The sequence below is a fragment of the Chaetodon trifascialis genome, chromosome 7 (genome assembly GCF_039877785.1).
Source record: "Chaetodon trifascialis isolate fChaTrf1 chromosome 7, fChaTrf1.hap1, whole genome shotgun sequence".
NCBI lineage: Eukaryota > Metazoa > Chordata > Actinopteri > Chaetodontiformes > Chaetodontidae > Chaetodon > Chaetodon trifascialis.
Genome location: NC_092062.1, coordinates 23,720,348 through 23,863,737, shown reverse-complemented (window position 1 = coordinate 23,863,737; position 143,390 = coordinate 23,720,348). Strand labels below are relative to the sequence as shown.

Below are 143,390 nucleotides of genomic sequence, written 5' to 3'. Positions count from 1 at the left end.
GCGATGAAAACAGTCATTTGAAACTGAAGCCAAAATGCTCGTTGTAATCGAAGGCATCTCCTCCTCCTCACCTGTAGGTCCATGCGGGTCTGAATCTTCTGGGAGATTACAAACATCTTCTTTTCTCTGTCAATCCTCTGGGAAAGGATCTTATACTGGTGCTTCCTCTGCCTGCCCATCTTCTACAAGGAGAGTGAGTAGAAAACATGAACCATCGGTGAGTTGAAATATGAATAACGCACTTTTTTTTCCAGTTCAGATGAGTGTACAGACTACCGAAGCTCCGGGTGCTCATGCAACAAATGAGGCTGATTTTCATGCAACACAAACACAAACCTTTATACTGTGAGGCTCCACAGCTCCCTGGATGGTCTTAGTCTCCAGAGTTTCCAGAGTTGGCCTGTTGAACACTCGGTCCACCAGCTCAGGAGCTGTCCTCAGTTGTTCTGCCAGGTCAAATGACTGAACTGAGGAGAGACGGTAAAGCTTCCACTGAAACCGTCCAATGAACTCAATAACTACTAAAGCCCACAAAGACGAGGATGTTCACAACAAACGTAATTACTGCACATTTATATTTACCTTCTTTCTTGGAATCCACAAAAAATGTGTGCGTGTTTTTTTGTTTTCTGTCTGCATCCAGAAGATGGAGCTCTCCTTTCAGCCTCTCAATTTTCTGATATGAAATGACAAACATGCAAAGGTTACAGGGGACAACAACAGAGGCCTTATTTAGAGAAAACTGACGTCCACAATCAAAGTCTGAAGTTATTTCAGACTAGAACTGTTCTGCACTCTTGTTGCCTTATTATATTGCTAATATAATGTGACCAGGTGAGCACGGGGAGAACATGCAAACTGCACACAGAAAGGCCCCTTTCCTCGTGCAGCAGGCACTGAGGGCATGGTGGAGGACACGCCCCCAGCGCCAACAGCGGGATTCGAACCGGGAACTTCTAGCTGTGAGGCGACAGTGTTACCACTTGTCCCCCCGTGCCACAGTTGTGGATGTTACGAGAAGTGTATTTTCAGACTGTGTACAATGTGACTGTCATGCAACCACAGCCAAATAGACCACGTGGCAGAGATTAATTTAACAAATCAAACTGAAGCTTTTTAAATGAAATTATCGCAGCTTATTATTTGATCAACTGGCAAACTCATTGACATTTGAAAACATAAACGCACCTTAGCCTCTGCAACTCTTTTCATCTCCACATATTTGATATCCTGCGTCCTCATCAGTTTCTTCTGCTCCTCCGTCACCACCTCCTCCTCACCTTTTTTCGCTACGTGAACTCCATCCTGTCAGCAAAATAAGCCAACATGTCACATACTATGGCCACAGAGATGAGAAGCTGTTTAGAAAGTTTTTGGGGTCAAGATGCTGTTCTTGCTAATCTCACCTGCAGCTTCGAGCTGATCATTTTATAGTAAAACTCATCTGGGTTCTTATCCAGAGCTTTCTTTCGCAGAGCAGCGAGGGTGTTTTGTTTCTTGTGGTAGTCACTGTAAAAAGGCAATGTCAGCTCATTCTTCAACCATGTTTGAAAGCAAAATTGTCATGATTTTGGACACAAAACACGTCTTCAACTCACTCTGCACGAAGTTTGTAGTCTTTCTTCTTCTCCAACAATCCCAGATGTTTCCTAAAACCAGGCTGGAACAAAGTGATACAGTTAAGATATACATACTTAATATTAAGCATCTCTGAGTACTCCGTGTGCCACAGTAATATAACATCCCATTAGTTAGCTTGGTGAATACATGGAGACATCTCAAAACAACTCATAGCAGGCTAGCAGGCTAACAAGCTAGCTAGCAAAACACTGAAATGCTCACCTGAGATCTTTCCTGGTGGTTTCTCTGTCGGGATTTCAACGCTTTCCTGAATGAAGACATTATGAGAAATATCCTCAAGCGTTGTAAAGTCAAATAGTTTAGTCAAACCAGGTAGATGTGGGGCTTTTCTGAGCTGTACAGACTGAACTCTCCCTTGCTTCAGGTCTAGCTGAACATGTGGGCTTCCTGCCTCGTTCACAGCGTGTTTTCATTTCCGGTCCGCAGATTCGCGACTCACGCTGCAAACGCCATCGGAGTTATAAAATAATTGCCGTTGTGGACAATTTACCAGCAATAGAAATCATTTACTTACACTTAGTTATTTTACAAGACACAGCATGACAGATTTTCTTGATATAATAAAGTGCATTTGATATGCATTTTACGAGTTGTAGAAACGCGTGACACACAGCAGGTGGTGCTGTTGCACACATTTTAAAAATGTGACATTTCCTGCTGTGTGAGCCTTTGAGGAATCACAGCAGAAGTAAAAGCAGTTCTTGACACTACAGTTACTTGTACTTTACTGTTTCCATTTCATACCTCTTTATCCTCACATTACACTTTTTACAGTGGAAAAGCTGCTTTTCCACTATATTGACGGAATGATTGGTTAATGTGCAGATTAAGAGCTGACAGACAAAACATATGGTCAGTTTTTAAAATAGGAACACAAAGTAGTTCAAATTTGTTCCAGCTACAACATTTACATACATCTCACTTGTTTAAGCATCAATCATATTTATCCATACTGTATTATATTCACAGGGCTGTTCTGCTGTGAAAATGATACTTTTAGATGTTTTTGTGTGTACTTCTCTACTTGGTTTCAATGCAAAACCATCTCCTGTACCTTTACTTTGAGTATTTTTGTAGTGTTTTATGCTACTTTTACCCAAGTTAATGATCTAAATGGAAACTGTTCTAATTATATTTATCCAAGTGGAAGACCAATACAGTCAGTATCTGCTACTTCCAAGTTGTATACACGCCTGGCTTGGCACAGTGACCACTTGACACAAGTGAGGGTTATCACAGCACTGCTGACTTAATACATTTTGGCTTCACTGTTCATACACCAAATTATTTTGGTCATTATAATGAGGGCTTGCATCTGCCAGAGCACACAGTTAACACTAATTGGTAACAAGTTTATGTTTTTCCAACATGGACATTTATTGCATGTTTCCGTTGGAGTTCCAGACCCCTGTTTTGATTTATGTCCACACCAATAGAGCTTAAAGAGATTACAGAGAGACGCGGTAACATCTTTCTTAAAACATCCACACACATTCAAACAGGAAACAAACCAACCGTGTCACTGAAACTCAAACATTTTGTTGCTGGGATCCTACAGGTAGAACTAACAGACTATGAGTTTAGCTTTCATGCAAGCAGCAGATATGAATGTGTCTTTTTCTCTCTATTTTGGGAGGAAAAAAGTGCTGCAGGCACTTGGAAGATGAGGGGGTCATCATTCTACTCTGGGGGAAAGCTATCCACTTCCTGGCATGATATTCTGGGTAGAGGGTAGACAAAGACAAAGCCGCAAAGGCACCAGTCCCCTAATCTCACCCAGACTCCCAACTCGTTGTGGATGTGAGAAGAGGCCTGCAGGACAGAGAGTGATATTCCACTAAACAGCCATTTTTCCCCCCATGGCAGCTCGCTATCCCCCCACCAACCACAAGGAATTTGTTTTATATGTGTGAGATTTGCACGGCATGCAGAATGTTTTGCGGGTGATTAGACCTATGAATGGGATCAGTGTTTCCACATTATGTCACAGGCTTGTTTATCAGTGTGATGGCTAATGACCCGATTCCTGTGAAGGTTTCCTCCCAAGGCCCGACTGATCCACTCACCCGCTAACGTGTTTAACTAGGCAGACGCAGAAGGCAACCAGGATTTACGGGTTAAATGTCTGTGTTCTGACTTAGTTGGCTCCTCGCTGTTTAATTCATGGGAGTATTTATCATTACAAGTGAAATGCCTGGTGAGCCACGGCGGGGGTAAATGCTACTTTGGAAATCGGGGGCTTGTAACAAGCTGACGCAAGAGCAGGAGGACAAGAGGCTGTGGGTTTGCTCAGGGTCAGCGATGGAGGAATGCCCTTGTGGGGCAGATGCAGATCCATTTGGTTTTCTAATATGACCCTGTAAAAATAACACTGCTGACATATTGTAAGACTGCTGCACTTGGGCTGAGCTCAGGGCTTTGGTATGTCTCCCCTGACCATGGTTGGTCCTCAACTGCAGCAAGCCGCCAGGCCAACCCAGTTGAAAAATGCATGAGCCAGAAGTTCCTCCTGTGTGATTATTTAGTTGCATCTCCTAAAATTCAGGCAGAAAAACAATATCGGACAGAATCAGAGGTCAGCCTGTTAAATAACTCATTACTGGCAGTGGTGGCATTTAACTAAGTGCAGTTATTTAAGTACTGGACTTTTGAGGTGCTAATACTTTACTCACCTCCATTTTCTGCTACTCTACACTTGTACTCACCTACAGTGATTACAACCTTTTGTTTACTCTACAGCTACAGCTATCATTACTTTTCATATGAAGTTTTTACACACAAAACATACGATAATCTCATAAAATACAATACATTTTCAAAGATTACACCAGAGATTGCCCCCCAGCAGTGACTCCTTGTCACATTTCAGATGTGTGTGCATGTCGTTAAGAGGTCCACCAAGAACTCTTTCCGCTCTCAGCTTGATGGCTTAATTTAAACACCCGTTTGAATTAAGAGGTAAAATTATGATGAGAGAAAAGTGAAAAATAAAACCTTTAAGGACCGGTGTGTTTGATTTAAGAGGATCTATTGGCAGAATATGGATGAAATGGACTATAATATCCATAATTACGCTTTCATTAGTGTACAGTCACCTGAAAATAAGAATCATTGTGTTTTTGTCACTGCTGAATGAGCTACAGAGGGAGTGGGCCTACTTCCATGAAGTCCAACATGGTGCACCACCATGTTTCTACAGTAGCCCAGGATGAACAAAACAAACATAGAGGCCTTTCCTGTTTTCCATGTTTTTAGGGACCACCTTGAAGACCTCAAATCGAGCTACGCCTCAACTCACTACAACGGTAAAATGCTAAATGTGTAGTGATTAGCATCAGTATGAACAATCTAATAATGAGGCTATTTTCTGCAGGATGAGTGCCTTACTGTTCATGTTAACTACTTTTACTTTTGTACTTTTTTTTGTACTTTTAAAATATTGAATGGAGAACTTTTGCTTGTCATAGAGTATTTTCACATTGTGGTATGGCTACTTTTACTTAAGCGGGGGATCTGAATACTTCCTCCATTCTTAGCCTGGACCTCCAAATATTCCCATCTACTCCACCATACCCCAGCCATACAATGGGTGCACTCCTGGGTGGGATTCTCACCGTAGCCCCTTAACCACAAACTCTTGTAAAACAACAATTGTCTTCAATTAAGTTCCAATACGGTGCTTATTTTCCCTGCCTGGCCTGTTTTATACTCTAGACAATCACAGCGGTGAAGTGTCGAGATGTGGATGAGTTTCAGATGAGGCAAAGTATTCTTCAAGTGCTCTGTAAAATAAACTATTAATGCCAGTATTATCAAAGGGATCTTTCAGTTGGCGTTTTTTTGATGTTTTGTTTTGAGCTTATCTTTAAAAGCCGGCATGTGATTCCGCAGGTGAGTCTGTGCATCACATCACTCGTTAAAACACTTGTTTTCTTTTCTTTTTTGCTGTTTTTAGCCTCTGCGAGGCACTTTGTGTTGCTTTTAAGTGTGAAAAGTTCCATATAAACAAAGTTTGATTTGACTTGATTTGATAAAATAACCAGAATTTCTGCCCGCCATCACAGACGTGGTGAGAACAGACACATACTGTTACAAGCCACAGTTACCTATTACTTAAGTGAGACTTTTAACAGGTTAATTGCTGCATTAGTGTGCAGCTCAGAGCCATGATGCTCATTAGAGTTAATTTCACTCAGGTGTTCCAAAAACACACATCCAAGAAAAGAGTTTATGGTTTGCACTCATGTTAATTTCATTTGTCAGAGCATGACCGTCACTGCAGACGTCATCATCGGCGTTCACACGCTGTGTCAAAGGTTGTACTCTTCATTTAAGGTAGAAAATATAGTCCTAAAGCTATTAGCTATTATTGATTAGCTTCCCCATCACCGTTCACACGCTGCATCAAAAGTTGTATTGTATTCTTCATTTAAGGTAGAAAATATAATCCTAAAATTATGTTTGATTAGCTTCCCCATGCAAAAAATCTTAAACAATTTTCATCTTTACATTTTTTTTTGTTTTCTTCAGCATGTAAATGTCAGTGCAATGAACTCATTACTGCGTTATCCCCCATTAACCTTTTAACTTGTTTCTTCCAAAACTGAAACAAAGATGTTTTATGTGGTGGGTAGAAAGAGCAACCTTTCTTAACGATGAAAGAAGCAGCGAGGGAGTCATCAGGATGAATTGACAGCCGTCTATCCTCTAATTTGTTGTGCGCAGTCTGACGGGACCACGCCTCAGAGTGCAAATTTAGAATTTATAATTAGGGGGTTGTGGGGAAAACAGGGGGGAGACCAGTACTCTTTCAGTTGTCACAAGACCATGAAAGATAAGGGTCACATGCTCTGGCAGTTATTTAAAAGGTCAGTGTTTAATGACTTTCATGCATCACAGTTTGCAGCTGCCTTGCATTTCCGAAACATCACAAAAACAATGATGCCAAATCAGTCTCGCATGATAGTGTTTTCAATCCATCCATCCATTTTCCATCCATCCGACTATCCCTTTCGGGGTTGCGGGAGGCCTGGAGCCTATCCCAGCTTCGATGGGCAAGAGGAAGGGTACACCCTGAACCGGTCGCCAGCCGATTGCAGCATGCAAAGACGCACAACCATTCACACTGACACCTAGGGGCAATTTAGAGTCACCAGTCAACCTTCTGTGGGAGGAAGCCGGAGTACATGCACGGGAAGAACATGCAAACTGCACACAGAAAGGCCCCACCCGGGGATCGAACCGGCAACCTTCTTGCTGTGAGCACGCGCACTACCTGCTTGCGCCACCGTGCCGCCCATGACAGTGTTTTAATGCTCTCAATTTGAGCTAAAGGTAAAATTCAGCAGTGTAGAATGTCTTACAACAAAGTGTCTTTAGTAAGACGGTGGGCGTTACTCAATCATGGCGGGCATGCCGCCATTGGCCAGGTGTGCGAAGGAGCTCGCTCTCTTTTTCATTCTTTTCTTTCATAATGAATGAAATCCACGAAAAGCATCTGTGCGGCGGCACACTTTTCACCTGGCCTTCATTATGGCCTTCTGCATACCTGTAATCACTTTTGCCTGGTTGGACGACGTATCGCAGGAGCTAGGTCTCTTTGAGCATAAACCCACCTTAAGTGTAGTAAGACAATACTCAGATTGGTCTCGTAGATATTTTCTTTACACGCCATGAACATAATCATTTTGTTCTTCCTTGTAAAGAAGAACACAAAATATTTCCTCTGCAGTTTTGGTATCAGCCTACAAAATCTCATATCAGTCTCACTCTTGTGTTGTGCTGCACACCAGATAAGGCTGAAAGGACCAACCACAGAAAGTGCATGGTGACTGGAGGGCCGGATCCCGGCAGCTTCTCCGAATCCTTAATGTCAGGAGAAGCCGTAGAACAATGCTATCTACCATACAGGGTGGAGCCTCTGCCAACAGCAGTGTTTTAACAGGGTGGGCACAGACTGATTAACGGTAGTGACTCAAATGATCAGATGTAAGAATCATTCCATGTATGACAGAACGGCGGCCAGCTGCATTCAGGATCGGCGTCACTCCCACTTGTTGAGTCATGACAAAAAAAGGAAACATCAGGAGTGGAGAAAGGAGCCACACTGTAAAATATAGGGAAGTGAAATTTTAACAGCTGGGTCTGTCTTTACCGTGTTTGGTCATGTCAGCGCACGAAGGACTGTCAACAAAGGTCACTTAAGAACAACGTGCACAGAGAGATAAAAGTGATGCTGAGGTGTGAACGCTGACGGTCAGTTTCACGAATTTAATGCGCAAAGTTTTAGATTCAAAGAAGCAGTGTTTAGACTGAAGGACATTAAACCTCTCCATTAGAACCCAGGATGTATTGTTATGGCAAAAAAATTCAAGTGACAACAAATAGAACACACCTCTGTATTATGCAGCTCTGAGCCTTTACTTTTGCTGATTTGACGCATACAAAACTGTTTCGAAAGGGAATCAGAGGAAAAGAATTCAGACTTTCCAAGCAAAGTGTGACCAAAACTCATTGTAATTAATAACGTCGTTGTGGATTGATCCGATCAAACATCCAGCATCAGTGATCCACAGGTGGCACTCCAGGATGTAATCATGGTAAAGTAATTATAATAATAATAATTACACCTTTTCCACTGTATTAATGTTCATTAAACCACTTAGAAAGACCGTCATATGAATAATGTCAGACTGAGCAGCGGCTGTAAAAGAATTGCATAAAAATAATGCATTTTATTCTGAAATCTACTTTATTTGCAGATACAAACTCGGTTTACATCACTAAAAATGTCAGACTTTTATTTTTTCATTGCCCATCTTGTAGATGGTTCATTTATCGATTGGTCGACAAAAATAGTTCAAAAGAAGCTCAAAAGTGCCTCGTGATGAACAATCCCAGATTCAATAAGGAAAGCAGGCCTTGTTCTCACCAATAAACCTTAATTCTATCAGAACAGGCTGAAAATAAACGGCACCGGAGCGCAGACGGAGGGCCCTGCTGGGAGCCGCTTCCATCACACCCTCCACCGCCTGGGCTCCTCTCTGCGCTCGTTTGAAGTCTCTGGAAAGAGGGAGGGAGGACCGGGCTTTTTGGGGGGGGCGGGATCTTGTGACTCAGAGGCAACTTCCTCAGTAGTAGGACAAATGTAGCCGGCAAGCCGCATCTGCAGTCTCCGCCGCAGAGATTTGACTGCTGTCACAAGGAACACAGAAAGTTTTCGCGCTGGAGGGCGACGCTCCTGAGCCGACCTGCAAACTGATCCCAGTCCTGATCCCAGTCCTGATCCGAGCGAGTGTCTGCTGGCAGAGAGAGGGAGGCGGCTCACCGCTGTGGCTGCAGAAGGTGCCTCCAGACTTCAGACATTACTCCTGGTAGGACTTTTTTTTTTATATACCTATCTAGACTTTTTTTTGTACATCGTCACTTTTCTGCTCTTCAGCAAGGAACTTACTCAGAAAAGTGTTTTATTTGATGGGAAAATGAACGAGTGTATCCCAAGTGTCATTTAAAGCCTTATAGTGGTTGTGGCTGAGGTTTCCAAATGGAAATGAATGACAGAAAGAGAATCAGCTTCAGTCTGTGACTGCCAGCAACAACATTAACGATTTGAATCCATAATTAATGGAAATAAAAGTTCTGTCGGAAAAGTTGCTTCCTTTGGCCAAAGTTTGCCCAAATTAAAAGTTTCAAAACAAATGACAACTATGACAATTATTAGTATTTTTAAATGATTTCTGGTAGTGTTAGTTGCACTGTAACTTATTGATTAATGCATGTTTAATTTAACACCTAGAGATCATATTTACTCCACACTTTTGATTTTAAAAGTTTTGGTTGTTTAGTAAAAATCTGTGAGGATTAAAGCAGGCGAGGGCTCGATGTTAGGACAAGCCTTAATACTTCACGCCTTAGTCAAACACGCCACCTGGGGAGAAGCCTGCAAAGTAAAACCCTGACGAAAGAGGAACCACTTCCTGTGACAAGTCAGGGGGTCTGGACATTTTCTGTGTGTCTCTGCTTTCTTTGTTTATGCCTTTCTCTAATCATGGTCTCACACCTGCACTCACACACACACACAAGTAAGGCAACCCCCCCTAAAACAAACAATGTGTCATGAGTGGAGGGACAGGCTGTGACCCATTGAACTCTGTGTAGGAAGGACTGAGGAACAACTGTTGTGTCACAGAAGCTCCCAGCTGAGCGGTGCGTGAAGGCCTCAGAGAGCAAAGTCCCTCAGGCTAAAATTGTCTTTTCTTTGGCAGCAGGAAGTGGGATCAGGCAGCGTGCGTCTGGGAAGGGTGTGTCCGTGCCGCTGCAGCTTCTAGTTTGTTTTGGGCGTGCATCATGGCATCAGCGCTCATAGTAGTGGTGTCATCCTCACGATGACCGTTTCCTGCTTCACCTGTTGCGTCATGTGGGAGCAGCGGGCACTGTGGGAAAGTAAAGTGTTGGAGCTTGCCAAAAGGGACATTTTATCAGGATCTCACATGTTTTTAGAGCTTCTGTGGAGGATGAAAGAATGGGGATGATGTCGCTCTTTAGCCTCCTCTAAAGTTCATGTTTTGCCTCAGTTTCAGTTGGAAGAACCGTTTGATGTTGTGACACCCGTCTTCACGCTCAAATATAACTATTTCAGCATTTCTTCAACTTTTTAAGATCTTTGTAAGATTCACAGTTCATTTTTAAGCAGTTGATGCCTGTTGTGCTGATAATATAGCAACATTAAACTCTTAATCCAACAATCAGAGCTACTAATAGAATAATTAAAACTAATTTTAGTCAGGCAGGAATGGTTTTAGTCATTTTGAATCACCTCAATAGATGTGTAACCTACAGAGATGCAGTCAGGTTTGATTCAGATATGAGGTTTGAAATGAAAACTTATGTCTTTAGACCTACAATAACTTATAACAGGCACTTGTCAGAACCTTTTAAGTTTATATGGCAAGCTTGTTAGCAACTGATTTAAACATCCAGCAGTTACAAAGCAACATTAACATTGACTCTGTTTTTGGTCTCTGCCAACTCCCGAGGGAAATATTTGGCTCTTTAGCTGCTAAATGCTCGACTGTGCTCACCAGCTAGTTGTTAATTTTGCCTGTCCGGTGTTCGGTTCTCAGCAGGTGGTGTGCAGTGGAGCATTTTTTTGTTGTAAACAGCTGCTGCTGGAAAGGAGGTTGATGGGAATGCTGAACAGAAAAAAAGCAAAGCTGCAGGCCAGAAAAGGCAAAGCAGTGAGCTGAAGGATGCTGAGAGAGATGCGTAGGGAGGTAATTCTCCGTGACTTTGTCACAATGAGCAGCTTGTTTAACATCACACATACACACTCGCTGCATTGTTCATAGAAAGACATTGATTAGTGAGGCTTTAATTGATCTTCAACATTTACAGATTCAGGCAGATTTGAGTTACGACAGACTTGACAGAACATTTCTTAAACTGTGTGTCGTAGCCTTTGGTAAAATTATGCCTTGAATGATGCACATTTGAAGCTGAAGGCTAGAAATTCTTGAATCTCATCGGCAGACTTTGCTCCCACACTTTTCTGTCTGTTGCTGCAGACATGACACCTTGGAGGAATTTGCTCTCAGAGGCATCACACTGTGCTCTCACCACTGACAGGTTGTTTTTACACAAGCTGTTTGTCACAGTAACAAGCAGAAATAGGCTCCTAGCAGCCAGAAACCAGTCATTCTGTCCCATTTACCATCTGGGAAGTTTGCCTTGACAGAGCCCACGGGCTGTATAATGTATTTGTTTGCTCTCTTCCTCTTCCTCCCTCTCGCTCTGTTTCATTGACCATGGTCACATTCTTCGGAGGTCTCAGTGTTTTCCAAAGGTTAGCTCCGCATGGTGGTTGGACCCCGGCCAGCTCTAAACTGCAGTGGGACTGCGAGTAAACGACTCGGACTGGTTGTGGCTGGTTTTATGGGTTGGCATCGTTTGAAACGGGGCCAACGATAATGACGGAGAATCGGCGGTCAAGTGGTTGCAGGTGGTTGGGGAGCAGAATTTAGATTTGTGTTGAAGCTGTGCCCTTTTGACATCCTGCAGCTGTCTGTCCCTCTGTGGCGTTTCAGGGGACACTGGGCAGAGTTTGCTTTCATTACGTTGTCACATTCGGTGAAAGGTTGCGTTCGGTCAGGAAGTTTTCATGCCGAGCTCCAGACGGCTGCTCATATCTGAGGATTTTCACTTCTGATGCGTCCTGTGCGTGTTTCAGACACATTTTGTCAATTTCTTTGTCCAATTCGAAAAGACACAGGGTCTCTCTGTAATCACCAACTTCTTGTTCACTTACTTTGTTTCTCTGTTGTGTCTTGGTGTCCTCTTTTTTGCTTAAAGTTTGACAATCTGGACATTCCAGCGCAGCTATTAGGGTGCATACCTTTTTTTTCAGCCTCTTATTCATGTGGTTCCAGCCAGAATTAAACAATGCAACCCAATCCAGCTTTTAGCTGTTCAGGCTGATTAAAAAAACATCACATCTGTGTTACATGTGAGACCAAAAAAGGGAAATTGGAACTCTTTCTGCTCTGGTGTTAACAGAACCTGTCTGGCACACTTCTCTCACTTCTGTGAACTGTAACACTGAAAAATTGGGAAGTCAGCTTTTGTCATAAATCAAATCTTCTTTTTAGTTAGTTATATGAGTATCTCCATGTCTTTCCCCTGGTAGTCAGGGCGCCCCCACGGCCTCGTGAATAGGCTGTGGGGGCGCGTGGCTGGCAGCGGGAGTGTGTCTGAATTCCCTGAAAGGGGGGAAGTGACCTCAGGTTTCCTGTGTGGGGATGGCCAGGTGTTATTGTGAGGGGCGCAAGACTTCCTCCATGGATGCTTTGTTGGTAAACGTCTGAAACTTGATCCTTTGAGCCAGGGCCCCTGTGGGAGGTAATATGTCCCCCCCCCCCCCCCCCCCCCCACACACACACACACACACACACACAGCCCAGCCATCCTGCCTCTCCCTCTTTCCCTCCCTTCTTTCTCACTGTCTGTGCCTCAGTGATCACTTCATGTGAGATTTTATGTAAAGAGAGTGTAAACTTTATATAGGCAGCAAGGAGTGTAAAAGGTAACTGACTCTGTGCTAATGGGGTAATTATATCTTGGAGGCATACAATTACAGGTCTATACCTAGCACTTACCTGCTACTCTCAAAGGAAGTGCTGTTTTCAAAGGAAATACCAAATTGTAAGCACAGAATTGGAGATGCCTCATAACTACACGCTTACGAGTTTAATACAAACTAATTATATGTTATGGAGGACTAAGCTTTGCCTCCCTCCACCTTTCACTTGATCTACTCTGTGTAGCCTCTCCTGTCTGTTATACTTATTACACATTGAATTAATGCCACCCTCTCTAACTTATCACTGTTTCCTTTGCACGTCTCGCATGAAACAGATGTTGTTTGGGTGCAGGAAACCTGTCGACTCACTGCAGCATCATCACATTCTGTCATGCTACGAACGTGTGCTGGGCGAACGTGTGAGTCAGCCGTGACTGTTCCCTGCACCCTCGCCTGGAGGGAGCAGGGGAGGGTCATGTGCCAACAGAAGTGTATGGCATGTACGAATTGTCAGGGTTTGATGAAAGGAATGCCATGATGCAAAACGTGCGACGGTTACCAACCCCTCGGTTTACTCCTGGGAACGTGATCCCACACGAACCTGTCTGTAGTTCCTTGGAAACTCTCTCACCTCTGCTGTGGGCTGACAAAGACTCTTTGCCAAGAAGTGTGCAATTCAATTTAGAGGTGCTTAACATTGCTGTTTGCCCAATACATTGGCTCCCATTAAAAGATGTTATCCTGTGCAAACAGAACATTTCTACACAGGGGATAAATGTCGCAAAAGCCCATAAATAAGCATGGCAGTTGGATATATTTTGTCAGATAACTGGCCTCCAAAACCAAAAAAGCAAGTCACATCAAGCAGCGGGGAGAAGGGAGGATTGAGAGGGAAGCGCAAATCTAACGTCTGCGGACAAATTGCAGTGGTTTTTATACAACTGGTAATGCGATATGTATTATGAATTCCTATAACTAATGGTTATGTTGGACTGTGGCTAATGGCTAAATCATAGGATAACCTATGGTTAATGGAGGCATTTGAGGAGAAGAATGTGGGGTGAGGAGAATTTGATGTTATTTCACCTTGATGGATCTCTGCTAAGAGAGATGACAAAGTACAGTAGAGCCAAGGCTTACACTTCATACTGTACCACCACATCTTCATAAGAGAGGGATCGTCTCCTGACCTACAATTATCATGGCTTCTGTCAGATGTGAATCACTTTTAAATTGCTGAGTGCTTTACTTATTGTAGTCTTAGTGAAGAATTACCAAATCTTTGACACTGACTGACAAGCCTACCCGCTATGGTATCTCTGAATTGGGGCTTGTAGTAAAAAAAATATGAGCCTGTGAGTCTGTGATAATCTAACAGAAGCCATCCAGTGACATATGACTGACAGGGTGGTTTTATTTCTATGGGAGTAGCAATGTCGTCATCTTTCCCATTGGATGTTGTTCCACACTGGCTTAATTGGGCAATAATTTCAGACCAAGCTGTGGCAAGCAGTCCTAAACCAAGCAGTGATACACAGCAGGGCTCAAACAAGGCAACAATGCCCGAGGCTCAAAATGTCGCCTTTCAAAACACTGTAAACCCAGAGAGAGCAGGCCGTTAACAAAGTATTTCTCCACAGCAACATGCTAACAGGACTGTTCTCATAACAGATGTCTTGGGGAGGTAATTTCGCCTTGGCAGTGTATGCGTTGTTTGTTCCACCCTGCCACTACTGTATCCCCACGTTCACCCCCTGCTGCTGTGGTACTTGTGTCTTTATATGGCTAGTAACTTCAGTTTGCCACAATGCCAACTGCATTAGTGTTGATTGCTTCCCAAACACTTAACAGGTTTGGCTCCCACATGTGCAAGGAGTGAACCCAGACTCTGACATCATAGCAGGGGAAGTGCAGTCATGAGAGCGTGGGCGTACGGTGAGGTGTCTGCATTCGGCGCATTTTTATACAAATGTGCGCGAATGTTGCGTTGCGCAATCATCTCCCGGGGATGATCCAGAAGGACCTGAGTTGTCGGGACGGCATTGAAAGCTGTTGCTTGTTCAGATTCGATGTGTATTATCTTGCCACTGATAAATACAAGGTTGTTTATTTGGAGTGCAGCTGTGAGCGAGAGCGTTCCCCTCGCTGAAAGTAAACACTGTTAAAATGCCTGCTCCGCATGATGAAACGAGCGAGCGATCAAGAATGCGACTCCTTACCCAGAATGTCTTACACCATCTCTCTCTCATCATTGTTTTTTTTTCCTCTATGCTCACTCGTATTTACACAGGCACACACACACTTTGTCTCACCCTCTCACTTTCGTTTCTATGGCTCTGTTGGAGAGACAATAGTATCTACTGAGGAGACAGGCTGAGACAAGCCAGACTTGCTACATACACTGAGGTGTGGATTTATGTCAGTCACAGAGCAGAGTGCACTTGGCACCGCTCGGGCACACTTTGGCACTAACTTGTAAAGCTGTCAAAGTCACGGTGGATAGGAGTAGGAAGCGGGAAGGATGTTTCTTGGCCTCCTTTGCTTCCCTGCTTTCTCTCACCTTCATGGGATACTGATCGGCCCTCGTACGGTGCCTTGGAGGAGCCATAAATGGCAGAAAGTGTCCTTGGTGTGGCTATAAAAGGACGGCAGCTCCTCGACGAGAAGATGATGGTGATTTACGGCAGCGACGAGTAACAGAGCGCTAAGGAGGGATTTCTTGGCTTCTTCAGTCAGGAGAAGTTAGGAGAGAGAAGGAAAGGATGGGATGGAGAGAGGAGTGGCCTGAGCACACTATTATTGCCTGTGGGCACATCTGTCAACAGGCTGTCACAGAAAAGTGTAATCAAAGACAAATGAAGTCCCTACTGTGTATAGTTTACTCTGTGCGTACCACCTCTCCATCTTGGAAAAGTTTCTGTTAGAGTGCAGAAAGTATTTACCCTTATTACAACAAATGTACCCAAGAGAAAGAACATGTTGTGACTCCCCCCGAAGCATCCGGCGTCAGCTCTTATTCACCGTATGCAGTTCAAGTTCTCAAAAGTGGTGCAGTGAGGTCATTACAGTGAAATACTGCTTTGTTTGACAACGTGCTCACAACCAGCAGATCATAGTGAGCTCAGGATGTTTGTAGTAATCGGACATAACTCAGTCCAGAGGGAGATCAGAGCTTGTACATTCAACACAAATTACCAAATGATTCACAGACCTCCAGCACCAGAGAATGCTGTTGTTGTTGCTTTGCTTTGACTGTTATTTAGCATAATCATGTGGTGTTGGGAGATCCTCGAAGATGCAACAGTCATTGGGGCTGTAGCCGGACCAGTTCTTGTTTTCAGCAAGCTTCAAAAAGTCCTCTGGTGCAGCATGGAGCGTGGAGGTCATCCTGCAGGAAGTTCTTGCATTTCTTGCATATTTGCAGGTGAGATGTATGAAGCAGAAGGCTTCAGTCAGTATATTTCCTTAAAATTGCATATAGATATATTCTCTATTCGATGGAATTTGTCAAGACTGTAAGGTAGCACAACTTCACAAACCAGTAAAGAATTTTAACATTTTTATTTTTGCAATCTACGCTGTGTTTTTAGCTGCTGCCACTCTGTGGTTCAGCTGTCACCACAGAATTCACAGAGTACAGAAACACACATGCGTTATTATAAATATACTTTATTACATACCGTAGCCTCCTGTCTCTCTTCCGCAGCTGGAAAAGCCAAGATGGTTACACAAAAGAGCACTCGCTGCCGCGCATGTGGTGCAGCAGCACATACAGATGTTACGGTGACGTAGAAGAACGGTGACTTGCTGTGCTTTTGCAGCAATTTCACTTCAGTTGATGGGGAGAAATTACAGATGTCTGGATCTCGATGTTGTCAATGCTAGCCTGAGCCTTAAAAGACATATATTTTTGTGACTATGGAAAAGTCTTTGATGCTGCCATTCAAAACCTTTTATCATCTGGAACATCACTAAAGAAACAGCAGACACTCTGCTTCTAATAAAGTCGTCAGTCAGGTGTGGATTTCACTTCTTCAGTTTAACGACAGTCTGGTGTATTTTGCCTTATCGGAGCACAGAGAGTTCCTGTGTAGTTCTTTGCCGTTATGCCTCAAAATGAAGCTGTCTCTGTGATGTTGGAGGAATTATGTGACAGATAAAGACCACCATTACAACTGGCAGCTTGATGTAGTGTATATGTCTCGGGCGTTCGGCCAAACCACCTACAGAGATGGAGCTTGACCGCATTATAGAAGCAGCAAAGTGTGAATGCAACACTTCTCTGCCACCAGTCTACATATAGGCGATATTTAAATGGACTGTTACATGCTCACCCAACAAGAAGTGCTAGCAAAGATTTTCAGATAGACCAGATGAACTCGGGTGAGGGAGAATTCAGTTTTTGTTGCATTTTCGTGCCAAACATTCATTAAAACCAGCTCAGCGCTAGGATGCAAGAAGCTCGTTAACAGCAGGTGTGAATACGGCCGTGGATTTTCCCACCTCGGTGAAAGCTGCTCAGAACTGTGCATTCTGTTGACTGAAAAGTCTGGCAAACATCACACAGTTGTTTTCTTCTTTACTTTTCCTAAAGTCCACCATACGTTTGCAATTCTGTCAGTGCTTTAATGGGCCCAAACATTCAGCTTCAAACAGAACCACATCCAATGTTGGCAATGGAAATTAGATCAATGGGTAAAATGGGGGCCAGACGGTGAGCAAAGCACAGCAGAGGGCCAGTGACACAAGCACCATGACTTCACCGTGGAAGTATTCAGCCCCCCTTCCCTCATCCCATCGCACGCTTTCTCAACAGTGGTGAGTGGAAACAGTTTAAGGTTTAATGATTGCTGACAAAAAATTGGAAGAGAACGTGTCCTATAGAATGAGAAGTCATGCAGGATGATGGTCACTGGTCACACCATATCACGCTTGTGGTGATCTGTCAGGGGAGTATTACAGTGCCTCTGCACAGCGCTGTGTGTAAGTTAGTGCCATGTACCTTCAAATATTCATATCCTGTTAATTTAGACGATGCGAGACACACATTTACACATCGCTTGATGGATGAAGAGGCTGCAGGGCCGCAAGGAGAACCTTGTGCCTTCAAGTAGCCTCTCACTTTTGTGTCTGTTTTGTGTTCAGCATTTTTTCCACATCCCATGAATACTCCTATATAGGAAAGAGGAGCAGGATAAAAGCAGAATGAGGTCGGACAAGAGTCGGCCGAGAGTTGTGGTTAATAGATTGAAAGAGATAGACAGGTCTGCTTGGGAAGCAACATAATTCAACCACGCTATCAGTGTTTACCAAAGCACCTGTTTTCACGTCGCCTCTCCATTTAACAACCGCAGCTGGGACTTTGCATTTTATCACTGATAATGAATTAGGTAGGGAAGATGAATGGTGCTTTGCATGGCTGCATGATAAAGAGATCCCAGCGTGTGACACTGGGAGATAAGGGCCTGACGGATTGCAGCTCAGTTCTGGCAAAGTCGAGAAACTAGCTGTAGGATTTCTGAACTTGCAGCTCGCAGTCTTGAATGAACCTCAGATAAATCCATTGTCTACCAAAGGGAGTATTGCTTTTTGATACCAGAGCTGATCAGTTTTAAGTGACTACATGTTTACATCTAGCACTACTGCTCCACCGCTCCCCTGTTCTTCTGTTATGATTGATTTCTACATGACCTGCACACCTCCAGGTTACCACACAATCAAATCCAGCTCCCGTGGCAGTGTGGGTGGATGCAAAAGCTCAAACAGACAAGTGAGAGCTAGTAATATGCAAAGGCGCAAGGTCTGCACCTAGACTGGAGGACAGCAGAGAAAAAGAGAAAAGGGTAGGTGGGTGAATGACTGGGGGACGTGGAGGGTGGAGGCGGTCCTGGGATGCATGGCAGCATGATTTATGGACACCTTTGAAGTGAGCTCATTCCAGCCACACGGCCTGCCTGCTGCATTTCAGAGCAGGGACGTTCTCCTGGCGGCGCGGCGAGGGGGATAAATGACCCTGAGGTCGCCAACCTCCACTAGTGCCCCACTCACATATGCACTTCCTGATTATGTTGCAGTTCATCAGCGCGTCTTTGGCTTCCAGCAAGCGAAAACGAGCTGCCAGGGCGTCCGATGGACACGTGACTCGCTCCTCAGGAACATTCGTGGAGGTCAAAGCGAACGGGGAGAGTGACAAAGAGGAAAAGGAGGTGGTCCCTCCCTGGGATCATAAAAATTAGGTCAAGAGAGATATGTTCCTACAGAGCCCAGCTCGTTTTGTGTTTTCGCTGAAGTTTGCAGGATTATCAAGGGAAATTTATAGTATCTCCGTAGTGTCTGAATGGAAACTGATTTTTATCATCCTTTGCAGTTTAAATCTCTCTCTCTCTCTCTCTCTCTCTCTCTCGCTCTCTCTCTCTCTCTCTCTCTCCAGTAGGCTCACCAATGATGACATCATTGTTTGAATAAGTAAAGCTTCCATCTTCTTTTCTGCTGGTGAGGATTGAGGACTAAGGCGGGTGGCTTGGCAGTAGTCAGTCCCAGTGCGTCAGTCTGGTTCGAATTCATCATCTATTCGCTGTGTTTGGATTGTTAGAACCAATATCTCCCCACTTTGTTTGAAACTCATTTCCTAAATACATCAAACTGTTTGATCTTATCAGCCTCATTTCTGTGAGCAGAAAAGCCGGGGATTGTGAATATGAGCAGTAATTATGCTCAACGGGAAGTCCCCACAAAGAGACTTAAACAAACTGCTCACTGCGTCTGCGCCTCCTGCACAAGTCACCCATTGTCCCCCAGTTTGGCTGCTGTGTTTATTTTTCGTTTGATCCCTCTATCTATCCTCTGCTTTGTGTGTGCACGTGTGTGTGTGTGTGTGTGTGTGTGTGTGTGTGTGTGTGTGTGTGTGTGTGTGTGTGTGTGTGTGTACTACTGTAGGTGTGTGACTACTCGTGCACATGGCCGCAGGTGTTCCTGCGTCTCTTTGCCTTTGTCCTCCTGCAGGACCATGTCTGTGTTTAGACGTAATACGCCTGTTTTTCATTGTGACTGTGTGTTTGCAAATGTGTGTGACCGTCTCGCTGAGAACTCCCAGAGATGTCTCTATTTGGGGTAACAGGAAGAAGCACAGCGTGTGTGTGTGTGTGAGTGTGTGTGCACACGCTGGCTCGGACTGCTCATTGTTATCAACCCTGCGCTGGTGAAAGGGGTTGTTGCCCAGTAGGAAATGAACCCGCGTTGGTTCTCACAGCACATACCAGAGCAAAGGAAGAAGACATTATGTTTTTCATGACAGGAAAATGGTGCACGAGGATGTTTCAAAGGTCAACCCACATTACTACATCTATTTTTAGGTCTTTGGTTTTATGCTGTGTGGTGATTTAAAATACACATGTAACAGTATGCATTTAACTGTATAGGCTGGTGAATTGTCACATTTATTTTAGGCAAGTTTGACCTGATTTTCCACATCTGCATTACATGCTTCGCTCAGATAATAATTAGGAAGTCTAAAATCTCCCTGAAGGATCTACATTTGGGATGTATTAATATAGTATCCGAGTTCCCTGATGGGTTCAAAATTTTTAATGGCGCAGCACATCAATTTTCAAATTGCCACAGCATCCCAAATAAAACGCTGGGTTGCGCCCTCAGTCAGAGCTGCGCAGGATGAAACGATAGCTAAGCATCACTGCCAAGAGGTTTATGGTCCAGGGGAATGAGGGCACTGTTTACACGTTGCCAGGGAGATGTGCCTGAGAAGGGAAAAAATGGCTGCATATACTGGAAATGACTTCTTAGATATTCATCCCAGTCGTCTCACATTTGGCAGGCGCCTCTCGGTTTTCTGAGCTAACGTAATGCTTTTTTCTTCTTCGCATGAACCCATCTTCTCAGGGTTACAGAGTCGGACAGGGGGAGAGGTGAGTGCTTCGGCCTGTTGCGGTTGTGGGAGATAATGCGTGCAGCTGTTGTCGAGGATGTAGATTGTTCCTACTGCTTATAATGTATAATACCCCTGAAAGCCCTCTGCAAGCTGAGATTGGAAACATCCACCTGCTTATAACAACATGCTGAATATTCATGTCTGGGGATCATGCTTAAAAAAATACCCTTCCTGTCTGGGCATTAACCTCAGGGTCAGGTGCCATCACTGCAGCCACGAGCCGCAAGTCTGAATGAGTTATAAATAATTGCTAGCAGTTGCGAGTGTGTGCTTCACAGTTGTGTGTGGCATGCGTAGCTTGCTGAGTGTGCGGCCTGTGAAACCTTAGCCCAGCTCCTTGATGTCCAGGCTCATTGGGCTGACTCAGCAACATTAGGAGACCACCTGGGAATGACCAGTCTGCAGGAGCCACTTTGTGTCTTCTGGTTCACGGTTAGCCTTGGTGTTCAGTCCCTGCGGGTTTCTAATAGCCACGGAGCTAGTGCGTAAACAGCAGTGGTCAGGACATGTTGAAGTCAAAATGATGGTGCAGTCATTATCATCGTGCTGACTGGGCTCAACTTTTTAGCTACATTTAGCTAGTGCATTTTGATTTATTCACACATAGCATACAACCGCAGAATTAGCTTATCTTGTGAGTACAGATTTGAAACTGTTGGTTCACAGTGGAACATGAATAAACTGGCTTTGCATTCAAAACGCACTCAGCTGAGCTAAAAAGGCAGAGTAAGGGTTGTTTTCTTTGCCGCCCTCCACCACTGACATACCTCGACATACCTATATGACAGAATCTGCTTCAGTCCTCTTCTTTTATGTTATTCTTTTTATGTACCTTGAAATGATTTTCCACTGACGAAGCAACAGCTGAAACAGACAGCGTTTGGGCTGACACCAAGGCCACGAAGCTGCGCAACACACACAATTCTATCAAAGTTCAGCAGTCAAGACGTGTAGCCATAGCAGAAAGACAAGCAAAAGAGAAGCGTCCGTGACCGATTTACTGTCGTATCAAGAGCAGAGACGGCAAAGTCAAAGCATCTCTGTATCCTCTGTGATCAGGTTTCATGGTCAGCTCCATAGCAACAGCTCAAAGGCACGTGCCTCAAATCCATATTAGGACCTGTGTAAATCAAACAAGGTCAAATTGGCCCCTAAATCTCTTGGCTCCAGCAGTTTAAAGAAGTTTTTTATTTATAGGAGCAGTCCAGAGGTAATTTTTCCACATGGTGACGTGAGACATTTGCTGTGTCCGCCTGGCCTACAGCAATGGCACAAAGACAGACAAAAATTGTCATTACTGTTCTGCTGCTGCAGATATTGCATCAGAGGGACTCTCCCCCCTCTGGAGGTTGGTCTTGTGAAAACAACATCCTCTCCAGGGGCTCGCAAACCAGTAACTGAATCACCCAGCTTGTAAGTGAAAATACCCTGACCTCACTGTGCATACTTCTCATTCTGCTCAGATTTGAATGGAGACTGGGCGCCGTTACACATGTTCTGTACTGTATGCGTGTAAGGCGCGGTGCCTTAAAATCGAGTGCGTTTATTTAAACGGCGTGCAGGTCCGCGGTCCAGAGCAGGTGTCAAAACCGAGATGGGTCTTCAGGAAACGGTGAAGGCTTCAGATTTCAAAGGGATGCTCCATCCCTTGGATCACAGGCTGGAGAATGACAGGGAGGATGTGGAGATATCAGGACAGTAACTCAGATTTTTTGCCATTTTTGGGCACAAATCTGCCCTGGGAAACTTTGGAGTAAAGGGGTTTCTGGGATTAATGACCATGTTTGTTCAAAGAGGAATAATATACTCTTCCTCTCATACGGCTGCACAGAGGCCTTAGAACAACCCTGCTCGACTTATTTATTCTGAAACCAGCGGCCACACCAAAGCACCGAGTGAGACCCCCAGAAAATGTAACTGTTACCCTGACATCTGTCAGCACCTTTCTCAGCTTTCCTTCCACTGTATACAGTGTGTTTATCTGTGAGGCGGTGCAGTTTTGCTCAGCAGGCGTCAGCTTTCAGCCCTTTTGTCGAATTATTATTTACCACACGTTCTCTTTAACGCCATTGTTTCTGCATTCCTTACCTTTCCTCTTCTCTCACCACACTGTTTAACACCTCAAAGTGTATCCAAAGCTCGGCTAGCGGACTGTCAAGATTTTTTTTTTCTCGCTTGCTTTCAAGATTTGCTTTCTCTTTTCTCACTCTCTCTCCAGTTTTCCCCCTGCCATCTAAACATTTACCGGTAAATACCGGCACAGAGAGAGGGAGAGAAAGGACGACCTTTCTCGCATTCTCCAGGCAGTGACTCTCCAAAGCCTCCACTGGCACACATGAGTTGACTGCATAGTTTCCTCAATGCAAACCAGATGTGAAGCACTAATGTATGGCAGAATTTTTTTTTTCTTCAAAGGAAGACAAATGTAGGCCAAAAATGTAGTCTTTTGGCCCTCCGCTCACAGTGATATAAAAATAAATTCACATTCATTCCTGAGTTCCAAACTTTCCCTCATGGTGGTTGGGACAGTACTGTATGATTTAGAATAATTACGATGTTATTGTTTGGTGTTGGTGGAGTATTGTGGAACACTGGGATTGAGACCAACTTGTGGAAGGCGACAGATGAGATGTGACTATTGCGTTTTCAGCTGCGCTCTTATTCGGAACGCTTTGCCATCCATATGCACATGCAGCCCTCCTTGCTAGCGCGTCCTCACGTCTCGGTGTGCCGAGCAACTCCCGGATTGAGACAAATTTCTGTTTTAAGTATGGCTAAACATACGTCAGCGCAGGCTTTTGCTGTGCTTTTGTTTATCTTTTGTACACACTTGAATCACCGTACCAAATCCTTTTAATAATTGAGTCCAGAAGGTTAGACTTACAGTTCTTTCAGGCCAGCTGCTATTGGCTCGTAGCTTTCCTCTAATGCTGCAGTCAGTGTGAGCTGCACAACAGAATCAAGGCTAATATTAAAAGACATCAAGTCGTATCCCTACACTTTGCATGGTCATTAAAAGTTGCCACGAAGGGACAAATTACAAAGGCCGTGGTGACATTTTCTGCTGCAGGTAGTCATTTTCCTCCTTCATGTTTATGGTGTTGGCTTTCATTTGAGCCCTCTGTCGCCTCCCACTCCACACCAGGCGGTGTTTAAACGCTCAGGGACAATAACAGGTTTGCGTTCCAGTGTCTGGTCCTGCAGCCTGTACTCTATCCTCAAGTCTGACCCAGGCTCCCAATGAGCAGCAGTCTCAGGTGCCCCCGCACCAAAACCCCCACCCCTGCCCTCCCCCTCCGCCCTGCCACGGCTCGGTCGTCGACGTTGTTCAAAGAAACTCAGCGAATGGAACTGCTCTCAGTAGCTTCCTGCTCATAGCCTCGTGCAGTGTCCTGAGAATGTGGGTGGCCCAGGTTCTCCTCTAATGCAAGACAGAGAGAATACAAAAATGACAGCACTCATAGTAGAGCCACTGGTTGTTTACCAACAGCATCTTAACAGTGGCTTACTGCTGACCCCATCCTATAAACTTTGATGACCGCGGATTGCTCAAAGTCTTGAATGTCATGATGATGATTGCAGTTTTGGTTTTCTGGCTTCGCATCAGTGTCACAGCTTTACTCAACAGCAAGAGCCTTTGCTAAACTGCCATTGTAGGAGATTTTTTATTACCTTTGAGTAAGCAAAACTCAGTCCTAACATCAGAGCTCAAATGTTTTTTTTGTCTTTCCATAACCAGTGCTTGCAAGCTTGTTTAAATAAGCACATCTGTTTATGAATGGGGCTGCAGCATTATCTCTCCTTCATGAGCAATTTCCTCCTCTTCCTGTGGTGAGATTCATTGCCTCGGTGTGTCCTTTCGATTACTGGACTTCATTTATCTGATCCAGCGAAAGCCAGCGGGAGCAGCGCACTACGCTCATATATAACAAATATATTTCAGTGTCCAACGAGTGCAAACGTGTTGTGTTATTGTGACCTGAATGGCACTGACCACTCTAGATGATGTTCATGCACACAATTAGTCATGTTGATGTCATTCAGCTTGTGGAGTGACTAGTCTCACAGAATATGTGGATCTGGAAGCCTCTCCCAAAGGACCTGACCTCAGTTTCCAGCCCCTTGAAGAAACACATGAATGTAATCCCTCTGACATTGTGTCATAAACATAAGATCTGAGCCATTAAAAAACTCTTGTGCAATTCATGCCTTCGCCTTTTTGCATTAGTCACCAAATGGAAAGTCTTCCATGGTCATGAGGTGCTGGAATAAATACGATCAGATATCTCCATCAGGGTCCTTTCGAGCAGCCATTGAGCTGAGACACAAATGATTTTTTCCTCAAGTGTGCTTTTGACATTGTGCTTTATTTTTGATATGGTCAACCAGGCCCTCAAATGATACACTTAAATGTCCAGTGCTGTACTTTTCCCCATCTCAAACCCGGCCAAGCAGCTTTACTGTGTCTGGAAGATGTCCAGGCTCCAGACTTAGGGCGAGGTGATGGTAATGTGTTTACCCAAACGCAGCCGTTTCAATTTTCCTCTAATTTAAGTATTGTCATAGCTTTTAAGCTGCTGCTCCAGCATTCGTTTGCCCCTAAATGTCACCTCTTTCCTTGGTTTTGTTTCTCTTTTTTCTTGTCCCGCTGTTTGATGTCCCCTCTGTTCCTTCATCCCTCTCTCTGGGGCCTGTATAAAAGGAAATCATGTGTACTTTACGGGGACCTGCTCAACAACACACTCCTTGCTCTGGTTTGTGAGTCTCTTTGCTGCCAAGAGATCAGACCGTTAAAGGTGACTGAGTGGCTTTTGTAGTCACTGGTTTTTAAAAGTAAATCAGTATGCACAGTAAAGTCCACACTTCTGAAAATATCCACTCGGACACAAAGCACACTGGTCACAATGGACCTATAAACACAGGTCTAACAAATAGAGCACTTTCTTCTTAACTGTATTGCTTGCAGACCTCATACTACAGTTCAGCCACGACTTTTGTACAGTTTCCCACTTGGCAATAAACTAAACCTTTTAAAATGGTCTGCCAAGCCATCTTTGGCATTCTCATACTGTTGCTATTTCCACCAGTGGTCATGTTGTCTTATCGGGATGGATACAGTTGCACCACTTCTGGCACTTCCTTTTTATTTTTGATAGAGATATGGCATTCTCTCATTGGGCCTGCAGTATCATAACCACAAAATGTGTTTGGTTTGGTTTTTTTTGTAAAGAAGAGGAAAAAATACAGACTTAGCTGTCAACAGGAGACAAAAATGGCAGCTGTTATTTTAAAAAAATGTGTCCCCTGCGTGGTCGTATTTTGCACGTGTGAAACTAGAGTTAGATTTTTCTGTTTGCGTTTTGGGAACCAAGTCAGTTATTGTAAATGGAGCTGTTGCTGGATGTAATATTGCAATGTAACAATGATATTTCAGTACTATATATACAGTATATATATGTATATATCCTTTAGAGATAAAATTGAGTTGGAGATTCAATTTGCATAACAGATTTTGTCGAATTTAGTAGACTTTAATCAGATTAGAAGTAATCCGTGATCATGAATAATATTAGAATTATCTCGGTCAGCAATATGTGTACATGTGTTTTTGAATGCACCATGAATGATGACACTTGTGCTTTATTTATACTGTACATAATGCATTGTCTGTCTGGTCTGTGTACTTATGCTGCACACAGCTTGACTAATGTGTATAATTTGTGTAGCGAGTCTTCAGCTGCTCTGACTCACACAAAAACACACAGATCCATAATAGCTGTCATCAGACCTTGAACTAGACATTTAGAGACATTTTCATGATGTATACAATGTTCATAAATTGCGTTTCACTATGCATTTTTTCTAATTAGCATACACACGGTAGAGTAATGTTTTTCTCTGTAGTTAAAGTGTGTTGTCATTTTGCCTGTGCAGTCGCCATCTGTGGTGTTGGTGTAACATGATGTCAAGTGCTTTGTCTAGCCTTAGTAAAACAGATATTTTACAAGCAGATTCTTCTAATGCACTGCAGGGAAGGGGGGAACAACTGGCTGGCTTGTTCCCAGCAGGCTGTGCGGACTGTTCATTTGGAATCAACCAGAGCGTAAGCAAAGTTTGGGCTGGGGATTAACAGGCCTGCCTGTGGGACTGGACTGGACTGGGTGTCTGCTAGCCCTTCAGTAACCAACCATGACTTTTTCGCCCGGCAACAGCACACAGTCTGCTTGCTTGCATTGGTGTCTCACTGTTGACCCTGAACTTTACCCCCTTATGCCAATCAGGGTTGTGATGGCTAAGAGAGCGCAGCCCTGGCATTCCTCTGCTATCTTACAGCTGTGTGAAACAAATAAAGGTACAAAGTTCATAACACCCCCACAATATTAAGGGATAAAACCAAGTTGTGTGTCATGATTGTGATGTAGGACGATATAATCCTGTTTGTACCAAGGCCGCTTGCCTACATTGCTTAACCATTAATTTACACCTACAACCAACTTTGATTTGCTTCTTGTGTTTAAATCATAAAATATGGTTCCTGAGAAATTCATATTGTTTCTGTCACTCAACCTAACCGGGACTTCTCCGTGTCTCTGTGTACTTTCTGTGTGGGGTTTCCTCTCCGGTTGTCTCCCAGTCCACCAGCTTCGCCATTGCTTTAAAAGTCCCCTCTTTCCTCCTCTGATCGTCAGTTGATTGGAAGTCCAGATTCATTCAAATATCAAACTCATTTGAAATGAAGTTTGCTTGTTTTTGCCCTGTTTTTCAGTTGCTGTTGGTGGTTACATAAGGGTTAAGGAAACCAGATAGAGTCATTTCTGCACAGTCATTCATACTGACCCATATAGCTGCATTTGGTATACATTTGAGTGTGCCTCTCAGATGAACTCCCTCTGGATCATTATAGAGAATGACTTGCACTGTTGCTTCTATTAAACAGAGATCCCTTCTTTGTGCTGCACTACTATAATTAAACTCAGTCAAATATTTCTGGACCATTGTCTTGTGTGGGGGCAGTGGTGATTTCCTTGAAGCCCACACTTTTCCCAGGGGGCTGAATTCAGTCACAGCTCTGGTATTTGGAAACTTTATTTAACCCAGAATGAGGTTCTTAGTCACTGGGTTCTGGACATGAAGGAGATGGACCTCTGCTGGGAAGTCAGCATACACAGTAGTAGATACAAAGCCCTGTGAGAACTGGCCTCCGGACTGGAGTTCATTGTGACCCAGATCCAGCTCTTCTCTCCCCATCAGTTTGGGAACGTGGGTTTTGGGTCAGCAATTTCTGCATGCAGTCACGTCTTGGTCTGTTGCCCCAGGGGTGAATGCGCTGACGTCATGCCCCTCTCTGTGAGAGCCTGTACCATCAGGAGTTCATTTCAGGCTCTGCATTGGCCACTTAAACACCGATACTCAAAGTGGATCTCTCTGAAATGGAAACACTACAAGATCTGGAGGTCAAAACAAGCCCTTCTGATTTCTCAAGTAATGCATATTTATGTGTCAGGCTTTGGAATCGTTGCAATTGAGTGTAACGTTCCCATCTGGGCTTTAGTGAGTTCTCCATTACTTAATCTTAACCTGATTGCTGGCAAACTAGTTATTCTGGCTCAAAAATGCATCTCTCAGGAGACCATAAAAACACTTGTAGAGAGGGAGACTAGCCAAGGCTGAATGGGACTGGTGGGGATATAATGCAACACCCTCAATAATCCATCTCAGGTACAGGGATGTTGGCTTGTTGCACATCTGCGTTTGAAAATTTGTCATTTTGTCAGAAGACATTTGTATTTCTACCCATCTGAAAAAGTTTCATGACCTACTTTCTGCAGCCTTTTTGTAGTGGATGATAAATATGAATTCAGGGAGAGCAAAAGGCAGCTGCCTGATTTGCTTTGGAAATTAAAGCTGACATCAGACGTCATAGCTCCGGCTTCTCGGCTTTGTGAATCATGCCTCGTCTCGTTCTCTTACCTGGCAAGCAAAGGCGGCACATACCTACCTGGCACTGCAGATAACATTAAAGTCATAGTGCTTCATTTTTAGCCTAATACTCTGTTGATACAATCTTGACGTTGTGGTAATGTGGGCTGATTGCAAGCTTACTGGAATGCTCTGACGGATGGTGTGTCAGATGAAATGAATGTTCGAAGGCAGACTCACGAGCTCAGCACCTTGCTGTACATTTCATGCACAATTCAACCACAGCTGCTCATACTGATATTTTGCCATGACCTCCAGATGGATACTGTAATATGAGGCATGAGTTACTAAAGATGTGTCCATTCAGTGATTAGACACGGCAGTCTAGTGATGTGAGCCATGGCTGCAGAGCTGTTGAGCATTCAGGCGGTTAGCGAAGGGCTGCGATTGTCCCTGCAGTTTGTGGAAGCGGTGTTGTGTTAGCAAAAAGCCCGTCAGTGGCTTAAATATGAGGACTGCGAACAGGTGAGGTCTGTTGGATCTTGACTTTCTCACCCTGGCTCATTAAGAGCTTTTGTCTGGCGAGGGGCTGAGACAGATGAAACACGAGAGTCTGGGACTAATGTTTTCTTTGATGACGGATCCTGTGTGATTTGGCTTTTAGCGTTTGCTCCCTTTTCACCCTGTGTTGTGGCATGTGTGTGTGTTTGCATGCCTCCTGTATGCTTTGTGTATGTGCTGCTTGTGCACACACTCTGCATGTGTATGTGTGTCGGGGGGGTGTAACACAGGCAGCACTGGGCCAGTTTGAAGTTTGATTGATTATTATATCAGAGGTGATTATTATTACTGGGTGGTGGGAATGAATAGCCAGCAGTGCGCCCTGCCAGAGGGCTGTATCACTTATCACTGGGCTCTCCTCCAGCCATGCTGTAATGTTTTGGCAACCCGATATTGTTGCCATAATGCTCTCACAATATTATTCTGTCACTTTGTTGTGTGCTCATTCATGATCAAGGGGCCTGTCGCGCAGTGAAAACCATGCTCTTGCACAGGATACCTCCTGTATCAGTATGTGCATGTTGCAACTCTACAACTAGTTGCATCTTTATGCTGAAAGGAAGCCACTTGTTAGGGAGTCATGTTCAAACAGCCTCAAGTGCCTGCACACACAAATTCTCCCAAATGCTTGGTGGGGTTGTTTGTATCTCCTGGTGGTCCGCGCTCGGCTCATGGATAGATTCCCATCTCATAAATCTTTACAGGTGTGTTTGATGTGTGAGCTTCACATGCAGCTCCATCATGAGAGGTTGCTCGGCTCGTTCTGGTGCTTTAATGAGCGGTTGACAATGACAGGAAGGAGCTTGGTAGAGAAAGCGCAGTGACAGCTCCCGCTCTTGTCCCCTCCCTCTGCATCCACCGCACTTTCATCACACAGCAATAAAAGTTAACAGGCGTTTTGCACTGCCTCTCTTGTGGCGCTCTCTCTCTCTCTCTCTCTCACTCCTTTTCTGTCTGTCTTTTTCCACTTGCTCCCACTTGCGCTGTGTGTTTTGTTTGAGCTCAGCTTCATCGCTGGTACAAGCTGAAGTATTTACAGCATAAATACTGGCAGTGAAAGTCTATACTGATGTCCAACTGCTGATGCCGGAAAAAGCGACAAAATCATCCCTCAAGACTCTCCCTCCTCTTCTTCTCCTCCCTTATTGTCCCAGCCCGCTCTTCAGTTCCTCGTCACTTGTTGCCATTTTTTTTTAATTTTGCTGACCTGTGCGTCTCCTTCCTGTGTTCCAGGCTTACAGAATATTACCATGGCTGACCGTTTTGACTGTGACAACTGCAAGGAGTCCTTGTACGGCCGCAAGTACATCCAGTCAGATGACAGTCCCTACTGCATCCCCTGTTACGACAGCCTGTTCTCAAACACATGCGATGAGTGCAAAGAGCTGATCGGCCACGACGCAAGGGTGAGACGTCCATTTTGACACGATCAGGCGTGCAGTCTGTAATACATGCACTAGAATGAGCCCCACATGTGACCGTAGTCTCTGCCACATATTAACAGTTTACACAAAGATTAAGCAAATCAAACATCTGCCCCAATTAGCTTTAAGCCATTTGTTACCATGTTTTGACGTGGCCTCGGATAGCTAAACCCGAAGTCATGTCATGCTAATGATCCATAATTCATGCTAAATGAGGCATGTTCTATATATTTTGTGTGGCAAGACATAGTAAAGGCTAATTTAACATGTAATTATACAGGCAATTTCCACTAAGTCCACATAAGCCAACGGGCTAATTTTGTCTAAGATTGTAAAAATGCTGCATGAGGGAACGTCTCCCGCTTCCCCACAATCAAGTTAGAATTTAATCTTCCCTTAATGGAAAACACTAACATGCAGTGGATCATTTAAGATTGACATATGCTCCTTAGTGGAGTTTACAGAGTGGGGCATGCTACAGCGCGAGTAGTTTGCTTAGCTAAGAAGGCCGATGAATTATCAATACCCTCGTAGGCAGTGGATGATAAGTAAAGCCAACATTTTCTTGGTTCAGCGCCCTTTAGACACTCAATTCAACATCCTTGTGAGATCTTTTTTACACACAAGTACAGTACTGTGTGTACACGTACACAGAATCCAAATACTCTTTACAGCCTAGCAGAGATTACATGTGTCAGTTTGACCCAGACCAACCCAACTCTCCCCTCTGCTCATGTTGTAACCAGAAACTTGCGTTGGTGTTTAGTCTTGCAGTCTTTTCCTTATTTGCCTCCTTCATATTAATGTGATTCTGAAACTGTGAAACTTAAATTAAGGTGTTTTCAGTTCTGCGATATATTTATCAATAAATGACCTCCAGTTCCTCGTTGTCTCCTCTTGCTCTGCTGCCAGGAGCTCTTCTACGAGGACCGGCATTATCACGAGCACTGCTTCCGCTGTTTCCGCTGCGATCGCTCGTTGGCGGACGAGCCGTTCACGAGCCAGGATGAGGCGTTGCTCTGCAATGACTGCTACTGCAATGAATTCTCCTCCAAGTGTGTAGCCTGCGACAAGATCGTCATGCCAGGTAAAGGCCCGTGAAGCTCATTCCATTCGCACTCTCTTTTCCTATGTTTGTTCTGCATATAATAGCCTCACAATCGAGGTTAGTGAAGCAGGATTCATCTTCTTGAACCATGAACTAGTGTAGCTGAAAGTCTAGGAAGACATAGTTGATTAAAATTAAGTAAAACAAAAGAGGAGCTGACTTGTGAAATATCTCGCGCTTAATGCGTTTGACAGTGCTGTATATTATGGTTCTTCACTCACCCACTAAGCATCGGTCTCATTGACCCACATTTTATTTTCCATGTAGTATACAAATTCAAACGTCAAGATAGATAGGCAAATGACTTTGGAAAATGATGACATGGCAAAGTCCAGGAGGCAGGGACAAATGAAAAGTAACAGATCAGGCAGATAGAGAAAGGAAAGAGGCTTTAGAGGAAGGAGGGAGATGAGAGAGAGGGTCCTCGATTGAGCGGCAGCCAGGACTGACTGTGACACAGTAATTGCCAGTCTGCTTGACTTGTTGTCTGTAAGCCAGATCCCCAGGGCTGGCAGGCCGCCAGCAGACCGATGATATGAAGAGATAAGCAAGTCAGTTATTCCAACGCCCCTGTAGCAGCTTACACAACCCTCATAAAGCAGCAAATGATCGCAGGAAGAGTACGACACCCGTCTTTATTTCAGCTGTTGGCAATGCCGTGTCTTCTTATGAAGATCACACATTTGCATTACAGCGTTTAGTGCGAGTTAAGCTCAAGTGAGTCACCTTGAGAAGGAGAAATCCTTATAGAAAGGGATCAGAGTAAAGACCTCTTACGTAGGAAAGCTCCTAGGATTTAGCAGTACACAATACTGCAAACTTGTGAACATGACTAAAAATTTAGATGCACTTTGGTTGCTCTGCTCCAACAAAAGAACTAACAGCCTTATCCCTCTGCCATCACACAAAAATATGTACACCCTCAAAAACAGACGCACACACTTATCTATGTTGTAACACGTCTTCATACCGAAACCACTGAAGAGGTGGATTGCCAATGTCTCCCAAGATGACACATATGAGAGCACCAGCAACAGGCATACCGACCTACACTGTACCAGACATTCGGCATCATGTTGGTTACCGCTGTGCAACAGTCTGGTTAGGTTTACACACAAAAATACTCGCTTAGGTTTCGGGAAAGAGCGTGATTTGAGTTAAAATAGTACATTACTGTGTGGAACTTGTAAGTAACATGTAAGTTAAATGTATCAATGTTGACTTGCAGTTTCACACGGGACATAGACAGCTGTCTCCTGGGTGGGAGTCCTGTCTTTGTCCTTTGTCCCCTGCCTAGCGATACATGTAAATATGGGTCACGATCACCGACTTTTATAGATGACCTTTTTCACGGGCTGCTTTCTGGATGCTTGGCTGAAGTGCTTTATGTTGTGTGACAAAAAGGGAGAAGAAGAACATCAACGCCGTGTAACTGGATTTCTCACAAGATGATTTGATTAAAGGATTGCTCTAAAACTGCAGTAAATCTCCCATCGCCAGAGATGGTCACGCAGGATGTTGTTCAGTCCATTTTTGTTCAGTGCATATAAAAGACAAACCTACAACACATACGGTCCATAGTGGCATGTGGTGCAGAGCGGAGGACCTGCAGGGCAACGGCTGCATGTCAAAGGCTGTTACCCATGGATAGATTTTGTGTTTTGTAGGCATCCCGCTATATATTTAATTTCAGATTACTTGCAAAGCTCTCTTGAAATTCTTTTGAAATTGCCCCCATACTGCATTTATCATTTCATCTTGTTTGCTTTTATTCTAATTTGTCAGATACTGTTCTACTGTTTTCCTCCTTGAGCCACTGTAACTCCTGTAAGCTTATGACCTGGAATGTTTTGCAGCGTACTTTTGTAGGTTTTGATTAGAGAACACCACAGCACACAGCCTGAAGCAGTGAAACGTTAGCAATCCGCGGACAGCAGTAGTACGAAATGCCGGCCCCACACAAACCACTGCGTCACCCTAGAATAAACCAAGCAGTATAATAAAAAACTCAACAGCCAGGGGATAGAAGATGGATTGGTTGGGGACACGGAGGGGAAAACAGCATTATGCCTTTCTGTAAGGCCTGCCGCCAGTTTCCAGCAGTAGGAAAGAAGTGTGGGGCCTGTGGTATTATGATTTAAAATCAAATAAATCTTAGTGAAACAAAATGAATTTTATATGCCTTCATGCAGTTCAAGTATATTATTTCATAGTTCAATAAAATTACCACCAAAAAATACCAAAATGGCCATAACAATCCTTTGAAGGACGGTAAAAGATTCAGTCTACACCAGAAAAGTGAAGTCTCCCTCTGCTCTCTGTCACTCTTTCCATCCGTCTTTCTCTTTTTCCCTCTGTCATCTCTCTTTCTCCTCGCTAGGTACGAGGAAGCTGGAGTACGCCGGCTCCACATGGCACGAGGGCTGCTTCATCTGTCACAGCTGCGAGCAGCCGATTGGCTCCAAGTCCTTCATCCCTGACAAGGATGAACACTACTGTGTGTCCTGCTATGAGGACAAGTTCGCGCCGCGCTGCACACGCTGTAAAAAGGTCAGTAAAGCTGTCGCACGACTATCGGGATTGTTAGCTGACTTTGACCAAAACGAACCGGGCAGACCCGTGGTTAATCCTGTGTCTGCAGGAATGTGCATGAGAATGCACTTTCAAAGTGAATTATAAGGATCTCCACATGACCTTTGACCTGTCTCATTTTCAGACCCTGGCTAAAGGTGGTGTGACCTATCGGGACGAGCCGTGGCATAAGGAGTGTTTTGTGTGCACCAGCTGTAAGACACAGCTGGCGGGTCAACACTTCACCTCCCGAGACGACAGCCCTTACTGCCTCAAGTGTTTTGGCAGCCTGTACGCCAAGAAGTGCGAGGCCTGCAGCAAACCAATCACAGGCAAGATTACATCACTGTGTTCTACAGGCTAACACTGATGGGCTACCACAGGTGCTACTTAGGATGTAGAGTTGCGGGTAAATGCTAGAAATGTTATTAATACTATAAACAATATTGACATTTAGATTGAGAGCCAGTTTCTGCATTTTACATTGTGTGCAACCTGTTAAATTTAAGTCAATCACAAAAGACAGCTTTACAGCACACAAACAAATAAAGGATGATACACAGCAGGTCCATTCGAGGGAGCAAAAAATGTCTGAAAGGCCCTGAAAACTTGTTTTTCAGTCTATGAGTGCTGCATGCTGGATCCAGAGTCAACCCTCTAAAGCTGGACATTCAGTTTAATCTGTCTCCTTGCTCTTCTTGTCTTAGGCTTTGGAGGAGGAAAGTACATCTCATTTGAGGATCGCCAGTGGCATCAGCCATGCTTCACCTGCTCCCAGTGCTCTGTGTCACTGGTGGGCGCCGGCTTTTTCCCCGACGGCGACAGGATCTTGTGCCGCGACTGCAACAGCAGCCTATAGAGCTGTCGTGCACCGTCTTCTCACCCTTCCCTTGACTTAACCTTCCGCCCTTCGTCACAGCATTTCAAGAACCGAGGAAGGTAACGCAGGCTAACAAACGCTGCCTCTCAGGTTGTTTTTATATTAAGAGATCAGTCCCTCATGGTGCCTGTCTGGGTCAGATTTTCATCCAGGAGCTAATGCGCAAAATCCTTCTTTTGATGCTGCAAGGAAGGAAAGACCACAAACATTTCCTCTTTAACCAAAAAGTTCATGATTTTGTGGAATAAAGTTAATGGAGTGCCTTAAGAACATTACCTATATGTACTATTGAACCAAAGAAAGGCAAAATGCCAGCCACTTTGCAAAAAAAAAAAAAAAAAAATCCTTCGTGTTTAAATGAAAAGTTGTCACTTCAGGTCGAGGTCAGACTGAAGGGAAGACGCAGAACACTGATACAGTATCGTATGTAAACCTTACAGCGTGTATTTCAAAGTATGGTGGAGGTACTGTTATAATGCTCTTATAACTGCAGTTTTAAGCATTTTGATTACAATCTGTCAGAAAGTAAAATTTAGAAAAACTGAGGTAGTTTATGGTAGTTATGATCAGTAAAGTCCTTTGCACTTTGGATGAGATATTCTCTTGCTACCATGTTACGCGCACATAAGAACACAGTTAAAAAAAAAAAACATGGCACACAGACCACTTTTTTTTGTCACGCATCTGCTTTTGTTGAACTTTGCCATGACACTTATTTTTAAAGTTTCTTCTTATTTCTGTCTTTTTCATTTGTCGTTATGAATCCTGTTATCACGGTTGCTCAAAGAGCCAGCATTTATAACCCAGAAGAAGCTGAAATGAAACGCAGTACTGCTGTGTACTGCAGGGGTTTGCATGTCTGCCATGATTCGCCTCAGTGATTATTCTGTTGCTGTTAACGCTGTTAGTGTTTTGTTTTGCATTGTTAGTTTGTAACGTGTATGTGACAAATTATTAAGAAATACCTATATTTCATTATTTCAGCTTTGATGCTGGTGAGTCAGAGTTGGCAAATATACATCTAAAGATGGGAAAAAAAAACTCCACTGAGGCGATAACAGTATGAACTTACTGTAAAAAAAAATAATTGATAATTGATATGGCTAAGTGCTACATGTTTAGTTTTATTTGTGAAGGCTTATTAAATAAATGTACACTGTCTGATCTTTGCTGGGCAGTTTTTATATTCTGTGTGTATTTGTGGTTAGAGTGAACAATTCATTACTTATTTATGAGGTCATAGCTTTCTGTGGCCTTGTGTTTACTGTCTAAGCCAGAGAAAACCCTTCTGCTGCGCTTAAAAAGTCTTTCTAGGAAAGATCAGTGTGTGTGTGTGTGTGTGTGTGTGTGTGTGTGTGTGTGTGTGTGTGTGTGTGTGTGTGTGTGTGTGTGTGTGTGTGTGTGTGTGTGAGATAGTGAGTGCACAGGGGGAAGGGCATGGGAGTGTGTGAGTGTGAGAAAGTGTTAGAGAGAGAAGCCATGCATGTGTAATAAAACAGAACAAACAGTGTGTGTGTCTGTAGGTTTAAGATATTTTTGTGTTTGTGCGTGAATTAAAGAGCGAGCGAGCGCACCTCTGTGTATATGTGTGTGTGCCTGAATGTGTGCATATGTATAGTATAAACTGTTGTTTATGCTGAGTCGACTGTTTCATCGCCTTGATGAAGCACACAAACACAGACTGCCAAATACACTCTCCTGTCGACATTGGTGAAATGTCCTCCTCCCTGCCTCTGTTTGAGATTTTTTCACCAAAAAAGGAAATGGAAAACTCGTAGCTGCATGGGGGAGGGAGGGGGGGGGGGGGTGACTGGTGGTAGAAGTAGGAGAGAAAGGAGTGTGGGAGAGGGAGAGAGGAGAGAGAAAGAGACGGAGGATGTTCACATCTGGAGTTGCTCCATGGCACTTTCACTGGGGGGTCAGCTCCACACACAGACCCCTTTGGATTTATTGGAAGGAGGAGGCGGGCGGGGAGGTGACGGCTAGCAGGAAGGGTCAGAGGAAGAGCTGTGGAGAACTGTATCATATAGCACATGCACTCTAGAGTCAACTTTAACATTTTCAGCAGCAATATGTTCTCGTGCACTCTTTCTCCTCCATTTGGTCCCATGTCTTTGTTATCACGGCCGCCCAGAATCAAGCTCACCCGACAGGACACGTCTGAGAAAGCGTGGCCTTTCGCTCGGCTTGAAGTGTGCAAGCAGCTGCAGCTGGCTTCTCAAAAGAGGTTGGTCACTTCACACAAAAGATATTAGGCTCACAGTTTTGCTGCTGGGCCTAACACTTCACTAAAACGTCAACTCTTGATGCAAAAACAAACAGTGGGACTTGTATTTAGGCTCTGAACATGACAGGACTGACCTAGCAGGACTCCGTCAGCCATCTTTAGCTGATCAAACACGTTAGGCTGCCCGCCAGTAACGTCATTTACAATTTCACATAAAAGAGACGCGGGTGTAGTTCACGCACTAAACACAGCTCAGTTTATTTTAATCAACGCTGCACATGTGAATGTTTAGACTGAATGTAGAATTGAGCTTGCCTCCTCAGCCTAAATCAACAAGTGGAACTTGAAGGACACTTTGCGTCCTAATAGAGACACTACAAGCTTGTCGAACACTTTTGTAAAATACACACTGAGTCATCATAAACAGTGGTGTTATTCAGCAAAACGTACTATCCTTTGCAGCACTTATGTGCTCTTGTAGTACAGATTGTCTCAGTTGATACCATAGATATATATGGTCTGTAGTTCATACAGGCTTTGTGGCTTTAAGGTAAATTCATGCAGTTACTTCTAGGGGTCATTTGTTAGCCAGTATTTAGCTTTGTTTGGTGCAGATATTGATGAATCGAATAAACATTAATATATTTTAGTTCTTAGAGAGGACAATGGCTTTCATGCCTCCAATTCAAAATCTATTGACTACAGTAATCTTTCACTTTATCAGACTATAAGTAAACATTTCTCTGCTGTGTATCACACCGTGCATCACCAGGCCTTCAAAAAATGACACATTACAGTCATAAAACACATATATAGCTTTAAACAGTGCTCCTACTCATAAAGTAGCCCCAACCAAAGTGCATCGGAAGAGGAGTGAGGCTGATTGAATCATGTTAATACAGGCTCAGATCCCAAAGGTTTATAGAAGGTTGGCTCCATAAAACCACCAGTGAGGGATGATTAGCACAGACCCCATCCATATCGTTCCCAGATGTCTGCTCTGCCCTGCTTTCACCCAGCTGGATCACTTTTCAGCCCAAAATCAGAATCACTTATCACAGTTTCAGAGGGAAGGAAATCCTCAGAGCCCAAGGTAAAAGGTAAGGTAAGGTAAAAACGAAATGTGTTTTTATCTGTAGAGTGCAGAAAGTTTAGCAAATCTTAGCTCTCTCTAAGTTTTTAATCTGGAATTTAATTGTATGCATCTATCTATTTGTTGTCCTTTATGACTCCTGTCTTTTATAACTAATCAGATGGGTGTTAAATCGTACATGCTTTAATGTTCACATTTAATTAAATAGAATTCAGAGTATTTGTGTAGGAAGTGGGTTAGATGATCTATTTTTATTTCACAGCAGCCTAATACAACACTTTGTGAAACTGTTTCATAAAAACTCTTCAGAGCAACTGTCTAATTTCTCTCAGTATGCATCTGACTGTAACAGTTCGCGTGTCATTAATGTTCTCAAATATGTGATTGAAGACATTTAAACTGAATCCACGTGTGTCTGGACAGACTTACCAGATACAGCGTGAATAGATGATGACCAGGTCCTGCAGTTTGGCCGGAGCAGATGAGGGTTGTCGCTTTCAAACTGAAAATTTCAAGCGGTAACCGGGGACACAATATGCAATTCTGCGTCCCCATGTGGTCAGTCCCACAACATAAACACACTCATCTGCACATACCGAGGAGACAGACAGAAAGACGGAGTAACTGGCTCAACTTAGGTCTGATAGAAAAGTTAAGTCAAAGATATATTTAGGAACTCGACCGTCAAGTGATTTGCAGACAATGTTTCGAAATCAGTTCTGTATTTTATCAGAAGCCAGTGAAGTGATCTAAGTTTAGGAGTGCTGTGTTTGGTTTTTATTGTCCCAGTGAGGACTCTGGCTGCAGCTTTTTGAATGGGCTGGAGCCGTCCCATAGTCTTTTTGGGAAGTCCCGCAAGACAGTAATCTAGACTAGAGGAGATGAATGCATGAACTAGTTTTTCAGCGTTTGACTGAGACAAGATGAATTCAACTTTTTAGATGGTAAAATGCCAACCTGTTCTCTGTATGGTCACAGTTTGGTTAGGCTCAAGTACCAAAACTGCTTGAATAGGTTTAGAAAAAGATTGTTCACTTTCAATTTATTTGTCCCACCCATCCATCCATACCACCTTCGTCCATTTGTGGACTTTCTTGCTCTTTATACTGTTACCTTGTTCTGAGCGTCAGGATTTCTGCTGCGCTTGTGAATTTAGACTTACCTCGAGAGACACTGAATGAGTTCATGAATGAACGACCACCCTCCTGTTTTTCATTTCCCAAACACCAAGGCAGACACAATCAGAGAAACTCGATCAAGCTTGAACCAGCAGCGGTGAGCGTTGCAGCAACTTGAGGTCACGTCCTGCTAGATGCCCAGACAGGCACGACGTGGCATGAGTCAGTCATCCTGTGTTACTGTTCACATCGCAGCCTGCTGGATCCCATGTGTCCCAAGTACCGCAGGAAGCACGCTTAATCAGTTTTATTTATCAAGATGAGAGGACAAGCATTCAGTATGATCCCTGACGTTAATGAGCATGGCTACATCACGTATTTGTTCATTTATTCATGCCATTGTTCTCCCTCCACTGACTGTCTGAAGACTTAAATTGTAGGGACTGACACACCTGGTAGAAGCAATTACTCGAGAGTGTCTCACCTGTTGATTACTGATTGGGAAACACACTTGCGTGAATGACACAGTGTGTATATATAATGAGGCGTGTTGTTTGTTCTTCTTGCTGCTTGAAGAAGTTGAGTGGAACCAAAGCGTGCCTGTGAACAAATGATTTTCTGAACAAACAAGCGTTTTAAGCTGCTCCCGTCCTTGATGTGGCTTTGATAGTGGAGTTTGGGGAGTTTCCTCCAGTGGGAAACACCTCCAGCTGTGGTGTGTCATTAGAACTGTTGAAATTTGGATTCCTCATGCAAGATTAAAATCTGGGGCGTGTTGACAAACTGCAGGCAACATTCAATATTTTAAATCTCTGACTGTTAAACAGCAGTAAAAGCACGCCAACATCCAAATCTTTCATCATCAATGTGTAATTTCACTCAAACAATACATGTGGGATTAAGATTTAACAGATTGAGATGACTTTCCAACCTTAAGTGAAGTTAATATTACTTGGCTGCTCTGTTTCTGCAGACAGGTGAGCAAGGGCTATGAAGGGCAGGGTTAGCATTCCTAAGACTGCGTTTAGTCACTGAAGATGACTCCAGGACGAACCTTACTTGGCATAAAATTCCCACTGGAAGTCCCATCAGCTGGACTTTCGTATAAGCTTTTTATTAATCCGTCAGCTAAGTGTGTAACTGGAAGTGTGTGAGTCTACAGCCCAGTTATCAGCAGTGACGCAATGAAAGCTGAAAAACAGGCGCTGAGGGGGGTGAGATCTCGTCTTTCACATCAGACACATCACCGGGTTTCTATGTGTGTGAGTCACTCTGCAAGTGAGTGCATTAAAGAAATCCACAAACATTGTAGAGACAAGTGTAATTTCTGTGGGAATCAAAAATGTGGTCATTTTGTTTTGTTCACTGGATTACCTTGAATTCTGCAATCAAGTACTGGGATTTTCTGGGATTTTTGCTCATTAAAAAACTCAGGAATCACATTAAGTGAGGTCACCTTTTGGCCTCACAATATCTGATTATAGGTAAACACAGAAAGACGTTATGTGACTATAAGAAGCAAGTTATGAATTTTGTTTAACAAATAATAGAAGCAACCTAAAGGCGGCAGCTAACACTGAGTTTTGACCGGCCTGTGTCCTCACAGAGTTTACCGTTAGGTGTTCACATGTCAAAGTGCACTGTTCCACTGCGGTCACGTCTGTAGTATGTAACCTCAGCAGACCGAGGTTAACCCCAAATGTCTGAGAGATTATAGTCTCATTGGTAATTTAGCATACCTCAGTGACTTCTTAACTGCATGTTTGCTACCGGAGAAGCTGGAGAATGAGGTGATGCAGAGTGAGAAATGAAGTTATAAAGCTTGTCAGTTTACAGTTTAACTCAAATGTGTCCAAGATATGATGAAAATAGACTTGCAGACATCAGGTTAAATAAGTATACTGACATATGTACCTGTTCACTGATAGGTGGCGTACTGCTGCTGCAGTTTCATGCTATTTTGTATAAATAAATGAAAGACATGAGATTCAGGGGGAACCTTTTGTGCATTGCCAATAATAATAGATCTCCACAATGTCTGAAAGTCATGTTCTGGTTTTTGGTTGAATATTGTCTTTTTCATACAGTTTTTTGTATTCATATTTCACTTTATTTTGATTATTGTCATAACTCACTACTGCCACCTAAAGGCAAGTGTTTGTTTGTGTGAGACACACCATGAGACACTTGTGGTTCTGAGCGGAATTTCTTTTGGATTTATTGCCATGAAATTTTGTGCAGACACTGAAGATGCAGTCTAATGACTTTGATGATCCCTCAGCTTTTCCTCCAGCACTCCCATCAAGTTAAAATTTCAATGTGTGCAATACTTTGTAATACTTTAGAGCCAAATCCTTGCAAAGTAAAGACATTCCCATCAGCCTCGGCTGTACTTTGTGTTTGCTAAATTGCAAAGAATACTGACAGGCCAAACTAAGACGATGAACATGGCAACCCCACCATGAGTCTGAGCCTTGTTTTTCATTTTTAGATCGACTCTGTTCACTACCTGCAGCTTTACAGAGACCTGGCGAAAGACAAGCACCCGAGTTACTGCGTTATTTCCTGTCGAGTAGTTCTCAGATCAGTGATGAACACACAAATCTGTTGTGTTCCTTCGGCAGAAGTACAAGACAAAGTGCGACTCCACAGCAGAGCAGCTGTAGGGCCTCTCTGCGTACTGAAGGCTTACGTATGTGCTGTGGCTTGAGACAGAAAAAAACACCATGCATCTGTGTCCCAAGCTGACACTCACGAGGCTGGTGCTTGTTGGCGAGGTTTGGAGTCTGCCTCTGTGGCTTGGCCCGAGCTCTTGTCCTCTCCATTCACTCCCATCCGAGGTCAAGGAGTTGTGCTTGCTTGTGGGAAGCTCTTATACTGTCTTGTAATGAGCGCTCTCAGCAGGAAAACAAGGCCTTGTTTTTCCAGAGATCAGGGTCGGATGCGTACAATGCTCTGATCCAGCCTCCATTAAAATCCCTCCTCTCCTGAGGACGACTGATGACAACTGCATCTCCGGATAGCATCCTCGTCTGCGCTTTGTTTAATATCCTCATAAGGCATACCTTTCACCTGGAAATAGCTACATGTTATAAAATCTGTGGTCAAAAATCACCTCATGCTGATAAATGTGCTGTAAATGTTCTCTATATGGACAATTGAAGTTAACAGCATTTCACACCCACACTGCATTTCACACACTCCGCAGTGGATAATGTGTTTGTTTTATTTTGCCATTTCCTCCCTCCCCATACATTTTTACACTTTCAAGGGTTTGATGTGGTTTTGGAACAAAGAGTTTATTAATGTGGGAGTTCAGGAATGCCATGAATTCTTATAAAGCAATTTAGACTTGGACATCTTCGGGACACAAGAATATTAGTCACATCTTTTGTCAGAGTGTGGTTTTGAGCTTTGCCCTTCTTGGTAATTGCTCTGGCGAAAACCATAAAAAAAGAAAAGATGAAATGTACAGTATGCAGTAAAAGCTTCTTCTGAGGAGAAAACCAATTTGTGTCAGCAGATTATTATCATAGCTTACATTTCTTTTCTTGCCATTGCTGTAATCAGCATCACTGGCTTCGTTTCAGACATTTTGAAGCCAACGATGCTGATTTAAGAACACTTTGTGGGCTCAAAACAAAAGTTTGGCAGCAGTCGAGCTGATATTCAAGGAGTAAAACAAATAAAGACGTTTCTGATAACCCCCCCCCCCCCCCCCCCCCCTTTAACCTGACTTCAAGGTTGAGTGGTGCAGGTGTTTGAAGATTCGACTTGTCAGCGGTTGAAAAGGAGGTAATAGGGTTTGAACTGCAGCAGGAATTCTCCTGCGATTGTTAGGAAAGAACAGAGCAGTCGCAATCAGGCCAACAGTGAGGGAGTTGAAAGACAGATCAAATGAGCCAAAGCTGCTGATGGGAAGTGAGAAGCCTCTTGATTACTTCTCTGCTTCAGTGGGATTGAAGGTTGTCAATGAAAACATTTCAGGGTGTGTTTGAATCTGCTTGGCTTTATGAAACAGAGGTGATTTAAGGCTAAAGGGTAGAACAGCACTCTGCTGAGCATGCCCAGTGTAACTCCAGTCAGCTACTGCTGGCAGCTGGGCCGCTCTGCTGGAACAGTTGTTTGGACATAAGATGCTTGGAATGAGAAGAGTTTGAGGAGTGGATTCGCCATGATTGACTGTTTAATTCAAAATGTCAGCAGGATTTAGCAGTGAAAAAAAGCAGCGAAACTCTTCTCGCGAAGGGCTGATCTGATTCTTGTCTCACTGAGTTTAAAAATGCGAATTTGTGTTGGATTCTGATGGAACGAGAGAAAAAGCGAGCGCACAGAGCTTGGATATCATCCATTTGGTATCAGTCATTTGAAAGGATTTACTTGGACAGGCAAATTATCAAGATGATGTATGAGATGTCAAGAGGCTTGTTTATTGATGTTACACATATTTTTGAAATGAGGAGATCCAGATGAATAGAATTTGTACATTTCTGCGCCATCTTCATAATTTTCACCAACTTCATGAATTGCTAATGCCTGCCTAACCAAGTATTTTTCTCACAAGCTCATTTGCCATAAAACACCCCCTCATGTCTGCCAAAGGCATGTGAGAACGATGGTCAGGGAAAAACTCTGAAGTCACACATCTATCATGAAGTTCAACAAGGACGCCAGCAGAAACCAACTGTCACAGATGGAAAAACATGTAGGCGTAAATCTAACTTTCTGTGACTGATTTGTGTTTGATATTCTGGAGAAAAAGAGGGAAAAAAGTGACTCTTTGCAAAACACAAACAGAAATTAATCATAAAATAAGGTTGCTATGGTTGACTTCATTAGGATCCCTTCTTTTATTGTTTTTCTCTTTTCTTTTGGCTTTGCAGCTCTCTATCACTGTCCAAGAAAATTCCAAACTCTTGACAAGGAAAAGAAAAGCTTTTATTACTTATTTGGATTGCCAAATTGGACGTAACTTTTATAGAGATCGCATGAATTATACGCAAATCCAGCATCAATTTCAGATGATAACCCCGTCTCTCCATATAGTTAATGGATAATTTGTAGGATGTGTTTTATGTATCGATGGCTCCCTCTTGTGGTCATTTCCCTCATTGCAGTTGTATTCAACGATGAGTGCACACTAAACCCATAATCTACTACAGCATGTAGGAAATTAAAAGTTACCTGCCGCCCATACCTCTCCCTCCAAGCTGCCACACTGTTGTCAATGCTCACCATAAGCTAATTCTGACATAACATTGTTGATTTAAAGGCATGATTTAGCTGCTTTTTGTTAGTAGGATCAGAAGCCCAGCAGAAAGCAGCTTTTCACTGAAAATCCATCTGAATAAATAAAAGAGATGGTAAATTAGGCTGCTTTGACGTGAAATCCTGGTTTGTATGTCTGCAGTCAAGTTAGAGCAAAAGCCCCTCACAGGGATGAACACTCCCCATCACTCCCCTCTTATTTAAAATAACCATAAGAATAAAGGATGTGATTATTGTAACAACAACAAAGCCTTCCCAGCAGCTTTTTCTTTTGCTCTCCCTGCAAAACTTATCCTAAAGCCAACTGTATTCCTATTTCTTCCCTTGCAGTACTGATTAATACCAAAGGGTGGCAGTACATGTCAAGTATCACGTCTACCAGTTTACAACCATCTTCTTCACTTCTCCTGTCCTGTGCCAGGGGTTTCTGACCCTTTCCTCAGCCATTTGGGTTAAATTAAGCTTTGTAAATAACAACTAAACCTCATTAAGAGTGCTGCTTGTCCCATGCATGCCCTGGGTTTTCCACTCGCTTATTCTAAAAAGAATGACTTGATACGTCATTGTTTCTCCCTGGGAAATCCTGCCGTTCCTCCCTTCTTTCTGCAGGGCGTCAAGCACAGAGTCAGCTACAGACACAACAGATGATACTGTGGAAAGTCAATGAATCTCTCAAGGACAGTTGAACATCTGGCATGAAGAGCAAACGTTGAACCCACGTTTGGCAAATTTGCACTCACTACACCACCCTCATGCCACAGTTATGATTTCCATCTCAAGTGACTTATGTCTTTTAACCATAATCAGATGGAGATTTGTCCTCCTCACAAAGAGTGCTGGCTTCCTCAATACATGAAATAGTTCTGTTATTTTGATTTAGCAGCCCTCCTTTTATAGATATCTGTTGCTGATCAAACATGCCAGGCTGTCAGGGTTGATGTACAATTTTTGGAATATTTTCGAATCGAAGAGGACATTTTCTCTTTGTAGATGTCCAGATTCAGCCTCTCAGATCTTGAGCCATAAAGAGAGGACGGTTGTGAAGCTTTAGAGATGGAAATTATCATGGATCAGTAGGATTGCTGACAAGACATCTCCAAAGGCTAATCTTTAAAGAGCTGGAAGCTGGGAGGGAAGAGTCCACTAGAGGCTGCTGGCACTCACCGCAGACTCGGTCGGAGAGTCTAGTGGCCTCATGCACCCCAGATCTTCAATCCGCCCGGCCGATGACAGAACATCTTCGGGGGATTTATGCAAGAATTACGTCACCGATGTTGTGCATTAAAATGGGACTGAAAAGCATTCCGGAGGAAATGTTGTAACTATCTACAGTAAGACAGAGTAAGACATCACCGAAATAATGAACAGAGAGCAGAGCAAGAGTTTTGAGGGTCAGATCAGCCATAAATATTTGTTTTCCATTTACATCTTGTGTCTGTGTTTACAGAGATTTTGGCAAATCCACTAGCGTCCCAGTGCAGATCGCTGGAGGTGAATGGAATTATTATTCGTGGTCCTCACAGCATTGACTGACATTTGACTGTCTGAACTTCAACACATCCTTTCACACATGCAGTTTATCCCTGAAATGTTCTAGAACATTTCCTGCATGGGGTCAGGTGTGAAAGGGAGCTGAGGGATCTGAACAGCCAATCTCCCGCCTCAGCGCCTGGTAACATCTCCGGGAAAATGCCCGTACGGCTGTGTTGTGAATGAAAGCAGTTGATTCACAGACCTCGCTGTGAGCACTTTCCAGTATTTGATACATGTAAAAGGAAATAGCTCCTTATAAAAACTTTAGAGTGAGGGCTGTGGATTATTCTGAAGTACTGGTATGTCATTTCTGGAAAATTATGTTGCGGCTGAACTTGTCAAGCTGAGCAAAACCAACATTTAGTGAGTTTTTTTTAAAGTGATTATTGAAAATATAAAACACTTTTTCTCCGTGTTTACTGTTTAAAAGCCTTACTGGTATAAACAAACTATACAAGAGCATGAGGGTTCACTCTTGACCTTGGGAACAGTTTGTGTGACAAAATGGGATAATGGTGCTGCTCTGCTGGCAGCACAGAAGAGGGAGTGCCTTTTATTTATTTATGTGTTTGCAAGTCTTTTTGTGACGCATCCCTTCTCTATGCAGCAATTCCTTCATTCCTGGACGTTGTTCTCTTTTGGTAGAAGGCAAAATAAACCCAACTCAAAGGTTCAGTTAACATAACTAATGCTTTCAGCTGCATCTTTCACTCACTGTCCCACATTTTGTCTCACGAAGCATAAACAGCGTTAGAAAGCATTCATCAGTTAGATTTACTTGTAGCCTCTGTCTACGTACGACCTGCCAGTCAATTTGAGAGCGATGCCAGGCTCTGATTTGGAGTTTTGGTGCAGTGGTGATACCCTTTTGTTTACATTGGGATCAGAGATTGTGTGCTTAAGTCAAGCAGACATGGACTTGATGTGCTCTATTGACGTGATCCACTCCCTGGGGTCTGGCTCAAACTAAAGTAATGAAATCATTCAGTGCTATGGATCTTGGCAAATCAGGGGCACCCATATACTCCAAAGATTTACCATTCATTTCTCTTGGAAAACATGGGAGTTGGGAACAAGAGAGCGAAAAAGAGAGAGTGGGAGGTGAGGGAGAGCGCCGTCCAATGGAGCCAGCGTAAGAATTTATGGTCAGGAAGAGCGATGAATGTGTATTTTACGGTGCATACGCTACCATTCCCCCTGCCCTCCCTTTCGGTAATGAGAAACGGCTGTTTTGTTGTGGAGCCAAGGCATGGTATACCCCCTCCCTTCTGGCTATGACACACCATTAGTTTTTATTTCTGTCTCTGCTTTTACGACTCCTGCCCAGGCGCCAGCATTTGGCCTGTGATCGGGACCATCACACCATCTAAGCTCTTCCACCTCCCAAGATGGCCTCCTGTTGCCTGAGAAAGGCCATACCATAACTACTAAGGGCTCTAGATAGGTAGCGTCGTACTGCCAGCAGATCAAAAAAATTGTCAAAATAATCCAGATTGATCAAGACTGACCTCCCTTGTCACGCTTAGCCTGTTATTTGAGCAAATGTTTACTGTTACTGCTTCATCGATAGCAGATTGATGATTAAAAAAAGCCCATAAAGTAAAATTCCTGCTCATTGCAACTTGGGTCTTATATCATAGTTTTGGCCATTATTCTATTGGTTATGTAATTGCACTGTTGGTGAAGTAATTGCTGTCATCTGAGAACATGGCGGCATTGCTGCGATGAAATCTGGCAAAAACACGAGCGGTCAGACAATCGGAAAACAAGGCCGAAAAACAAGTTTATCCAGACTATCTAAACCGCTTTACTTGGAGGTAAAACCACAAGTGAGTGCCCCTAAAATGTTAGAGACAATCCCTCCTTCTCCAAGCTTTACTTTTATTGTTCTTTTTCTCCCACTTCATTTCAATTTTCAAGGTATTTATGTGTTTGAAATCATGCTGTTTGTTGATGCTGCGTCTGCTCTCATCCTTGTATTGTTTTACATGCTATGTGGTGGATTCCACAATAAGCTAGCTAACTAGCTAACTAACAGTCTGGCTAACCTCGAGCTTTGTTTAAAAACTGCATGATTGTGTAACTCCTTGTGTTTCTTTCCTGATTTTCCAGATCTCAGCTATTAAGTTAGTGCAATGTTATGATAACGGCTAGAAATAATGGCCATAAATATGAAAATAAAGCCCAAGTTAAACATGAGAATTTGTCCTGATGTGTAAAATGTGTCATATGTGGAGACATACAGTGCCGCACTTGTATAAACTGTGAATACCATGAGATAATTCTGGATAAATAAACGTTGGATCAGTTGTCAAGTCAGTGTATGACTGAAGTTTCATCAGCTTCATCTGAACTTTATTTAGGCTTTCACAGAATAGGCTATACATGATGATACTAATACTTCTTATGTTTGATGATAAACACAGTGTGACATATTCAGCATCACAATCCATAGTATGAATGAATAATGTAGCGTGTAACTTCTCCTGAAACTAATATCTTGTGTAAAGCAAACAGACCCATGGAAAAGATTCTCCTTATCTGCAATGTCATGAAGCCAGCTTTTGGAGTACAAATGTGTAAAATGCTATGTTTGTTCTGAAACTGGAGCAGTAGGAAACATTATAGTTGTGCAAAATCTTCAGACCCTGTTGCAAACAGACTTGATTACTGAGCAGCTGATGATTTGATGGCTTATATAATAATCAGTGGCTTGTAGTTACTGCATATTCGATATATCACTGTGCATTTACATTTCCTTCCTCTAGTTTTCCAGACTCTATTCCTTCAATCTATGAGACCAATATTAACACATATGTGCAAACGTAAACACACATGTACAAACATCTAAGTTCCGCCGCCAAACAACTTGATTCCGTGCAGAAATGTACACAAAGTACACAAATACCCAGACTTTAGGTCGAGGCAAATGCACGCACGCACGCGCGCACGCACACGCACACACACACACACACACACACACACACACACACACACACACACATACACACACACACACACACACACGCACACACACTTTAGCATGCACAAAGGCACGCACATGCAACCTCGTACACATGCAAATACTCATGTTTTTATTCCTCGTTTTCTGTGCGGAGTTATTTTCTGATACGAACACCAACATTTAATTCAAAACAAACAACTAAGCTATCAAATGGCAAAAGTTTTTGTGTCAAGTCATCAGAGAAAGATATGAGCTGAGCTCCCAGTAATCCTCCTCTATCTCTTCTCTTAGGCTTGCTTTGTAATAGATTCCCCTCCTCAAAATAATATATCAGAGACCTTCTGTCCTCAGCAACCACAAATGATTTCCAGTGCCTTTCATTTTGTTTCATCTCACAACAGGAAATAAAGGTACAAAGACTTAATACTATTCATTGTCTTTACATCACGTACAGCGGCTGTTGAGAAAATCCATCTGCCACCTCTCACAAACATGAAAACAAATGAAGAACAGATTGTGATTAGAATTGGACTGGAACAAAATACATCATAGACCAGAGGAGACTGAAGGGACCCTTCATTCATTATCAGACTTCCAGCTCGAAGGCTGCAGTCGAAACACGGGGATCTGTTCTTAGTTCAAGAAGTGACATAAGTCAGCTCGCGGCACGAACCGTGTCGAACCGCGTTCTTCAGCGTGGCTTTGCAGTCCAGCAGTGATCGCTCACAGTGGAATGAAAATCAGCAAGGCTTTCATTAAGGATCACCGAGACACCAGTGTCTTCCAGATATGTTCGTCTATTGGAAAAGCTCAGAGAAGCCTTTTGAGTTGCAGCAGTCCTCCAGTTCTCTTTGCATCGTCTACAATGCATAGCAGCATTAATCCGTTCCTTCATCACTTTGATCGTTGTCTATGGGTGGTGCTGCTGGGTGAGGCATTGTCTCTGGTTTTCTCTCAGCCCCATCCAGCAGGCGATGGACTTTAGGAGACAGAGCTGGTTGTGATGCTGGGAACAGTGGTGGTCCTGCTCTGGCCTTTTCTCCTCTTCCCTCCTCCTCCTCCACCTCCCCCTCCTCCTCCGCCTCCTCCGCCTCCTCCTCCTCCCCCTCCTCCTCCTCCTCCTCCTCCTCCACCTCCCCCTCCTCCTCCTCCTCCTCGCCCGCCCGCATTCTCCCTCTCTCTCCTGTTTGTATCATCTTGCCGGTCTCCCTTACTCTTCCTCTCTGAAATGAGAATGCATAGGAAATATCATTAATAGTTGAGACCATTTATCAAATCAACTCTTGTGAGATATCCGTCTTCACTGGATGTTGTACGTAGAAGTTCCTCCGCTTGGCTGCACAAAATGAAAAAGATGGATTCCTGAGGGATGACAGCGGATGATAAGGGACGTGTGTTGGATCAGGACTTGTGGTTGTGGTCATGCGGTTTTTAATGCAGGCAAAACAAGTGTAAACCATCCACATCCAGTCCACAATTAAAATGATATGTTTAGGCATCCTGGCAGGATATATACAGCAGCGACCAGTGTGCCACAAGTGGTTGACAAATAATAATCAAACCAAATAGGATAAAATAATACATGTAAACATTTGTTAGCCAATTTCTTTCAGGCACGTTAGTCAGTCGGCCTGCTGCTTTGGTCTGGACTGAGACATGTCAACAACTGTTTTTGCACAGATGTTCTTGGTCTCCAGAGACTGAATCTGAATCAATCTGGTGATCCTCGGAGTCTTCCTGCAGTGACACCATGAGGTTCACCCTCTTACAATTTGATATCTATTGAATTACCATGAAATTTGGTCCATATATTCGTGTTCCCCTGAGGATGAATTATAACTTTGCTGATCCCTCAGCCTTTGCTGTAGTGCCACTTACTTTGTTTTATAACCAAATACTCAAAACACTGATGACATCTGTGCTTTATGCTTAGTGCTAATTGTTAACATTTAGTAACTGCTAAACATCAGCATTTTAGCATTGTCACAATGAGCATGTTAACATCCTGATTAGCCAAAGCACCGTTAAGTACAGCCTCACAGGGCCGCTAGCAGGACTGTAGACTCAATTACTATTTCAGCAGCCACTCACTTCCTTGTCCCACTGAACACAGACATACTCCCTCTATCGCCCCTCTGCTGGCACTCTTGCATTAGGATTCACACCTGTCACACATTTAAGAGCATAATTGCTCTCTAAATACAAACATCCATCACAGTGTGGTTAATGTCCAGCCATTGAGGAGAGGAAAGAGATTAGCAGTGCGGCTGATATAAAAATGCAGCACATGCACAGACTGTAAGAGCACTCGGGACAGTCAAGTGACACAATTTTCTGTCACATAAATCACTTTTAAAATCACTTCTGACAAAATGAGTTAAACACTGTCAAGGGCGAAATAATGGCCCACAAAGACGGGAAGAGCTGTCGCAAAGTGGAAATGGACACTGTGCCTAGTGTCAGACAGCTGCAGTTTAGGCAGCACTCAAAAGTATTCGGTTTTGTATATCCGAAGGACTGCAGTTACGGTGGAGGATGTTTGTTATGAACTTGTGCGTTGAGAGTCTCTGCACATCCTGGAAACTGACTGAACACATGCCAAGGGCTGGACAGTGTTCGCTGCACAGTTGACAAGAGCAGGGCTTATGGCGCCACCATGTTTGTCTACTGCAGTGCAGTAATAGCTGTAGGTCTGTGTTTATGTCCCTAACAGGATTTTTAAACTTGTCATACAAACAGTTTTGATTCTTTGGTTTAAGTGCAAAGTAAAAAAAAAACACATAAAAGTCCAAAGGTAGAATATTTCTCAAATTTCACCAGAAACATGTTTACACACCAGCCAGTGAAAATCATTATACGGTGACAAAGTAGATTCGATGTAGGTGAATGTGAACAGATTTAGCACAAAAATATTTATCCACCACAGACCCATGCAGAGTCACAATAGCTTTATCCCCAACTGAAAACTAAGAGGCTCAGTCCCACACAGTAGTACACAAAAAGGACTAACTCATTTTTTCAAGAGCCATTAGTGCCAAAATCATGAAAACATTACGGCTGACATCATTTGGTGAGTTGGCTCAAATCATATAAGATGATTTTGTGTCCAGCGTGTTCATTATTTATGCGTTGCCTTGAATTAATAAACATATTTCGGAGCTTTTATGACCGCCATTCAAACAAGCACTTAATAATGAGCAGTAATAGTTTCAATTTATTAGAATGAGGCACAATGAATGAGAGCGGAGCCTGAGTGAAGTGAAGGGTCCTCACGCACACTCTGCAGCAACTGAGCTGATGTGCTTACTGTGTAAGGACTTAATTACTTCTCTAACAAATCACTAATGGAGCCAAGAGAGGGGGACTCCATCAGTTTATGACAGCCCTGATTGTACCTCCTCTCCATCCAAGCTAAACAATTTTGCCTGACAAATGCAATAACACATCCAGAAAATTCTGTTTTCGCGTGAGACTCTTTAGTGGAGCTTCAGGAAAAGGGGAAAAAATTTGCAGCCAAATCAACACAAAGCGTGAGATCTGCAGACCACTAAATCACTAATGTTATACAAGGTCTGCCCCCTGTGTTTTATATAGCCAGTCTGCCAGCCAACTCCCACAGATGAATCGACAGCTGCGCTCTTTTTGCACAGAGCGAGTTTACCCGCATGAACTGCTTCACCAGAGTCATGCTTCCATCACCCGTGCATTACCTCACAGAGGAAAATTCATTCCTGTGCATTTTGGCGGTTGTGCAGTATGTGTCTTATTTTCATACAGAAGAAAATGGAGGAAAAAAGTGGACAAAAAATCCCCATAACATCAACAACGTCGGCCATTTCACAATCCACAAAGCCTCTATGACTCAACACTCGTCAGCTGATACCTCACATGTCATCCGTACCTTTCTGATCCGACCCACCTTTGATCCAAGTTTAGAAATTTGGCAGTCTACATTGCAGTTTTTGCAGCGCAGTTTATAATATTTCACTGCTAATTATTTGTCGGAAACCCAAGGCTGGAATTCTTTCCAGGACGCAGGCGTCAGACAGAGTAAATTTGCTTCTCATTTCTCAAATTATGCTGTCACAGCCTGTCGAACGATGCGCCCACTCCTCACTGAGCAATTACAAGCTACGCTGGCCTCCTTCCCTCTAGACACGACCACAGATCTACATGGGACAACGTCAGATCGTGTTCTGGTCTTTGGACTCGTAGCCCTAAAGGAACGGTTCCAGAGTAGAGGATGGTGCTTGAATACGTGAGCCTCCTCCATGTTTATTCACATATATCAGGCATATCATCTGTTACATGTCGCAACATCTGTACAGATGCCAGCACCGTGCAAATATTGTTACGCAATGTTGCCGCTCCCTGAAATCCCCGAAGCGTGCCACTGTCCAATAAAGGCTTTAAATACTGCTCATTTACAGTTCTCAGAGTCCTTGTAAATAAGTATAAGTTTCCATCTTTGGTTCAAATGGGCACATTATGCAAAACAGAGTAGTATATGGTGACATTTAGAGAGCAAGAAATTTGGTAAACACTCTTCATTAGCAATAATTTCTTTGCAGTTTAAGAGAACAAATGCTGTAGCTCAAATTACCAGTTTAACAATAGCTCTCTCGTATATCTGTGCTTCATGAGGTTTATTATTCCACCACCACCACTAAATATTTGATTTCTTTGCCTCCCTACTAGGAACAAGATGTTTGAAAGCAGATAACCGGTGGTGTTTTTGCTGCGCTTTTCATCCAATAAACTCTAGACCAATAGGCAAGACTCGTCATTTCTAAGCCTTTAGCTGCAATTGAGGCCAAAAACAACTGATAAGCTGTTACGAAAGTTGATAATGGTCATTGACTGGTGAGAATGACTGTTAACCTGCTGGAGAGCTGCTGTGTGGATGATAAGAGCCCAAGCAAACATGTCACGGACGTGTAAACCTCACGCTTCAATGGTCTTCAGAACAAATAGCCCCTTCTAGCTCTGATCCTCGTCCAGCTTCGCAGTGCGTAATGCCCGCCCTTCATCTGCTTGGCTCGTGGATGGAGTTTATTGTTTACATGCTGAGAAGTCAAGAGATTCTGTATCCTTCTGCGAGCTCAGCCAAACCAAACCCAATCAACACGCTGTGGGTCACAGACACACTGGCGGGAATACAGGCCTTCGGATGTTGAGTAACGGTTCCATCAGTCATCGTATTAACTGGTGGAGGCATTTCATGAAGCACATGGATTTTATTGCATGTTCATCTGTAATCCCAGCACCGTCATCTCATTAGAACTGTTGTTCACTGTACTTTTTATGAGAAGGCTCTACGTGAGCCTCCTCAATGTATGCATTTCCAGTGTATTTATGTTTACCTCTCACACAGGGCGTCTTGGCCACGATGCACTTCCTTCTCTCTGTCTGTGGAGCGCAGGCCTGTGAGGGTACAAAGGCCGGGGAGGTGTCTGGGCTGTGGACCTGTAGAAGAGGCACGCGAACCCGGGACTGGGAGCCTTTCTTAAATCCACATGTTTTGTTCTTCTTCATGCAGGAACCCCACTGGCTCCACTCGCCCAGTTCGCACTCCGCAGTACGCTGACCTGGGTGAAAAAAATGCGACAGAGGCTGAGGTAGTGAGTGAATAATGATCCACAGCTCGAACATCTCACATTTGCTTTGCAGCCTTCCTGTCTGTTTTTTACAACCCAGCAGTTTTAGCTCAGAATAATGAGTTAAGTAATTTCCAAATCTGAAAGCAATTTCATCTATTTTGTTTTTTGACTAGAGAGGGACAGATGGAGAAGGTTTCTATGAACCTGAAAATGTGCCAAAGCTTGTGGCTATTAAGTATGCTGCACTCACGACAGACACAAGTTTTTAGGGTCACGTTAGTCTAGTCTCAGTGGACCAGCAGGGTCAAGTTAGAACAACAACAACTGACGCCAAGAAGTCAGTTTGAGGCTCCAGCTCTTTCCAACACTGGAGCCGAGATGGGCTTCGCTGTTAATGCTGTCGTTTCTAACTTACGACAGAATTATTCTCAATAGCAAAAAAGAAGAAAAGAAAAGAAAAAGAACAGGAAGGTAAGATTGAGAGATCTTGTGATTTTTCTCAAGAGTTCATTTCCCTTTTTCCAGACCAGGCAATTGAACATAATTGGCTGCTCAAATTAAGTGATAATAAAGGTCAACATGTGGCTCACACCTTGGAGCAGCTTCAGTAAGCGGACAGCACTTACATAACACTGTCTGGTACATTACAAGAGCTTTCAGAGATGCTGCGGCTGAAGATTGCTAAGGTTAAAGGTCACTCACCGACACACTCCATGGTCTCATTGACGGTGCGCTGGTCTGGAGGGCAGCTGACATAACATCGCCCACTGTGTGAATACAAGCCCTCCTTACATTTTGTGCAAAAATTGCGATTGAAACACGCTTCACAATTGTCTATTTTACATTCTGAAAGACACAGGGGAGACAAAAAGAGAGGATCAAATGAGAGGATCAAATCAAGTCACAGTGAGTCTGGTGATTGTGTGTGTTCATTTTTACTCGTTGCATTTGGCTGAAAAGAGCTAATGGTTCTCCAGAGAGAGAGGACAAGAGGAATTTTATTTCCTCTGAGAGATTTATTAGTGATTAAACAACACAGGGTCTATTTAGGGGGAGCAACACTCTTCTCTTAAAAACACATGCACCACAGGCCTTGTTTTTTTGGAAAGCGGGTGTCAGTGAGTACAGCCTGGACTGTATCCCTTCAGTGGGTTTCTCAAGAGTGGGTTTCTCCACACCTCAGACTCATTAAAATCTTTAACTTCCCAGTCAAACAAACAACTTCTTGAATTTTGGATAATTACTAACATAGGAGAATATTTAAAAAAAAAAAAAAACATCTTAAACAACTCCAAAACACTTGGGTTTCATCTTGAAAGGCACTTCCTTATTCTCATCAATAAACAGCGGAGAATATGTAAATTCTGTTCTGTCAATATTTCAGTAAAGGGAATGTATTCAGATCTAGATTCGCCGTATTCACGCGAAACTTAAGAACGTCTACTCTGCAGCTGGTCCCATGCCAAGGTCAGAAATGGTCTAACACTGAATCCTCACTGGGATCTTAATGTTCTTGCCTCCTGCTCCCAATTACTATTTTTAAGCCTCTGACAGCTAAATTTGACAGTACTGACGTTTGTAGCCCTATAATGTAAGACAAATGTAGCTAACAAGACATTCTGGGATGACATGTATAAAGTCAGATGATTGGATAATAACCCAGGTTAGCCACTGAGGGCCTCCAAAAAGAATTTGCGGAGGAAATTCAGCCCTCTCTGCAACAAACTAGGATGGTGAATGAATACTGCAACACATGGGGCTTCGGTTTGTTGAAAACGGTCCAATATTTTGATGAAAGGCGTAAAAAATGTTTTGTGTCATCAATTGTGTCATTTGCACTGATGCAACGAGTCTTGAAAGGAAAATAAGGTAATATCCCAATGTAATCTGCAATGTTAATTCAGAATTCAATACAGATTATGCTGTCTACCTATCTAAATCCAGTACATTACATTACAGTGTGACAGCTGGAGCACCAAATTACAGCTCCTGTTTTTTTGAAATCCGAAATATCAAAAGCTGAAAAGATTGCATCACCATAACCAGAGCTTTATCTGATGGGGTTATGTAAACGTGAGACAAAACATTATGTAGCACATCTGACAGATATTAGGTGATGTGAAGAAAAACAAAGAGTAGAATAGTCTACATTTTTCTAAGCAGAAAATCAATACAAGCTGTGGGCAATGTAGCTGCCCCCCCCCCCCCCCCCAAGCATCTACTATATGCCTATAACCAACATGAAGCATCAGTGAATGTCATCAAACTTGACGTAATAATTTGAGTTAATTATCGAGGTAATGCATGTTTTACTGCACAAAGACCCCGCTCTCATTCAAATAAACCTTTTAGGTAGTTACTTCAGGGATTATATATATACAGACTGCATGGTGCAGTTAGTAAGGGTGTATCAGAGTAGAAAAAATGTGTAAAAGTGAAAGTATAACAAACATGGATTGTGGCCTGGCATGAACCCGGCACATGAGGGCCAAATAAAAAACACAGACATGCTCTCACAAAAACAGACAAACAACAATGCATTAGAAATGTTTTTGTTGGGATTTTGCTCCAATCCTGTTTTCTGCCCACACGTAAGGGGAAACAGACAACAGGCAGAGGTGCTGGCACTCCTCGGCTAAAAGGACTGGAGCGGTGCCACCAGAACAAACCGAGCGAGCTTGGTAAGTCCCATGAGTGTGGTCACCCTTTCACCCAGCTTCCAAATGAGCCAAAGCTGCCAATAACTGTAATGAAGACCAGTTCAATTAAAACTTCTACTGACTTTCCTCCGGTTCAGCAAATACTCTTCGTGTGTCCTTTTCCCACAGACATGAGGAGAAACAACAGGAGGATTTCATCAAGTGGTCGCTTCTGTTTACTTATTACTGAACACTTGCGTCTTGCTAGTGTGCATTCAATAATAAGGGGGTGCATTTTATTCACTCGCAAACACGCAAAATAGCCGCACAGATTAAAAAAGCAGCATGAAATGACAGGAGGATTAAGGGTGTGGCAAACAGGCGATACTGATTCAGGTAGGATCTCCATTTTATGTCTGGTCTTTGTTCAGCACACAACCTGGTGTAGCAAAGTGGAAATATACAGATAAACAAGACAAAGGAACTAGGAGGATATCCCTTTGCTCCTCCAAATATCCCCATATTGTACATAAACAAGAGATGATGAGCCAAAGATAAACAGATCGTTTACACTTCTGCAGGCTTGATTTGACATCAGCTGTGTGATGTTTGCCAGCGAGTTAGCTTGAGCCTGCGTGTATTTGGAAGATTCCAGATGTGTATGTACAAATCTAACGTGCCCGCTGAGTCTTAAACTCACGGGTGCATCTGTTGTTGCCTTCTGGGTTCCTCATGCCAAAGTATCCCATGGGGCAGGAGGCGAGACACACGCCTATCTGACGGATGTCATTGCGCTCCAGGAAGATGAAGAGCTTGGGCTTACATTTGATGCAGCCGTTATACTCAGAGCATCGGTCACAGCCTTTGGGGCAAGATGGTGGCCCCTCAGTGCTAACTGTGGAAACATAAAGAGAGAGAAAGGAGCAGTCAGCTTGAGGTAGGCAACATAACAGCAAGGTGTAGCATCACATAAAAAGATAAATTGTTTTCAGAGAAATATGAATTTTGAAGAGGAAATAAAAAGGCCACTGATCAACATTCTGCCTACAACATCAGGGAGCTTTAATATTTTGCTGGCACTGCCGCAGATCCAACCATAAACCTGCCAGCGCTTTATCACTTCAACAAGGAGGGGTTAATGCTTGCAGCTTAATCTTACTGGGGGTCGGGCCAAACATCTTTGTTTGAACACTTGCTCACTGTTTACTTCAAACTGCTCGCCGGAGATACTTAACAGATTTTCATTTGGAGAAACGCAGATAATTGGGGCTGACAGCCAACCAAGAGCCAGTCAAAATCAGTCAAGCTTCATCACGCAGGGCCTCCACTGGGGTCAGTCAGACATGATCTGGGCATCAGAGAACTGCAATAGTGACGGACATGGCTGAGAATCTAATACGGCACTGGTTTCTATAGTGGTACCAAACAGCAAATGCACTTAGGCTATTCTTCACTTTCTTGTAATCCCAGAGTCAGACATTAATCCAGCTCCCTCATCTCCCAAAAAGGAAAACGCACACAACCAGTAATCTAAATCATTTCTAGGAAGCATGTGTCAAAGTACACATCCTTTTTCTACGCAGCCATCGGCGCTGATTTACAGTCCTGTACTGCGTCAGCTCTAAATATACATACTCTCACTCAGCAATCCATCAGCCGTCCCACCTCGCAGAGATAAGTTGGACTGGTAAAAGCGTTAAAAGGGTTCTCCCACGGACAAATTACTCCATGTGTGAGTCTCGGTTACCACAAATGCAGCAATTACAGCCAGGTCTTATTGCCCACTATCACTAACAATGAAAAAAAGTAATAATGGCCCCGGGGAGTAACCATGGCAGATTGGAGGATGTGAGAATGTGGTTATGTTTATGACGTGTGGTGCACTGAAAAAGAGAGAGTCTGTGCTGTCGGAAGCATGATGTGAGCTTCTCTCCTCTCTGATGGTTTCATTTCGATCCCTGTGAATTCGGTCAAAGAGGGATGCCGACAGCGAAGACACCAAGTCCCTCTGACGTTAGCTATGTGCGTTCCAGGAAGCATGGTTTAAGAAAACACTGAATGTGATGACATGAAAGATGGAAAGGCTGTAAATCAGAGGTGTAAACTGCAGACCTCTTCCATATCTGGAGGGCGAATGCCTCAACTGACCGGGATGCAGCAGAGGGAGCTCATGTATATGGTGAGTGACCTAAATCCTTTTGTCCTCATTACAATGGCACATGAGCAACTGCGACCGCATTTAAGGTCATTGTGCATGTACATGTGAGTGTATATACAGTAAAAATACTCTTATGTTTTATACCATGAACAACAGTCACTAACAGTCCTTCTCCTCCAGTTTGTGATCTCAATAACACCACATCTGTTACTGTGGCCAGTCATGGTATTATATGAATTTTGGTTCACAGAGGCTCGGGTTGAGGCTGGCATTGGCTGAAAGCTCCTTGTGTGTAAAGGAAGAATTATTCGAAAGCTGACGGTAACACCAGCGCTGAGGCTCTGAGGCCAGAGATATACTGCATGTCGGCCTGAGACCATCTTTGTGGTTGCGTGAGGTCAGAAAAATGCTTACAACAACACCAGCAGCACGGTCCAATTGAGAGCTTAGAACTGTCAGGTACTCATTCCATTATGTACCCACAGAGCCAGACACAAAAGAGTGATGGCTTTGGGGGTGAATCCATCAAAACCCCTTTTATAAACAGCCCTAATACCCATAAAGGTTTTACATAAACTGAGAGAGGCATAATCTCTAAAGGAGGAAGAAAGAAGAGCCAGTCAGGGGAAACACTGAACCTAACATAACCCGCCTCGAAAAAACAAATAAGAATGATGAGAAAATAAACAAAATGTTATCTTTATTTTTCTTGTTAAATGTTTATAAGACGTCCACCACTGTGACTCAGACCACAGAAACGAAAGGCAGCAGTGTTGAAGAGGGTGAAAAAAAAAAGAGAAGAGATAAAAACAAGCTGAGAAACTCACCCCGTCTCTGCCTTCTCGCCTTGGACAGCTTGAGAGCATCGCTGTGACCCATGGAGCTGAGGAAGATCATTGCCAGCGCCACCAGTCCCAGCTGCATAGTCCCTGTTGCCTTCCCGGCCACGCAGGGTCCCCCCCTGCGACCAGATGGATCAGGTGGGGGGGGCCCTTCCTCTGTGGGACAGGTGAATCCCTCTGCCGCTGGGACGGATGATCCCTCCTCTCTCCTGTGGCACGGCTCTCTTTCTCTGTCTGTGTCTCCCTTTCCCCCTCCTGTCTCTCTGTCTCTTTCTCTCTAGTGGCTGCAGCGTCCGCAAGTCTGTGTAGTGGAGGGTGATGCTGCGGTTGCAAGTCCAAACAAGCCCGAGGCACAACAAGCCATCACGCTGGTGGTAGTACTGGCAAAGGAAGTAGACAGAGCGGGGCTGTAGGATGGAGGGGGACTGAGGGGTTGTGTGGAGGATGAAGAGGAGGAGAGAATGGAGAGGAGATTGCCGAACTTCTGGTGGTTCAACCCATGAAGCTTGGGGTGGGCTGGCAGGGAAGCAGGGAACCCGCTGTTTGAGGAGGGTTTGCTGTCAGTGAGTGCCTGTGTTCACAAGCATGGGTCTCATTAAAGATGCTCTGAGGAGGCACTAAAATATGGGCTTGCAGATTGAAAAAAGGTGGATGCAGGTTCTTGACTATATGTGACAACACAGCAACCTAAAACAGAAAAGAAGGCAAAAACACAAAAAGATGGGGAAATGTTTAGGAGAACAGGCAGAGATAGAGACTATTTCAACATTCTGGGGGATTTGCTTATTTGCTTTCTTATTCAGAGTTAAAAGCAACATCTCTGTCATGCCTGAGATACATGAAGCTACAGCCTGCTAGCTTAGCTTAGCATATAGGCTGGAAACAGAGGTGATGCCCAGCATCCTAATGGCTACAGGAAGGCTCCAGAAGTCACTACATCTGGCCAAGAAATAGTAAAACTACAACTTTTCTGGTTTTGCACAGAAGTAGCTTTAGAGATGCTGGTAAGCAAATGCATCTTTGGACAGAGCCACGCTAGCTGTTTCCTCGTTTCCAGTCTTTATGCTAGGCTAAGCTAACAAGCTGCTGGCTGTAACTTCAAATTTATTGTACAAATGTGAGAGCGGTATCAATTTTCTCGTGACTCTCAGCGAGACAGAAACTCACCTGTTTACCAAAATGTGGAACTATTACTTTAATATGTTTTTCCAATAGTAATAGAATAATTTCACACTGCTGCAGTGTATGTACATGCTCAGACAAGTGACATTAAATCCTAACCCAATGCAACAAGGATACTATACTATACTGCATCCTTTAACTGCCTTCATTCAAAAAAATGATCCTTTTACTCCTTAACATCAGAAATCTGAAGAACCAATGATCAGTCGTAGAAAGAGGAAACTAAAAACCACAAACACTTTGGGGTCTTGGCATTTCAAGCTGTGGTAACTTCTATGATGTGCTGGGCCTGTTTTTCCTTTGAAAAGTCAACTCTCTCTGAGAAATGCAACACACACTGAGACTGAAGGCCTTTGTCGTATTCGGTGCCGAGATCTTTTTCGGATAGTGTCATAAGCTGCCTGTATTTACAGCTCTGGTGTGAAGAGGACACACAGAACATGTTAGCATCAGAGCAATGGGAGGCCCTCCCTCGCAGCTCAATAAAGAAAAATAGGACCATATTTGGCTGTTGAGTTGGTTGTGGCTCTGAATCACACAAAGGACAATGCCATTTGGTGCATCTAAACATTCCCGGAGGTGACATTACATTCTTTGTTAAAGTATAAATCAAAGGCATCCAAATCATGTCAGATTTCACCATATTCCTTTTAGCTGGACTGACCCAAAATATTTTGAGGATCAAGAACAGGAGTCCTGCTTGATGCCAGAAATAACATGCAATCTTTAAAATGTGGAAAAACATGATTAGGTTTTATTTTATTTATTTAACTGTTACAAACAGGTATAAACAAATCCAGGTTGATTTCAGTACAAAAATGTCTTATTCTTGTGAAACATTAATATCACATTACTTAATATCTTGACATAAATAGAGTTAAGTTGAGCCGCTGGTAAACGGGGGCATCTGTCTAAGCCTGCTGGTGCTGAATGAGTCAAGAAAATAGGACAAACACACACACACACACACACACACACACACACACACACACACACACACACACACACACACACACACACACACACACATGCACAGAGCAATACAATTTCTTCATCCCAAACGCTCCTTTTCTGATCATTACAATTCCAGAGCACACTGATTTACGCCTAACAGAGGACAGGGGCACTTGTATCCCCTCCTAATCGGGAAACACTACAGTCTATCTCCCCCTCTACTTTATTTACTGCTTAATACTTAATGACTCGCAATGTCACTGACACCTCTCGGCTCAAGTTGTATTTACAGGAAAGAGCCAGAAGAGTGGCGCAGCCAGTCGTCTGCGGCACCTGTTGGCTGGAGAGTGATGACTAGCGAATGGGACATGCTAAGTCTCTGGATCACTCAGAACACAACCCTTCCAGCACTGAGTAACTCAAGACATGTGCCAGAGACTCTTTCATAACACAGCACTCCCACAACTCTGCTAACCTGCCAAAAGCCCACCTCAGCCCATCCAAATCTGCTCACACACAGCATGGCGATAAGAGACAGGATCTGGCTGTTAGCTTCCTCAGAAAACTGATTGTTGTAGGCTGAGCCCATCTGTGTTTTTAACATCCCACAGCTCAAAGGTCTCACCAGGTGACGGTGGCGCTACTGTGGCACCTGTACCATGTTTTGAAGGTTCTCTGTCTCTGCTCCCTCATCCATTTAACTGAGTGCCTTTCCTCACCATCAGCCACATTCAGCTGAGGCCAATGAAACTAAGCCCCGCTCATCAAATAGTCAGGAGATTAAATTGCCTCCTTTGTAAGTCTTAAGTTTGATCTATCAATTATTCAAGCCCTGAAAGGGAGCTCCCACACTGGGAATTTATTGAACTCGAGAAGGTGCCACAACTCTGAGCTCAGAGTTACAAATGCAACCTGTCGATAAACTTTGTGAACCTACTGGCTTTTTGGCACATGTTTAACCATCAACATGTGTAATGAATGTCAAAATGCCTCAATCACACAGCAATAGTGGCATCAATTCTGAGACACAGAAGGCAAAAAAAGGCTAAAGAAGGCGCAACCTTCAGAGATTTCACTGTGAGTTCATTACTCACAATGTATTTTCCTCACGTGGGAATGACGGAGCCAACACTTCCCTCTTCTGCTGCAACATGTGGCCCCCACACTAACCTCAAAATAAATGTATTTTTAAGTTGCATCTGGACTCCAACAGCAGAATAAGTGGCAAATTCTGGCTTTTAAATGAGCGGATTTTGCTTCCTAAATTTGGCTGCTCCTGTGCAGTGAACTGAGCGAAGGAAATTGTGGCTGATTTTACCCACTCATCGTGACCATTAATGCTCAGTTTATTTAGATTTGTCAAATCCCTGATTTGTACATCCAAGTCTTAATCTCTGGAGTTAGCCAGCCTAGCCCACAGCGAAAAGAGAAAGAGAAAAACATAAGGGGATGACGCAACAGGACAAATGGATGAGGGAAATGAGGTGTTGACCGAGGGCACTGTAATAAAGAGTCATCATCATTCTTATGCACGCACCCATGCTTTCAACGCCATTCAATCAGACTTCTTAGATCATCGATAGCCTGTCCAGCTCAGTTATCTGCAGAGTTTGGAGAAACACCTGACTGCACCACCAGCACCCACAGGAGCCTGAACCATTTTGGTAATAATTTCCTCTGCTTTGTGTCTTAAAGAGGCACTGAGAGGTCAAAGGTGCAGCGCAGTGGACACTCAGAGCGGAGAAAAGCATCATCGGGCTCTTACTCCAGTGAAACTACCAAGTTTTTTTCATGTAGGGCTAAAGCCTGCACAGCTCCAGCAGACGGGGGATTGATCTTGTACAGCTCAGCTGAGCACAGTTCAGCTTTGTCTCGCAGGCTCGCACACCATGCTGGATTACAGCTGTTTGCATTGTGCTGCTCTTCATGGAGAAGGAAAATCAGATGCAGATCCCCACCTGTCTCCAGTCCAGCATCTCCGCTGTCACGACACTGTCTTGTTGCTTTTTTAAATCCCTCCCTGTCTGTCATTTTGAACCTGGAGAGCAGTGTGTGTGTGTGTGTGTGTGTGTGTGTGTGTGTGTGTGTGTGTGTGTGTGTGTGTGCGTGCGCATGGGTGTGTACGGACAGATATCAATGCAATCCTAATGAGTGAGAAAAAAAGGCAGTTTGTAAACTCAATCCCACTCTAAAGTTCAGTTCAGCCACAGTCAAAATATGATGTCCCAAAATAATAATCAATTCTCAGTATTATTGCATATTTGTTTAAATATTGGGTAAATTTGTACTTCAGGAGAAAGTTCTCTCATAATGGATTAAATGTTAAATGTTACTGATTGCAAAATAAAATGAATTAGGATCATCACATCATACATATAATAATAATACAAATCATAATAATAATCATCGTAATAAAAATAATCAGTCTTTAAAGTACAATAAAGTAACTTTTACATAAAGAAATGTCTAGATTTGCTATAACAAAGTTTAATCCTGAATTAAGATAAATAGAAATAAAAGTAAATGTAACCAAAACCTTGAATCAATTAATCCTAAAAGTGAAATGTGAAAGGAGAATGAACCCACCTGTACATCGGGGTCCCCGAGTAATGCTGTTCATTGAGCGGTCCGGACTCAATTTCCTTTTTTATAAGGGAAAATCCGTTACTTGTTTGGTCACAACGAACTCCTCCTACAGGATACCCCCATGCAACCTTTCTCTGTCATCATTTAAAAAGACACATGATTTCATTTCTTTCACATCTGTCACAATTTCGAGGCAGCTTCTTTGCAGGCTGTGCAAAGGATGCACAAGGCAGACAATGTGCATTGGATTAAAGTAAATTCCTCCAGTAAAAGGTTACATGCATAAAGAAACACATATTCCGATGACTTTAGTCACTGACTTTTTTTTAATTTCGTCTTCTGAAGTCGGGACGCGCGTTTGCGCTGAAGCTCCTGCGAGTCGCGCTTTTTAAATCCACTTTGGAGCGTCGAACTGCATCCAAGTCAGGCAAGTAGTTGCAAAGCCGTGATATTTGCATCCAAACCTCAGCACTGCCAGCGGGCACTACAGGCCCCACCCCTCAAATTCTCACTGAGAGATGAAAAACCTGCGGTGGACTTGCGGTGAAAGTGTTGCTGTTAAACGACCTATATTGCGCGCAAATTTACGTTTATTCCCTCATTCGATGTGATTTGATAAATGATCGTTTCTGCATTGGGCCTTAATCCTGCAGAGAAAACCTACAAACTGCACAAATGGAACATAAAGCAAAGCCAGTTCAAATAGATGCCATACACTCTCATTATTTCATGCCACCATATAAAACAAACATATATGAGCCTCTGAATAGCTTTACGCGCCATGAGTGACAGCTCACATCCCATTTTTCAAAGCTTCCTACTTCTGGTTTAACAAGAGAGCATAAAAAGCACACGAGCACACCAGAGGTGGAATCACATTTATTTCATCTCTACAACTTTTATTTAAACAGTTAAAATCCAACTGAGCTTGAAAGCGCCTAATTCTGGGCACGGAAGATGCAGCACATAAAGCTACTCTCAGGAAACAATTACATATAACAAAGTGAAATAAATACAACGTCATATAAAGCAAAGAACAGAAGGAGACAAGGAGGTGTTTTAGGTTATTAGATCAGTCGTTTTAAAATGATTTTCGAATCTACTTTCGCGTCTAGCAGTGGTTTTTGAGTCCATATGGTTGTCTCTGTCTGCATGAGCATAAGATGGAAAAAACAAAATCAGCTCTGCCATGCAAAGAGCGTGCTGTTAATTTAGCCTGTGTGTCTAAAATAAAAAGAAACTGAAATCATTTTAAAAAAAATCCTTTACCACTGTTGTCTGTGTTAACTTATCAGCATACATTTGCACATACAGTAAGTATTACATATTAGAAAGGTCTCCATTTCCTTGTTATCCAACAGGGGGCCATAAACAACAATTCTTGGAGATCATGCAGACCAGCATTCTTTGTTTTGCGACTGTGACATTCATCAACAATGTTACGATGAGAAGGACTACTGGATAAACACCAGCCACATTCAGCTACACTTATCCCGCTGAAGGATTTATCATGAGAATTAAGTTACAGAGCAGGCTGTTTGTTTTTATGTCTAGTCGCCAAGGGATAAACAGAGCCAGAGCCCTGAAAATAGCACATCATCACTTCATCTTTACGATGGCCTGTGATGCATTTTGACATCTGCCATCAAAGAAAAGCAGAGATGCAGCTGTATTTTACTTTAAATGCAAAAAAGAAAAGAAAAAAGATATACCTGGTTACCTTATTCTACAAGCTAACTGGTACATTTGTGACCTAAATATTTATCTGCAGTTTGATAACTCCTGCTGCTTTTGCTGAATTTGACAAGTGATGACAGCAAAGACTCCTGTTGGAGCAATATAATGTCACCATACGTGACGTGTAATTTTACTATTTTTACACGGAGAAGGTAAATGACAAGTGGTACTTCTGAACTGGTCAGTTGGACTTTATTCTTAAAGCATTTTTGAGTCACTTACAGCCCGTTAAGTCATGAAGACATCCACTGCCTGCCAAGCGACGGCACAGGGGAGCCCTAAAACAGAGCCAGACAGTCTTTTTGTGTCAGTTGTAAGATGCTTATGTATGCAAATATTGCAAAGTCGACTTTATTAAGGTCATAATTTCTGTCATAGCCTAAAAGCCAAGGGTAGTTATGGGCAATCTAATACCTCCAGGGTACACTGCAGAGCAGCCAGTTTAAAGAGAGACCCGGGGATTAATGATGACTAATGATAGGTTTATGACTCCAACACAGTGACTGTGCAGAACAGTGAGAATGTCAGAAAAAGATATACAAATGTTCATCATATCCATCATCCAAAAATGAAAATAACACCACTGTCCCCCCTGGAAAAAAAAAAAGATAAATCAAAAAGAGCTGATTTTAAAACCATGTAATACACTGCAACCCTTCATCATTTAACCAAAGTACATGACAGGTTTGGATTTCCCATCCCGGCCTCCATATGTGAAAGCAACTCCTGAATTTGATCAGAAAAGATCGTTGTTCATCCTGTCTCTCTTTGATGTAAAAGGGAAGATAATCTTGTCAAATTTCATACATAAGACATGTTAATTTGCTTCTGAAACACTGATAAACTTAAGAGGATATTCTCACAATAAGGGGACTGTTTCCCTTCTGAAGCACTCTGAATGTCGTCTTTCATCTTGACTATTGTTGCTGTCCACAAATGTCTTTTTAGATCAATTTAAAAGGTTTCTGCAATGGATTTGGTGTTAAATAGCTTCATGTCAAAACTTTTTATGGACATCAGTCACGATTTTATAAAGTATTTTATTTTTTATTGTATTTTTTTTAATGTAATATTTTTTTGTTTTTGTGGTAATCGGTCTTGATTGGCTTTGTTCTACTTCTTGTGACACGCATTCATATATCCTGTACAAAGTGTTTCAGTCTTGGCAATTCTTTCAAGATGTTTCAGACGTAAATGGTTCACTTAAACAGGCCTTTTAATATTTTGCGAGTGAGCCATACTGCGCTGTAACGTGTCACAAGCTCCTCGTCCAACAGCTCTCCACCACATTCAGTTCCCTCCTAATGCCTGACAAAACCACAGCTGAGGCTTGCTCCAAAGTCAATTATCTCCCCAGTCATCTGTGCAGAAATCATCATGACCCCGAGCTATTATGTCCAGACTGTAGCTCAGTTACCATCCGTGCATTACACTGCGTTTAAATGCACTGCCATCAGATGCTTTAAGATAAGATAAGAAGCTGGAAGACACGGTTCGAATGAGATATTGGTGATGACAAATTTAAGTATCACAACTAACCGTAACCAATAACAAACCGGTTAGGACAGAGAGAACAATGAATAAGCGGATTGGCAGGAAACTTCAAAACATGAGGGAAGCACTGTGTGTACTTTCAGGCGTATTATTCATTATCAAAGCACAGCCTTTCATCATCATTTCATCCTCTTGGCAGGTTAAATCAAATGTGGTGCATTGCTACACAGAACAAGCAGTACCCACTGTGGCCAACCAACTCACCAAAACTGCAATCTAGATAAAGATTAAAAGCTCACACGGGAGTTGTGTTTTATGTTTTTAAAGAATAAATCCAAATAGGCACAATTTTGTCTGGAAATCATATTTGTGTTTGCCATAGATGGAGTGAAACTGACGCAGGAAGCTGAGGCCTTTTCACCAAAGACAATCCAAACAGTCCCACTGCTGCCTTAGCTTACTGGTGAATATCTAACTTAGTGCCTGCCAGTGATGCCACTGCAAAACAACTTAAATCCTGATTTTTTTAATTAATTAATTTATTTTTTTTACACATTAGCCTAAATTATGAAATGATGCAGTGTTGAATGAGATAAATTTGACTGAATTACCAGTAAATGAGCAACTGGGCAGATGTTTGTCACAGCTGTGCACAACACTGATTCAACTATTCCTGCTGGTTATTCTTTGAAATACAAAAAAACACCCACAAAATCCAAAAAGTAAGAGCTTAACGTCATAACTGACTAATCTGATTAACCCAATAGATCAATCTTATCACTGAAGGGCCTGTAACGAGCCTGAGAAAACAATAATAGGATTCAGAACAAAAGCGCAGCTTGACAAAAGAAGAAAAATGGTGTTTGGAGCTGTAATCTGTCTCTCTGTCCATGTGTCTCCAGGCAAGTATGACCACTTTATTGGATTGTCAGAAGTACTAAAATGATCACTGGGTTCAGAATTTTCTGTGTTTGACAAACAGCAGAAGACAGAACACTTTGATCACGGAATTTCAAAATAAGAGGGATAATTACTGCTATGCAGCCCCATTGTAACGTTTTAAGTAAACAAAGAAAGATATCCTGAACTGTTTTTTCCTTGTTGTTTATTGTATCACCAGTCTTCTTGTCTACTCTGTCCTGGTGAAGTGCAGACACGATAATCGTCCGTGGGAGAACACAAACCATTTCTGCCATGGTGTTGAGAGATTGGTGGTTCCATGTTGTAACCCTAGATCTATGAACGCAGCTGGAGACTGCTAACAGGACTTCTTCGGGGATCTTAGGTCCATCTGAAATGTTGAGAACTATACGTGCAAGGCTTCCATTATATCCAGGTGCAATGACTCTGTTTTCATAAGTTCTTGTTTTATCTTACATGCACATGACATTTCCACCCCAAATGCTGTTCCTCAAGGTGACAGTGAGGGCGAGAACACACCTGTATACAGGTCTGCAAAGCGGATAATTGATGCAACTGTATTTGAGTGGCGCGTAACAAGTGCAGCTCAAACCACGTGAAATATAAAGATAAAAGAACGCAACAAACACTTCCACACTTAAAATCAGGGATATTTAAAAGCTGAAAAGACAGGCTTTTAGACATCATGGTTTATAATAGACAGTGTAAAACAATAACGTTTTTAGCTTTGACTTCTAAGTAGTCAGAGTTAGTCTAATATCATGTGGGAAGATATTCCAACACTGTGTTGCATAATAACAAAACACTACTTGACCATGTTTTGTTCTAACTCTTGAGCCCAGCCCCAGATGTCCTAAGGGTCCTAGAAGGTTCATATAGCACAAGCATGTCAGAGAAGCTGCAGGATTTGCGGTGTGCATATTCTTGCTGTGCTATCGTCACAGATTCATGCGTTTGGGCACAAATGCTTGAGCTCCTCGCAGCTATTCTTTGTTCTCACATCTGTGCGTTCACACCCTCACCTTTACCTGAGGAAGACCTTTTAAAGAATCCAGGAATAGCCGGTGCAGAGAGTTCTGTATTTGGAGTATTCACTTACTCAGCGTTCACATACAGCACATATGAAAGCATCTTGGGTGAAGATGGAGAAATATTCTTCAGGATTTATGGTTCACACGTAGTCTATATTAAAGAAAGAAAAGAAGAAAGAAGAAGGGAAAAAACTCTGTGTTCTTTATGGTATTTATGGAGTAGTAGTGAGGGTGTAAATGCTGTTAAATAGATTGGCTTACTGGGGCGACTGCATCATATGTTTAGAGACACAATGTTTAAACTGATGACTGCTCCAGTCATATTTAGAAAAAAATGCATAAATAACCCATTTGTAAAATGCAGTGTTTTGTCTATGGTTAGGGCTTCAGTTTCATAAAATGATTCTCCAGCTGAACGTCAATCTTTACTGTAAATGTACGACTTCTGAAACCCCATCAAAGCAATGTTTACTAAAGAAGGGAACTCTTCCATTTTTGGACCCGCATTACAGCATTCACTGCCATCTGAATTGCCATAAACATCATGCGCACGGCAATTTATCACACCAATTTATTCAACATCAACATTGTGATTGAGAGCACTTAAATAAAAGCCATCCTGTCAAGCGAATAGAAGATGTATGTGGAGCTCAAATGTTATGGGAAGCACTTTCTTTGAAACTCTTCCCATGACTTGAAAATAAAGATTGATCACATTTGAAACAACGTGCCCTGAGACTTAGCCGCTGCCAACATGTGTTTGCCATATTGGTCCTCAAACGAACAACCGGAATATCACCTTATTTTTATACACGCGAGGCATGTGGTTACTTTGAAAGGATGTGCCATGCCAATCACTCCTTGCTCTTTACAAGATAGTCTACATACTGTACATACCTAAATCAGTCTTGAAGCGATTAAATGAAAGACAAATTCCATCTTTCCTGTTACTGCAGTGCAGAGATGTCAAATTCATAGGGTGCAATTTTGATTAGAAAGAGTGCAGTTTCTATCCACCCTGACATGTTTGTCCCTACTTAAGTGGGCAGAATCAGTGTTACCACGCAAAACACAATAGATGCTTTTTCATTTAGGGGGAAAAAAAAACAAGTCTAGCAAGTAATAGCCTCCTATTTCAGAGGAGAAATCGTATTCATTTATTTCAAATTCCACTTTGGAACGTCTTCTTGGATGACACATAAACATTTTGTGTTATTCTCAGACAATTTAAAACAGGTGAGCTGCATGCTCTAAGATTTCAAGTGAGAGAGAAGTCCCAAAGTAAACAAATTCAATTCACTCACTACAAAAGGATCCCAAACACTCATCTGCAATTTGATCTTGGTGCGTATGATTTGAATTACCGTAAAGATAAGTTTTATTTTCAACGTATTAGCCAATGTTAGCTCAGACCAGGTGAAAGGCAGTCTCGTGTCATGAAGATTTGAGGCATAACATCACTGAGCCAGAGAGCGAAAGAGCAACTGTATTGCAAATAGCTTCAGCGCAACAGATGTTTGGAGGATCCTGATGTGAAACGTAGACGTGGTAGGTAAGACCTCATTAAACTGGAGTGTCTCTGTTCATATGCTGTAGGTGGAATCAATAGACTTTCATGATTTTCATGATATCTGGTCCTGTTTTCAGCAGGAGCCAAACAATGAAAGTGCATTCTCTGACTGTTGCTGGCGGAGTTTTCCTGTCCTGTGCAGGATTCACAGAAAACAATCATGAAAGTCTTTCTCTTTAAAACAATGTGATGCGATGAATCCTCTCAGCCCACAGTTTGTGTGGGCGCACTGTAAACAGGCACATTACATTCTCTTCTTATGTGGCCTTTCTGCCAGAGTAGCCGCTTAAAGAGTAATGTAATACGAGACTGAAAAGCAGGGTTTCACTTCCCCGTCTGAAAGTTTCACCTCTGATGATGCAGCATCACTCATGCATGTGGTTGGCTGTGGTCAGAAGTGCACTCTTTTGCACCCGTAAACACACCCAACAGTGATGTCAGGATGTACTGACACACCCTGAAGACATTTCTATATCACCGCAGCAGGACAACAAGTTTAACCCTCAGGGGTGAGAAAAACAAGATATTCAGGGTGTGTTAAGTTACTATTTAAGGTGTGTTTGCTTCCCCTAGTAGCCAATAAAAGTGTCAGAATTCTAAGATCAGTATTATTTAAACATTCATAGTGCCAGCAAGGGTGAAACAGTCAAACACTGGAAATTGTTTCCAGATTATTATTATTTTCTAAAAATCTTATTGCATTCCAGTTACGTGACTATATTGTTTACGTTTCCCTTTGTTGAATATCACTTTTAATTGCTTCTGTAGCCGATTTTCACTGTTTGTTTCACCTGACTGTTTTATCTCATCTCAGAACTTCAATCGTGGTTCTGATTAAGTGGTAAATGATCAGTGGACGGCATTTATGTAGGCACCACGAGCCTTAACCCATTCACACACACTCACACAGCGATGACACAGCATCAGGAGCAATTTGGGGTTCAATATCTGACTTTGACACATGGACTGCCAAGGCCAGGGTTTGATCCACCGACCCTCACCGACCTGCTCTACCCACAGCTGCTCCTGTGGCTCATAACATAACAGTTAACAAGCTGCCTCTTCTGCTCATAGCTTGAAACCCTGCTGTTAACAGAAACAGGTGATAAACAGCTCCATGGTGCCAGATATCCAGGATCACAAATGTTAGTGAAGCGTATAACTCAAAGAGCAGCAGAGACATCAGGACAACAGCTAGCGATATGGAGGTTGGCTGCTAGCTACGTTCTACAAACTTAATAAACAAGGAGTTTTTGAGAGAAGGTGAAGACTAAAATAGAGCTAATAGGAAAGTAATGATTTGTCAGGTGGACAGAAACGCAACTCCACATTAATGCTAATGTTGCTCCTTTTTGCTGCATTGCCAACTGTTTACTAACACATTCCCCAAAAGCCATAAACTTAATAAGGTGATAATATGTCAAAGTTTGTTTATAGCTTGTTCTGCTGCCCCCAAGTGGCCATAAAAAAATAAGTAATTCAGCTTTAGGGAAGGAAGGAAAGTCATACCTGCACTGACACAAACCAGAGCAATTAACCAGCTGTTCTCTTAGATTTATAACAGAGAAGAACAGAATGAAACAGTATGAGCTATTACCTTTGTCTGACTGACACATCCAAAGCAAAAGCAAAGGTATTTTAAGGTGAGCATGGTCGTGGAGGTCAATGCTATAAACCCGCAGTTGTGCTCTGGCAGGTGCACAAGAAGATGATCTATATTAGCTGGTGGAACATAAAACAATAGCTCTCAGGGATTTTATGCAAAATTGATGAAGGCACAGCTAATCGCCAGTTAACATTTACTCCATTGATCATAAAAAGAAACATGTGAACAGACAAGTTGGCTGCTGGCTGTTGCCGAGATTCCACACAGTCTCATATCACTAAATCTTGTTTTCATTTTCATACCCTCCAGAAACCAGCTTGAGATAATCCTCTCAGGCACTCTTTAATGAACATGTTTATTTTATTTTATACTTTCCCGTTATTCCTCCGACTCTACTGAAAGTCAGCGTATGATATCAAGTTTGCGTCTATCCATATGTGGCCTGCAAGTGACAGAGGACTGCTTCAAAAGAAATGAAATGCCAACATTTGGTCAGACTTTACAGTCCAATCCTACAAAACAAATGTGTAAGATGAAATGGGAGCTTTTAATAGCCATATTGGATGGGCTTTTAATGTCTGTGCAGTGTCAGCAAATTCTGGTGCAATCTCCTTCCATGTATCGTTGTAACGGATCAAACTGGGAATGCTAACATCTGTTAGGTCTGTCAGAAGAAAGACTGATTTGATCCAATAATCTTTAGATGTCGTATCAAATTGGTTGCAGACAGAACCAGAAATTGTTTTTTGCTTATCTGTGCTGTTACAAATGTGCTACTGCTCAATATAAGAAGAAATGAAAGCAGATTTTTTGGGGATTTGGAGTCATTAATGCTCCAGTGATCAGACAGGTGGCAAGTTTGTTCTCCATTCTTTCTATTCTATCAACTTCTATATTTCCCTGTGCATGAGACACTCAGCTCCAAGCTTAATGGCTGTCCACATCTCAGTTATGTGACTACAAGCTCATAGGATGAAAATTATGGTAAAAAAAAAAAATCTACTGATCCCATCAAACGTGATGCTCATGTCTGTGACAAGGTGCTCTCTCTCAAATTTGACATGGCAATGCAGTGAAATGACTGTATATAGGCTCTAACTATTGGAAACTGCCCAAGCAATCGTGAGGTAATAGTAGGTTTACCTGAAATATTCCAGAATGTAAAGTGATTCTCAATTAAGATTAAGATTAATGACACCTCAAGGGGTGGCTGCACGGTGGCGCAGCAGGTAGTGCGCGTGCCTCACAGCAAGAAGGTTGCCGGTTCGATCCCCGGGTCAGGCGGGGCCTTTCTGTGTGAAGTTTGCATGTTCTTCCCGTGCATGCGTGGGTTCTCTCCGGGTACTCCGGCTTCCTCCCACAGACCAAAAACATGCTCATTAGGTTAATTGATGACTCTAAATTGTCCATAGGTGTGAGTGTGAGTGTGAATGTTTGTTTGTCATTACATGTGGCCCTGCAATCGGCTGGCGACCGGTTCAGGGTGTACCCTGCCTCTCGCCCACTGTAGCTGGGATAGGCTCCAGCCCCCCGCAACGGTAGGCGGTATAGATAATGGATGGATGGATGGACACCTCAAGGGAAACTGAGTTGTTTCACTGAGAAACATCTTAAAATAAACAAAAATCAGAAACACTATAAACAAGAATATAGCAAATAGCTTTGTGAATGCATGGAACAATTCCAACAAGATAACAAAACAAACGCAAAACAAATGCAGTTTCAAGGGTCTTTTTATTTCAAATCATGCTAATCACGATAATATAATTTGTATCAATAACCACTTCTATAATTCACTGAGTAAGAGCTGGTTTTCATAGAAAATGTTATAAATAATGTCTTTTCCCAGACACAGTGTTGGCTCCAATGAAGATTGTTGGATACGGGTTATGCCAAACACTATTGTTTCTTGATGTACCACAAATGGTGTGTCATGACAAAATTTCTCCCCAGTTAACTATTCCCCAATATTTTTCCCAGATAAAAATAAATTAACAGGCCGATTGCACACATAGGGATAAATTCTAGCTTAAGTGATGGCTCCAGCGAATATGAGCTGAGAGGGATTTGTGATGACAAAATATACCAGTTTCTCGTCCCTACTGCCCAGTAAGAATCTAGATGCTAAGACACAAACACGATTGTTTCATTTAATGACATATGAGTGGTCATGTCTAACACGAACTGTATTTTCTGAAGTGGTGCACAAAAAACTGACAATTTTAATAGCCACTGAGGGGGACATTCGGAGACAATGAGGCTATATATCTCAGTTTTTGCAAGACCTCTATTTAGTTTTGAATGCACATTTTGTGCTCCTGCTCCTTCATTCTCTCCGCTGTTCCCTCTCATCCCCTTTCCCTGCATGGTGCATGGATTACACAGCTCCAGCCATGCTTCTTCTCTCTGACCAATATTGTTTATGTTTCACTCGACCGTGATTCGTCTCCCACAGATGTTCTGGAACTGTCCAGGGTGTTAATCACAAGTAACGTCCTCCATGGTGTAAAGGAGCCTGGCGTTATTTCAGCCTTCCCCAAACGTCGCTGTAAGGCCGGTGTGTTTTTCTCATCCAGAGGCTAATGAGTTCATTAACACTTGAAACTGAAAGGGGCCCTTTAAAGTGTCTAAACTTACAAAGACTGAGCAATGTATCTAAGTACTGGTATCACTCACTACTGTATGACATGTAGTATTTTTCTGCAGCACACTTTCCATTCAGATTTCTTAATAATAATAGTATTTGTCTCTCATTGTCTCTCATTGAAATAAGGTGATATTAAAAAACAAAAAAAGATTTGCTCAATTTTGTCCAAATTATTTTACCTAGTCTTCAAAATGGTCCCAAATCAAGCCGATGCCCATTAAAGTAAGACTGGATTATTTAACATAAGATAACATAATAATTTATTGATGCACAGGTGAAATAGAGAAAGTAATAAATGAATAATTAGTAAGTAAGTACTTCCTTAAAATGAACCCTTAATATCTGCAGAGAGAGCAGGTCCATCTGCACACTGCATCTTTAAATAATAGGAATAAAAACAGAAACATACAAGAGCAGTGGAACTCAAAATTCTAAGGCAAGCAGTACGCACGAAGCAGCCATAATCATCTTAAACTCAATGTGAGGTAATGTTTCATGAGTCTGTCTCATTAAACAGAGTTCCTCTCCAGTCACTCTGACACACTGCAAAAAAGTGACATTAGACCAAAACAATCCATTAGACGGAGACTCTTTGATGCAGGAGTAGCTCTACTTTCATCCTCTTAAAATGTTGAAAGAAGAGAGCAAATTAGATTTCAGTGTATTGGTTAACCTCTGCAATGCAATTGGACTAACTGACACCTCCATAACTACAGACTCATGTTTTCAAAATCTGTGTGCCACGGGCACTGCTCAAGGTCACCTCAGTGGTGGTGAAGTGGCTGCACTTTCCCCACCCAAGTTTATCCTGCCGGTCCCGGGAACTGAACCGATGACCTTCCAGTAATAAGCTTGCTTCTCCAAGCTCAAAGTATACCAGTTCCCGGTTCACTCAGAACAAGCAACGCATTTCAATTAAGAGTTGAACAAACAAACACATATTTACTTTTAACATACAATTTGAAAAGATTTTAAAGATTTTTCATATTTATTTATTTTCACGTAACTGACAGTCTACTGCATCTCCCATGAAAACAAAGGCTATCAAAAACATGTCGCAGCTGTGAAGATGAACGATGTTGTAAGCTCATTAAGGCTCGTTCACTGTTGTGCCAGTCATCAAAGAACACATTTGGCCTGTATTTCTGACATTTAATGAGAAACATCCAAATCAATGATCTTAGCTTCAATGTTTAGAGCTTGATAATTGGCTTATAGAGTTAGTCAGTTGAAAGACATGAGCAGCTGTGAGATTTGTGTAGAACTGCAGCCTTGTAATACTGCTTGACTAGCAACAGACAAGAAAACAACCAAAGACTGAAGTAAAAAGGTTCTATTTAAAATCCCTAATGGCACGGCCTGATGATGTCAGCACAAAGATGTTGGATTGCCTTGCGTGACTTTACAAAATTGCCGTCGGTTATGCAACCTCCACCCCTCTGTTAGCTTGAACGGCAACCAGAAGCCACACGTCTGACGCTCACCATGGTTCTGTGAGCCTTTCTGGGGAAGCTGTTCTCATTAGGGTTGAACTGTGATTTAGGGAACATTGAGGACAGACGTCATGGCTGTTGGAAATGTGGTAATATCCCCATGCACAGTGCGGGCAATGGAAGGCTAAACGGATCTGCAGAGATATGCAGTTTGAAAGTAAAATCAATATTTATTGTAAAAAGTGCTTTCCAACGGTCAGTTCAATAGACCTAAGAGGAAAGCGGCAAATGAATCAGGGTACAATGCAGGAGTTATTATACTTGATTCAAGACAAAATCAAGCATTTAACCATATGTGGACGCTGATCTTCAGATGGCACCAAAATCGTGTGATTTGTTGATGCATTAACTAATCACAGTCTGGACATGCTCAGCTTTTATACGACAAGTGAAAATTAGCTGTGCTGTTTCACAGCTATTACTGCAATTTATTGCCCACAAGATAAATCATAGCAGCATGCGTCTGTTTCAAGTGGGCTGTGGTGCACGTCTTGCACATTTCCGCCTATCATCAAATTGTAAAAACCTTTGACGCTCAGTAACTCTTTTATTTGGTGAACATGTAGATGGAACCAGTGCATCTGCAGCTATTCACAAGCTTCAATTGTCACATGTTGTTTATAATGTTATCGTCTTCAAATACGTGGAACAGCACCTGAAATGCGCATATTCAGAACAAAGAATTACAGGTGCTGAGACAGCTGCTACCAGCTCAATCAGTGGCATTATGCAGCTACCTTTAACTCGGCTATATCCTCATTTGCCCTCCATTGATAGACTGACCCTGTTTGTGGACATACTGGGAATCTTCCCACATTTTCTTTGGATTCAACACAAAATAAGGAGCTGGAGAGGGAGCAGCATCATGATAGACAATCACTTGTGTCAGCGGCACTGAGCTCATTTAAGCTCTGGCAGTTATCTTCGAAACACACGTCAGTACCAGTTAGTGGGTGGATCTTTCCAGTTCAGACTTCCACAATTTACTGTGGTGTCTAGATATTATTAGCTAATTCCAAGATGTATTTTGGGATTTTCAGATGTTTCTTTGGAATTAAGAAATTGTAACACAGTCTTGTTATTGATATCTCAAAGGTCACACATTAACAGCAGCCCAATATGAGTCACAGAGATAGCCATAACATTAGAAAAATGGGAAATCTCAACCTTTAAGTTGTTTATTGAAGCTGACAAGAGAGTTTTAGTGAGTGGGTTTTCTTGCCAGAACGCATTTCCATTGTCTGCTGGTATTAAACATCTGGTTTGATGCATAAACTGTTATCTGTGGTGGAGAGGTGGCGGTGTGACTCAAATCCTCCATCATGGGCAATACCTGGAGCTGCTCAGTTGTCTTCTTGGATCTGTCCTCTTCACTGATTTTTCACAATCTACACCTTGCCGTCATAGTTGTATATGCTATGATTTTCTGTTGTGGACATATTCTGCACACATAGAATCTATTGTATGGCAGTCCGTCCTGGCAGAGGGATCACTTCTCTGTTGCTCTTCCTAAGGTTTCCTCCATTGTTTCCCCTGTTTAAAGGTTTTTTAGGGAGTTTTTCCTCTTTCGAATCGAAGCTGTACCACAGATTGTACAATGAAACCTCTTGAGGCAAAATGTGATTTGTGATTTTGGGCCATGTAAATAAAATTGAGCTGACTAGACTCATCTTTATTTCTAAAGTGGACAGAATAATGTACTGTTGAAATTGTGTCATTTTTCACTTCCAGTGAAGTATCTCAACATCTACAAGATGGATTGGCACCACATTTGCTACAGATGTTAACAGTTTCTGGATGATGTAATCCTCTGACTTTGGGGATCCCCCGATGTTTCCTCTGGTGCCAACACGCACGTTGACATTTCTGGTTTTAAGTGAACCAACATCTCAACAAATATTAAATGGATTGCCATGTAATTTAGTACAAACATTCATGTCCGTCCACCCCCCACCCCCCACCCAATGACTTGTGCAAGTTTTGCCAATTTGCTGACTTTTCATCTAGCGCCATCCTCGGGTCAGATTTTTAAGTTGTCCAATACTTTGGTTCATGACCACACACCTGCAAAACTAACAACATTCCCGTTGGCCTCAGCTGTCTGTGGTGTTTAGGGCTCAAATGTTAGCATGCTAACACGCTAAACTGAGATAGCAAACATTAGGATGCAATCTTAAGATTTAGCTAAATTTCATCATCTGTCCATGTCTGCGAAGGTCAGTGCAGTCAGCATATACTCAAAGCAACTGTGCATGTACTAGAAAGGCAAACTGAATGTACTGTATATATATACTGCATACACAGACCTCCACCCCTAGTATGAAGCACGTGCATGTCTGCTGTCCACATACAAGTCTGTGAGTCTGTAGCTGTCTGTATTGAGATATGGACTAAGCTTTTGTCTTGTTTCAGTGTGACATACAGATATAGCCCCAATTCCACATGTATTCTTCACATAAAAGCTAACACTCTGATGAGCCTTCATGTGACTGATTTGTTATTTGTGTTTTTATGGAGAAATCTCTCAGCAGAAATCTTTGCATTTACATGAAAAATGCAACTTTTATCATTACTGTTAAGTGCATGTTTCAGATCCTTTGAAACAGGTTTTGGACAGACTGATTTTTTTGGCAGAAAGACACAGTATAATATTTCTTCATTTCTAAACTCAGCTGTTAATCATAGGAAACACTTCCCATATTCACGCTTTGTTGATAATGCATTTATGAGAGATGAATAATACTGATGCGGAAACGACCCGGCTCATGAAGCAAAGCCTTCTGCACCTTGTTGACGGGAGCTGAGACTCATGCTAATTCATTTCTCAGATATGGAGTGTGAACCTAAATTTGAGTTAAATTGCTCCTCCATTGTGGGGTAATTTTACACTTCCTGTCCATTCCTTTGTTTTCTGTGCCCACTGATCAGCACTGATAACACGAGTTCTGTGTTCAAACTGTTTCAGATTTTTTGAATGGGATTAGGACATGATGTTATTTCAGTAGTTCTGCAGTTCCTCTGCTTTGTTGAGCAAAACTTGTTCTCAAAATCACCCAGTTACAATTATTTATACCAAATAGCACAAATGCCTGTTAAACCAGCACAGCACTCTTTATACACCATGAAATTATATTGTGCTTTTTTGGAGCGGCCTGTCACTCAGGTCCAGAATGGAAAACAGTTTCCAATCCTGTGTTATCTTTCTGTGGTGAAGCTTTGCACTTTAGAACCTTTAATTGCGATAAAATGTACTTTAAAGTACTTTTGTCTCCGTTTGCAATCCAAGCAGTGTGACCACGTCTTCGAACTGGTCTTAAAGCAGCACGATGCAATTTACCTGCCTGTTGCATATACTCGACAACTTGTTAGGATTGGAAAGGCCATTGAAAATACGCTCCAAAATAAACACATTTTTCTAAGTCCTTTTTCTTGGTTGAGCCAGGAACAGATGTCCAATCTGGCTGATGAATCGGAACCATCTGAAACAACCCTTTTAGTCTTAGTTCAATAAATATACCTTTCAACACATTCACAGGGAAAACATGTGGAGTCACAGCACAGGCTTTGCTTTTGTGGTACCTGTAACCTGCAGAGTTATTATGGAGCCCACTGCTTGCCTCTTCATTAATATTTCAATTAGCAATAACTGTTCATATTGTCCTTTTTAAACTTCTGCCGAGCTCCATCGAAACAGTTTCCATTATGTGTTCATAATAGTGAAAGACATTTCAGAAGATCTCCAATGACACCATTACAGAAAACATGCTTGTAATAGCCCGTTTACAGGATTTTCTCGCCAACTGTTAAACAAGAACAGAACTTCAAGAGCGGTGGTGGTGTCTCCTCAGGCAATGGAGGAAGAAGAGAGCTCTTGTCTGTCTTTTATTTGACATGGTTCTCCCTCTTCAGAGCTGTTCTTCTCTCTGCTGAACAAGTGTCAGGCATGTCAAACAAACATTTTTGCTAACAATGTATCTTCAGTGTCTACGGTGTAAAGACAGTGTTTTGAGAGCCATCAGGCCAGCACTTGGCATCTGCAGCTTCTCTGTACATTCAGAGGAGAGTTACTGCACGTTTAGAGCTTGACTGATGACTGAGTACTCATTCATTTTATTTTTTCGCTACCACTATCAAAGAAGATAATCTTAATAAAGCAGATGGGTCAAGTGCTACAAGACGTGTGCCACACTAAGGGCAGCATGATTTATTCCATTTGAAAAGCAAGCAATCACCAGCTGTACATTTGAAAGTGTTAGTATGTACGTGTGTGGGTTTTGCTGCAGACTTAACATGCACGTGTCTCCCGCTCAAAAGACCTTTGGTAGCAGAAGTCATTAATGGGACTTGTTTCCCATCTGTACAAGTGAACTATAAGAGGAGCTGCGTGCTGGAAATCTGAATGTGCTAGTGATTTAGTATGTCACTATGCAGTAAACACTATGATTCAAAACCATATGACTCCCAACTGCTCAGAAATCAGACCCAATCGCACATCTACTGCAGACATAATGCACCCCCAATGGCCCTTTTCATAAACACACCACATTTGTCCTAACAACTTCTAATTGACCCTCAAAGAATGACTTTGATTTGATTTATATGTGAGTTTGTAAGTACGGGGGAAGTAAAAGAAAAGAGGAAAATCTCTGACAAGATTCAGTTTCCCCCAAAGGGCTTTCGAGTCAGTTAAACTGTCTACAAATTGCTCACAGCCCAATAATTGAGCTCAAGTGCTGCAGTAGGAGACAGACCCTATGGAGGATCAAATAACTGATTACTAAGGAAAAGAAAGTGAGGGTGCCAGGGAAGATTTGTTGAGGAACCAAAAGATCAGTTTGTGTATCAAAAGATACGGCACGGACTGGAAATTCCTCTGATACAAATCTTGTGTGTATGAGATGAAAGTTTGGGAGAAGTATGCAGGAAGGATGCCATCGCCGGGGCTTAAAATTCAGCTGCACAACTTCTGTAGAGTGCTGCAGTGTACAGATCGGTCCTTGCCACTTTTGGCAAATATCTTAAATCAGCTCTTATTTTCTGTCTTTTTCTGCAGAAATAATGCGAATGGTGACACTCAAACTTCAGTAGTTAGTTGCAATTAAGCCCTAAGAGAGATGGTCACGACTACATTCAACCCTGCGTGACGATCTCAGTCGCTGGTATTAACATCTGAATATAATTCACAAACTGAACTGTGCTATATGTGGTGGAGAAATGCATCCATTTCTACCAAATAAGGACTAAAAGTGTTTCTGAAAAAGTGACGAACACTGATTTATTTTGGTGGGGTGAGAATTCTCAAGAGAGCATGCTTTGTTTAGCACATACGACTGAACAGATAACACCAGCGCAGAAACAGTGTAAAAACGCAAAGAGACTGGGACGTCAATGACGTGCCAGACTTGCACACAAAAGAACAACAGAAAATAGGACACTGATCTCAGTTTCTCCAAAATTCATCCCAGCTGTCTCAAATGGAGCCATTATTTTGTTGCTAAAGACAACATTTAATATCCTGTAACGTGGGTTTGATAGACTGCAAAAGCATTCTTACATGTCCCATATGCAGGCCTTTGACCCACTGCTTCCTTTAGCATACATTTGGACTGATGTTATCTGTTGGGTGGTCAGTGTGGGTCAGCGTGACTGACTTCACTTTTTACTCACTAAAGTCTCCTTCTCAGTTTTCCTTACTGAATACTTGGGAGTGGACACCTTGTGATTGTTAAATTTCCAACGTGCAAAAAAATCATTTGAAATAGCTGTGCTTGTTTGGGGAATTAAGGAATGAAGTGGAATGGACGTTCTCTTTTTCTGGCTCTTTACTTCCAAATAGGAACCTTAAAATACAGGAGGTCTGCGATTTTGACATTGCTCAGCTTGCGGTATTTATTTTTCCATCGTATGACTCCATAGTATACTAGAAAATTCGGTGTAAAGTAAGATCCTCATTCTCTAAGCATCAAAAAAAACATCTAAAGCCATATTTCCCCTGATATTATCAAATGGTTTACTTGAAAAACAGTCAAAAAATGCAATCATTTTTATATGCTGCTCCTATATGTTGAGCTAATTAACTTAAGACACAGATAATAAAGGGAGACATTGGCTTGTTCATCATAAACATAATCCTGACACAAAGAAAAGGTGAGGTTTTTGATATAAAAGTGTGTAAAAAAAACAAAATCTTTGACAATATTTGGCAGATGATAATAAAAGGAGAAGACAACGCTGGGGTAACAAGCACATGTAAAGGGCTTTTTTCATTTCATGGCGCTTTAATAGAAGATGTAACATCGTGACTGTGTGTTAGAACAAAACCATAAAGTAGTACAAGGAGTGGAGTGAGAGGAAACGAGGGATGCGTGTTCCACAGATTCTCCAGTTCCACATTCCTGCAGTGCAAGGAGGTGTAGTTCACACATCCTATCTGCTTGCTCAATTTAAATATTTTGCTGTGTTTTAAGTGCTTCTTAATTTTTCATGGTCTCCAGCCTTCCCAGCTGATCCCTTCCAGATGTGGTTCAAGTGGGAGGTTAGTGAGGAAGCAGGGGCAAAGACTCTCCGCCCTATGCACACATTATGTGCACACGCACGCACGCACGCACACACACACACACACACACACACACACACACACACACACACACACACACACACACACACACACACACACACACTGAAACCCACTCGTATAAAACAGCCTCAGCCCTTTCTTCCTCACTGCATGTCAGGTCAGAAAGATGTATTCAACACATCAGAGGACACACACCCATAGGAAGAGTATAGGTGTCAGGTCCAGTGTTTTCCTAAAAAGTCTGTGGGAATAACAAATAAACTTAAAAGAAATCACAAAAAACAAAAAAGGGAAAATGATCCCTGCAGCAATGACTGGCCACAAACTGACACTGGGCCAGTCACTGTCACAACGAATGCAGACAGGCCACGTCTCGATCAATCACAGAAAACCTCCAGGCTCATTCACTGCAAGGTTCGAAAACATTTTCTTCATTTTCTAAAGGTCCTGGAACAAATGACTGGTGGGGTGATCAGCTCCAAAATGTTGTTGTAGACCTCATGCTCACATAGCCTCAAACGCGGGGGAATGTCTTTGCTCACAGGAACATATGTTTTTACCGCTTTTTTCTTGGATTGACAATCATAACCAGTTCCTTTTAATATTAATTACATCAGATGTCATATCATATGAGTTCTGCTGCAAGAGAAAAGTATGATTTACTGCCAAACTTTGATAAATACTTCATGATACCACAATTCAAAATTAATAGTACAATAAGCAGTTGAGTGTAGAGGACTGTTATTAAGTTTACACCATATCTTTAAGGGATCATGTTGTTTTTCTCTGTTTCCTTTTATTCCATTAACTACCAATCGCATTTGCTGCATTTTCAGACTGTTTTCAAACCATACCAAATATTTGACTGATTTCCCACCTTCAAGGCAGCCAGTGGTTTCAGTTTATTTCAGTACGGTGTGAAAATCAACCAATACAGGTAATTCATCCCAGTGAACGTTTGGACAGCTTCTGTTTTTGCCAAATTTGATTCATTCTTGTGTCACACAGAGTGCCGTCTGCTTTAGCACTCCTTCTGTGGTGCAAGTGTCAAAGAGAATAAAGAGTCGGCTACTACATGTTTACAAGGCAGGGTTTTAGATGCAGCATCACATGCTCCTTTTCTCAGCTTTCATGTTCTGTTTTTCAGCAGCCACCTTGCAGGCTCAGTTGCCACGGACTCGCTGAACTCTTGCTGAAAGTTTTCAAAACAGTCTTCTTGCAAAATCATCAGCGTGCAACTAGACGAAAAGTGACACGTTCTCTGTGGTTTATTACCAATATCAAGTCTCTGTAGGTTGATTTTCACAGCGACTGAACTGAACTAAATGCAGAGCCTACTGGAGGGTAGGAAACAAATCAAATAATGTAAGAATATTGCTTGGCTTATTAGTGTTAAATGTTCAGCATTTGTTGGAATTTGCTTAAGTAAACCAACAACATGGTGATTTAAATCCCTGTGGGCCCCATAATCATGGTTTTAAAACCCCACAAATTATGTTTAAACACATCATTTAACCAGTAATCAACTGTATAAGATTACATCATAACATTTGTCTTTGATTTTTGTACTTCCTGATTTTAAACGATCTTAGATAATAACAATAATCTGTTTCATAACTTGGGCAAGAAAGACTGGTGTGTGCACTGGCTAATTTGGAGGCTTCAGTGTTTGTCGCTGCACATCAGGAATCGGTACATATATGTTGATGTAATGTTTTTTAAAAATTACAGGCCAAGGATTGGTTTTCAAAAGACATGACAGTGTAATGGGTTTGAAAGCCTCTGTGCGGCTTAAAGAAGCGAGACAGATACTTGGAAAGGACCATGTGCTATATTGGGTAGAGAATAGGATATGTATGTGATGACAGGCCTTTCAACTCAATGCTCCCTCCCCTCTGAAAATGCCATCATCTTTGTCCTTGTATTCCCCCAACAATGCAGCAGATTGACCAGATACCATCATTAAACGTCTTCTTATGTTTGCCTGCTAACACACTGTATGACCACAACGAAGAAATGCAGTCACAAACGTGTCAAAATTGTATCCAAGATCGGGAGACTGGAAAGAGTGATCTAAGGAATCTCACATCCATCTACACCAAACTTAATGGTGCACAAATGATGGAATGTTTTTGAAAGTAGGTGAGGCATGAAAGAGCTCATAAATAGGCTACCAGGCCCAGGATTTGGGAGCGGTTCAATGCAACATTACCCCAGTGCAAAACAACACAGGAGCAAGCTGAGTGTCTTCATCTCTCCTCATCCTCCAGACAGACAGAGTGAGGGGAAAGGCAGATTGACCTCAATAACACCAAAACTCAAAATTTATGGGACCCTGCACAGCGAGACAGTCAGGGTGATGCCAAATCCAAAATTTTTGCCTGCCCAGTTAGAAAACACCATTAGATTGCTTCAGTCAATTCATCAAAAAACTGGGGATTTGGGGGAGCTTGTCTAATTTACAGGTCCTCAGGCCCACCATGGAGAGAGTGTTGTGGTTGGCTGGGGATGCCTCAGCGCCAAAACTGCAGCCAATGGCAAATTGTTCTTTTCTGTTGAGGTCAGGTCAAACTGAAACCATTAGAGAGAAGGGCAAGGTAGTAAAAGAGCCGGGGTCAAAAGTGTTCTTGAGAAATATGGCACTAACGAGCATCTGCAGGCCAACGTCATGGAAACAGGCTTTTTTCGTTTTTCTTTTACATCCTACCGACACATCAAACCAACACTACAAACGCTGAGTCATGCAGTTAATGGACATGAATCTTTAAAGAGCAGAACCTAATTTTCTCAGCTCAGTGGACCCAGGGAGTAGAGTCAGGCACAAAGACGAGTGTGGAGAAGGAAAAGGGGGGTTAGAGAGCATAAGGACTACATGGGAACTAATAATCCCTTCACAATAGTCTGCGCGTCTGGGTTCTGATCTGCACCACAGAAACTCTCTATGGTCTGGAACATTCCTTCAGACTCAGGTTTAGTTCCTCCTGGAGACAGACGCACGTTGGCTCTTTATCCGAACTCCCCTGTCGAAGCCAATATTTCAGATCTCATATAGCTCATGGCAGGGGGCCGGCAATCTAACGGCTTATCATTTTCGAACAATTTTAGACCACTATTATAAGGAGTTCAACACGGTGACCAAAGCAGGCCATTAAAATTCAAATGAAGTTTTCTCGACATATTTAAGGCAAGAATTAATCTTCCCCTATGGACCTTCTCTGAAAACGCCCTCTTGCTAATCTGTCTGGGTGCCCAAAAGTTCTTTCTGGCCTCAGGTAGGGAGGCCTCGACTATGTAAATCATTATTTTTGCATATTTGTGGACAATACTCCAAGCTCCAACCAAGCATGTCAAGAATTTGTTTATGATGTTTTAGATTGCATGTAATTCCTGACTTATTCTGTGAAGAAAAGAGGAGTTGTGGCCTCTGAAGACTGGACTGAAAAATAAACTCATGCAAGCCCTGCAGCTCAATTGCCACTCAGCACTTGTGCATTCCACTGTGACAAATTGTAAATTTAATTTACAGCAATGATTCCTTTGCTTGCCTTCATTCCTGGTCGACTCAGAAAGCAAGTGCACTCATTTATCTCTCTGCTGGAAGAGTCGTGTCAGCATCTCGACACCAAACATGAGTTGTTCATTGTACCGAAAAAGGTCTTTTTCTTTGGATCAGCTTCACTGTAGGCTTTGAAGACAGTGCTTATTGACGGGCGTCAGTGCCTTTGTATCTTTTAGACTTTATGTGATCTAGCCTCCCATAAAATGATATGTGCTCAATGGACATGAAGCAGACCAGGAGGAAGTCAAAGAGTCTCGAGTGTTTTTGGGGGTGCTGGAGGCGAAATAAATCCCTCTCAGATGAATTTTGATATTTGATCTGCTTGAAGACGGGCCATAAGAGGTCACTTCAGTGTAATCACAGAAAAAAGAAGAACTTTTCACAAACGTGGAGGTTGAGTGGATGATCTTTTTTTTATGATCACCTTTGAAGCCAGAACAACAGCATCATGGTTAGCAGGACCATGACAGCACTTTGGTAAACATGTCTTAGAGCTATGTAAAAAGGCGCCAATAAAGCCTTGCTGCTTTTTCTTGTCTTGTCTCATTCTAAGCTGCTCTCTCCTTAAAAGGCAACATTTGAGCTGTAGTGATACCGTATTGTTTGCCAAGGACACACGTTGGGAAACAATCACATCTAGGAATAACGTGGGACACAGATCATTAAAGACCTGAGCTGGTGGAAACAAACATCCCATGTCTGTTTCCATTGGTAACTCATGATGATATTAAGCACTTACTGGTGTTCAGTAACTCAAACCTACTTCACTATCTAGCACAATGTCATGGACGAATGCAATGGAAACAGAAACAAACAAAACCATTAGATCTGAGCAATCTCACTTCTGAAAAGAGTTTGCGTGAACTGACATTTTCTCGGATACAAGTGTGTTACATTTATAGGTTACTGAACTCGCCACCACTCTTTTATTGACTTTGCTCAGAAAATGCTGAGCACAGTTGTGCATGCATAGCAACAGACCAAGAGAGCATCAAACCACAAGATGCAATCAGTATGTTGTTTAACAGTTTGGTATGACCTTAATAGAGCACACAAAATGGATTTTTCATGGTCATGTAAAGACTATGTGTACCACTGCCATATGTACAAAATATTGTCTGTGTGCATGGAATATCAATTTGTGTGTAGACATATTTTCAGACCACTAGGAACACTTTTTGTATCCCATTCCTTTTCCTCTTTTTTTTCCCAACGTGCAGCTTGTATGTGAAGAGTTGAACTCGGCCATTTACACAGTCCCACCCTGCGATTCAGCACCAAATGTATCCTGCCTTTTCTCTTGCACTGAGCACACATTTGGGTGTGTTTGTCATAGGGTAGAAAGAGGGCTAATGTGTCCGCCAAACCACACTACTGGCCCATAGATAGGAATTTGGGGGCTAAATGGTCCAACATTTTACTTACTCTTGTTACGTCCCTCTGAGATTTTCAGTATTTTTCCATATTTCTTCACTTTCACAGCATTTAATGCACTTAGGTGAAAATTGCTTTTACTGTTGAGGGCAGAAATATTGAAATGCAATTATTCTTTATGAAATTCGTATGTAAATTTGTAAAATTTTTATCTGTGTAAAGAATATGAACTAGAATTATTGTTGCCTAATGTTGGAATTACAAAAATAAATATGAGTATAAAGCCTGAAATATAATTTCTAATATAATTCTAATTATTACATTAGATATTTGTGAGCTTTGGGGCATTGGTTTGATATATTGATGCAATTTTTCTGACTATCTTGGGCCCTCTCTGTGCCAGGTCCTAACTGATTTATCCAACTTTCATGGAGGTCCAGGAAGACCTACCAGGATGCTAAGGCCAAAGAGACCAATTGTTTGTCTAGGCGACCTACCCCATTCAGCCCTTGTATGCCAAGCTTATACCTGAGTAAAGCCAGGGATATATTTGAATGTGACACTGAATGCTTAGAAAAAAAAATCACACTGGAAGCAAAGGAGGTTCCTCAAAGAGCCTGTGTTCTCACGAAGATCAGGATGGGAACGAGAGGCACAGTTCTTCTGCGTCTTTTCCCAGAGCCTCTCATCCCTCTACAGGCCAAGTCCACTGCCAAGAGAAGTTCCAGGTGGTCTCCAGGCTGCCTTTGATCCTCACCAACCAGGGCTTCTTGGACAGATCAGTCAGTGTAATCACTTGTGTTTCAGAGTGCTCAGGGGAAACAGTAGTGCTCCATTTCCCTTTCATGGCATGACCTCAGCAGTGGCAACCATGGCCTTGAGGTGACACAGACCTCTGTCCAACTAGGCCTCTCTGTTGTCCTTATCTAATTGAAAGGGCAGCAGATAAATGTTAGAGACAAGCTGCCTTGATGAGGCACAGAAAAAGAAGCAGAGAGAGGAGAGTGGGGTGTTGGTGCCCACCTCCGGTGAACACTATGTCGATTCAAGTGGAGAAAATTGTTGGCAAGAAGGACTATGGCACACAGCCCCTCTGAAACTTGCCATGCAACTCTTATTTTTAGCTGACCCTTCAAGTTTACATCATGGCTGAACCGCAGTCCAGTTACTGACACTCAAAGTGTAGTAGAGGTCCAAGCCGTGTTTGCACGAACACCCTGCGTTGGCAAGGTGAAGCGGGTGCTGCTGACCAGATGCACAGACAAGGTGCAAAGAGGGGCCTGAACTCCACGGCAGCTCATCTTTGGACTTTGGAGTGTGCTTGTCTTGGATGAACTCGAGACAGAGCCGCCAACTCCTTTGAGCAAGTGCTCGAGCAGCAACCAAACAGGTTTGGTGCATCAAGATTGTGGGTGGGGGAGCATTCTTGCATTTCACTTAAGATTAGTTTTAAAGTCCTGGAAAACTCTTGACACCCATCATTTTCTTATCAGACGATAATAATTGTATTGTTCTGTGGGATGCCATGTGATAACTGCATGCTTGCTGTTTTCAGTGTGTTTTATTTGATATTTCAGGCTACAAGAAAACAACGATTCTTCAAGGCACCAGGAAGAAAGACAGGCTTCAACTTTTCTTGTGTCTCTCTTGAAGAATGTGGGAGAACTCTTGGTTGATGCTCCGTCTAGGTCAGTCATGTACCGTAGTTTACTGTTATATAGGCCCTTAACGGTGTTCCATTAAAATCCCTTCAAATAGTGGTTATTTAGACCTTTTAGGCCTATTTCCCTGTAATAGTTCCCACATGTTTCTCGGGAGATATCCATCTTATCAGGCAAAACACAAACCAAAATTGAAAAAAATGGTTTCAGGTAACCTAATGGCTTCTTGTAAAACCCCATATTTCCATAAACTGCATTCAGTTAATACCTTCACCTGGAGGCCTGGCAGTGGGACTGCCAAGGCAACTATTTGCTTCTTACTAACATCAGAGATGTCTCAGAGTTGCGTTTTAATGATGAATAATGAAGTGATCATGTATGAATTTACACCAAGGCAGAGATGTCCATGTTAAGAATTGTAAACATATTCTAACTTATTTTTACCTTGAGGTTTTCAGCAACATCAGAAAATAGTAAATATTTTGGCTTCACATTTATATTACAACTCAAACTGAAGGTCACAGATTATACAAGTGGAAACTGACCTGTGAGCCAAGTTCAGTGAGTGTACAGCCCGCACTAAATACATTTTCACCTTATTGTGGCTTATCTCAACCACAAATGGTAGTTTACATGCCGCAGATTAGCACTCATAAACACTATTCATTAGAGGGCTCCGAGAATGCTTCCCATAGGTCCTTGCCAACAGATTATGCCGTGATTTATGTGGTGTGAAACTTGTGGCCACGACAAGCCGTGAACTAAATAAGTGAGAGATTTAGGTTTGGTGAAAATAAACAGAAGATATTATGCATTAGTGAAACATATTCTTTTGAAAAACAAAATATTTCATAACTTCATCTCCAGCTGGGTTTTTCCAGGATTGGTTTTTCATTTGTTTCATGATTCATGCTCCTCACTTCTCATTATTCCCTCTTTTGCCTCTTTGTAATTTCAAATCTATCTAATCCCCTCTTGAAACTGGCAATAGTATCTCTAAGTATAAATGAGGTGCGGGCGCTATCTGAAGACAGGAGCTCCTGGCTGGAGTGCTTTGCTCTCTTCAGTGCTTTCTCTTCAGTGGTGTCAAGGAGAGATTTGTAATCGAGACTTTAATATTTCCAAATATTAGCTTCTTCAGAGCTTACATTTACAATTAAAATGAAATAAAAATGGATGAAAGAAAATACATTTAAATAAATAAAATTTTGAAATCCTTCAGTGTCTGGGAAATGCTAATCTTTAGACTTTAATAGTCCCCAGAGTTTAGGGATGGCAGTGTTGGTCGATCAGTCAACCACTTGGTTATTAGTGCATTAGATGATTGCCAAGAAATTTTTCAGCTTGTTGTCATTTCTGGCTTTTACTGAGATGTATTAATGACTATTGGATGGATTGTCGGGACAATTCAGCCTTGATTCCCAGAAATTATGTAGATATACAACCAATATGTTTTATGGGAAATGTAACGCCAGCCGAATTATGCTTTGTATTAAGATAATGAGGAAATGTTGGTAATTAACGTACCTCTCAAACGTTTGTTTCCTGACCACATATTTAATTTGTTTTCTGCAAAAATTTAGCTATCTTGCAGTACACTAACCCTGGATTCTGGTATCACACTCCTCGTCCACCTCACTGTGACTGTGGTACATAAATGTAGTGTCTCACTCACTCAAAGAAAAGGTGTCTCTGAAATCCAGTCAGTGATTGCATTGTCACCACAACATAGCCTAATCATGAATGAATGATCATCATCATCGTTTCAGTTTATCCTGCAAAACTAATAACATTTCCAACAGCCTCTAGTTAGCAATTATTTGCATGCTAAGAAACAAAACTAAGATGGTGAACATGGTAAACCTTATTCTTGCTTAACAGCTGTATATTAGCATGCTGACATTAGCATTTAGCTCAAAGCACCATTGTGCTAAAATACAAGCTCACAAAGATGCTAGCATGGCTATGAATTTCTAAAATGGAGCGCATTGCGATATTCTGCAGCATCACAACGTTCTTGTGTCTCTGATTGCCGTCTTTATACAGAAAAACTTGATGAAATGGCTAATGACACAGCAGTGACCATCAGACTTCAGCACTTCAGTAGCCCTCCAGATAAGCCATGAAGCTCTCTCCACAGAAATGCTGGCCTTCTATCGCAAACACTCCCAACAGTGAGGCTATAAGGAGGAGCAACATTCAGGCCTTTGTCAATTTTTCTCTTTTTGTTTAGTCAGGCCAGCTGGAGGCTGTGCTCCGTCATCTAGCTGGTGTTCCAGATTTGACTCAAAGCAGAGACTCTGCGAGTGAGCCAGGCTGAAATATTATCCACAAATGCACACATTCACATGAACAGTTATGGGGAGCTTCAATGCACTGCCACGGACTTGTGAAGCGCGGCATCTGTCACACTAACCCCATTTTACTTGAAACCCCCCCCCAAAAAAAACAAAAAAAAACCTCGAGTACCTTCACCCACTGAGATCCTCTGCATCTGGTATTTCTCACCAAATGAGGAAGGTATGTCAGGGTGCGAAAAAGCAAATGTTTATAATTCCTGCCACAGTGTATCATAGCTTTTCCGAGCAGCAGTGAGGAAGTAATAGCTTAATTGTATCGTTTATGATGAAACTGTGTACTTTTTGATTGCTGTGGTTTTATAGCATGCTGTAAATTTGTTATTGTTGTCAGTTTGTTAGTTTTTTTTTACTGTTTTCCATTAAATAAATCCCTTTTTAAACACAGTTTATTGTCTTTTTGTATTTTATTCTCTCCTCCTATTTCTTATGGAACTTTTTACAAGAATGGTTTTATTTCAAGTGAACTGGACTGAAGCAACAACTATTCCTGGGAAAAACGTGTGTTGGGAGGAAAATCATTCAATAAATCTAAGATGATTTTTAATGATATACTGCTCATGCAGGTACTATTGTAGATCTATTCCTTTTGTAAAGTTAAAACATCCCTCCTTTTGATGCATTTTTTTTTTCATACCATTAATCACATTGAAGGAATGTGTCAGCTTTTCAAACAGTAAACATCTCATCGCTTATTTTATTTTGGAATGAACCATTTTAGTTAAATACATAAAATCTGTAAGACACATGCTGGGACTGAAGTATCTGTGCAAGGTTCTGTCATAGTCTTATTAAACACAGGTGTTGTAGCTTTAACTGTTGACGCCCCACTCCTTACAACTCCTGCGCTGTCAGTCACAAACTGTGGAGACTGATTAGCTGAATGAATATCTGCTTGAAAGATGGATGCCATGACTTCAGCGGCTGGCACTCTACATAGTTAAACAGAAATAAACAAGCTCTATCTGCCATGCTCTGCGGCTAGGAGACCAAAGAGTAGAGGCAATGGGGGAAATTTTCACATCATCTGTCAAGTGTTCTCACTCCAGCTCCCTGATGGGAGGCCAAAGAACATGGAGCTCCTCTCTTTTCAACCATTTTCCCATTTTATGGGTGTATAAACTCTAGTGTATAACAAAATTGTGTGCTGCAATATAAAACTGCTCCTTAAATCTGCAATTTTAATGTAGTGGCTTAATTTAGAGCTGTTTTTTTATGTATTTCTATGCCCGCTTAAGAAAAGACTGAGCAGCTGACTGATAAATAAAATTTCATGAGTAATACAGAGGTAATTATGCTTAAGCAGGTGATATGATGTTGCTGAAATAACTGGATTTTCTACTTCATGGCAACCAAATTAGTTAGTTTTCTTGTATCGAAGCAGGACATAAACCCTGCATGGGTTTTCCTGGTTTCCTGAAGTCTGGTGTTTTTCACACTACTGAGGACATCCATCACAACTTGTGATCTCTCTTTCATTGATAGATAGATGGATGATCCATGTTGCCCCGTTGTATTCCTACATGCATGTGTTAATCAATGCTTGCCCAGTCAATTAGTTTTCTTCTTGCCTAACTAAACACTTTTCCTGAATATGGACGTCATGACAGACAAAATATACCCTACATTCACTGTGATGACAGAATGACTGCGACTACACACTGTGAACTATGTTTAGTACTTCTCCTAACTGAAGAGGTTAACTGGTGGTGGCTTTTTATGTAAGGAAACTGACCTTCCTCAGGGCAACAAAAAATAAATCATCTTCATTTCACTCTTTTGCCGCAAAGTGATTCAGCCAGTTTCAAACAGACTCCCACAACGATGTGCTGGATTTGAGAAGCCTGCGTGCAAGAATGATAATTTATTGAGTGCAAAAGGCATTCAAATGGGTGCATCGTGAGCAAAACATTCAGTTTCAGTTTTCCTGTTTTATTTATATAGTGCCAAGTCAGAACAACACTTATCTCATGATACTTTCCATGTAGAGCAGGTCAAGGCCAGACTCTATAATGTACAGAGACCCAACAAGTCCCCCATGAGCGACGGCAGAGAGGAAAAACTTCCTTTTAACAGGCGAAAAAACCTCAAACAGAAGCAGGGTTTAAAGCGAGAGAGACAGAGCAGGAAAGATGCACAGCAATGGCAATAACAACAATAACAGCTAATAATATGAATATGACTAATAATTAAATATTACATGGTAGTATATGTATATAATAATAATAATAATTATTATTATAATAATGATAAGAGACAAAGGCAACAACAGCATATATGTTAACACAACACTCTTCAAGGCACGCCACTGTGATTGGCTTGCGAAACCAAAAGACTGTGTATAGGCAATGATTGAAAATGGTTGCATTTAAAGGTAAAGATGGTAAGAATTTGGAAGGAACCACAGTCTTTACCCATAAATACAGCCATTACAGTTTGTGTTGAAAGGAATTTGAGTCGAAATAAAAGGGGTTTGACAGTGTTGACTGTGTGCATAAATACGCTTTGTAAGACAAACTTTTATGCAGTAAATTTTGATTTTAAAATGGAAGAAATGTTTACATTGAACCTAAACAGCTTCTTTTGGTTTCTTCTGCTTGGATTTTCCTCTGCTTGGATTTCATCTTAAAGAGGAAAAATAATTCTACTTTTTTTTATTTAAAAAATCATTTATTGCAGTGGATTGCTGATGCAGTCAGTTCCAATTTCATCTGTATGAAAATGAACAGAGAACATTCCTCGGTCTCCCTGCTGTATAAACTGAATACTGGATGGCGCCTCTCCAAACCGGAGTCTCTACGAACTTGCCTACCTTGGCACTGAGCCACACTTGTGTAACATACTGTACACACTGTGAAGGCAGCATCATCACAACCAGACAAACTTGGCCTGTCATAAATTCTGGTGTCAAATAGGCCTTCTGAAAGCCCACGCTAATGAAAATCATATTAGTTTATTATTTCTTTCTCCTCCTAGCAATAAATCTTTCAAATTTCCTTTAAAAATTAATATAGAGCAATAACATTAAAGTACCTTTAGAGTCCTTTTTTAAATTTTGGCTACGTTTATTTATATTTCTGATAAGACCACTTCTTCATTGCATTTGCAGGGCTGTAGCCACCACTGAGGTCTTGTCCTTAGCACTTTTAGGACAACAAAAAATAAAAGATTTTGTATTTTTTCCACCAGAATTGTATTTTTTAAGTGGTGGAGGGTGCTTTGAATCAACACTTTTACCCTTCATGTTTAGAAAAAGACTGCAGAATAACTGAACAGATAACTGAGCAAGTAAAATATGAAGACTACTAAGAATTTAGAACTTTCTAAAGACTTTTTTCATGAACGAGGAAAACTTGAACTCATGACCTCAGTATTTAGAAAATCCCTGCCGCAGACCTGAATTCTTTGTCTTGCCATATTTTAGCCTAAACACATGTATTCACCCACCAGGCCCATTTTATCATGAAAAACACATTTTCCTTTCAACTCGTAGGCCTTCTATGAACCTCACTTCAATTTGCAGACAGCAGCCAGTCAGGTAATGAAGGGCTGTGCAGACCATGGAAAGAGAAACTGTGTTGCACCCTCTTCTGGGATAAAAAGAGCATAGCATCACTGCAGAGTTAAGGGGAGTCATATTTGAGCTTTAAAAATCAAGTGAGCTACGTATTTCCCCCAAACTGTCTGGATTTCAGTTTGTATGTTGCTTGACATGTTTTTGTTTTGCTGTTTTTTATAGATATATGAAACTACTTTTTTTTAAAAAAAAAACACAATTATGTGCCATCTGTAAAATTCACTTGCAATGAAAGAATCGTAAGATTGCCTCTCTAAACTTTAAACGACTTTGTCTTACATAAGTAGTTACTATTAAGATGATTACACAAGAGATATGTGCCTTTTAACAGCGATAGTTATCACAACGTGCCGTCCACCACAGCTCTGGTGCGTCTGGTGCACTCACAGGAGCTCTCTGATTGGTTCTTGTCGCTGTCGCTCTTTCGATGACGTCCTTCCTGCTTCGGTGTATCGACACGTGCACGGTGTATAGTTGAGAGCTGAACGAAAAAACAGCAGCTAAACTTCAACTTTCACACACCACTGTGTGGTCTCTGTGTTTTTTTGTCCGGAGAAGACTTTGCCAGCTAAGAGGTCAAGATGGTGAAGCCACGGTTCAAGGGGAAAAGCTCGATAAACCCCTCGTCGTCCAGCAGCAACCCCGGTGAGCTAAACCCCCATTAGCAATACAGTTTGTTTACAGCTAATGCTAATTATTGCTAGCCTGGCGGTATGAAACTCTGGAAAAGACACTTCTGGATTATTTTCCGTTGCTAAACTGCACCAACGTTTGTCACTAGCATAAATATGGCTGTGTGTGAAAATGACACACAAAATTCTGGGTGACACAACTAAAACAGCTAGCTAACAGTTAACTTAACTGCTGTAACACAGTGACGGTAACGTTAGCATTAGGTCTTAACACTGACATTCAATTTTGAGGGAAGAGCCTGTGACCCATGGATATGTTTGAACTAATTGTTCCTAATGTCTGGGAACAGCTTCTACAATTGATTGATCAAAAGCAGCTCCTGCAAAGCTAATGTATTGTGACAACAGGTTTGTGTTGTTGAACAGCTTAATCACTGGAGTATCTTTGTACATATATTTCACAGATCGAGCCAAGGGGGCTGGTGGAAACAATATGAGGGACCGAGCCACCATCAAACGTCTCAATATGTACAGACAAAAGCAGAGATGGTAAGTGATGATAAATACTTGTCATTTTTCTTGTGTGCCACCAGTGGCTGTCAAATAATAAGCTCTATGTATACACTGATCTGTCCCCAGCAATAACCGTGGAAAAGTCATCAAACCTTTACAGTACCAGTCCACAGTGGCTCCAGGGACTGTAGCCAGAGTTGAACCGAACATCAAATGGTTTGGTAGGTGCACTTCTTTACCTTTGCATATGTTGCCTATTTTAAAGCATGTCTCCTGTAGTAGTTGCAAGTATATTGCCTGTCTTTGTAAAGGGAACCTACGTTACTAAATGTGGAATTATGTGGTGTTTTTGCATGCTTGCAAGAACACTAACAACTCTGAGAGGATGGCACTGCTGGGGACTGTGCAGGTCATTTGTCAAATACTTTCTTCTTCCTCATGGATTATAGATGTATGTGTTCATGTTTGGTGATAGGAAAGACAACACTGAAAACATGCTCATCAGAAGTAAAAAAACAACAACAGCAACACAGTGTAGTTTACCAGCTGCAAACTCGTGGTAAAATATAAGCCTTGCCTCTGGAGTCTGTGTCAGGAGGAGGAATAATCCAGTGGATTTGTGTATTTCCCACTCAGAGTCTCTGGGAGTCACCGGCCTTAGCTCCGCCAAGACTCTCCAAACCCAACTGACTGACTGATCAAGGGTACTGTGAGTGCCCGCTGTGTGTATTGTAAATAATCATTGCTACTGAACTGCAAATACAGACGCTACTATTTAAATCTTGATTTCCTGATTTGGTTTGTCTTTGTGGGGATCCACGGTAAAACCTGGAGCGGCTTTTTGAGTTGTCTTTCTTTTGGTGGTCGTGAACTGGATTGGACTGAACTCTTTGGGGGAAAAACAGACTCTTTACCAAGTGGATTGAAAACTGAGTGTTTCATACACACACTCACACAGACACATCAGGTTTTTGGTGACCAATATTTCATTGTTACTTGCTATTTTCTTTATTGTTTTGTCTGGTTTGACTAAGCTAATTTCTTCCTGTTTTTATTAATTGTCACATGTGACTCAGACTGGCACACTTCATGTAATGTCAAAGCTGCTACAGTACGTTCCAAAAGAATATGGCAGCTTTATCACACTTGATACTATGGAGCTTTGTAACCTGACACTGTTTTTTAAGAAAAAAGTTGAAAATGAAATGACAGTTGTCAGGGCATAAAACCAATGATCTGTTGGTCTTTATGAATCAAGACTCAATAGTCTAACGACAGTGCTGAAAAAAGTCATGTTTTAATCATATTCTCAGATAATTTGGTGTCAAGGTTATCAGTTCAGCTTAACTCATTTATTTTTTAACATTTGGTGTTAGATAGCCTTGTGCACTGATACAGCAATAGGGCATGAACTGGGTTAGACTGTATTTTAGGAACGCTGCCAGCAGAAATACAAGTGTTTTTGAATTTTGAAGTCCGACATCAACTATTTATTCCATGCCCACATGTGAACAGTGGTGCAAATCTTGAATAAAAACTTGACAGCTCCTCAGGACAGTTAAAGTACTTGTGTAATGTAACCTAATTAATGTGTAAACTGGTGACATTCACCTGAATGCATTAGTGATCCATTCCAATTGTGGAAGATGTTGACAGAAGAATTCATGTGGACTCTTACGGGTTAGAAATGTGATCAGAAACAGGAAATCTAAACTAAACAGGTCACACTTTGATTCTACATGTTCTACATTTCAGCAAATACCCGTGTGATCAAACAGTCGTCCCTCCAGAAGTTCCAAGATGAGATGGGAGCAGTACAGAAGGATCCATATCGAGTGGTGATGAGGCAAAGCAAACTCCCCATGTCCCTCTTGCATGATAGAGTCAAAGCCCATGTGAGTATGAAGGCCATGAGCCTCTTATTGGACTAAAAAGAAAGAATGATTTCCTGTGCTGTCTGTGTGAATGTCATTGTGTCCTCTGTGTCTCTGGAGGGGCTGTGCATTATTTGTCTCTAATAATTAGCTCTTTTTATTCTGAGTGTAATGGGCATTTAAAGCCTTTGACGTTTTTACCTGGTTTATATCATGCGATGCAGATCGACATCATGCCTGTTTTCCTCAGTACCTTGTTTATTGGGGTATATGAGGTGAGATGAACACGAGGCCTCTCTTTAATCCTCATTTAATGCTCAGTTCAGCCCCACCGTGACCCTGAGTGTACTTGCACTGTGCTTGGCATGGAAGTTGTAGTCTACCAGGCTTTTTACCCCATAACCGGCAGGATTCTTGTTATTCTCCTCTGACAGATCATTGGATCTCTTTTTGTCTTTTTTTTTCTTATGTTCTGTTGTCACTAATATAAGTGAGGTCTTTCATGGAGTTTGAAGCAGCTAAGGGTCCTCATTTCACATTTCATGCAGCTTTGTTTTTTTCTATGAGCTTAATTAGAATATTTGACCAGCAGCATGTCAGGTCAGTTTAGCACTGACTAATAAATATACTTGTATGTATTTAGAGCTCTGATACAGCTGCCTGTCTCTGTCTGCCAATTCATGACCTTGATGTTTTTGACAGATCGCTCTGCAAGTGAAAAACGTTGCTCTTCAGTCTGGACTTCGGGCATTTGATTGAACAGTGGAATGATCTTGTTCCAAAAAGCAGATGAATTGAACCAGAGTCTGTGGTTCTTCAAAGATCTTGGCATCGTGAAGCCATAAACAGCATTGTTTCTGACAAACCTTGTAAAGTGTTTGTCCCTCCCAACCTCTCTTCACAGTTTTTACTTGTGATTTAAGATGAGTGGAGCACTTACCCAACCTTGGCACAGGCTTCACTGCTTAGTTGTTGCATATTTGCGTCTTCTGTTTACCAAAAGCATTTTTTTTCTGTGATTCTGTCTGAAACCTTTTGGAAGGACACTGTGACTATATCAACAATCGGTTGTATCACCAAAAAAATAACATTCTCCTGCTGTTATCCATCCATTTCAGTACAACTTCACTGTGCTGTGTGTCTCATCAGTTTATTTTTATTCATATTTATATTCATATTTTTGTATTTATAAATTACACTAAAGGGCACTATGATATACAAGGAAACACAATTGTAATGCAATCTGTATGTTCTTAATGGCAGAGCTATTTGGCTATTCAAGGATAATCATATCTAGTTTTTAATTGTGTTGTAGACCTACTCTAGGCTGAATATGCACTCAGCAGCTGTATTATGTACATAAGTTCAGTAAAAACCCAAATGAAAGATCTTTAGAAATCACTTGTCAAACAGTCAGAGCTGCACGTCTGATCTTTTTCCTTTCTACACCTGCAGGCCTCCAAGGTGCACATTCTAGACACGGAGGGCTTTGAGACCACGTTTGGGCCCAAGGCTCAGAGGAAGAGGCCCAGTCTCATGGTGGGGGATGTGAAGGACCTCATAGAGCAAGCGGAGGCCTCAGCCCAGAGCTACAATGCAGACAATGACAAAGACCTGATGACCGAGGACACAGGAGTCCGGTAAGACTGTAATCAATCCGATGTACTGGTTACTCCAGCTGGACAAGAGGTTGCTAAGTTTACACAGTTAAAGGTCAAAATAAATAGCTTTTAAATTCTGATTTTGCAATAGGGATGAAGCCCGTGAGGAAATCTTCAAAAAGGGCCAGTCCAAGAGGATCTGGGGGGAACTTTACAAGGTATCATTTCCATGCTCTCAGCACTGTGTGTGGTGTTCATGTAGAGTTGGTGCACTGAAGTGTCATGGGGTCCTGACTGTCTTCTTGTAATAGGTGATTGACTCATCTGATGTCATCATCCAAGTGCTGGATGCCCGAGATCCCATGGGAACACGCTCCAAGAGCATAGAGACATACTTAAAGAAGGAGAAACCCTGGAAGCATCTGATCTTTGTTCTAAACAAGTGTGACCTCATCCCCACTTGGGTTACGGTAAGAATGTATCACATGTTCATCTTTGGTTATCCGTTTGACTCGGAGTGATCTGTGTCTGCCTTCTCAGAGTCTTAAATGTGTGACTGACTCTTTGTCTCCACTCAATGTTGAACCAGAAACGGTGGGTAGCTGTTTTGTCCCAAGAGTACCCCACTCTGGCTTTCCATGCCAGTCTCACCAACTCGTTTGGTAAGGGCTCCCTCATCCAGCTGCTCAGGCAGTTTGGCAAGGTAAGCGCATGCCACAAATTCAAACGTCTTTTGATTTGCCATAATCCTAAACCATTACTGATCCAATAACAATCACCCACACCTCAGCGTTTTGCCTTTATGTCCTTCATTTCCATTTCATCATTTTAGTCAGAACTATTTCTTTGCTAATTGGGATCTTCAAATTGCACCTGCATCGATTCATGAGTGTACTATTTACTGTTTACATTGATAAATTTATGTATGAAAACCAAAAGCACCAACTATAATTTAGGATTTTATTACCTGGGGCTCAGTTCTCTTTAGTCCTCGTTATTTTGCCCGTTCCCAAAGGAAGTCATTTAACGTGTGATAAAAGGTTGGGACGCCGTATGAAACATAAATAACACCTTTTGATAACTCATTTTGACATATATTCAATTGAAAACAGCACAGACAACACATATAATTAATGTTTTACTGCATCATCTTCATCGATTTTGTAAATATATGCTTATTCTGAATGCAATGCAGCAACAAGTTGACATCCAACCCCAGACATAAACATGCAGTGTTTAGTAGCAGCTGTGGAATAAAGTGTGTTTGTGAAAACATGGGACTTAAGAGATCTGAAAGGTCAATAAATCAAAAGATTTGACATTCAAATGGAATGTTCTTGTTAGATTTAATATTGCGATTTAAAGAGGCTTTTATGAGAAACACACAGGAAGAACTTCATGCTTTTTTCCTTGTAAATGTTTTTCTGTGTTGGACCACATTCATCAAAAAGTCTGGAGATAACAAGGTGAAAAGCGTGTTCCAAAACGGCCTTCAGAGTTCACCTCCTGGGATAAAAATAAAATATAGATGCGTGCCTTGTTTTAAAATGTTTTCAATCATTATCATCATCGTTTTTGTCTTGTTTACATAAAAAATCCTTTTTTAAAGACATCATGTGGTGTTTTGTACAAAGTACATGTTAGGTCTGGAGTAATGACAAATTCACTTTTTTTTTTCCTTCTTTTTCTTCTTTTTTTTATTGTTAATGGAAACAGAGCCCCATCTAAAATTACCTCCATCAACTGAGGACAGACTGAGGCTGTTGTGTAGGAAACGAACCACTCTGACCTTATATTTTTCCTCCCACAGCTCCACACAGACAAGAAACAGATAAGTGTGGGTTTCATTGGCTACCCTAATGTGGGAAAGAGCTCCGTCATCAACACACTGCGGTCTAAGAAGGTCTGCAATGTGGCACCCCTTGCCGGAGAAACCAAGGTAAGCGTCACCTTAATAATGCAAAAATACAGAAATAAACCTTAAATTGTCAATCTGGACTCTGAAGGTTTACATACATGGTGGTTTAGCAGTATAGAATTTGGAGTAAAAAGATTGAAGCAGTATTACAGAAACGCAGCTTTGATTGGGTGGGGAGGTGATGCGAGGTGAAAACATGCATGTTCCCCTTCTTAACTTGTAATTGTTGATAGCTGCAACAACAGAAATAGTCAGCTTAACTATAGAACCGAAAATCTAAGTGGAGACTTTGCCAAGAGAAAGAACAACAACCATTTTTATCTTTAATTTCCTCTCTCTGGGGCTGTTTATCCTGTTTGGAAACGAATAAGCGTCTGAAAACCCAAATGTCCAAAGCAGGGTCAAGGAGAAAGAAAGGGAAAATATCTTTCCTTTTCCCGTGCTTGCCAAAGCTGTGAACTTGGACCAAACAGAGGGGAGATTTTTCTGCACACCTATCAAATGAATCAGATGGGCGTGCTGCCAAAGACTCCTTTATTTCTCACCTTGTGTTTGATTCTCAGCACCAAACAGTCTCGTGATCCATAGCACTGTTGTGGCCCTCATTCCTCCTTTCGTTAGAGTGGATGAATGGTTGTGTTTATGTGAAAAATTACACCGCAGTCCCTCAGTCTGATGAACCAATCATGGAAGGGAGAAGTAGTTTGTAGCATGAGGAGAGAATCACGGCGTTGGCCAGATTCAAAACAGTCTTTGCTTTGCTCCACTTTTTTTTTATATGTAATAAAACATTTTACCGCCCCACTTGTAATAAATCATCATTTCACACCATTTAAGCACCAATAAGGTAAAATGTTCAAAAATCTCATGTGAAACTGAAATAACTGAACATACAAACAGTCCAATCTCCTTACTTTTTTAGGTGTGGCAGTACATCACTTTGATGAGACGCATCTTCCTCATTGACTGTCCCGGTGTTGTCTACCCCTCAGAAGACAGTGAATCTGATATTGTCTTGAAAGGAGTGGTAAGTCTCTCTTTCATTTTTTCTTTTGGTAAGTGTTCTGATACCTGTCCCACATACTTCTGCTACCACTCAAATACAGTGGAGGTTTAACTTTAATTTGAGCTCCTCATAGCGTTGAAAAACAGTAGCATCTGAAACAGCAGTATGTCTGTCCAGAAACAATGCCCAGTTACTGAGGATAATCCACCAACTGTTAATGTGGCATTTTTGACAGCTTGAGTACCTGAAGTGTGATGAACAAAGAATTCCAGGTGGATTCTGATCGCTCATACCCGGGCGTGTAAAAATACTTTGATCAGCTCTGATTCTAATCCCCCAGATCCTTCTTCCAGATCCTAGGTTTAACAAGTAGGCTACGCAGTCCCCGTAACTGAAAGGTTGCAGGTTCATATCTTCAACTGCACGCCTTGTATTCCCCTTCCTCCCAAAGGTTCAAGTGGAGAAGATCAGGAACCCAGAGGAGCACATCGGGGCAGTACTGGAGCGGGCCAAGCCAGAATACATTCAGAAGACCTACCGCATCCCCACCTGGAACTCTGCTGAAGACTTTCTTGAGAAGCTGGCATTTCGTACTGGGAAACTTCTGAAGGTCTGAATCTTCTCCTTTCTGTTTTCTGGATTAACAGGCTATACTTAAAACTACTTTTGCCTCAAGTTTTTATTCTGTTTTTCTAATATATTTTTTATAACGAGCAGAGAATATGGTCGCCAAACAAACACCATTATCAGTGCTAATCTCAGTTCAAAGCATTTGTTGACGATTCTAGAAATGCTTCATGTGCTGTTAATTCCCCATTTTATTAAGTGTAAGGGAAAATCCTTAAATTACAATGTATATGGCCACCTGTCCAAGGTCACTCCAAACATACAGGGGCAGCATGTCACCAGAGTAACCGCAAACTGTTGCTCACTGTACTCTTTTCCGTAGCTACTAGCTGCCGTTAGCTAGCTAGTTGATTCCGTTAGCCGTGCAGCTAACACAAACACAGCCTCCGTCCGTGACCGACGGAGGCCAGTTTGATGACAAGGAAATAGTGCTGAGGTGATTGTCGGCTCCAATCAGAACTCCGGGGGGCAATAAGCTTGCCTTAGTTCAGTAAGAGAGATAAATTTGAGTTTATTTTGATGATTTAAACTAAAAAAAAAAAACTAAGAGAGCTTGAAAGATGTAGCAAACTTGCCACTCGCAGACATCTCCCAGCTGAATCAACTGACCTATATTGTCAGATTATCGCCTCTTGAGGTACTACATGGTATTACAAGACAGGACGTGCCGGGGCTAGCTGGTTAGCATGCTAACTTCAGTAGGTACAGTATCTCTATACCACAATCCATGTCTTTGACATAATGTTAGCTACTCAAGCGTTTTAAACAAAAATTCTGGCCATATCTTACACGTTGTACCTTTTAAGTAATACATTTGGTTTGTTTTCTGCTCAGACACATTATGTGCTGCACCCTGATTGTTTTCTGTTAAATAGCGAAGTGTACGTGACCCATCAGTTTAACATTTTAAGCTTAAGCAAAGTGTTCTTGGTATTATACAGGGTGGTGAGCCAGATCTTACTGCGGTCTCCAAGATGGTGTTGAATGACTGGCAGAGAGGACGTATCCCCTTCTTTGTGAAACCCCCTGGACCTGAGGGAGATCAAGAGGTAAGAGTTTTCTGAATTTTCCACCTGTGTTATGTAGGTAAACCATTTTTTTTTTTTTTTTACAACAGCAACCTGTGCACTGTGCCAACCTGTGTTTTGTTACCGTAACTTTTGTAGGACAAGGAGCCATTGGCAGTGGAAGGACCCCCAGAGGTAGTCGAGAATGTGCAGGAGGAACAGCCAGACAATCCGGATGCCATCTCAGAGGAACATGAGGAACAGCAGCAGAGACAGAAGGAGCAGGTCCAGAAGATTCTGGCTAATGTGCGGCAGAACTTTGGCAAGATCTATGTGGCACCCGAGTTCAGCGAGGAAGACTTGGTTCCTGTGGAGATGCCTGACTTGGATATGTCTGACTTCTCTGGCTCTGACGACGAGGGAGACAGTGAGGAAGAGGAGGGTGGAGAGGAAGACGGGACCAACATTGAACCACCCGATGGAGAGACTGAGGAATCCGAGCCCACAACCGTTAAGGCAGGCAAGACAAACGGCAACAAGAGTTCACGCGAGGTGATTCGGGAGCTGGATGAGAAGATCTCCAAGTACAAGCAGTTCCTGGACCGGGCCAAATCCAAACGCTTCTCTGCAATCCGGTCAGTCTGCTCTCACCCAAACCTCACTCACATATTTTCTTTGTTTTGCGTATTGCCCTAATTTCATTTATTCAGTCAAGTAACTTGAAGTTGTCAGGCAGAGAGATGCCTTGCATTTTACGTGGTCCGTGCTAACCAGCCTGTAGGCCCCTGAGGAGTAGCAGTCATCAGTTTGATCTGATCAGTGGTGTCTTTCCATAACTTTTGCAAGTCATTGTTTTCTTTAAAGTGAATCTTGTTGAATTTCAGCCCACACGCTGAAGAACAATGTCAAATAGCAGTTGTACAGTTACTCTGAGCCTAATATAATTACTGTTTATTTCAGTAGATCCTGACTGGACTGAACTGCTTGCGTTGTTAGGTACTGATTTACTTTCTTTCTTCTTTGGACAGGATACCTAAGGCACTTTCTGACAAAGCATTCACAGACATCAAGACTAAACAAGCGGCAGCAGCAAAGGAAGCACGGAATAAAGGTAGTCAATCAACGTGTTTGTCATGACTTTGTATGGTGCTGAATGTTGGAATTATTTTACCTGCAGCCATACAAAGTAGGTAGGTCGGGGTGACATTGAGATCCATCCAGACACTGACGTCTAATTTGTCAATCTTTGTTGGAATTCAGCTGCAAACCAGAGGAGCAAGAAGAGGAAAGCTGAGGAGGACGAGGAGTCCACACAGACGTGCAAACTGACGTCCAAACAGGTATGCAGTGTTTGTTCTCCCTGACGTCAAACAGATCTCTCTGGGTGGACATGTTAGATTAATGTCTATTCCTCTTACTGGTGTAACAGGAATTGAGATGAAAAGCTCTGGTCTCTTTTAGCAGAAGATTTCATCATTTTTGTTTCTCTGTTCCTCTTTATCCATCTCCACAGAAAAGGGCGATGGACCGTGCTCAGAGGACGAAGAAAGTCGGTTCGCGCTATTACGAAACACATAATGTGAAAAACAAGAACAAGAACAGAAAGGCTCCAGCATCAGCCACACAAGGCCAGAAGGCCAAGCGATCAAAGCACTAGACTGGAATCGTAAAACACAACATATGTAATAAATCTTTATTTAAATTTGCCAAAAAGGCCAGATTTTGGGTAGGTGTTATGGTCTTGAATGGCTATTTGATGCCTTATCTTGACTGTTTGTTTCTTTCCTTTTCAACTGTCTTTGACCCGTCAACCCAGAGCTGCTTTTGAATGACATTTCATTCACCATTTACAGGTGGAATGTTCTCTTGATGTTCAAGAGAAATACACAGTAATTGTTGGAACTGTACTTGTAATGTCATGCCCTTATAAAAAAACAATAAAATATTTGCTAATTACACTCTTACACAGTTTAATTGATGTCATTTAGTAACAAAAGACAAAATTTAGTAACATTCTGTACCGGGAAATGGCCACTCAGGTCTTGTTTGTTGAAGTTACTTCTTTGGCGTTATGATTCCTTCCAGTTGGGTCTGAACAGGAAGTGAAACGTTAAGACAGCCAACACAGCAGTTATTGATGCTAAATATAAAGAAGATATTTCGTTGGTATGTAATAATGAAAGCACACCTTGAGCTGCTGGTTGGTCCGCTTCAGGAACTGAATCTCTTCGCTGTGCTTCTTTTCCTCCAGCTGTCGCTTTTCGTTTTCTCTCTTTTCAACAGCATCACATTTAGCCATCTGCTCGTTCAGTTGCTTCCTCAGGTCTTGTCTCTCATTCTCCAGATCAGAAATCTAGGTTTGTAATAAGGCACACTTCTGAGTTTGTCCCTGATGCAAGATCAATGATGTGACGAGCACTGATGCCATCCTTATTTAACATGAACTCTTAAAGAGAAATGCTGCACTCTGCTGGATACTTCACTGAAAAACAGTCTGATAGCTTGAAACGAGTGGCAAATTAAATCTCTCTATTCTGATTTTTGCGTCCTTCTGCCCCTGTATGACATTGGATGTTGCAAGTCATAAAAAATAACTAGATGTCCTTACTCTTGTCTCCATGTCAGCCTTGCCCTGCTCCGCCTGCACTGCTTTCCTCATACCGAAAGCCACACTGCTTTCATACAGCGTCTGGTAGGCAGCGATAGTCATTTGAATCTCATCTCTAACCCGCAACAGCAGCAGACCCCTCTCAGCACAGTTGATGGTCACCTGTCTGATCAGCTCATCTTAAAGAAATAAAAAAAATTAGGAGGATCGGATATTTGCATCTGGATAAAGATAAAAATCCTACCAAATCTAAATATAATACATGTCCTTGAGCTCTGTGCTTATGTTCTGTGTATAAGGCAGTGTGTGTTCATTCATTGCCAGCATCTCCTCCTTACCAAAGCACTGGGAATAGAGCTCCCTGCGGACAGGGCAGATTCCTGTTGCTCTGGCCTGTCTCTGCTGTAGCTTCGTGTCCAGCAGCTCCTCTAGGTGAATGATATCTGTTCTTGTACAAGGTGCACTGGACACTTGCTGCACCCACAGTATGTTTCCCTCCATCCATTCCCTGCAACACCACAAGTTGAGCTGAACAAGAGCGTGATTTGAACTTAGTGGATAATATATCATAGAGGGGAAAAACTATACCTGGGTGGAAGGATGGCGTTCAGGATCTCCTCATTTTCCTGCTTGGTAGCCTCAGTAGAGATGGATTTTGGTTTGGGAGGTGGTGGAACAGGAGTAGAGTCAGCAGGCTGCTGAGGGCTCACTCTCAAAGGGCGTCCCTGTGGTGAAAAGTATTTTATCTTACACATTGTATATTGCATGTGCATAATATTACCAATCCTAATTAGCTGCCATTCATCTAATGTCTTCTTACTCAAAAATTGGCAGTTGATACCACGCCTGGGTTGTGCCACGTGGAAGACGGTACAGCAATAACAGCAGTGGTCCAGTTTTGCAGGTGTTGCACCATCTGCACGAGTGCTACAGCTTACCTTTTTTTATATAGCTACCATTGTTTTTTGTTGAAGTATTTCTCAGTTTACATTTCACACTTGTATCCCCTGTTAGATAACACAATCAAATATACATACGATTGCCATTGTTGCTGTAAAACACTACATATTACTTACTGAACGTTTTGTAAATGAATGCATTTCACTTAATAAATATCAGTGACTCAGGCTCACACATTTAGGAGGATGTGATGATACTGACAAATGGTCCAGAAACCTGTTTGGGGGGATAAAATTTAAATATATAGGTATATGTTTTAGTTTTGTTTTTTTAACCCATTTAAAGTAGTTTTTAAGTACTAAGCTGTTGCCTCTGTGCATAGTTGGTACATATGTCTTTCTGTTCATTTTTAAACGTTTTGGAATATTTTCTTTTCTCTTTTGTATTTATTTTCAGTGTTTTTCTCCCCCTCTGGCATCACTTCAGTTGGTAAACTCACCTTTGGTGATTTTCCGTCTGTTCTTTTGGTGACCATAAGTGGACTGTCGTACTTCAGGAGAGACTCGGTCGGTGGACTCATAGTATTTTACTGTGAAAATGAAGCCATACACTGAAACCAGAAACTTCTTGGTTTCGGGCGTCAGTAACGAAAATAGCGGTGCTGCCGACGAGAAGTTGGTGCTGTTTGTGTTGTCATGGCAACAGCGTCTTGCCGCTGAGTTCCATTTTAGTGTGCCCGGGTGGAATCAGTGGCTCCGCTCACAAACGTTAGCTTTCGTTGCACTGTTAGTTTTTGGTGACCCTGATTCATCGACATATTTACAGTTAGCACGACAAAGAAAGACACCTGAGGTGCTGTGGTGTTCTCACTCGGTGTGATTTTACTTTTTTCTTTTATATTTTACTCATTTCACGCTTTTCAAAACGCTTTGGGTGTTTTAAGGGAGACTTTTGTTCGAACGGAAAACAAAAATCATCCTTCCGACCTTTATTCAAGATTTATACAGGCCGTATATGACAGACGCAGTCACCGCGGAACCAAGTAAAAAAGTGGGCAGAGACTATGCCGACATAAATTCTCTGCGTACCACCGGATACGGAAGTGCGTATTTTGAGTGTAGCGGTTGAAGTTTCTGATTGCTACACTTCTGAGTTTGCATTTGTGGTTTTACGTTTTTCGACGTGACGATGATGTATGTTTGGTCACACAACGGCTGAATTTGTTTATATGTTTCAAAATGACCAAAGAAAAGCGACACAGAAGGAGGGAATCTCCGGAGCGGGAGTCCAAAGTTAAGATAAAGCAGGAGAAACTGAGCCCTGTTAGGCCACAGACATCACGCCGCTCGAGGTCGAGATCCAACGGCAGCTCCAGTCCACAGAGGAGAAGAATGAGCAGGTATTTTCCCCGCTCACCTTAGTCGTCATATCACTTCGCTTTCATCATGTGTTTTATTGTTATTTTTTACCTCGACAGCCATCAGCGTAGGCTAACTTAGTGACTCCTTATTAGCAATAAGTGTTGTTTTGATCGCTAGCCCTCAGTAAGCTACAGGGCATATCAGCGAAGTTGATAAATATCTGTTAGTTTCTAAATGTCTAATGAGAGTCATTTAGGATCCTGTTTTGTGGTCTTCGTGTAACCGTTAGGTCGCCGGCCAGGACGAGGGACCGCTCCGCAGGTAGGAGAGAGTCATCTCCCGCCAGACGAGGCAGCAGATCGCCCAGGAACAGGAGAAGTCGCAGTCCTCATCGCGGTGCTGATGTCAAAATAAAGCGGGTGATTAGGCTTTCAGTTATTACCATGATGTAATTCAACTTTATGAGAATCAACACCAGCGCCAAGAGCGAAAAGTGGCGACAGAGTCATTTTCGTTTCACTAAAATGTCATATTAATAACAAATTCTCAAAACAAAGTTACAAAGTGCTTTATTTGGCTGAACCAGGATTAAAATAATGCAAGGAGGCCAATAAAATCAGACAAATAATACAAAATAAAATGGAATAAAAAAAATATAATTCAATTCAATTCAATTTTATTTGTATAGCGCCAAATCACAACAGAAGTTGTCTCAGGACACTTTCCATATAGAGCTGGTACAGACCAAGCTCTTTTATCTACAAAGAAACCAACAATTCCCCCATGAGCAAGCACTTGGCGATAATAAGATAATAACAATAATAAAGTTGATAAGACGTTAAAAATAAAACAATGTACTAGTGTTAATAATGAGTTTTTAAAAAAGTTTTGAGAAGTGATTTAGATGTTGCTGATTCTGCTTCCTGAAGTCTGGATCAGACACTTCTTCCCACAGGTGCATTGGTTCTTACAGGCACATTTCTTATACTTCGTACTGTACTTGGACTGGTGTATAGTACTCTGAGAACGTCACTTGTGTTTCACTGATATGCACCCTTTTAGTGTTACAATGTAACTTCAGCTTTATAAAAATGAATAAATGGGTTGAATAATAATGTAATGGTTTTGCCACTCAGTCATGGTCTGAGTCCAGTAGGCTGTGCTATAGAGCCAATATTTGGCTACATTTGGCCCAGATAGCATAGCTTCTGCAAAGGTATTAGCACATAACAGCTGCCTATGAGACATAATTATGTGCAAGTATGAGTCTCATGAGTATCAGTCAGGATGTTATAGACATCATTGTAACAATGGCAACTTTGCGTTTATAGGTGGCGTTCGGCAGTTGTGCAACAGTGACATCACAATGGCTGCTTTTCAGTCTTTCCAGTCCAGCTGAATGTAATACAGTATAACCCCGGTAAAGCCGTACAAAACAATCTTCTTTCTCTAACTGCATTCTTACCAAATATCTCACAGGAGCGAGAGGAGCATCGGGTTAGTGGTGACGAGCGCAGGAGAAGAAACGAGCAGCCAGAGGAGAGGCGGAGCAGGTGGGAATCAGACCGACCACGGGAAAGAGACCGTGGCGGAGACAGACACAGAGAACGAGACGCGCTCGCCTCCCAACAAGCTGAGAGACAGCAGCACGATGAGCGGCGCAGGGAAAACCGTCAGCGGCGTGAAGAAAACCAGGAAGAGGACTTTGGAGGCACAAGTGACCCTCCTGTTGATAAAGAGAAGCCCAACTTTGAACTGTCAGGGGCCCTAACAGAAGATACAAACACATTCCGGGGGGTGGTGATCAAGTACAACGAGCCACCTGAAGCTCGCATTCCCAAGCGCAGATGGCGACTGTACCCTTTCAAGAATGACGAACCCCTTCCAGTCATGTACATTCACAGACAGAGTGCCTATCTGTTGGGACGGCAGAGAAGAATTGCAGATATCCCAATTGACCACCCATCCTGCTCCAAGCAGCATGCAGTATTCCAGTACAGGTGAGATTTAAGTGTTTTACTGTGTTACATATTAGAACTCTTCCACTAGCTCCACACTGTGTTGCATTACACTTGGGTGACATGTCTGCCTCTCTGTCTGTATGTCTGTAGACTGGTAGAGTTTACACGTGCGGACGGCACCCTTGGCCGCAGGGTAAGGCCTTACATCATTGACCTGGGATCGGGCAACGGCACCTACCTGAACAACAAGCGCATAGAAGCCCAGCGCTACTACGAGCTGAAAGAAAAAGATGTTATCAAGTTTGGCTTCAGCAGCCGTGAGTACGTCCTCCTGCACGAGTTCTCAGACACAACCGAGGTTGACGCCAAGCAGGAAGAGGAAGACGACGAGGGCCTCGATGAGTAAATCGTTCCCGTGAACTGCATTGCCCAAGTTCATTCAGGTTGGATAACACTGTCACCACCATCATCATCAGTGTTTGTCAAATAGGTGTTTCTGCAGGGAAATGAACAATTTATCGAACTGGTCAGTGTGGGACTTCATTAAACCAATGGAAAATGGCTGGTTTGTATATTCTGTAATTACCGAACTTATTGCTCAAACCTGCCACAACTGTCTCAGAGAAGACTTCCTATTCTCAGGTTGTTTGTGTAATGTCTGTGTGATGCATGACTGATCTCACATCTGACAGTGCTCACAATCAAACGTGCTTGGTGCCAGATAAAGGTATCAAGCCGAAGTGCAACGGTTCATTACATATTTTTGGATCACAGCACCGAGTGCAAAGTTTAGCTGAAGACTGCTCTGTTGTCGACGTCCGGGCTATGTGTGTCAGTGTACATGATACGTGGAATGTGAACTCTAGAGTCAAGTTTAACAAGCGTTGCTTCCTGTCAGAGTAAAACATTACAGACGTACGACTTGTAATGATATTGCCTTTTTTGCTTTGTAGTGCAGGGAAAATAGTTGGTGCTGCTGTGTGTTTCCATGCACCAATGCTGTGTGTATTTAAACACTTGCCCTTTTATTTTTGTCTGTTCTGAAGGCCGCAGCATTCATAGTAAAATTCCATTTATGTACTGTAAATAAAGACAGTGAAGATTCATATGGTCTCAAGAGTTTTTAAAGTAGACGCCTTCTTCTACATTTGTTTTGTGTGATTCTTTCCAATTATTTGGGCTGCAGCTAATGATTATTTTCATTGTCAGTTATTTTCTCAGTCAGTTATTTGGTCTAATAAACGGTCAGAAAATGGTGAAAAACGGTTGATCAGTGTTTCCCAAAACCCAAAATGACGTCCTCAAATGTCTTGTTTTGTCCACAACCCGAAGATATTCAGTTTTCTGTCACAGAGGAATAAAGAAACCAGAAAATATTCACATTTAAGAAGCTGGAATCACAGAATTTTGACTTTTTTTTTTTCTGAAAACAATTACTCCAACTGATTAAGAAGTCAACTTTATCACAGCACACAGGGAGGGAACTGTACGCGCCAAGTGAAATTATTTTCTCGGCGTTTATCCCATCGGCAGACCAGGAGCGGTGGGCTGCCAGCCAACAGCGGCGCCCGGGGACCCAGGTCTCCAGGTCTCCTTTGTCACCATTGGTCAGGAGGTGACCTTCTTGCATGTTTTTGGTGGGGGTACATTTTATGGAGGATATCCCAGGTGAACACGGGGAGAACATGCAAACTCCACACAGAAAGGCCCTTTTTCCTCGAGCAGCAGGCACTGAAGGCATGGTGGAGGACACCCCTACAGCGGGATTCGAACCAGGACCTTCTAGCTGTGAGGCGACAGTGTTACCACTTGTTCCACCATGCTACCTTAATTTATTATTAAAATAGTTACTTATTAATTTGCTGGTTGATGAGTGATCTATTAATCGTTGCAGCAACACGCATTTATGCATTGGACACTTTCTTTCTATCCATGTATCTATCCATTCTTTGCAAGAAGACAGAAAGAATAAATACTGTAAAGGCACTAACAGCGACTGCATTTGGTTTTCACCCCCGCGTTCTTGTGCGTAATTAGGACAGTGATAGTTTTTCACGGCAGAGGTCATGCGAGAGTCGAGGCAGCGCGGCATCCAGTTTCAGTGTCAGAAAGTCAGCGGGCGGAGCGGAACCGGGGAGGAAGGAGGGCGGGTCGAGTGGAGACAAGTACCGGGAATGGGATATGTGCTGTGAGCGGAGGCGGGGACGCACCTGGGGGGGATTTACAACAACAGGCAACTGCATTGATCCCGTCATAATGGAGGCTGTCCCGACGCAGGGCATGCACTGAGCGTCATCTGCGGAGCGAAGCCGAAAATGTACACGACGGAGCGCAGGCGGATGAGCCTGCACGAGCTGAGGAGGAAGGATCCCGTGTGGGTGTCAGCTGGAAGTCTGTGGCAGGACTCTTTGGCCATGGACCTGGGCGCCAGCGGCTCGGCTAAACAGATCGTATCCCCGCGGAGTCGGACCAGAGCGGTGTCCGTGGCATACATTGTCAACGAGGACGCGTCGGTGCCGCAGACCGAGGAGAACTTATCCCTGAAGTGTGTGAAGGAAGCCTGCGCGGACGCACACGCCGTTTTCCAAACCATTTCTTTTGAGAGGATATCGCTGGGCACCACAGACATCCTGGATCATTTCTACAACGCAGGCAAGTGCAGACATGCTGACTGGAGGTAATCTGGATGACATACAAGCGCAGCGCTGCGCCAATTACGCAAACTTACCCGCCCTTTTAAATTTCCCCCCACAGATGTAGCGGTGGTTGAGATGAGTGACTCTTTCTGCCAGCCTTCCCTTTTCTATCACCTCGGAGTGAGAGAAAGTTTCAGCATGACCAACAACATAATCCTGTACTGTTACAAGCAAGACAGTGATCTGCAGGCTATCAAGGTGACTTTAAAGCAGCACACACTTCTGTTTTTCATGAGACATGGATGTGATGATTGAAGGTGTAGAAGTAGGATTATGCTGCCCCAGGGCCCCAAAAGTAAGGCAGAATAATATGTGATGCTAATAAACATTTGCATCAGTATGTGCCGTCACTCAAGCTGCTCGATTAACCAATCAGGGGGCCCTGTTGTGAGGCGGGGCCATAATTTACTTGGAGACGTTTCACAGCAAACCTGGGGCCAGATTTTATGTGCATCGTCCTTCTTCTTGTTCTCTGGGAGTCTCTGCAGAACCGCATTAAGATGCATGTTCTACTGTGTGCACTATACTCAGCTGAGTGAGATGAAACAGCCTGTCAGGGCCCAGAAGTGATTTTTGTCCCAGATTTTTGCAACTACTGAATTCTTCCATTATCAGTTAATCTTCTGATTCATTTCTTGACTAATTGATTAATGATTTGAGCTATAAAAAATACCTATTGCTCTTTTCCCTACCCAGAGGCAGTGTCTTCAAATGTTACGTTTTGTAAGAGCGGTGGTACAAAACCTAATTTTCAATTCTGTGAAAAGGAGAAAAGCTGCAAATATTCACAGTTGGGAGTTGTTTCAGCTCTGAATAAAATAAGAAAATGCACAAAAAGTTTCCGTTTGACAAAGACTTGAAGGAGCTTTTGAGTCTGCGATAAAGATCACTTGAAAATCAGGGTAAAAGGAATCATATTTATCCAAGAGTTGAACTGAAATGAACCATTAAATATTTAAAAGGAAAACGCTGATAGCATGGCACGTGATGCCTCAGCTCCCCTGAGGCCATGCAAGATCTCCCAGTTTAAGTGTTATCCCTGTATGTGCCCATTGTGTTCCCTCAGGAGCAGTGTGGAAGCTACACATTCATCCCGTACGTGGTGTCACCTCAGGGTAAAGTGTTTGCCTGCGACGCCACCATGATGACCGGGATCAAAGAGCTGATGCAGCCTAGTTTCCAGCTGGAGCCCCTGCTGACCCTGCTGGTGGAGAGACTGGTGCATCTGCTGAACAACGTGCACCTTCAGTCCAGGTCAGCCTTTAAACTCCAGGACTGCGTGCTTTGCCCAAAACATCGTCATCTCCGATTACACACGTAGTTGGTTATACTGTAAGCTTTCCGCGTGTTTGACTTCGCTCTGCTGACTTGAAATCTGCTCTTTGTGCCGGCAGCGAGTACTTCCGGGAGTCGATCAGGCACGAGATTCGAATGGCGCGGGAGCGTTTCAGCGGCCAGGACCTGAGCGAGGAGTTGAGCCGCATCCAGAAACGCCTGGACAGCGTGGAGCTGCTCACACCTGACATAGTCATGAACCTGCTGTTGTCCTACAGGGACATTCAGGTGTGTTTCTGTGTGTGTAGGGCTACGGCACAGGATTATTTTCTTTATTTATTGATCTTTAAGATATTTGTCCAATTGAGAAATTGATTGTTTGCGTAGACAAATGTGTCATTTAATCTCAGTTTATACTGTTTGAGCAGGATCAGATTGTGTTCCACGTGGGTGTAGATGGTGACAAAAACAGCCACTAAGGTTACTAAAGTTACTGATTGTTAGTAATAAATGATTTAAAGTATTCAGTGTCTGCTGTGAAAATGGTGAATAATACATTGTAACCCTGCACCCTCTTTTCTCAGGACTATGATTCCATAATCAAACTGGTGGAGACTCTGAACAACCTGCCCATGTGTCTGGTAGCAGGACATCAGAACATCAAGTTTCATCATATATTTGCTCTAAACAGGTACCCAGACGCCTCCTACAGCTTTAACAACTTCTCTTAATTAAAGTAGCTTAGTGTTGCTGTGCCACTTTAGCATTTGCCTTGTATGAAGACAATTCAAAGAGCTCATCACTGATTGTTGAACCTTCCCCTCTCAGGAGGAATGGCCCTGGAGATCGCGCTAAGGCGTTGGAGTTAATTCTGCCCATCGTGGAGTCGGGGGGCAAGGTGGCGTCAGACGTCTACTGCCTGTGTGGACGGATCTACAAAGACATGTTCATGAGCTCCGGGTTCACTGATCACTGCAGCAGAGACCAGGCCTGCTATTGGTACATCCATTTTACGCCTTTTGGGCTTTTTTGTGAAACCCTGATTACAAACTAAGTCGGGAAGTTCATTGGTAGCAGGTGATGGTATCTTGATTGGGTATGAGGGGCGTCCTGGAAAGGCTCAGTCATTGTCCTCCTGGTGTTACCGTTGTCCAGTGTTCGAGTCTAATCCACCAGTGCTGTTTGTCTGTCCTTCTTCAGGTATGGAAGAGCTTTTGAGACAGAGCCAACGCTTCACTCGGGCATCAACAACGTGGTCCTCCTCATGGCAGCTGGCCATGAATTTGAAACCTCCATTGAGCTGCGTAAACTCGGTGCTTAACGCGTTCAGACTCTGTCAGATTCAGTGTGTCGTAAAGTTTTTTTTGTATACATCACACAGCATAAACCTTAGGCTTTGCCACTGTGCTGTTATATTTGAACTATTTTTAAGATAAAATGCAATATCCAGAAAAAAACAATTTTATTTTTCTGTCCTAATTTACCATACACTCTTCTTATTGTACGGCTGAAATGAATCACTTTACAGCTAATTTCATGTCTCTCTGCTTTAAGTGCACACTTGCACATTGAGCTGCATTTCACAATACACATGAAGGTATGCTTTTTGGACTGATACAAGCACATCAGCACACACACAGAATTAGTAACATTTCGACTGGCTTATTTTGTGCCAGTGATGCACATAGTATATTTGCAGATAATAGTTTTTTGTTGCTGTATTGATCCTGCTCTGGCTCAGCAGCCTGGAAGCCTGTTAGTGACTCACTTGCTCTGTGTTATTATGTTGCTGTTTAGGTGTGACTCTAAGCACCCTGCTTGGTAGGAAGGGCAGTCTGGAGAAGATGAAGGCCTACTGGGATGTCGGCTTTTACCTCGGAGCCAACATCCTCGCGAATGAATACAGGAAAGTCATCGAGGCCTCTGAAAAGCTCTACAGGCTCAAGGCCCCTGTCTGGTGAGGCTTAGGAACCAGTTCTTGATTAGTAGTAGTCATGCAGATCTGGGCGTTTAGTCATCATCAGGATTCAGTTTGCAGGACAAAGTGTAATTTGGTTGGTTTGAATAAAAAAAGAGAAACCTGTGTGGATCAGAAAGCATTTAGAGAGATTCTAGATTCATTCAGTGTGGATTAATGAGTTAAGTGTGTTTCTTTCAGGTATGTGGCATCCATTATGGAGACGTACATTCTGTACCGCCAGTTTGCCAAACTTCCCGAGGTGAGGTCTCCAAAACAGGACACCATGGACTTCTGGATGGAGCTGCTCCTGCAGACCTGCAAACCCACTGTCTCCACAGACCGCTGCCCAGTAAGACCACACTGAATAAACAATGTAGAAATTTCAGTGTATACGTTGTTTACTGCCTCATCATTCTTCATTTTTGTACTACTCATTGTTTGTGTTTGTATATTCAAACATAACTGGCCAATAAAGCTGATTCTGATTCCGACAGCTTCAGCAGTAACCGTGATAATAAAGAGAGAAGCATGTGTTAATCTGAAAGCTAACACACACCACTGTCATACTGTTACACTATGGAGGAATGTGGTCTGGAAATGATGGAGGCAGTTTTGACTTCCCATTAGAAATAAATGACAAACCAATTATGTGATTCTAAAATATTGAATTTTGACTTGCTGCTTTCCAGGTGCTTATTCTGGAGCCAAGCAAAGTCCTCCAACCATCCATTGTGTGTGTGAGCGAGGAGGACGAAAATCGCACTGTCCAGTTGAAACATGTCACACCTTTAAAGGTATGTAAACCCTCTGCCCCCCCCCCCCCACACACACACACACACCCTGGAGCCACCTTCTATTATGCATGCATGTTCATGAGTATCTGACAGACATGCAGACTGCAGAATAAATTGCATAATATCAGGAAGAACCAGCATTTCTCACACGGCTCCGCGGCCCTGTGAATGTTTAATCAGGTGCGTGTGTGGGTGTGCTCTCGGGCTGACTTCATACCTCAGGGTTGTTTACTTTATTCCTCTTGCAGACGCAAGTGCATGCAAATAAAAGCTGCTCTGTCACAGGTCACGCTCTGTGACGCTCGGCAGTCATACTGTCTGTGTCCTGTGTTTTAACAGAAAGGCTTACACCAGTGGACTTTCCCAGCTGCTGCAATTCGGGGAGTGAGGTAAAGTGGAGCACGGCGTGTGCTAACGTCTCTCACATATCTGCTGTCGGTTGTGGGTGTGGTCGGGCCTGCAGCAAAGTCAGAAGACCCAAAACATGCAGGTTGTCTGGGAAACCTTGGCTGTCAGTCAGACTTTTCCTCTCAGTCTGCTTTCAGGCTTCTTTTTTGTTTTTTAGGCTGCTGATCAGGCCCGCTGTGTACTTTAGTCTGGTTTTCTCTGCCAAGTTGCTTCTTGGGCAATTTTCAGCGAAAAATGGTCAGCTGCTGGGTCAGTTAAAAACAGCAAACAAACAGATTGAACTGTGTTTGGGGAAAGATAAAGTTTTTTTTCTTTTTTTTGGGGGGGGGGCGCAGGCGCATTGCTCTTCATCAGAATTTCCTGAGCTAATCACTTTTCTCAGGTAGTCCTTTGTAATGCCAACATTAACCAGTGAAGTGGTTAATAGATACAGTCCATTTTAATTTGTTTCAGCCGGATTTCTTCTGTATACAGTTTTGGTCACAGTTACACATTTTCTCAACAAATAAATGAGGGACAAATGACTATTTGAGGACTTAAAATCTGTATTTGCTTTCTCCCCTCTAAAGTGCTTCGAAGATTGATGAGCGGAGCTGCTTCCTGTATGTCCACTACAACTCAGATGACTTCCAGCTCTGCTTCCCCTCTGAGCTTCACTGTAAAGGGTGTGTTCTTTTTTTTTTTTTTTTTTTTGCTCGGATGTGACTCAGATCTGGCACAAATCACATGGAATCTGATCTTTTTCAGTCTGATTTTGGGCAAGTTTCATACGCAGTGTTACATCAGATACAGGCTTGATTTGTTGCAATGCGACCTCAGTCTGAACAGTCCTGCTGGAATTCAGTTCGACTTTTTGGGAGTCATTGGGTTAGTGGAGACAGCAGGCAGAGGAACAGCCAGGTGATAGACCTCACTGTATTGGAGTGACTCTCTGTACAAGCAAAACTTCAGGATTTGTATCCTAACTGCACTGTCGTTCTCACAAGAAGCCATAATTAAAATTCTGGCTGGCTTCCACTGAACGGAGCTGATTAATAGAACCGGAAACACTGACTTGAGTGGCCTCGTGTTTACTTCTGTACGACAGCGTGCTGCATGTGACGTCTTTGTTGTTGTTCTTTTGAGCCTGAGGGTCCGTTGAGGACCATGAGCAGCTCTGATATTGGCCACGTTTTAAAAAATAATGTGAACAGCCAAACAAAATGAGCTGGATCCGAGCAATAATCCGAATTTAGCTTGAAGGCTTGTAGTGTGAATTTAAGATACAGTGTGTATGCGTGTGCGTGCGTGCGTGCGTGCGTGCGTGCGTGCGTGCGTGCGTGCGTGCGTGTGAGGCTGTCAGAATGATTGGCTGATGAAGATGAACAGACCATCATCGCAGGGTGCAGGAAGATAATTAGAGGTCTCACTTTGCAGTGTTGTAAGTCTGGTGACCTAGAGAACTGAGTGTGATGTAATTACACTGTATGAGTCATTTTTCCTTCACTGCTTTCTAGGAAATCCCCCTAGGACAGACTCGACAAGTGACTCTTTCACTTGTACCAAATCACAACTTCAAATCAACCTCCTGTGCTATCTGCCACTGCAGATGGATTCCGTTTTGAGACATCCACTGCTGAAATTTCTAAATTACACAATTTTCCTGATACAATATCCTGATTACTCAGGATTATACAGTGTTACTTGGAACCTCCTGCCAAACAAAAATACCTGTAAAAGTGAAACTATCTGCGTGGCTACATACTGCTTGGAGAACGTTAAGTTGGAAATGTATTTTGTGATTCGTGTCAAGTGATCCCTTAAAGGTGCGCTGTGAGCATGGGTTAATTATCTCAAGGTAACAAAGCTCGCTTTCTCATGATAATGGCTCGATTTATCTCACCAGCTCGAGTAAATAAAAGGCCGACTTCTCAAGATAATGAGATACGTTATCACAAGAAAACAGCCGTTCCACTCGCAGTCGTATTACACAGTGTGCATTTTCATGTGCCAGTATTAGAAAGCTGAATGAAAACATGCAAACACGGTGAGATGAAAAACAGGGATCTAAGCTGTCTCGTGTGTGTGGCATGTTGGATTAGTGGAGAGCTGTGGTCAGTATATGTGCATCTGTTTGAGCCATGGTGAATTTCTGCCTGTGTTCGATCAATAATGAGCTCTCCTTGATTTGACATTTCCACCTTAAATCATTTGCTGCAGTTGTCGAGATGGCATCTCTGCATGCTGACGTGGCGCTCCCGATTTTCAGGAAACAACCTTTTGTTTTCCTTTCCTTTTTCATTCTTTCGTTTTCTTGATAACGGGTTGATTATTTCATCATTCTGAGAAATCAGTATTTAAAAAAAAAACAAAAAAAAACTGCAAGCACAGACGTTCTCAGCTTTTAATTATTATTTTACTTCATTTCAATGTGACATAAAAGGTACAGCATCAAAGAATATGACCTGAAAAAACAGAAAAATAAAGAAAAAAGATTTAAAAACGACAATAGGAAATACATCTATGGAGTTGTTGATATGACAGACTGGACTCTGTGTGCATACAGGCCTGCTGTGTTCAGTGTGATGTGCACAGAGGTGTGAAGAGGGCGTCTCACTGCTGGTGTGAAACTGCTTCAGCACTGTGCACCTTGTCGACACTCATGCACGAGCATCTTCATGTGCACTGTATAAACAAAAGTCAAAAACCCCACAGTACCGAACCATAACTCTATTTATACATTCAGACATTTACTTTCCACAGGGACACCTGATGCTGTTGGTGCTCTTCACTGTAACAGATATTCCCTGAAAGGTTATGTAGCATATTGTCATCTACATTAACGTCTTCTCACACTCTTCTCTCTCTAGTTTCTGCGAGCTGGTTAACTCTCTGCTTCAGCAGGCTGAGGACCCTGCTCAGGATCTGGACCACCTGACCGAGGGAATACTAGAGGTCAGTCACAGTCCTCCATCCCTCTGACGCAGAGTGTGTCCTGGTTTAGGTCCGACTCGCCTCAACAAGTAGAAAACAACTGCTGAGTGGAAATCAACTTCTTGGGAGCACAAACGTTCTCATAATGAATGTGGAAAATATGACTTGCGTCTAGTATCTGTATGAATAAATAAATACATTCCTATTTAATTTTAGATTTATTCTCCGAGGCCCCTGAATCAAACATCTGTTCTCTCACTCTCTGTTCTCCTTTCCTCTGCCTGTGTTTGCTTGTGAAATTCCTCCGATGCTCCTGCTTTCAGCCGTCGCATTTTCCTCATTTCTTTCTGCAGTACATCTATGAGACCAATGAGAATGGCGACAAGGTGGTTCTGGGTAAGGGCACGTACGGCGTGGTGTACGCTGGGAGGGACCTGAGCAACCAAGTACGCATCGCCATCAAGGAAATCCCTGAGAAGGACAGCACGTAAGAGAAACCAACACTGTTTTTCATTCAGCCATCGCTTACTGGGGACACAGAGCTGCACTCTTTCTCGCATGAATGTTTTTTCCTTAACAGGAAAGGACTTGGAGGAGATGACTCTCACTAGATCCCCAGCGCTCTTTAGGAGTCTTGAGGGAGATGGATGAGTGTTTATACTTGTCACTCTTTGTTACTCTGCAATCTGCACAAAGATCTCAGGCTTAAATAAAGAGTTCCATCAAATGAAATGTGATATTTAAATCGCTTTCCAAACATTTGCCGAACCTCTCCGTTTTAAAGGCACAGCACAGTATTTATCTTATCTATCGCTCCTCTGCTGTTGGAATTATCAAGCTGCACGCTTATCAAGCAGAGAAATGAGGTGTCAAATGAGCCGCGTTGCCATGATAACCCACATGTAAAGTGAGAAAATAGGGAAGATCCTCTTAACTGCAGCCAATGAGAGAGGGGGGAAACCCTTTTAGTGTGTTGCAATAGCTGCTGTCATGTGACTAAATGCATAAAGCATTTTTAAGCTTTCAAAGTTGGACTTTAAGCAATCGACTTCCCTTGAACATTTCATTTATGTGTTTAAAACACAAGCCTGATCGTTGTTCAACCCTGCTACATTCTTTCTACCAGCTGTATACTAATAGAGGATCTGAGAAGAATCTTATTTGACTAACACAAAATAAAATGCATGTATCTGAGAGGAAGTGGAGTCAGTCATGCACAGTAAAGAGCAATTAGTTTATTGATTTTTTTCTACTAATAATAACTGGTTTCATTTGGAATCGTGAGCTTCGACATACACGGTTTAAGTGTGTGAATGTTTGTCCGTCCGTCTGTCCGTCCGTCCGGCATATTTTAACATAATGAACTATCACGTGGGACGTTGTTTTGTTGACCGAAACCTCATCGTCGCATTTTTATTCCTCTGTCTCTCCCAGGTACTCCCAGCCCCTCCATGAGGAGATAGCACTGCACAAGAGGCTAAAACACAGAAATATTGTCCAGTACCTGGGCTCTGTCAGTCAGGAGGGTTTCATCAAGATCTTCATGGAGGAAGTACCCGGAGGTATGCATCCTAAAACTTCAGCTGTCCATTAGTGGACATCCTTAGCTAAACCTGCACACACTCACCGCCTGATATAAAATTATAAAACAGTATATGAAGAAATTGTTAGTCGAAAATGACAACTTGCAGCATTAAGCTGTCTTTCCAGAACCAGCTAAAATAAGTCACTGGCTATATTAAACCAGAAAATCAAAAAATTTTACACAGTGTGATAATTTAAACTAGTCTAGTCTGACGAGCACTCAAAGCGCTTTTACAGCACAAGTCTGCGTTCATCCACATGCATTGTACATGTAATCTACAAACCAACAAAAAATGCCTATACGTTGGTATATTACTAACGTAGCTCGCCACATGAAGTTACACTATTTGAAACTTTTCCTGGAATAAAGAGGAGGGACATGCAAAGAAGCCACGTCTTGATTCCTTTGAAGCGCCGGCACAGGAAGCCCTGCCCCTGCTTTCATTGTGCATTTCCCCTGTAACTGTGCAGCTTTGTTACAGGATGATGTCTTTTTAACCATCAAGGAAGTCTGCGTCTGTCCTGTGCTCAGATTTGTAAATGTGATTGTGCAACATCTACTGGAAGCTAGCTTTAAGACAGTGGGTGGTTCCACAGACCTTCCACTCACCGGGGAAAAATCTCCCCCGACAATGGCGTGATTGTCAGATAAACATCTCAAGATATGTGAGCTATTCCAACCCTTAGCTCAGTTTCATATTTCCAGATGTTGTTGAGAAATAACTTCCTTTTCAACAATGACAGAAAATTGTATTTCTTCCGGTCTGGCACTCAGAGTAGGAATGATGCCATTGTTTGTTGCCATCTCTGCCTTCATGGACATTTTCACTGCAGGATTCGGGTCTTAGAAATTGATCAGCTTATATGATTTTACATTACTGCTTATAGGAAGCTTGTCATCTCTCCTGCGCTCCAAATGGGGTCCTCTGAAAGACAACGAAGCCACCATCATCTTCTACACCAAACAGATCCTCGAGGGGCTCAAATACCTTCATGACAATCAGATCGTCCACAGAGACATTAAGGTGATGATAACAGAACGTAGCTTTATGCTATGAGACAGTAGCTTTGGTGAAATGTCTGAATGTGGATCATTTTTCTGTCCTGCAGGGGGACAATGTCCTGATCAACACCTACAGTGGAGTGCTGAAGATCTCTGACTTTGGAACCTCGAAACGATTAGCAGGGATCAACCCCTGCACTGAGACGTTCGCTGGTAAGATGCTGTGTGTGTTAAAGCATTTATGGCTCCTGCTTGTTTCGCACACTTTGACACAGCGATCCCCATTTATAGATATAACTGCATTATTGAGAAAAGATGTAAGGCAAGGCAAGGCAAATTTATTTGTATAGCACAATTCATACACTAGGCAATTCAAAGTGCTTTACAGAAGCATAAAAATACATTAAAATCACACATTTCAAAGAAAGAAAGAAAGAGAGTAGAAGAGAATAGAAAAATAAAAATAAAATACAATTAAAGGAAAATTAAAGACAGAAGCCAGTAAAAGACAATAATTTAGCATTTAGAATGATTAAAACCATTGAGCAAATACATTTACTTTAAGTAAAAGCTGTAGCAAATAATAATGTTTTGAACCCTGATTTACATGAGCTGAGACTTGGTGCAGACTTCAGGTGTGCAGGGAGAATGTTCCACAGGTGAGGAGCATAATAACTGAAAGCTGCTTCACTTTGTTTGGTTCTCATTCTGGGAACACACAATAGACCTGTCCCTGATGACCTGAGGGGTCTGGATACCGCATATGGAGTTAATAAATCTAGAATATATTTTGGTCCTAGACCATTTAATGCTTTGTAGACCAACAGTAAGATTTTAAAGTCTATTCTTTGACTCACAGGAAGCCAATGTAGTGATCTGAGGACTGGTGTGATATGGTCCATTTTTCTGGTGTTTGTAAGGACTCGAGCAGCAGCATTTGGATCAGCTGTAGTTGCCTAATTGATTTTTTGTTTAGGCCAGTAAAGACTCCATTGCAATAGTCCAACCTACTGAAAATGAATGCATGAACCAGTTTCTCCATGTCTTCTTTGGACAGACATCCCTTGATTCTGGTTATATTTTTCAAGTGGTAGTAGGCTGATTTGGTAATCAGCTTTAAATGGCTGTTAAAATTCAGGTCTGAATCAATAATTACACCAAGATTTCTGGCTTTATCTGTTGTTGTCAGTGACATGGAGTTTAGTTGAGCACTGATCTTTGACCTTTCATTTTTGGGACCAAAAACAATCACTTCTGTCTTATCTGCATTAAGCTGAAGAAAATTCTGGCACATCCACTCATTGATTTGATGAATACACTCATTCAGTGAAAGTAAGGGACTGTAGTCATGTGATGACACAGAAATATAAAGTTGTGTATCATCTGCATAAGTATTTTTGTATTTTATAATGTAATGTATTTTTATCTGTGAACTGATCACAGCAGTTGCATTTCATTGACTTGTATAATGATTTTTCAACAGGAACTCTCCAGTACATGGCCCCAGAGATTATAGACCAGGGGCCTCGGGGTTATGGGAAACCGGCTGATATCTGGTCCCTTGGGTGCACTATTATAGAAATGGCAACAGGCAAAACACCCTTCCATGAGCTGGGAAGTCCTCAGGCCGCCATGTTCAAGGTATGTATGGGAAAGGTGTAGTTTATGTAGGCACATGCAATACATTCATAGAAGGATAGTTAGAAATTTGCCAAATACTCATATATATTTTAATGGAAGTGGACATCAGAGAGGCTTTGAGGACAAATTGTAAAAGTTAACTCTTAACTGTTCATCTAGCACCACTGTGAGGTTGGCATTTGTGGTTTTGAGTGAAATATCTCAACAACTATCGAATAGATTGCCTTGAAATTTTGGACAGACGTTCATGTCACTAACTTTACATCTAGCGCCATCATCTGGCCAAAATCTTAACTTGTCTTGTCTTGTTTGTTCTTTTTTCCTCCCCATATACCTACCTACCTAACTAGTGACATTCCCATCAGCCTCAGCTGTACTGTTTAGTTCTATTTAACAAATGCTAACCAAGAGCAGCAACGAAGGCAAATATTGGCATGTTAGCATTGTTATTGTGCACATAAGCTCATGTGGATGTTCGCTTTTAGCTCAGAGCACCACTGTGCCTAAAGCTGTGTTCACCTCAGATGGGAGGGCTAGTAGAGATGAGACCACCACTGATTTACAAAGGTGGATGTGTGAGTGTGACAGTATAACATCATATCCATTAAATATGGGATCGTCACATTCAATGATGATCTTTTGCTGATGTGATATTTGATATTTGTTATTGGATGTTGACGTGAGTGCTGTTTGCAAGTCAGAAACTGTGGTAAGAAATTACCATAACACGAACGCGGCGTCAGTGCAGCTTCCCTGAGCCACAAGCACGGCTGTAGACTCTTTTTGGCATCTTCAGTCTTTTCTCTTCTAAAGCACACCATCCCAAAGTAAAGTTGAATAAATGAACAGAAAATATTTCCTTTTAATTGTCACTGATGCAATCTCAAACTCAATCCCATCAAGGTGGGCATGTTTAAGATCCACCCCAGGGTTCCAGAGTGCATGTCGGACGCGGCGAAGGGCTTCATCATGAACTGCTTCACGCCGAACCCGGACGACAGAGCCACAGCCACAGAGCTGCTGATGGACACCTTCCTCAGGTCGTCGCCCAGGAAGAAGGCCAAGGCTCTGCAGGAATCAGAACCCAAAGACTGCCTTTCTGCTGGTGAAGCTTCAGCGCACATCTGATCCACACACTGCTCTTCTTTCTCATACGTGTTGCATGTTTATCTAAATCGCTTCCTATTCTCATTACGAAATCTTCTGTTGTTATTGCACCTGTTAGGGCACCTGTGTGGAAAGTGGTATCATGAAACCTGGTAAATGTCTGAGATTTTAAACACTTTTTTGCAGACTATCAACGCAGCCTGTCTGTGCCTGTCTCCATCCTTGTGGAGGACACTGATTCGTACTCGGACTCAATCGACCTGTCCTGTTCCCTGGACCTCAGGAGGCCCCAGTCCGCCCTCAGAGCAGATGAAATCTCTGATAGCCCACCCAGCACCAGCGGCTTCCTGCCGTAAGTCAGATTATTGCTCAAGGGAAGACGAAAGCCTTGTATCAGTCATGGTTCTACAGGATCTTACGTCAGTGGCAAACCACACTGAGGTTTCAGTCAGATAGTTTGGTGAGGCTGCATCCTGTGTAGGCATAAAAAGGAGGGCATAATGCCACTACATCAAATGCCAAAATCTACAGTACCATGTATTTTCACTTAAGAAATAACCCATAGATTACACATGAAATGATGATATCCACATATACATTTCTTTAACTTGGTTTTTTATCTTTACCCCTTGATCTGCTGCGACTGATCTCTTCGTTGCCCTCTGCTGTGCAGAATACCGGGTTACTCTCCATCAGAAATGTGCAGCCCAGCCGCAACAGAGGAGAATATTGGTCTTTTTATGCTGAGGAAGGACAGTGAAAGGAGAGCCACACTGCACCGAGTCCTCACCGACTACATCAGTCTTGTCGTCTGTAATATACAGGAGTCTGTGCCTCAGGTGAGTGAAGAAAAGTCACGACAGCACAGGTTAAAACACTGTGAAGCATAATAACTGCATGGCACCACATGTGTACATATATGTAACATACGTAACATATACAGTACATAGAATTGTCTCTTTTTTTTGTCTGAATATTTAACAAGGACAGATAAACCCTGTGACGCAGGGTGACTGCAGAAGATGTAATGTTTACAGGGAATCTGACTAAAGCTACACTGAAGCTGCTCACTCAATTCAGGTTAAAAGAAGTAAATAAACAAATGGATAAGACAGATTCAGAATGCAGATGCTATTCATCAGTATTGGCAAACTAACTACTAGCAAAGACAACACGTATTAATGATAATCTACATGCAGTAATCCTGAATGTCGGGGTCCCCTCTTACTTTGATAGAACTTAAATTGTCCAGATGTGTTGTTGCACTGTTGGCATTGCCAAAATCCAAAAATATGCACCTCTGTGAGATCAGACAGTCATTGCATGACTGTCAGCAGTGCAAAATTAATATTGAAGTTGGCTTGAAAGGTAGTAATTATGAGCCCAGGGACATTTTTGCCAACTTATTTCACACTGAGTTTGACATTTGTTTTCCACTTAAAAGCTGTTGTGTCTTATACACGGAAATATTTTCCCCCAGATTTGTAGACTTTAAGGCATCCTCCCCAATCTGTTTTATGCAAGATTTAAGAGATAATAGTTCGGTTTTATTGTACAAATTTAAATACCATACTGATTAAACTGTTAGAATCTGCAAAACGTTTTGTGAGCTTATTTCCTATGTTTTTTTTGAGCAAAGAGCCACAACTCTGACTTCAGAGGCTTAATATAGAGGAACAAAGGTCACTGGGAAATTAATATTCCTGGTAATATTGTTATTTATATCACATCTTTACATTTTGAGTTGCTATTATTATGAGACAGTTAAGTCTAAGTAAAAACAACAGGAGTGAAGTTTTTTTCTCTCTCTCTCTCTTGAAAGCATGGCGATGGATCATCACTAACTGCAGACCACATCACCGAGCTCATCAGCTGCTTGCGAGACTACATCCGCTCCCCGGACAAGAAGCAGCTGACCAGCAGCCTGCTGGACCTCCGAGCTACGCTGCTCAGTGCCGCAGTGTCACTAAACAACCTGCAGGTGGTGCTGTTCAGCTTCCAGGATGCAGTAAGTTACCTCAGAGTCAACACACAGACTTCCCTGGTGGTTGTTCAGCTGTCGGCTCTATTTTTGGGTGGAACATCACTCTGCTCACAATCGCTTTGAACTGTCTGCTCTGTGCGTAGGTGAAGAAGGTGCTGAGGCAGCAGCAGGTGAAGCCTCACTGGATGTTTGCTCTGGACAACCTCCTCAGGCAGGCGGTACAGGACGCCATCACTGTGCTCCTACCAGGTGGAGCTCCATCTTTGATTTTATATGTTCAGTATAAGTTTGGGTTAAATGCATGGAAAGACAATCGGATATTAGAGGACAAGTTTGGCAGCGGGTGTGACATTTCAATTTCTCTTGTTTATTTACATTTTGGCGATTCCAATCGTTTATATAGTCATTGTCTATTTTCCCATCCCCCTTCCTGCCTCTCAGAGCTGAAACTCCAGCTGCAGTCCTCGTTTGAGATAGAGGACAGCACTCCAGAGGAGGAGCAGTGCGCTGACCCGGACACGCCTGTAGTTAAAGTCCCTGACCAGCTGGAGGCGCCAGCATACATGCAGCAGACAACACCCAACAACGAGATCCCGCTCACAGCCAGCCCCAACTACCCTGCAGACCTCGTCCTCAACCCCGAATGCCCCCTCAGTGAGAAACTACGAGACCTACGACTAGAGACCATAGGGTAACATTTGTTGTTTTATTTATCATTTATTCATATTCACTGGTGGTTTTTGAGATTCTGTGATGAACAGCAGTTTTCATTTATCCGTGAAGCATTTACTTTTCAAGGCTACAGACATTTAAAATTTAAATGAAACGTTTTTGCTGAGAGAAAAATAGAAAGACCTCTAATGCTAGGCTTACAAGGTGATTAGTAGAAATTTTGAGCTGCACTGCTTTCTGCTGAGTGATGATGGCTGTTTGTGCCCCAGACTGCTGAGTCAGCTAAATGAGAAGGAGAGAGAGTACCAGGAGCTGCTGAGGAACTCTGTCCAGAGGAAACAGGAACAGATAGATGCCCTGAGGAAGGCAACCATCACTGAAGGTAACGTATTTACTTTAACAGTTTGTTACATCCACGTAGATATTACAAGACCTGATAGTGTGTGTGTGTATCAAGATGTTTAGATCATCATGTGTGCTTGATCAAGACAGTTCAGATACTGTAGTTAGTAGTTAAACTGTTGAAGAAAAAGTCTATCAGATAGCAGACAAATGCAGAATATTCCCCAGATTTATGATCTATCACCCGACCTGATGGTGGCGCAAGACAGTTCGGGGAATGTGAGCTTGCTTTTCATCATAGTGGTTGTAATGTTTCAAATACACACTTATGAATTTGGGTTAATTAAATATAATTCTTTATTATCTACTGTAACAAAGCTTGGTTAAAATGAACATCCAGTATCTTGTGTCTACCAAATACAAGATAGCTTACAGGGAGGAATGGTAGTCATTGCTGCCCCCTGGTGGTTGGGAGTGGTAGTAGCTCATATCGCTGTGGTAATAATGGGTTTAATGGTAGATAAAATCTGACAGTTGTCCCGTATTGTGTAACAGCAACACTAAATATATGTATGTGTGCATTAATAAGAGAATTGAAACAGACCTTTAATGCAAAAGTTACTTTCTCGAGTAGCTGATTATTTTTATATGCAGTAAATGGCGATGTAATTCAGTACAAACACTGCTTAATATAATACTTCAATGTCATATGTGTGTTGACAGGGTCAATCAAAGGCAGTGGTGCAACTACATTGTAGGAACCCACAGTCCTTGTTTAGCCAAAATTAGCCAAAGCTAATATGTGTTTTTGTCAGTCTGAATTAGGCGCATCAATTCGGCATCAATTGCAGCTACAGTTTGTACCTTCACAGGACGTATCCTTCCACTGTGGTTCAGCAAGGAAACGCTGTCCATGGAAACACAAACAGAACTGGGTATTAAAAGAACGAAATTTTGGAATAGACCCACTTGGTATCTCATATGACATACTGATATAGGCTTTCTTCCATTAGCTTTGACTTTGGTGTGTCGAAACATACCCATCCAGTACTGCAGCAGGTTAAAACAAGCATTCAGGAATATTTGCGTTTTCTGTTTGATCTGGGTTGAATGTCATCATCAAACCTTTAAAGCCAGTGTGATTCTCCCTGCTTGTAACATCTCGTAAAGAAAATATATGAAATTAAAATGCCGGAAGTTCAGTAAAAGGTGACAACGTGAGTACCTAAGAGTTGGTACAAGCTCAGCTTGTAGTGTGGTGATTAACCGCACAAGCTGCAGCATGACTATTGCTGCATCAAGGGACCAAGCCCTGTTTGGATTATCAATACACTGAGTGATTCTCATTACGGTTTCTTAACACTTGTACCAGTCAATCCCCAGCACGCCTCAGCTTCAGGCTCTGGATTTCTGCCTGACTGGTTTGTGTCAGAGGCGTAGACCCTCCTATCATCAGTTAATGTGCTCAAACTTGACTTGACGGGTGGTTAATGATTTTACGTCTGCCTGCAGAAACGCTATAAACGCATGCTGTATTTGTCACATCAACACCGTGAGATTCTGTGGGTCTGTAATTCGCACCAGGCCGCCTGAACGGTTGTGATCTCTGAATATTATAGATGTTGGATTGGCTTCACGGACCAGCTCGAATCAAGAAGCGAAGGCTATGGTGCGTTGGCTCAAGTCCATCCCTGTAGATCAAGACACTATCAATAAGGTAAACTTTTATTTCTTTACTCCTGAGGCTGGCTGGATTACTCATCCTCCCACTGTTAATCCACGCCTGTGTGATCCTGTTTTCCAGTTGCTCTCTCATGAGTTCACCTTGGACTGTCTCCTCCACATGGCCTCCAGGGATGACTTGATGTACTGTGGAATAAGGTGAGCCGTCTCCACACATCACCCTCACGCCATCTGTCCACACAGAGACGTAAGAAGGGATTACCCTCAGACGTGGTGGTGCAGAAAAGATGCTGCCTCGTTAGCTTGAGTTTCATCAAAAAGCAGCAGTGGTGTTTGAGGCAGCTCATTCGTAACGCTGTGCTGAAATACTGTTTCAGGGGTGGCATGCTGTGTCGGGTCTGGGCAGCCATCACCGCTCGCAGGAAGACCCAGCTCAGCACGCACAATGAGGACAGCGAGGACACTCTTCTTTAATGGCTGCTGATGTTGTGCATCAAAGGACAGATTTATTGACAGGCTGGTCCCGTGTCATCCGGAGGAAGCGAGGCAGCGGTGAACATAACTGACTTTGCAGGGAGCTGATGTAAAGCAGGATATATTTTGAACTTTGAATGTGATTTTTTTTTTTAAGACACTGACCACTTCTTCCAGTTTTTCTCCTTGTAAAAAGTTAGATCTTGCCAGCATGTTACATTTTCTCAGGGCTTTGGCAAGTGGGACTATAATTATGCCATCGTAAAAAACTGCTTAGTGGAGTATTGATTTGTCTGCAAACACATTTAATGTTATTTTAATGGTGCCTTCAGATGATGCTATTTCACTGTGTTTTAAAGAAAACTTAGCAGGACCTAAGTTATTCAGGGTGTACTGTATTTAAGATGAATGTCTGTGCATTTTAGAGAAAACACACATATTATTTGTACTGTATATCCTGTTAAAACTCGTTCAGATAATAAACAGGAGCCTTAAATCTCTCAGACTGGCTTGTTATCTGCATGCAGCCATTTTTTTTTTTTTTGCAACAGGGAGGATTTTTTTTGAGGGAGTGACGTAGGCTGGAAGAAGTGATGAACAGTGTTAAAATTCCACACGTGTTCCCTCATCTGTTTTCACAATGTTGACATCTCCATAGAAACAGCGACTTTGTGTGTGTGTGTCTGCGCGTGTGTTTTATTGTGCTTCTTCTGTGGAGGTCTGCTGTTTGAGTTTTAGACTTCTAAGTGGGGGCTTTTTTTTCTGGTAAATCATTTTTGTCTAGTCCTCATTTCTTTAAGTTTTAAAACTTGGACTTTAGAAGTCGGGCTTGAGTAATGTTAGAAATGGAGATTAAGGGGTGGAGGGAAAGGCCAGGATCAGTTAGGGGATGAAGCAGGAGGTGAAAACATTTCACGTGTAGAAAAAGATGTTTGTGCTGTGTCATTTTTGTCGAGTAATCTCAGTGGTCCTGTGTGAGATCAGATGAGGTTCATTATTTTTGATAAGCTAAACAGTGTCTGCATGTCAGATCCTGTGCTCTGTCAATAAGGATATGACTCCATTGAGAGACTGGGCTCACTAAAGATATTAGTAATGTCTTATTTGTGATTTTGGTTTGCTGTAACACTGATTTTAAAGCATGTGTTCATGTTGCTTTAACATGGCCTTGTGTGACCTGGTGTTCCCATTTGAGAGCAACAATTTAGTAACTGAAATATTACAACCCAAATATGATTTAGTATTTAAGTATTTTTATATGTGTTCATAGTGCCTCACCATACATGCTGTCAAGCAAATAATTAAAATCAGCTGCAGTGTGCACAACAGCAACTGCTATAATTTTAAACTGGCCTTTCCCTTTTTCTGTGTTCACAGATTTATAACATCATTTATTCCTTCAGCATCATAAGATCAAAAAAAAATCTCCATCCCCTTTGGCCAAAAAACTGCTTAGGCCTCTCACAGCGGAGAACACCATCTTTGATTTACCTCTGCAATAATTTAGAGCGCTGAATAAATCAGAAGGTGGAGGGACAATAAGTCAGGCGTCTTCCTCCCATGTCCTTGCATGATTGTCAGAAAGGAAATGAATACACCTTTTTTTTTCAACTAAATTTGGCACCATCCTGTCTCCTCACTCCACTACCCCCACACAGCATCATGAGCTAATATCCTGAACTTTAATGGTGAACTAGAATGTAAAGTGGCTGTTGTCATGTTTGACACACTAATGCTAATGTGCTAGTGCCCTACAGTTGCAATGCAGGCAACAGCTGCCACCTCAAACTCATTTCCTTTTACAGATAATTGAATGTAATGTGAGTGCAGCCCCCCGAGTCTCCCTTATTCTAATAAGATTTATAACACAATAGCATTAGGATTGTCTGGCTAATAGGATGCAAACTGTTTGCTTTGATAAGACATTATGGTGCAATGAGTCAGTGTCAACAGGCTCATGTAGGAGAATTGATCTATTTGTAATGGCGAGAGTACACAGTCAAGGTTACAGCGATTCTCAGTGTTCACACAGACCATACTTTTGTCCTAAAGCTTGCGTTTATCCTCTAATCATTATGATGGATTTAGCGTTTCTAGTCACATTCTGTAGCTTTCTGCATGTCAGAGGAAGCGGCGGACTATGAGGAAATCGTGTTTGTAGTGTCTTTAGTGTTCTTCCTTCTCTAGTCTACAGTAAATCCCTCCATCTCTGTTCTGTCTGGGGGGTGGAGGTAAGCCACTGATAGGCAAATAATGAGGGCTGCTGTCAGGGGGATTTTGGCAGGGTCTCGGGGGGATTGAGGACACCACACTGGGAGGCCCACAACCTTGGGGATTACTGAGCTCACCCTTTTCCTCGCCAGCTCCCGTGGGACGGGTCACCCCACTGTCCTGGTCTCAACTTGTGCCAACATGCACGTGGAATGCTAAATTTGACCATTCCTTGCAGGATTGGATTAAAAATGCAGCAGCGCGGATGCAGCCTGAATCAGACTTTTGCTTCCGCTCCGAAGAGCAAATCGTGTCTCTGGCCTTGAGTGCACCACCGTTTCTTGTTAATTACCAATTCATCATTTGCTTTACAGCGCATCATTAACAACAGAGCTCACTAACAAGCTGGCTGCTTCTTTTATTGAGGTCTGTATAATGTGTGCACTCACACGCTTGCCTGCCTGCAGGTTTACTATATGCACACACAGATAAGGTCATTGACATTCTCAGTTTTTCTTTGCTAAATTGCCACCTCTCTCCCCACCATACAGCCTTTTGTACAGTGCAATGGAAGTGTGCAACATGATCACATGACAGCAAGATTATGAACACATTCTTTGCATTGCTTCCACTCCCCTGAATGTTGATAACACTGTACTGGAATTTTGGCTTGCATATAAATAGTCTCATCCAGTCTTGTATTACCTCACAGAAACTTGAGGCTCGCCAGTATTTGTTATGCACAGTCACTGTCATTCAGAGATTTGATTTAAGAAATGCTTTTGCCACATGCGCTGCCAATTGCTGCTGCAGTATTTGTCATGCCTTGATAGTGATTTAACTTCTCTTCATGACCCTTGGGAAGAGGAGGGAATAATCTTACAAGCAATTAACTGGTAGCCAATAGTGTCATTTTATCTCCTTTGTCCAACTCTGGCTCATTTGGGAAAAGAATAGCCTATAAGTAAAAAGTGCAACCCTGCCACGGTTGATTGACAGCCATGATGGTTCCAGCTGAACAGAAATATTCCCTCGCCAGTCTGAGGCATATATAATTAATCCTGGCTATAATCCAGGGAGTTGAATTAAAACAACTAATCCTATACGTGTGTGTGTGCATACACATGTGTATGAGCATGTGTGTGTGACAAAGCTTCACTGGGGCTTGACCTCAAGACCTCTCACCCTTTGTTTATCTCTGCTGTGTTTGTCGCTCTGATGGCCCATCCGTATGACACTGATTCAGTGATTTCTATCACACAGGGGTGACCTTGTGACTTTTTAGTATTAATGAGACCTTTCCAAAGGTGACAAAGGAAATGGATGAATTTGCACTAATGTTGTGAAAGTTGGAAGTGCAATCTATTTTTTGTGTGTATGAAATAAAATGTGATTTGAAACCTTTTGCAAAGTAAAATCTTCTCTGATCTAATTACAAATGAATATTAATTACAAATCATATTTTAAAAAACATTTTAACCTCACTTATATTTTTGTGTTTTTCTAGATTTTATAACTTTATTCAGTGGTTTGTCTTTGTCTCCCTGTTTGTAGCCGCGTTAGCAGATAAAACCAGTCCGACATTTGGTCCAAATGGAAATATCTCAACAGCTATTGAATGCCCAGATGAACACTACTGACTTTGATGAGCTTCTCGCATTTCCTCTAGCGCCACCATGAGGTCGGCATTTTTGTTTTTGGTGATCTCTAACTTTCCATCGTGCACCATCATTAGGTCAAATACCTGCAATACTAATGACCAATGGCTTCAGCTATACTGTGTTAGCATGTTAGTATGCTAAGCTATGACGTTTAAGCTGTGAACATTATCTCTGCTAAATATCAGAATGTTAGCATTGCCACTGCGTGCATGTTAGCACGCTGACATTAGCATTTAGCTGCCGTCGTCTCGCCTCGCTCAGCTGCTGTGGTCATGGTTTCTTTCCCTTTTCTTCCCCTCTTTTCGTTTCTCTTTTTCCTTTATTCCTGAAACACACTTCTAACTTCTTTCTTGGTAAGCGCTATGCAAAATTACGTTGATTTGCTTGCTCTAAAGGCACCTTGCATGCTGACCGAGCAGTGCTGCTGGTGCTCTCCAGATTGGCCAGTTTAACCTCGGTGAAACTCAGGCTGTTCTAGTCAAGGCTTCCCTCCTTACAAATGGCACCAGGGGTCAAGGAAAGGCACTCCCACTCTCTCATTCACGTATTTTCCTGCCTCCGCTATTTTCCTCTGTCTCTCTCTCCCTCTCTCCTCATTGTGGGTTGTCATGGAAATGAAAGCGCGGGGGGGGGGCTTCTATTATTGAAGCAGTTGTGGGATTGGTAGTGGGCTGGGAGTTGGGTATAGTGAAATGGAGCGATTCATGCACTCATAAACAGAGAGTGCGGTGGAGCAGAAGGGAGGTGGAGGGGCTGGGGGTGATGGAGAGAGAGACGAGGAAAAGGAGAATAGAGAGGGGCCCGGGGGCGAGCGGAGAGAGGAGCCAACTCCACGTGTTTTGGCCCTGCTTCTAACCGATAGCACGTTTTAGGCCATTACGTCATGGTCTGCCAGGCTCTCTGCTGTTTGAGACGTACTGCTGTGGAATCACATTCCTCATGGAAGAAGGCGAAATGAGCCGCTGGTAATGGCACCTGTTGTTGGAGAGGCCAGGAAAAACTCGTCAGGGAAGATCAGCGCAAGAGGCGTTTATGAGCAGTGGTGGGCTGTGTTAACGGCTGTCTGTAGACCGTATGGAGAACTGTTTAAAGCAATTTAACGTGAAAACAAAGACTGGTTATGTTATTTATTGCTTGACCTTGGACACAGCAAGTGCTTGCTGCTCTTTAGCTGGCAGTTTTGGATTTGTCAAAGTGTACACACTGCCTGATGCCACACTTTTATTTTGGCTAACAGGACAAATCTTAGCATCATTTGGTAATGCTAATAAGACTGTCGGTGGGAACTCGGCTATTTGTACACATTAAGGTCAGTTTATGTGTCACTACAAGAATTATTTAGCCTTTAAGGACAGTTGTATAATGTCTCCTTGGGCTCTTGTGGGAGCTCTTCAAAGTCTGAAAAGTAACCCTGATGATGTCACCACAGTTATCATGGTTACCTCTTTGAAAATGAAAGATCCAGTGTTTTTGGAGCTTGACCCATGCTAGGAATGTGTCAAGTACATTAAGTGAGTTGGATGTTAAGCTAACAATACATCAATACCTCCCACCTCAAGTCAAAATCCCAGCCCGCCATGAGATGCAGACTAAATTCAGATGATTCAGACCAAACAGTGCTCTTTTTCCCAGCACCCTATTGAGAAACACAAAGAAACAGGGAACTCTCCCACACTCTATCTCTCCCTACCTCTCTGTCTCTGCATACACACACATTTTTTTCCAGAGTGGCATGTGATGTAGTGCCTGATTAAATCACACTACAGGAAACAAAAGACAACACGGTCGTAAATTATTTGAGTCTGCAGGCCCCCTACAGGTGCAGGTGATCTTTGACCCTGCTGGCTTCAGACAGTGATGTGGGCTTTCTGAATCCTGAACCAGCAACTATACATTAAGTCCAAATCTAGTGACGACATCATTCAGATGTTAAGTGCAAAACTGTGTTTGCTGAATCTTTGGTAGAATAGACTAAGCATGGGCAAAGAAACATATTTCAGCAGTAAATCCATCATAGTTAATTGGCCTCATATCCACCCTTCCCTTTTGCTGCTCCACCCCTGCTGCTTCCATGCTCCCTACCATTTGCTAAAGGGAGAGATGGTGTATTCAGTAGTCTATACCATAGGCTGGGTCTATGTTCTCTGGGGACATTCTGAACATTCCTGCTATTGTTGTTTCATTACCAGGCTGAGGGTTACCCTTGCCATTCACAGTGGCTGACCTCTAGACTGACTGGCGGTACTGGTGGTGACCATGTTCCTTGGAATACGAACGATAGGTGCTCTTTCTTTTGCCAAAGTGATGGTGCAAAAAATGTTTTGGTTGTTAGTGCAATTTACAATTTTTGTGCATTCTGAAAGGGGGCTCCAATCGCTCCCATTAACATTAGCCAAGGAAGCATCCTTCAGCTAAACAGGATCTGATGTTTGTTTTCTGATGCTTCAGTTGCTTCAATACAACACTGAGACAGCACAACAACATGGATTCGCTGACAACCCCTGCATGAAGTTAGTGTTACACCCATTGTAAATGAATGTCTCACAGCCATAATCACAACAAGCAAAGCGCAGTCATGTCTACAGCCACAATGACAGCGACAGCAATAACCAAAGCGATGTCATCCCACGGCTATGGTCATAACCACAGCTACAGTCCCAATTATTAGCTATTTGCTAATAGCCAATTATGGCATGCTAACATGCTAAAACTGTTAAACATCAGTATTTTCACTGTCCTTGTAAGCATGTGTGCATGCTGATGTTGGCGTTTAGCTCAAAACACCACTGTGCTGTTTTTAAGAAGTACAGTCTCAATAATGAATGCAAAGCGGCTGAGAGTTACGATGCTACGCCATGATGAGATCTCATATACCTTACATAAGTTTGCTTTGAGGGTCTTTCCACCATAATGTAAACAGCATCACTCAACAGCATCTCTGAGATGATGTACTCCAGCTGACTGGGAACATTCAAAGTGACAAAGTGACTGCTTGTAACAAACATACATTTGTACCGTGTCAGGAGAAGCAAGCTTACTACTGTGATATTCAAATCAAGTAACATTACTTCCACTTGAGCAGGATGTCACACTCTTTCCACTCCTGAACACCTGAGCATCACAGGTATTTATTCAGTTCATACTGTTAGACTGTACCTTCTTCCTGTTGGTTCCTGCTCAAACAGCACAGTGCTCAAAGATGTGACAAATCATCATCATCAGAATAATATCTTCACAAAGATAAGCCTTCCTCAGCAGTTCTGCTTTCCTCTGTGGCACCAGTTGCCACGTAGTTACTGGATCCCACCTCCCTCTTTCTTTTCTTTTAAGCTTTTAACTTCTGCGTCCTTATCTCTCCAATTGGCTCCCCTTGTTTTCGGGATGTGTATTTACTGATGCAATCACATCCTCTCAGTAGTAATGACTTTTGTTTACTCTCTTATCCCCAGTGTTCTCTGTTAACTGCCTTTTTTTCAGGGCATGCACTGCTTACGGCGATCAGTCGCAGTTTAATGAGATGTGTGTGTGTATGGGGTCCTCTGTGTGTTAAGTGAGGAGTGCAGCTGCAGCTCCAAAATCAAGTCCTTTCTTGAGCATTGAGGGATGGATAGAGGAGGAGGGGATCCTCCACTTCCTGTGTGCAGTGAGGTCACACAAGTGGTTCACAAATGGAGGCGACGCAAGTTCACAGGTTGCACACAGAACTTGCCATGAATTCAAAACAATAAGTGAGAGTAGAAAGACAGATGAAAGCATGAGAGTGCACTTATGGCATCTTCATCAGTCACTGTTTCAGTCTGCAGAAAAGATATGCAACATTTCAGCACATCTAAAATGCAGCTAATGGAGACCAACTGAGCTATTTTGTGCTATCTGCTCCACCTTACTTTGAATGGCTCATTAGCACAGCACGGTACAGTGATGTGCGATAAATGGGCACACGCTGCCTGACTTTGAGGTATGCTTTCATCCTGAACCCTTTAATTTTCCTATCAGACTGCTGGCTCAGGCACCTGGTCTGCTGTCTACTGTGAAAGGCTGAATAGTAATAGTTTATGTAGTTCAGTTTATTTGTAACATTGTCACATGTTCTTAAAGGTTACCTTGTTTTTGGTGAGATATTAAGTATTGGGAAACCCATTTAAATTATAGATGCTGCACTTCTTAGAAAATATGTTACAGAAAAAAAGTGTCAAGTTTGGTCTTTGTCATATTCTCAGACTGTCTTTTTCCTGCAGAAATCAGGGATGATATATGCTGTTGAGTCAAAATAAATTTTATTTTAAAGATAAGTTTTTTGTGTGCAAAGGGGTGTGTGCGAGGCTGCACACGTGTTGGCTCAAGAGCTGAGTATAGAGATGGGAGTGAAAGGATGAAAGGGTTGGATGGTTTCAAGACGTTGGCTACAGAGGCAGCACAATGGATCTGAAAACATGCATCTGCAGAGCAGTTGAAAAATAGAGTTGATGAGACTTCTGGAGCATTTTTCTTATGTTTCTCATAATATTAAGTGCACAATACCATAAGGAAGGAATAAATCATCCTTTTAGATTTGGTGTACTACTGTACTGTAGTATTCAGAATGGACTCTTTTCTGACAACAGTCTTACATTTTAATAAATTCATGATATTAAAGAGTTTATACTCACACAATACCACAGAAGATGCATTCATTTGTCCATGATATTCCAATTTCCTCTGTTATTTTCCTTTGATGAGGCAGATTGTTGCACTAGCTGGGTTTGTACTTTCACATGAAAGAGTTTAATAAAGCCTCAGTAATCTGTGTAAGCCATAAGGCTCCAGGTAGCTAAGAGCAAGGGTGGTGTAAGAAAGAAATATGGCTCCTATATTCTGTAAATCCTGAGTTTTGACTGATGGATGAAGCCATTGATCCTTCATTAGCACTCAAAGGGGTTTCCTGCCCTCCTTGACTTGAAAGCAGTTCTTTTTTGTCAGTAAATGAAACACCATACTTATCTGTGATTCAATTACAGCTAGTTCTTGAATCAACAGACTGTAATGACTTCAGGGGGACTGGGATGGTTGACAAAACCATTTATTTGAGTCATAGTGTGAATGCATCAAGGACGATTAAGAGGAATGCCGACAAGCACAAGCAGATGTTGAGACATGCAGGCATTAAACAATCATTGTCTCTGCTTTAAGTCTGTAAAACCTATCAACCACACACTCTGCAGCACTCCCAACCCCCACCTCTTTCAACATCCCCCACTTTCCAGTTGCAGTGACAGGTGGCTCTTGGGGGTTTGGGTGAACACAACTCAACAGCTGCACAAAAGAGCCCCACCAGGGTCCTTTTGACGGGGTGTCCCCTCTCAAGCGTGCCGATCAGCCCCTGACCCAGCCCCCACCTTGGCAGATGCTCTGAGAGATCCACAGGTGGTAGACGGGAAGACACTCTGCAGAACTTAAAACTGTTACGTAACAGACGTCTTTTTAGAGTTTAATGTTTTAAAAATGGGTCATGCTGTCTCTGACTTTGAAAAAAGTCTAAATATATGACAGTAGCTCTTTCTTGGGTGGAGTAACTTGTTTAACATGTCAATCATCCATCATTAAAACAAAAAACTAGGCTGACAGGAAAATCTAGTGTTCTCTTTACACTGAAATTACATGCATGTACAACCAATTTACTCTAACAAATTATGAACAGTTGGCCTACATATGGCTGGCTTTCAGTGGTAGACAGTGAGAAAGCTGCCCCAATGTAATGTGAAAGTATGTTGACATACATCAAGAAATGCAAGCATGGACTGCATGGACCTGCTGTCTCCTTCTGTGGACACAGTGCATCCACTGTTGATTTCAAGGAGCAGGAAAACATTTCTATAATAACTCATTAAAGTTCCTCCAAAGATTTTAGGGGGATGTTTATTAGTTTCTGTCTTTATGCGAAGGAAAAGGAGAAGTGATCTCCTTTTCCTTTTTAATGCTGCTTTTGTCCTGCAAATGTACCCACTTAGAGTTGAATGGGCAGTTGGAAAAACAGAGTAAATGAAATGTTTGTACATAAAACACGTAAAATCCTGCTTTGCTCATGCATTTTGTTAACTGCAG

General features: G+C 42.4%; 7 protein-coding genes across 8 annotated transcripts in view; 4 read left to right on the top strand and 3 right to left on the bottom strand.

The window, feature by feature from the left end:
- Positions 1-2,030, bottom strand: part of utp11 (UTP11 small subunit processome component) — a 2,332-nt gene extending 302 nt beyond the window's left edge. The window contains exons 1-7 of the mRNA XM_070966717.1: positions 1,843-2,030; positions 1,599-1,660; positions 1,407-1,509; positions 1,189-1,305; positions 583-676; positions 337-467; positions 72-182 (exon numbers count right to left, since the gene is read on the bottom strand). Of these exons, the coding sequence (XP_070822818.1) occupies positions 72-182; positions 337-467; positions 583-676; positions 1,189-1,305; positions 1,407-1,509; positions 1,599-1,660; positions 1,843-1,902 (678 nt within the window). The 5' untranslated portion in view covers positions 1,903-2,030. The remainder of the gene's footprint in view (positions 1-71; positions 183-336; positions 468-582; positions 677-1,188; positions 1,306-1,406; positions 1,510-1,598; positions 1,661-1,842) is intronic.
- A 6,746-nt stretch (positions 2,031-8,776) lies between these two features.
- Positions 8,777-35,448, top strand: fhl3a (four and a half LIM domains 3a). Of its 2 annotated transcripts, XM_070966244.1 has the most exons (7): positions 8,801-9,014; positions 19,146-19,207; positions 30,375-30,547; positions 31,478-31,652; positions 34,054-34,223; positions 34,390-34,576; positions 34,952-35,429. In XM_070966244.1, the coding sequence occupies exons 3-7, from the start codon at positions 30,392-30,394 to the stop codon at positions 35,101-35,103; spliced, it is 840 nt and encodes a 279-aa protein (XP_070822345.1). In that variant the 5' UTR covers positions 8,801-9,014; positions 19,146-19,207; positions 30,375-30,391; the 3' UTR covers positions 35,104-35,429. The 2 variants fall into 2 exon arrangements, with proteins under 2 accessions (XP_070822343.1, XP_070822345.1); XM_070966242.1 differs by lacking the exon at positions 19,146-19,207 and having other exon boundaries at positions 8,777-9,014; positions 34,952-35,448.
- A 13,919-nt stretch (positions 35,449-49,367) lies between these two features.
- On the bottom strand, positions 49,368-65,578 carry rspo1 (R-spondin 1). Its single transcript, XM_070966463.1, has 6 exons — positions 65,290-65,578; positions 60,553-61,254; positions 58,268-58,462; positions 55,631-55,774; positions 54,692-54,916; positions 49,368-50,551 (listed from the first exon to the last, which is right to left on the bottom strand). The coding sequence occupies exons 2-6, from the start codon at positions 60,647-60,649 to the stop codon at positions 50,310-50,312; spliced, it is 903 nt and encodes a 300-aa protein (XP_070822564.1). The 5' UTR covers positions 60,650-61,254; positions 65,290-65,578; the 3' UTR covers positions 49,368-50,309.
- A 31,727-nt stretch (positions 65,579-97,305) lies between these two features.
- On the top strand, positions 97,306-108,035 carry gnl2 (G protein nucleolar 2). The gene is made up of 16 exons (XM_070965752.1): positions 97,306-97,538; positions 97,990-98,074; positions 98,165-98,259; positions 99,794-99,933; positions 101,368-101,552; positions 101,665-101,731; positions 101,825-101,983; positions 102,103-102,216; positions 103,324-103,452; positions 104,354-104,458; positions 104,889-105,047; positions 106,006-106,113; positions 106,231-106,706; positions 107,100-107,182; positions 107,332-107,411; positions 107,585-108,035. The coding sequence occupies exons 1-16, from the start codon at positions 97,475-97,477 to the stop codon at positions 107,726-107,728; spliced, it is 2,193 nt and encodes a 730-aa protein (XP_070821853.1). The 5' UTR covers positions 97,306-97,474; the 3' UTR covers positions 107,729-108,035.
- On the bottom strand, positions 108,021-110,271 carry dnali1 (dynein, axonemal, light intermediate chain 1). The gene is made up of 6 exons (XM_070965759.1): positions 110,079-110,271; positions 109,268-109,404; positions 109,018-109,187; positions 108,680-108,858; positions 108,260-108,424; positions 108,021-108,162 (listed from the first exon to the last, which is right to left on the bottom strand). The coding sequence occupies exons 1-6, from the start codon at positions 110,157-110,159 to the stop codon at positions 108,127-108,129; spliced, it is 768 nt and encodes a 255-aa protein (XP_070821860.1). The 5' UTR covers positions 110,160-110,271; the 3' UTR covers positions 108,021-108,126.
- Positions 110,272-110,682: 411 nt separating this feature from the next.
- Positions 110,683-114,007, top strand: snip1 (Smad nuclear interacting protein). The gene is made up of 4 exons (XM_070967443.1): positions 110,683-110,978; positions 111,230-111,359; positions 112,420-112,940; positions 113,052-114,007. Exons 1-4 carry the CDS (start codon positions 110,818-110,820, stop codon positions 113,305-113,307), a joined length of 1,068 nt encoding a protein of 355 aa, XP_070823544.1. The 5' UTR covers positions 110,683-110,817; the 3' UTR covers positions 113,308-114,007.
- A 1,121-nt stretch (positions 114,008-115,128) lies between these two features.
- On the top strand, positions 115,129-133,568 carry LOC139334323 (mitogen-activated protein kinase kinase kinase 5). Its single transcript, XM_070967137.1, has 28 exons — positions 115,129-115,553; positions 115,656-115,795; positions 116,664-116,851; positions 116,992-117,160; positions 117,457-117,563; positions 117,701-117,871; positions 118,073-118,185; positions 118,670-118,829; positions 119,031-119,181; positions 119,522-119,626; positions 119,966-120,015; positions 120,604-120,699; positions 122,884-122,968; positions 123,301-123,434; positions 124,382-124,509; positions 125,420-125,556; positions 125,642-125,747; positions 127,018-127,175; positions 128,079-128,280; positions 128,469-128,634; positions 128,956-129,121; positions 130,105-130,290; positions 130,410-130,515; positions 130,708-130,957; positions 131,208-131,320; positions 132,900-132,997; positions 133,085-133,161; positions 133,341-133,568. The coding sequence occupies exons 1-28, from the start codon at positions 115,217-115,219 to the stop codon at positions 133,435-133,437; spliced, it is 3,996 nt and encodes a 1,331-aa protein (XP_070823238.1). The 5' UTR covers positions 115,129-115,216; the 3' UTR covers positions 133,438-133,568.
- Positions 133,569-143,390: the final 9,822 nt, after the last annotated feature.

Coding starts and splice junctions, on each gene's coding strand:
- fhl3a (XM_070966242.1), top strand. CDS start 30,392: ATGGCTGACCGTTTTGACTGTGACAACTGCAAGGAGTCCTTGTACGGC. Junction 31,653..34,053: donor CGACAAGATCGTCATGCCAG/GTAAAGGCCCGT, acceptor TCTCCTCGCTAG/GTACGAGGAAGCTGGAGTAC. Junction 34,577..34,951: donor CTGCAGCAAACCAATCACAG/GCAAGATTACAT, acceptor TTCTTGTCTTAG/GCTTTGGAGGAGGAAAGTAC.
- rspo1 (XM_070966463.1), bottom strand. CDS start 60,649: ATGCAGCTGGGACTGGTGGCGCTGGCAATGATCTTCCTCAGCTCCATG. Junction 58,463..60,552: donor GGCGAGAAGGCAGAGACGGG/GTGAGTTTCTCA, acceptor ATGTTTCCACAG/TTAGCACTGAGGGGCCACCA. Junction 54,917..55,630: donor TGAGACCATGGAGTGTGTCG/GTGAGTGACCTT, acceptor TTTTTCACCCAG/GTCAGCGTACTGCGGAGTGC.
- gnl2 (XM_070965752.1), top strand. CDS start 97,475: ATGGTGAAGCCACGGTTCAAGGGGAAAAGCTCGATAAACCCCTCGTCG. Junction 99,934..101,367: donor ATGATAGAGTCAAAGCCCAT/GTGAGTATGAAG, acceptor CTACACCTGCAG/GCCTCCAAGGTGCACATTCT. Junction 106,114..106,230: donor GACCTGAGGGAGATCAAGAG/GTAAGAGTTTTC, acceptor TAACTTTTGTAG/GACAAGGAGCCATTGGCAGT.
- dnali1 (XM_070965759.1), bottom strand. CDS start 110,159: ATGAGTCCACCGACCGAGTCTCTCCTGAAGTACGACAGTCCACTTATG. Junction 109,188..109,267: donor AACGCCATCCTTCCACCCAG/GTATAGTTTTTC, acceptor GTGGTGTTGCAG/GGAATGGATGGAGGGAAACA. Junction 108,425..108,679: donor AGGCTGACATGGAGACAAGA/GTAAGGACATCT, acceptor TTACAAACCTAG/ATTTCTGATCTGGAGAATGA.
- snip1 (XM_070967443.1), top strand. CDS start 110,818: ATGACCAAAGAAAAGCGACACAGAAGGAGGGAATCTCCGGAGCGGGAG. Junction 110,979..111,229: donor CAGAGGAGAAGAATGAGCAG/GTATTTTCCCCG, acceptor TGTAACCGTTAG/GTCGCCGGCCAGGACGAGGG. Junction 112,941..113,051: donor CATGCAGTATTCCAGTACAG/GTGAGATTTAAG, acceptor GTATGTCTGTAG/ACTGGTAGAGTTTACACGTG.
- LOC139334323 (XM_070967137.1), top strand. CDS start 115,217: ATGTACACGACGGAGCGCAGGCGGATGAGCCTGCACGAGCTGAGGAGG. Junction 116,852..116,991: donor AACGTGCACCTTCAGTCCAG/GTCAGCCTTTAA, acceptor TTGTGCCGGCAG/CGAGTACTTCCGGGAGTCGA. Junction 129,122..130,104: donor TACAGGAGTCTGTGCCTCAG/GTGAGTGAAGAA, acceptor CTCTCTTGAAAG/CATGGCGATGGATCATCACT.